This window comes from Leptosomus discolor, chromosome 7, assembly GCF_034619465.1.
Source record: "Leptosomus discolor isolate bLepDis1 chromosome 7, bLepDis1.hap2, whole genome shotgun sequence".
NCBI lineage: Eukaryota > Metazoa > Chordata > Aves > Leptosomiformes > Leptosomidae > Leptosomus > Leptosomus discolor.
Window position 1 is genome coordinate 31487502 of NC_141397.1, and position 144179 is coordinate 31631680.

Consider the following 144179-nt stretch of genomic DNA (forward strand, 5'->3'; position numbering starts at 1 on the left):
ATATGCACATTCAAAATGCAATTAAAAGGGCTACTCTCAGCTTTCTGGAACATGGCCTCCTCCTGCTTGATTGCTCATCCATCTTCCTCCATCCTCTAAGGAAACTTCTGCAAGTTCTTCCACTTCTCTCTGCCAACTCCTGATTCACCTCCATGCTTTGGCATTTCACATGGGTCTCTTCTTCCAGCACCCAAAAAAGTTTTTGGCTCTTCATCTAAGATCCAAGCTTGGAAGAGGCTTCTAAAAGCCCAAGAATGGTCCTTAAGGGGACATTGCCAACAGCTCCACAGCAAAATCAAAAATCTTTCTATGTATCCTTGCACATGCTACAGATGAGAGTAGAAATAGATATATTTACAAATTGTGAGAAAAGTAAAGGTGGTGTTCTGGAAATGAAATCAGAGATGTGAGAGCTGTGACAGTAAAAGTTGCCTGTCACACATAGTCAGTAAAGAGGGGATTTCCACCATCAGAAACAAATGCAAAACGGCACAAACTGGGCAAACTCCCCAGATACTCACAGCAGATACATGCAGGGCTCAGACCTTATCACAGGAGATTTACCAATATTGCAAAATCATTGTGATGGTTTATGAAAAAGTGGAACTCGGAATTTACCGGCGTGAAAAAACCTCTTGAGGCCGTTTTCCTTTTAGCCTACCCACATTTCCAACCACTGGGGGAAGATTTTAGAACAAGTAGTACTTTACTGACTGCAGGAAGTCTTGATGCAAGAGCGCAAATACTACCTAGGCAGGGAAAATGTTTCAGCGCCCTGCAACTGAGAACTGATAATGCAATGATGGCAGCTTGGGTTAAAAGGAATCATGATAATAATGAATTCTTTCACTGAACCCCAAAAGAAGCCATGAAAATAGTCGATGTGTATGAGGAACCCTAGAAAGGCATCTCCTCTCAGTTATCTGGGCAAGGTTACATGCAACTGCTGTATTCTTGTAGCGTACTGGGTAGTGCTAATTCAGGCATGTGCTGGACTATGGGCTATTGTCAATTAGTCCTCAACTTGGCTGAAATGCAGGCTAGCAAAATGGCAAAAAAAGTTGCAGGACATTTGATTTGGAAATGAATTTAGATTTGAGATGACTTTCCTGACAGACTAACATCGACTAATGAGTTTGTACGGAGTTTTCAAATTACTAATTTTAGTTTGGTTTCCAACAGAATTTGATTAGTGGAAAGATGTCTTTTGGTAAATTTATGGTTGAACTGAGTGTGATTCTTGAGATAGCAAGAAACTAGGCTTCATGACACAGGAGATCTCTTTTAGGTTAATGAATATAGCCCATACATGTTGATAAGCCACGGCATACAAACAGATAAATTACTTCTGGCTGATGTGTGAAGCCATGCTAAACCTGACAGCAAGTTGTCTTGAAAGCACCTTCATTTGGGTGGCTGATGCTCTGTGAAAACCTGTAAAGATTGCCAGTGGGTCTGCTGAAGTTTAAAGTGTGAGAGCTGCAGCTTCATTAGCCTCCCTTGGGGTTAATGTGGGATGCTGTATGGAGAGGTGGCAATGGGAGACCTTAGATCCAGGGGCCAAACTCTTTCTCTTTCAGGCCCAGCAAGCACCTTCATGCAGTAAAAATAGCCAGTTCTGGGAGAATATGGGCATTAGGCTAAAAGAAAACTAAACCGGAGCTGCTAGGGGCTGAGGATGACTGGCTGCAGGTGAGTGTGTTTGAGCATGAGGCGTGAGGAAGGCATGGCCTCAAGAGGGAGCGGAGGGAGTTTCTTGGACTTGGCTGGAGTGATAATCAGTTGTGACTCTGAGAACACTACAGGAGGTAATTTCTTCTGCTTTGCTTAGGAAAGCAATCTTTGTGTACAGCACTGTGATAAGATAAGATTAGGTTGAGAAATCATCTGCTCAGTGTTATGTAGAAATCTTGCCCTCCAGGAACATCCCTTTGAGACCCTACATACCAAGTGGCTAACCATACTCAGGTGAAATAAGGCAACAGTGTTTTCCATGTGTATCTGTGAAACTGTCTCTTTTTTGATGACTTTTTTTCCTCGTTAGAGATGAAAATTTAAAAAGTGCAACACATACTGTGTGCTGCTGCCAGGACAGGCAGGAGTTTTCCCTGGGGTGTGCTCATGGGGTTTCTACATCATTTCTCTGAAGACTCTGTGTCTGTGGCAAAGACAGTACTATTGCAGAAAATGAATGGCTTGCAAAGGCTCACCAGAGCACCAAACATCTTTCTAATTACTTCACTGCGTACAGAATAATTATAGAAAAAGAAGGATGAAAGCCCAAAGGAAGTACGGAGACCCTTGAAAAATGTCACCAGGTCAAACATTGCTGCCATCTCCTCCTCCTTTCCTATTGACCTGTCCTTTCATCTCAGCATTAAGTGCCCACTTCCTTTAAATAGCTTTTTATCCTAACCAACTCTCCTAATTCACAAAGCTGCTTGAACTTGTTTATTTTTGTTGCCTGCCTGCAACAGAAGGCTTTAATGCTTCATTCCTTGTAACTGAGTAAGCTTTCTGGACTCTGCTTGCATTGCTTCAAGCAGCCAGGCAATGGTCATCTGCCCCAACAATGCTAACTTGTCTTCTTCAGCCAGAAAAAAACCAGACTCCATGAGTTTTGGGAGTAAGAGAGGGTGAAGGAGAATTGTCACCGTAAGTAAGACATGATCTATAAGGGAGAGTGCACATCTTGTATCAGTAAACATGAATAGGGAGAATTCTGATTCATTTATCTGCAGACTGAGAAAGCTGCTTGATATTCTTCCTCCTTGGCAGAAAATGACAGCACACAAAGTGATCGCGTTATTAATTCAGATGAATAGTAGCACACATAATTATTTCATTAAAGTGAAGGATCAGTTTAAAACTTCATTAAAATATAACCGGCAGAAAATAATATGATTCCACTGACATTTGATTTAATTAAAATCTGTAAGTTAGGAATATTAAAACGTGTATTAGCTCTAGAAGGTCTCTGAAAGCAGCATAGCCTGGTACCTTACCCCTCTAATGTGCCATGGCTCTCAGCAAGCATGGGGTAGCAGACAGGCACGAGGAGTTCTTGGGGTCCTGACTCAGTAAAGCTCAGCGACGCCAGCAATAAAGGTGGCCTGCACAGTCGTTGGAAACACCCTTGAATTAGTCAAACAGGGTTTCCACATTATCAAAGTAGGTATTACTTGTTCAATTCAGTCCCAGGAGTCGAAGAACCCAAATTGATTCTTTGAACTGCGAGAAACAATGGCTCTGAGCCAAAGCCTGCTGAAACCAAGATAAAGATCCCCCGCTGACTTCAATAGATTGCTGGATCTCACCCAATGTGAGTAAATGACATTTTTTTTCTAAAGTGAGTTTCTTTTTCTTGTGGCAGCTTTGCACAATATTTTCCATTGTGGCTACCTTTATTTCTACGCTGCTGTTCTCCTACATGCAATTTCAGACTCGTATTGTTTCCAATACTTTATAATTTTGCCTTGTCAGGATAGTTTTCTCTGTGGTTTCACAGAATGAATTGACCTAGTTAAAATTAAAGGTTGCCAGTATAAATTAGATTAGGTTGGTCTAGTGATCTGAAAAAGCACTGTAACATGCCGTGTTTGTCCTTATTTCTGTCAGTAAGAATGGCTGGGTGAAAAGACAACTATTAGAGCTACTTGGTTTACACTCTTATAATTACAGGTCTGATGGTATCCTATTAGAATGCAACAAGACCAAGTGATCAGTTATTTCAACTAGAAATACAATAATTACACTGTTTTATTTTTAGCTATGAGATTTCACATTCCATTTGAAATGCATACGAATCTAGTTAATAATAAAGTAATACCATTCACGGACAATGAGGATATTTCTGCCTTCTTAATACTGTGAACTCTCAAGCCTGAAATAAAAAGAATATCTTATCCCAAGCTTTGGAGATTGCAAGAAATGGGTATCTTGCTCTCCATATCTTACCACAGGGCCAAGGTCTCTCTTTCACAAGGTGTGAATACAGCAGACATAGGAAGGGTGATGTATGTTACCACCCTCATCTACCAACAAACGTCTTGAGTCTGACTCTTTCTAGGCACAGTGTAAACACTTTGAGGCTGAGCTACTGCTGGAATAGTGGCTGACTGTCTTCTTATGCTTGCCCTTAAACCTGTTGGGGTTTTTTTGTACAGTGAAAAGTGGACTAATGTCTTGTTAAGAAGGATATTTTCTCCTGTCAGTCCTGTTGTTCCTGTAAATACCTCTCACCACCAATAAAAAAGGACAAGAGGATAATGGATATCCACCCTGAATGGAGGTCAGAAGCACTTCACCTTGCGAACGGCATCACTCTTTGCAGGCAGAATCCCTGCAAATGTCAAAGTGAGGTCTATTAATAATAATACATAGATAATAATTAGTAAATAATTGATGTTGACATTGTCATTTGCTGCTGTGTGCACAGTAAGCCGAATGGTTAGTTCCATGGTATTGCTGTATTGCTTTTTGGCTTGTTGATATCCAGCTGTCCATCACTCCATTATCTAATGCATGGGTGTGTAAAGATTGTTACACCGAGCTGTAGGATACCAACACTTCTCCTTATGTGGGAGCAATTCCTCACAACTCTGTATCAGACCATAACTCTTTATACTCAAGCCAATTTTTAACACAGCTGCAGCCCAAAGAGACTCTCTTTTAGATCCATTTTTCAATGTGGAAACTTATTGTTTTAAACCTACTTTCTGCTCTCTCGTGCTTTGCTGTTTGTTACTAAGAATTCAGCCTATCTGTCAAAAAGATGCACCTGGGAATGGTTTTTGCATTGACTGTAGAATGTTATTTTGGGGGCTCTGGCTGCATTATGGTTGTCATCTTAAAGGTATTGGGACTCTTCAAACCTGCTGTTTTCTTCCTTCCTGCATAGTCAGATGGTATTTTGAAAAGAGAGGAGGGAGAAAGGAATGGGATGACTGAGGATGGAAAGACTTTGGGCAATGAACAGGGAAAACATTTTTTTCCTCCGTTTTAATTTTGGAGGAACCCATCTTGTATTTGTACCATTTCTGAGTGGCTGCAGCAGAAAGTTTCTGCTTCTCCACGGGGTCTGCATCATCTTAGGTTTCTACCTCAAATGTTTCACCAGTTTATGCTCCTGGGATACCTCTATCTGAATGCCATGAAGTCCTTAATATCAGAGAGAAGCAGTAATGAGATACCTGCCCCTCATAGTGTCCAGCATTGTCTAGCAGTGGTCGCCACAGAGTGCTGTGAAAGATTATCAGCTTCCCTTGGCTTTTGGTAGGACTGTTTTGTTTCCATCCCTATATCCCAGCAGTGTTATTTCCCACCACCACATCCTGGCCCCTGTGCTCAAGAAACAGATTTATTTCTACAGTTGGGCACACATTGTCTCTTTTGCAATATCAGCAAGCCTAGAAAATCCAAGTCTTCCTTCCTAAAACACAAGTACACCCTGGAGCATGCTTATAGTGTGGTTTCTTCAGGCTGGACTAGCTGGAAGAGGGAGCATTGTAATGGGCATGGGAGCACAAATACAGATTTTAATGATCAGACTTGAAATTGACTGAGGGCCAGGCAAATCTGCGCTAACATAAAGCAAGTTGCACTGGTTAGAAATCTAGCATAGTTGAAAATACAGCTGCTTGAAATTTATTTAACAATACATGGCACACTGCAGTGGTTCAGAACAGCCGTGAAGGAGCATCTCGGATAATAAAAGCTGTAGAGGAGTTTAGGTAGGTGAGATGTTTGTCTGCACTGAATAGCGTTAGAAGCTTGTTAAGGCCAAGTGAATAATAAATCACTGACTTGAACAGACTTTACTGTTTACTAAGTCCTTACATTTAGATGTACACAGTGAACTGGACTGTCAGAATGCATCTTGAGCTAGTGAACTGATACTGTCAGCTGAAGGTGTTAGCTTGATTTATGTGATAAGCAGTATGCACGCTTAAAGAAAATCAAGGTAGTTTCCTCGTGCAGGGCCTTACATGCTTCAGTGCCTGCATTCACACTCCCTTTCGCACTATTGCCAAGGAGAAATTCTTGGCTCTGATCCTCAAGTTTCCTGAAGAAGGTATAGCAGGTGGTTGGAGATATTCTTTTCAGAATATCAATACCAAACCCCACTATCTAGTATCTTCACTGAAGAGGTCTTATATCTATTGAATCTACAATCCATTGGGCTTGTTTCTTCACTCTTGACATAGAAATCACCTCACTGTTCATATTCCAGCAAACCTAAAGCTTTCTTGTCCACAGCCTCTCAGGATCCATTTAGACAGCAAAAGCTATCCAGATGCCAGCACTCATATCAGAACTGCTTTTTGTGCTTGAATGGTTTAGTGCTATGAAATTTAACTCTGAGACAAGTACTTGGAAACACTGCCTGAGGGACAAAACCTATGTTTGACCTCCTGTATTCCCCATTTGCCTTCCTTGACTCATCATCTCTTCTGAAAATTTCCTTGCCTGACAGTTCATTACCTCACATGAGCGTACGGTGGACAACCTTGTCCAGAGTTTAAACAACATGACTCTGCTATACCTCATGCTGTCTGCGCCAGCCAGCTTTGTAGATCTGCCTGCCCTATATTTTTACCTAAGCTGTGCATCCATGCCATCAAGACTGCTGCACAACCTTGGTTGGTAGGTAGACTTTGTATTACTGAAGGGCTTAGGGTCACCCACTGGGTACACTTGCAGACCATCACTCAAGTGAGAAGGGAAGGTTACTCATCTACCACCACAGACCTTCTGTTCTGTGTTTTAGTGCCTGTTGAATTTTCAGGAAGCCAGGAGATACGCTTGAGCCCCTCTTTTGGTTTCATATGCAATGCTGGTAGTGGTGGTCATAGTAGTAGCAGCAGTAAAACATGGGAGAGCGGGTGGATGGAGATGCTGCTGGGGTACCATTAAGGCAAATATTCCCTGACTAACAGTGTTGCATGTGTGTGAATGTAGATGGAAACACCTCAAGGAAGGTTAAAGGTTAAATAATCTTCCTTTTCATAAGGGACCCCATGAGGCTCTCTAAGGTTGCTACAACAGACTGCGTGAACAGCATTGTTGCACAGTTCTTTTAACAGCCCTACATATCTTCCGTTATTGAAAATTGTTTTACAGATCAGATGACCCATTAGTATTGCTATGATTTCTTGTCATTCTGACATCAGTTGCATTCTATCCCTTGTGATAGGGGATGCATAGACATTCATCCTGAGCGTCCTTTTTTCTATTCGCAGTTTACTGTACCGCCTAATAAGACTCTGGAACAAAAAGTGGTATGGTATATTACGTATCTATAAATTGCAGCTGGATCACTCAGCCTTAGTGACAGCAGGAAGTGGCTGTTGGTTCTGTACTTGGCCATAAGGGGAGAAGCGCTGCCACCTCTTCTTCCCCTACCCTGCCTCTGTACCACAGGCTCTCACTTTCCCAAGAGAGGATGCAAACTGCATTTATCTGCCCCACACCACTACTGCTCCATGGCTCGCAGACCATCAGCAGTACCCGTATCACCACTAGCAAGCTCTGTTTCAGTGCATTTCCACCCTTGTGAACCATACTGCTTATGTTCACTGTGCTCTGTTGATCCATGCCTTTCTCTTCAGAGGCCCACCCTGTTCTGTCTCCTTGTCCTCTTGTGGTTTCCAGACCCTCCTGACAAAACCTTGCTCATTTTCTGACCCTGATTCTGTCTGGCCAAAGTTAGGCTGTTTCATCTGATCTCCCCATCTCCTACAGAGGCAATTCAGCCCTGTCCTCCTTCCCTGGGAGATGTGATCATCTGCCCAGAAGACTGTTTCCTTCTCTCTCCTTACAAACCATTTGAAGGCAGCTTGGAAAGTTACCGTTCTACTTTGACAGTGTTTCATACTCACTGTGCTCAGGTCTGAGGCAGCGCAGACTGTGTCTAGCTCGAACAGCATGTGTTTAGACTTCTAACTATCCATTGAAATCAGTAATAGAAGCCCAAATTGGAATTCAAAGCTTAAATGTTTCGTTGGTGCTGAGCTTTGGTCCTATAACAATACTCTGAATGAACTTAACCTTCCTTAATCCTTTCACCAAGCTAGCGTTTGTCCTTTCACTGTGGACTGCAAGCAAAGTGTTTGCCTTTACAAATGATCCATCTTGCAGGAAAAAAATAATCCCTCTGAGCTCATGAGTTCTCTAACACAAAGCATTAGTATCTCTGCTGAGGGGATAAAACTTCATTCTTGACTGAGAAAACCGAACAGAAAAGCATTTGATCTGATTGACACAGCTCTTCTGGTTGCATTGGGTAGTATGTATAATCAATAAGCTTTGTCCGGAATACTAATGCTTATCTTGTACTTGCTGCTGCTCAAAACACTGTTTGCTATAGAATTATTTGTTTAACATGATGGACAAATATCTGCCTCCACCAAGAAAGCCTGAAAGTCACAGAGTGTGAACAGCGGGGCTGTTCTTTGGGAGCTGAGGTAGGGTGGCTTATAAGTAATCACTCCACCCTTCATTTCTTAGCATCTCTGATAAATAAGTTACATTTTCTTGGAAGCAGTGTCTGAAGCAGCCACAGATTTCCAGTGTGGCAGTATATAGTGACTATGACTACTATGGACTCCTATTTGGAGGTCTCAGAGTACAATCCAGTCCTTTCGTTCAGTGACTTGTATTTAATGTCAGTAGTTACTGACCTCTTCATCCACTTTGCAGATATTAATGAAGATTAAAATAATTAATATCTGGATGTGTTGGAATACTAAAATACAAATCAGCTACACCTTTTTTGACTGGTGCCACTCAGCTCAATAATATCCTTCCATATAAAAACTAAGTTGTAGGAGCTATTAATATTTACATTACCATTGGAAGGAGGGCAACTACATCTGGATTATCTCTCCAAACCTCCACAGACTCTTACTGAAGATATAATTGTTGAAGATGGAGGCACTGGGGGTAATAGGCTACTGAATATGGAGTAGGTTGTTAAAACTTAAGCAAGGCAGGTTTCCTCTAAAGTTTCATTTAAAGACAGTCACAATGAGTAGCTATTGGTGCAAGTGATGAAAAAAATTAGTCTTTGTTCTGGGAAGCTGGATTATAATTTAACTATTATTCTGCCAAGAGACTACACCTTTGTGTAAAACTGCTAGACAGTTAGAAAAAATGGTCACAGCTTTTCAGAATAAGTCCCACATGTCTTAAAAGAGGCATAGGATCTTTAAAAAAACACACCATAGATAAACAAAGTGCTTTGAACAAGATACAGAAGCTGCAGAAATATGACGTTACGTTTGTCTTGGCTGGTTACCGCTGCATTCATGAATATTTTTTCTACCTGTTTTAAAATGAATAATGCTAATGTAGTTTCTCAACAGATATCAGTGATGATTTTGGAAGGCTGAGACATTTACTGAATATTTTAGGTAATTTAAAAGAGCTTTCTTTTACTTACTGACATAGGCTATTGCCATTTACATAATTATATTTTAAAAATCTCAAAATATATTTGAGGTGATCCTACATTTAAAATACAGCGTTGAAAGCAAACAAGAATTTGACTAATTTTTAATAGAACCTGTGAAGGAGATAGCAGTATACTTTAATAAATACAAAATTATTTACAGTTCACGCAGAGAAGCAAATGAGAACATTGCATGTGTTTGTTCATAATAAAGTTGTTTGTTCATAATAAAGTTGTTACCTGCTTTACACACAGCCCTTGTGGAATTGAGCATTTCTCAATAGTATTAGAAACAACTGTTTCAACATAAACAAGAGAACACTCAAAAAAGAGCAGTTCATAAGCACTCTAAAAATATTCACCAGTCTGGGTTCAAAATAAATAAGGCCTACAGAATACACACATGTATATGTACTGTGAGTCCCCCCTAGGAATCTTTGTACCTGTTACTCAATTTGAAAAAAAAAATGTTAGAAAAGTGGCAGTCTCAAAAATAATGTATGCTTTTAAATTTCAGGAAAGAGAGATGGCCGGGTAAAAGAAATATGTTAATATTGGCACCTCCGCTGAGAGAATGATGGCAATATTATTGAAGGACACCTAAGAATCCACAGATGAGAGGGATGTTGTGAATATTCCAGCTTCAATGAAAGCCTAAATCAGATAAAACTAAGCTTCATTAATGCTACTACTCCTGGAACTATTTTTTTTTTTTTTAATATATATATTTGTTTCTATGCGCAGATTCTGGGCACTCTGGAGTATTAAGCTCTTTGAACACTGTATCTGAAGAAAGGCTGGAATCAGGATGTGAAGGAAGGGGCTGGTTTTTTACCTCAGGACCTCGCCTCCAACAAAAGCCTTATCTCATTTAACCGGTGTGTCAAACCAGCACGGTGCTTGCGCCCTGCCTGCCGAGCCGACGAGCTGCAGTGGATAGAAAGTGTTTGTTTATTGCCTAGACAAGCTCTAAGGGGCTCTGCTGCAGCTCCCACTTTTGCTGAGAAAATGCCACATGCTGGGCTAAGTTCATTTGTACTCGAACTCCATTAAAGCTAATGGGCTTTCCCTGGGGATGAAGATGGTTCCTTGAAGCTAGGCGGAAATGAAAGAAGACATCACTTAAGGGAGCCAAGATATGACTGAAATGAAATACAAAACCATTTATTCCTTGGTCAGGAGCTGGTTTTCCTTTTTCAGCTTATCTCTTGGCCTGGAAAGAATTCTATAGCATAGGATATCCATAACCTTATCTAGGCTGGATAACAAACTGTGCACTGGGAAGCATATAACTCCAGACTGTGCGGCTTCCTTTTCCTCCAGCCCACTGCTTCCATCTCACTCTTGCTAATCTGTCTATTGGATAAAAACAGTGTTAATACTTTTTTTCCCTTTCTTGTCCCAGCTGAAGCCTTCTTTTTGAGAAAAAAAAAAAAAAAAAAGCTTTCTTGGTTCTAAGTCTAAACTCAGTAGTGATGTATGTGTTAGTAACTAACCGAAACGCATCTGATAGCTGGTTCTTGCCTAGGCGTATGTGATAATGGGCCATCAGCTGAGAGTGCAGGCAGTGTTGGCCTTCAAGGGTGGTAGTGTCTCAGGCTGCAAGACTCCAGATTCCTCTCCTACCTTTTCTTCATGCCGTAGTGCTTTCTCAGTCCTCCCAGAACCTGTGCTATCAGGGTTTCTGCCCATTTCCAGGCTGCCAGAGCACCCCAGTTGGGAAATACAGCAGCAGCGCAGAACACCTGTGCTCAGCACTGATGTTCAGATTCATTTGGCATCAAGTGGGTCAGGCTGTTTGGCTTCTCCATGAAGAGTCATCGTGTCTTGGTGTGGCTCCAGAACACCATCTTCTGGGTCATGCAGCACAGAAATTAGGAATGGGAAAGGAGTTTAGTGTTAAAGTCATAGCTCAGGACAGGGCTCTGAAAACTATCCTTTTCAACCTTCTATGTATTGGAGCCTTTTTGAAGATATAACTGATTTTGTATTTCTGTGTAGAAACAACATGAGCTAATCCATCTTAGATGATACCTGGTGTACAAGGTGTCTTTCTCTGTACCCAAGACATAAGAAAGTGTGACTTTTCAACTCAGACTATATATAGAGACTTGTATGTACAGTTGCCTCAGTCTTTGCTGTTGGACACAGTGATGGCTGTGTCATCTCCTTAAGCATCTTCTAGCAAATTCAGTTAGAAATGTGAGTCTTCATCTGAAAAATGCACCTCACAACTTCAGATTGGTTGGCATCAGACACAGAAAGATGTATCAAAATCAGTGGTCATTCAGGAAGGACTTGTATGGGCTACCTCTGAGTACATGATGTCACATAGTGTGTGGGAATTTGTTACAAGTTTACATTCAATTCTTACATAGAGCATTATGACCCAGGCCTGAGAGGACGTATGATTAATGGTGCCAGCTGGAAGCTGCTCCTCAAGTCCCCCAAAGTTCACTGTATGGAAATAATAACCACCTGATGACATTTCACTGGGCAACATGGCATCAGGAGACGGCAAGTTTCTGCCTTGAAGACTACAGCAACAGGGAAGTGCTGAACGAAGGAGCTGTGTGTTGCAAGGATGTGCTAATTGTTTTTAAATAGGTAGCCCACAAAAGGACAGTGGGAAGCTACACCTCCTTCAGAAATGCTGCTGGGAAAGGTCTGTCATTCAGAGGGAAACAGATATCTATTTTTATATTCTCCCGAGGACCTAGTATCTAGCTCTCCAACAAAGCAAGGGCAAGAGACCTCAGTAAAATCTGGTCCCTCCTAAACTTAAAGAACAGCTGTGCCTCCCTCCCACTGAATGTAGGGCTGTGTCCAGCTGTGGTAAGAGTGGAAAGGGCTTGGAAAAGGAGGCTCAAAGCACCAGGACAAGGTGGTGGGGAAGGAAACACTCAGGGCATAAATACGCCAGCCACTTGTCACGGGACTCACTGCTGGAGTTGATGAGCACCTCCATTCTGGTCTGGGACTAGTCCTGAGACCTCTATAAGAAGACGAGGCAGGTCTGTTGCTAAGCTTGCTGAGGCAATGAAGGACCAAGGTAGGAGCACAGCCTCTTCTCTGAAGTGCCAGAGGTGCACCCTGTAGACAGTGGGGCTAAGCCCACCCATGCAGCTCCTGTTCCCATCCATGAGGCTGATGGAGGAGGCAGCACCATCATACAATCACAGAACCACAGAATGGTTTGGGTCGGAAGGGACCTTCAAATATCATCCTGTCCAACCCTCCTGCCATGGGCAGGGACACCTTCCATTAGACCAAGTTGCTCCAAGCCCCATCCAACCTGGCCTTGAACACTGCCAGGGAGGGGGCAGCCACAGCTTCTCTGGGCAACCTGTGCCAGTGTCTCAGCACCCTCACAGTGAAGAGCTTCTTCCTTACATCTAATCTAAATCTACCCTCTTTCAGTTTGAAACCATTAACCCCTCATCCTATCACCACACTCCCTAGTACAGAGTCCCTCCCCACCTTTCCTGCAGGCCCCCTTTCAGCACTGGAAGGCCACTCTAAGGTCTCTCTGGAGCCTTCTCTTCTCCAGGCTGAACAACCCCAACTCTCTCAGCCTGTCCTCACAGAGCAGGTGCTCCAGCCCCCTAAGCATCTTCTTGGCCCTCCCCTGGGCCTGCTCCAACAGGTCCATGTCTGCCTTGTGCTGGAGACCCCAAAGCTGGATGCAGGACTCAGGTGGGGCCTCACGAGTAGAAGCAGAAGGGGAGGATCACCCCCCTCTACCTGCACTCTGCCATGCTGAACTTCGCGAGGCTCACATGGGCCTGCTTCTCCTGCGGGGACAGGCCAGCTCAGCGCGACCGGCGGGCGGCCGATCTGCCGCGCAGGCGGGTCGCCACCACGGGCCCGCCGCGGAGCCCGCTCCCCGCCCCTCGGGGCACAGCAGGGGGAGGTCAGCCCGCCCCCCCCACCCCCTGCCACCGCCCCCTCCCGGCCGGGCAGCGGCGCGGGGCGGGGCCGGGCCGGGGCGGGCCGGCTCCTCTCCCCGCCCCGCCCTCAGCCGCGGCAGCGCCCGGCCTCTTTGTGCCGCCCGCCTGAGCACCGGCTTGCCCTCCGTCTCGCCTCGCCTCGCCGCGGCGCTGCCCGGCCGGCTTCGGCCGCCGCCGAGGGGATCGGCGGGTCAGCCCGCCCTCGCCCTGCTGCGGGGCTTCCCCGCCCCGCCGCTTTACCCCGCCTCGTCCCTCTGCCCCCGGCGCGGGCTTCTCGCCGCCTCTTCCCCCGGGCCGTCTGTCAGCCCGCCCTGCTCGCTGCCCCTCCGTGCCTGTGTCCGTTGTCCGCCCCCCACCCCCCCCCGGCGCCGCCGGGGATGGCGCCGCTGACAGCGCCCGCGCGCGCCTGAGCCCGTAGGGGCGAGCCCCCCACCGCGGGAGAAGGAGGAGGAGAGATGAACCGCTTCCAGCCTGGGGTCGCGCTGCTGCTCTCGCTGCTGTGGGAGGTGAGGTGGGCTGGGGCGGGGGGAACCTCCGACAGCTCCCGGGCGGCTGGCTCACCGCCGGAGAGCGGCGGCGGGGGGCGATCTGCCATCAGCCGCGACCTGGAGCTGCGCGGCGGGCGGAGGGGAAGCTGGCAGCCCGTGCCCAGCCGGGGCGGGGGCGGCGTGGGGGGTGGTGTTACCGGTGGTTGTTTTGGGGTTAGTGTCCTTGCCGGAACGGGCTTGGCTCCGCAAGGTCCGGGGCAGTGCGCGGTTAGAGGTGCGAGGTAGCGGCGGGGCCGAACCTGGCCGTGCTGCCCTGGGGGGCTGCCGGCGTGCGGTAGGTACGGCTGTTGGCAGCGACCCGGCTTGCTTCCTTCTCGGTGTTTTATTGCGGGAACAGGATAATCTTTATCATGCTGGAGTAGAGTAACACGGGACCTACAGGCAGGAGCACCGGCTGCTGGAAGCTGTCCCTTCCGACCAGGCTGGCTGGCTCCCCAGGGGACACGAAACGTGCGCCTTCCAGTGAGGGTTAAGTGGAAGGTGCATCTTTTGGCTTTAAGTATCCTTCCGTGGACAAAACGTACGTTGCGAGGCAGAGGTGGGGCGGCATCAGCTCAGGAGGAGCCGTGGGCGGCACCGGGCAGCGTGGTTAAACTTCTCGGAACGCCTCGGTAGCACAGCTTTAGTAGTGACAGCAAACAAGCGACCGAGAACAATTAGTAGTTTACGTTAATTGGAGGGGGGATTTGTGCCACGCAGTTGTGTCACGGGGGTGGGACACCAGCTCCTTTTCTAGCAGGCAGACCCATAGATGGGTCTTTTGGTCTTTGGTGCAGCCTTGAGGTTGGGGGCCGGCTGGAGGCATCGGTGGCACCCTGGGGCAGGTTCGTGGCGGGCACGTCACCATGTTCAGCTCCTGGTTTGCCAGCGGGCTCGAGGCATCGCCAGGACACGTGCAGTGGCAGTGTGCTGGGGTGATTTCGGGAGCAGGCTTGTCTTGGATACATCTTTACGTTTCTGAAGCCCAGAGGCAGTCTGGTTGAAGGTGTCCAGGGGTGGAGAGCTGTGTTGCCTCTGTGATGAAGCAGAGTAGACAGAATATCATTTTTTTAAAAAGACCAACGTGCTACCAAACCCATACATGCAAACCAGAGTGCTGGCTGTGTAATTATTGTTTTTGGTAATGGATATAATTCATGAAAATTGTGTTTACTACACATTTATACCACCTACGATTTCTGGTATGTTGCCCACTATGTCATCCAGCATCATCCTATTAAAACACTCAGGTCAAAATCACCATTTAATCTAAATAAATGTAACTCTCTTCAAGTTAATTGGGCTGCATGTTGTTACCCCAGCTGCAAAGCTGGCCCAGAGCCTGGCCCGCGATTGCTCCTTGACTCTGCAGAAGCTCTTCAGAAATTACAAATGGCAAAATGTCAATTAAATTAAATGGGCACTGGCATTTCCCAGAGGGAATTTGTTCATCCTGGAGTGTGAAAGGTTTCACCCCTCCAGGATCTGTTTGATTAGATGTCTCTGCTCTCTTAACATGTATTCTGCTGAAAAAGATCCTGTGTGCCTGAAGAAAGTAATTTGCGTGAATCCTCTTTGGGTGTAGCCGATGTTGCTGTTATTTAAGCTTTTATACTGGTTGTAATTGTGGGGTTTTTTTTTTCCTTTTTCTTTTATTCCAGAATGTTTGTTTTGCCATCTGTTTTTTTGTTTGTTTTTTCTTTTTCTTTTTTGGAAGTGCTTGTACCTTTTTAAATGAGGTGCTATGTCAATAGGAAGGATTACAAATTGCTTTAAGTTGTACTCTACAGGAAAAAAAAACAGAATGCTGGGGGTTTAAATAACTGAATCGGAGACATCTGGTTGTTTAGAATTTTTTTTGGTATTTGAAACTTTTGCTTTTCTGCACTAACTTCCTTACCGGCTATTGTCTGAAATAGCGTTGTTACAATTACTTTAAATCTATTTGCAGCTTTGACATGATCTTAGTTAATATTTAACAGAGTGTGAGCTGAGGAATATATTTTTCATTCAGTATTTTGCAAAATGCTTTGACTATTAACCAAATAATGGGGGGGTGGGGGGGAGCAGAGCAGGAAAGCCATTTAGTCCTTTATGGCAATTCATTGGCGTAGTTTATTGATGTTTAGAGTTCTTGGTTACATTACCCAAAATACTTGTTGCAACACGTTCATGTATTTTCTGTCCATGTGCATTCAGAAACACTATTTCTGATTATATCGATGAAAGGAACAAACTCCTTCACAAGTAAACATACATCACATTTATGGTGGGTGTGAGTTTGGATGCAGGGAGTGTTTCTTTGTGGCTTTCAGGTTGAAGCCTAGCCAAAAACTGATGGTGCCATGCTCCTGCGGGGGAGTGATGGTTTACTGTTCCTGATGTAAAGGCAGAACATGCAAAAGAAGGACTGAGGGGCAGTGGAAGGCACTTGCATGTGCTGCTGGGCAGTTTCATGGAGGTGACTGAAGGCATTGCTATCAAAGCTGGATTTACATGTAAGAAATTGCTGGCTCTTGGTACTAGGATGCCGGTCCTTTCTCTAGAAGAGATTGAGATACGCTGATTACAGAAATGCCCAGAGTACCGTGGTGGTAGGAAAGGGGGATTAATTCTGAGTTTTCTTGTTTGACGAGGGTTTTCAACCGTAACCACAAAGACTTCCCATGATGGAAGAATAATCTCCAACCCCAGGACCCAGGAAACTGCTCTGAGAAGACCTTGTTAGGGGAGGAAAGCCAAAGATGCCATGAGTTTTGCTCACAACTTAGTCACAGTTGAACAGTTTAACATGTAAGCTAAAATAAGGAGCTTTTAAGGTGGATAGCTTGACAGGTAATTTTGATTCTTGCAGGAAGAAATGAATACTATTGAATATTCATCCATCTGTCTTTTTCAAATTAATTTGGCTACTTGGAGATAGCAGTGTGTTACTAACTGCAGTTGCCTGAAACGCCCTTTTTCACCAGGAGCCTGGATGTCTGATAGACCTGTAGTACTGGCATATGGGATTTCAACATTCACCAGTAGTCGGTGGTCTTGCTTGTGTGGCTCATGGTTCCACTGACAGGACTGCATTTTGTCTCAGTTTTGTACGAGTAGATGGCTCTCAATTTTATGGAAGGCTTTGAGGAGGTCCTTAAAGTGATGTCTGTTTGGGGTATATATCAAGATTTTCTACTTTTATTTCATCAGACATCCCAAGGGCTTTGGCCGTGTGAGCTTAAATGTGATTTTAATGAATAGCGATGTCTTTGGGATGGGAAAAAAATAAAACTAAACAAGCAGTCCCCCCCGCCCCCTTGATGATGAAGCAAGCTTATTTTCAACCTAGATGAGGGCACCAGAGTATCTCTGTGTAGCTTGCTTCTCAGACTGAGTGCTTGCTTTCTCTCCACTAAGCTGCAGGAGTGCTTGGTGGAGCAGAGCTAGGTGGCTGAGGCTCAGCTCAAGGATGGGGAGGCTCAGCTCAAGGATGGGGAGGCTCAGCTCAAGGATGGGGAGGCTCAGCTCAAGGATGGGGAGGCTCAGCTCAAGGATGGGGAGGCTCAGCTCAAGGATGGGGAGGCTCAGCTCAAGGATGGGGAGCTGTTTAAGCCTGGTAGAGGACCCTGCATGTGCTGCAGTGGTAATAAAGAAGGTGTTTTATTGTTGCTGCTGCTGAGTAGCTTGCTGGGTAGCCTCAACTTTCAAAACTGTCAAACAATTTTAGGTGCCTGTGCTACTGGTTGGCCCATATAGTGTGTCCAGAGGAACCTAGGAGCTAATGCAACAGCCTAAATATTTAAGTTAAGGTTTTTAGTATTTTTTTCTGCATTAAGATAAGCTGAGGCCTGTGGTAGTTGCTGTAGGTGGTGTGAGATGCAGGGGGAGAATCCTACCCTAGAGGTTTCCACATGAACTATACAAAATTTAGATCATCACTTTTGGAAATACTAGTAGCATTGATATTTCTACACACTCAGTTTCTGATCACTAAGAATTATAGTGCGGATGCTGATAGAAATTCTAATAATCAGATGGTAGAAAAAAGCAATGAGTATAGTCCTCTTCTTGTTAATTTGTCAGATGAAGATACTAGAAAAGAGTCAAGTGCCTTTTTTTAAAAGAAGGAAAGAATGGACATGTCATGAACAGCAAAATGTGTTATCTTGAAATAAAATTCAAACACTCCCGACAGTCTGTCATACAAGATTTGTTTAAATAAGAGCAAAGTCGGCTAGTGCTTCTCAGTTGGGTAGCTGCTGTGTGGAACTTTTTAGTTTTACTTTTCTAAGTGGACTTCAACAGGACAGATTTTAGCAAATAAGAGAAACCTAAAATCTCTGGCCTTCCTGAAGAGGTTTGTGGGTTTTTGTTGGTTTTTTTTTTTTTTTTTTTTTAAATCCTTGTAGGAGTAAAGCAGATTAAGGTGGGCAAAACCACCAGTCTTAAAGGAAAAAACCGCACATTTTGATCATAGTAGGCACAGGTAGAGTTCAGGAAGTTGTGAGGATTATAGTGAAGCTTCCCCCCTGCCCCATGCCCCAGTTGATGGTGGTTTTTTCTATCCATTAGCTGTTAGGTTTTCCTTTATATACTTATTATAGGAATGTATGTACCCTTGATTGTTGTTGTCTCTATGATGTCCCTCTCTGTGGAAGACCACTGATACTGTCCTATTGATGTTTTAACTCTTGTGGATGTTGTGTCAGTGGATGGTGGGGGGGAATCATCCTGTCCAAAGTGATGGGAAAAGTCTATCCCAAAAATTCTGCAAGGGAGTTGTTAGTGTAGATGCGTCCACTAACCCTCTCCTGCTCGTTAGTTTTAGTTATGTAGGGGCTTGGCAGCTTAAACAATTTTTTTTTTTTTTTTTTCTTACCCTCCTGCAGCCTTTTGGAAAGCAGCTTTTGCATTACTGAGTGAAGGCAGGAAAGAGCTTACTTACGATTTATAGTTTGGGGATCCAACTGATGCTGGCAAGTCTTCCCTGCCTCTTGACAGCAGTGAGATGGGCTGTGATTTCCAGGCAGGAGGACTGGGCTTGCACACTTTTTCTCACTTTGCTCGTGCTGAGGAGGAGACGGATTTGTGTTCGCTGTGGGAAGGGAATGGTGGTCGAGTGCCATTTTCATCCTCTAAAGTGGGAGGTGCAAATAGCTATGTGGTGGGGTTTTTTGGGTTTGGGGTTCTTTTTTCGTCAGAAAAAGCATCTATAAAACCTGTTAGTATTTTTTACAGCAGTCAAAAATGGGTTCCACCTTCCGTTATGCTTTCGCTATAAATGGAAGTCCTCTGACTCTCACTTTTCTCGGTACTTCCCACTCAGCTAATGCAGGTGTCTGCAAGGCTGTGTTAAACTTGACCAAAGCATGCCTTTAGACTTCAGCTGCTCTTTGAAAATTGATTTGGTTACAGTCAGTGAAAAAAGGCTCAATGGAAACTCTGTTTGGTTTAATAAAAATTTATTTTGGTTTACTAGGAAGAGACTTAGGAAAACTGGAATGAATGTGCCCACATACAGGTTTGCTCTGCTTATCTTTGTAGGCTGAGTTTACAGGCAGGGACAGATTAATGCTTGAGCTTATGTTACAGAATTTGAAATAAAAATTCGTTATTTTTTGCTGAGACATGGTGGCTACCGATGTACTTCAAATTTGTTATGATATATAATAAAATACATATAAATAAAAAAAAAAACATGCAGAAAACTAACTTTTTTTTTAGCCTAATTTTTGAAGATGCTGCATTGCTTTGTATCCTCAGTAATGCAGCTGTTTCCACAGTTTTTGTGTTTTGCTCAAGGCTTTGTTGAAATCCTGTTAGGGTTTATCATGGCAAATACAAACTTTCTTCTGACTAGCAAGAGGCAAAGCCTTTCTAAAAAGGTCTTTTCTTTTTTACTCGAGTAATGCCTTTTGGGCAACGAATCTTAGGTCTATCTGGAGGCTGGGGACACAGCCTATGATCTTGGGCATTAAATAGGACTTCCAAGACAAGGGAAGATAAGATCTTAAACAGTGGATATTATCACTTTCTCGACATCAGTACAGTAATACATGAGATGAAATACCGTGCCTGGGGTATTTCATGAGGGGAGTCTGGGTTTGTTGAATGCTTTCTTCTTTTTTTCCTTTTTTTTTTTTTCTTTCTGAGAACAGTATATCTTGACAGGTTTCTCACATATTAAGTGGAAAAGTTTTCACTGCTGAGTTAAAAATGTCTTCTCAAGTGTGTCTTCAGCTTTGCGCTAAATAGGTGTTAACTAAACCCATGTTTTAAATAACTCAACTAAAATCTCTTCCTCTTTCTCAATGACTCAGCTTTCAGTCTGGTAGATTTTTAGAAGGAAAGGAATTAGCACAAAGTGGTTTCTAATCTGTGTCTCATCCAATGCAGAGGTTGGTTGTTGCTGGCAATGATGGTCCCTAACCCCTTGTTCTGCCAGCTCCCACAGGTCTAGTGACCCTGTGGCCACAGAAGGATCAGATTAACCCACTGATGCTATGGATGACTAAGCCACCAAAAAGAGGATGGGGGAAAAAGGTGAGAGGGAGTAATTTTCCATTGATTCAGCAGAGGTTTGTGCAGTGGTAGCATCATGAAACTTGCTGCAAGGGAGGAGGGGGAATGTATAGCTTGGAGCAGGACTGTCCATTTTGGTATCACACTTCTTGTTTCAATACAATAGGTGTCACTGAATGGGAATCACGAAATCATAGAATCATTTAGGTTTGAAAAGATTGAGTCCAATCAAAAACCTAACACTGCCAAGTCCACCACTAAACCATGTCCCTAGGCAATGCTGCTTTTGTACTGGAGTAGAAGGCAATCCTGCAGACCTTTTCCATGCACTGCTAGAAGGGAAAACTAGCAGAGCCTGTTTTTTGTTTTCCCCTGAAAGATGCTGTTAGATAAGACTGACTTTTCCAGACAGTGTCCTATCATTTTCCTACATTGCTTGTCAAGTGTCTGTTGGAGCAGAAGTGCTCAACCTCAGCTAATGCCCTTCCCAGCCTTTTCTGTCTGTAGGGTGGGAGGGGTCACGACTGGAGACTGTACCTCTGGGGAAGGTCCACCAACAGCTGCTGCGTGGGAGGGGCCATTGTCCTTGAGTCCAGCTGATGGGTAACTGTGAAAACAACAGTCCTCCAGCATACCCTTCACTCCATCTCTGTCATTTGGAGGTCTGAAAGAAAAAACCTTGACCTTTCATTGGAAGTGACTGTGAAGTGATTTGGGCCTTAAGTTCAAAGTTCAATGGCAGTGGAAAGTGGCTGTTTTTGGAGGGTGCTGAAGCAGGGCAGTGGGAGCATGCACTGACTCCAGCCCTGGCTGCACTCAAGCCCTCTATGAGGAGCTTGTCTTTTCCAGCCAGAGGAAGAATGATGGTAGGCCGCTTGGTTTGGTCTCCTGCCTCTCACATTGATGGGCATCATGCAGCTAAAGAGCTGGCAATAGTTTTGAGGGTGGATCCTTCCTTCTCAGGTCTTGTGCTGGTGGAATTAGAGGTGAGGATCACGGACCTCAAGTATGCAGCCCATACCTGTACAAATCTGTCTTTCTGATACACCAAGTTAAGGCAAGTACATTTAATGTGTTGTTATGTCTTTCTAGTCACATTCATTCCAGTCTGTTTGGATTGTCCCTCAGAGGAGGAAGAACTGGAGAACCCTGAAATGAAATTAATATGAGAGGAGCATGTGGGAGGGGTCTCATTGGCAGCAGACTGAAGACCAGCACATGTTTCAAGAGCCTTACACTTGATGTGAGAGGACTATTTTGTTGCACATGTTCATCATCTTCTTGGGGCTCAACAGCTCTGCCACTCAAAGGAGGATGATGCTTTTGTAGACTTACTCTGCTTAGTTCAGTCTTGCTAGCAGTGTAGTTGCAGTGACAGGCTTGTGCTACCATGAGGGTAAGAGCTGGTAGTGTGCCTGTGATCTAGAAGGTTTAGTCTTCAAGAAATTAGGAGCTCTGTCAAAGAATGTATACTAGCAAAAAAAAATAATGCCAATGGCTGCAGTAGCAAAGACAAGCTTGTCTTAAGTTGCTTCAAACTTGGGGTTTTTTGCTGACGCAGTTGTGTCTTTCTGCACGGCTGATGGATGTAGGTAGGCCAAGGAAATTCTCTTGTGTGTCCTGGCCTGAGTCTGTATTTCTCCCTTTCTGGGCTGGAGATGCTCCTTGCCTAACCAGATATGTTTAGTTGTTTATACCATACTGGTTTTAGTACAATCCCTTTAGTGTCGATGCAACAATGAAGTACTTGTACTACATTGACTCCTATTTGGGCATGACAGTATGATAACAGACAGTGTAAGGGTCTTTACCTGGGAATTGCCTGGGTGTAACTCATTGTTTCGTTTCTCCCGATTTTATTTAATCTCTTCACTGAGGTGGATAGAAAACCTGTTAACATAGCGAATTCCTTTCTGCTTTCCCTACAATATCTCTGTAAATGGGGACAGTCAGTGCAGGTACTTCTCGCTGTGGTGGATGACCGTGAGCATGCTTCAGCTCTCGATGCAAGAACCAGGCAACGATGAGTCAAGCAAGTGTTTTCTTTCATTTCTGCTCCTCAGGGGGAGAATGTATTGCTCATTGCTACAGATAATTATCTCAATACTGGTGTGAGATCCAGGAATTCACTGCTGGCTCTCTTGCAGTGCAAGTTTCCAGCTCAGGGCCCTACTTCCCTGCCACATTTGGAGCTGTGGGTTCAAGATGGTACAGGAAGGATAATGTGTGTAAAAGTCCACCTTCATTTGTTCAAATGCCACTAAGTTTGTCAGGATTTCAGTCCAAAACAGGAGATCACCTTCCTTTCTGAATATGCTGCTTTCAAATGGTCAGCCAGTTGTTTAGCCTAAAAAAAAGTAAGGGGAGGAGGAGGGGTGTGTGAGAAGTTTTAGATGGTTTGCTTTTCTTTTCTGACATGAACTGCTCCTATCTTGAGTGTTTTCTTGTCTATCCCAAACAAATATCCCTAGTGAAAATCATGGTTTTCAATGGTTTGAGCAGCAATAGTGTTGAGGATGCCTGCTAGTCCCGAGCTATCGGCAGCACTGTCATGACGGGCACTAACGTGTGCAGCGGGGTTTTGCATGAGGGACCCCAGTTCTCCTCTGATCTGCTTTTCAACTAAGGCAACTCACGTATCCCGGCTGTCATACAGAAGTAATAATAGTGTATGGGATTCGGTTAAACCGCTTCAGAACTGAGTCATCCCATAGTTTGAGATAGTGTAAGATAATATTAAGCCTTTTTTTTTTTTTTTTTTTCTATAGCTGAAATGATAGCAGTCTCTGCATAAAGCATATTGTGCCACGCTAAGGCTGGGGGTTTGTCTGCATATTGCCTCCTATGACCTCTATTTCTAGGGAAACTAGGGAGCAGAGGAGGCAGTAAGTGCCAAATAGCGGCCAAATACTACTAGTTGCAAAACCTTGAGAAAAAGCTAAGGCAGATGCCTTTGGATTTAGTGTCAATTGGAAGAGGTGAATTGAGATGGAAGTTGTTAGTTTGTTCTGTCTTCTGTTCACTTGGTATCTACAGAACTAGGTCTTTGGATTGTAGCAGTGTTTATGCCTTGTTGTTGAGGGGCTTCGCGGTTTGGGGTTTTTCCATAATGCCAGCAGCATGCAGCTAGCTGAGCTTGGCACTGAACCTGGAGCATGGTAATGGAAAGGTGTCCCAGGATCCACAGGTGATCAGTGGATCTTGGAGCTTGTATTTTCTGAAATCCAGGACTTAAATTGATCTTCTCACTTACTGCAGGTAATGCTTTTGACACTGACTTCTTAAAGCCTTGGGTAAACATTAGTAAATCAGGTCTCACTACAGCCTGATGTGTCAGTTGGCTGCATAAAAGTCTGCAGTGTTCCTAGAAGGCATTGGACAAGATCCTGAAAATGCTGAAGGAGATGCATTGCGGTATGACCAAATCCTTCTGGTGAGTGAAACTTCCCGGGGTGGCTATTCTGACCCACACTGCCAGCTCCCCATGTGTATGCCCATCACAAGGCGCCCTGCGGGAGCCTGTTTCAGTTGCAGCTTCAGCTGTGCGTGGAAACCGTGGGCATGGCTCTGGCACCAAGTCAGGGGCATTTGGATTAAGCTTGTTTTAATTCTGTAGTAGTCTTGACCTCCTATTTTTATTAAAGCCCTAATCTTGAGCCCCATCCAAAGCCCATTAAAAGTCAATGGAGACATCCCATTTGCTTCTAGTCAGTGCTGGGTGAGGCAGCCCAGAGGGTGCAGGGAACCTTTGACTTTGGTGTCTCAACCAGCTTGAGGTGCAGGTGATTTCTGCTCCATGCATCTTCTGGAACAGCATGGGCAGGAATGCTTGTGTCTTCCCTGGGCCGAAGGCACATGTTTATACATCACTGCTTCTGAAAAGCTTGGTTGCCTCCATTCGGCTCTGACTGTCACTCATCTGTGCACCTGTGGTAGCCAGCACGTCCACCCACGGTGCTGCCAGTGCAGCTCTCCTTGGGGAAGGAGCTACTTCAGCTGGCCGCAGTCGCCCTCCGTGTTGCATAAGGAGAAGAGCATCGTAGTGATTATATAAAAGAGATTATGTAACTGGGTAATTTGGTAATCGCCTCTCTGGTGAATGCTAAGAATAGTTTGTGAATATGCATGTATTTCCGTGATAGCCATCCACAGTGATTAAGCGCTGGAAGCCGTGGGTGCTGGGCTGTGGCATGGGGTGAAATACTTGGCGCCTGCTGTGTGCATGTTTGCACTGAGACTCCCCAACTTTGTCACCTCTGTGCTGCTCTGGCGAGACATGTCAGCTCCTGTTCCCTTGCCCCATAGCATGGTGTGACCTGCTATGCATGTGCAGTGAAGATATAAACTACTCTGACTGTAAGTTGTCTTGGCTTTTGATGAACCTGTGCTAGCTGTTGGTGGCATCCTTGTGACAGTGTGCAATGTGTGGGCAGAGCAGATGATGGAGGAGGGAACACATGTTGCTTCTCTATGAATTGGGGATGGTTTTGCTTTCTCTTGCAGTATACTCTCCCAGAGTATACTTTTTTCATGCTGAAGTTGCCAGTACCCCCAGGAGGTGTCTGAGGGCTGCTGGACAATTTCCAGGATCCTGGTGAGGAGCAAGGAGCCTCCTGGGCTGCTTTGGGACAACTGAGAAGACCATGTGTGCTTCAGCCTGGCTCCTGCTTGCATCTCTGCTTCTGGATTTATTATCCCTCACTTGGAGAGGAGAAGGTGACTTGGGAAAAAATCAAATGCAGCCAAAGCCAGTGAGAGCTCCTGTAGTGCTAATTGAAGTCTTCAGGGAGAACCTGGGGAGGAGATGGGTGCTGTTCCTTGCAGCCTTTTAGCCCTGAGAAGGTCATGCAGGGGTGAGCTAAGGATAGCTCGGGAGAAGGTAGGAAGGGGGCAAGAGGCTGTGGCAGGGAGAATAAATGGGCAAAAGGAGCTCTCTGAGTTCTAGTGATTCATCTGGTAACATCAATGCTGGCTATGAAAGTGTTCCTGCAGTTCTCAGCTAGACTGCTGGAGTCTGGGCAGCTGCTGGGTTAGGGGTTTTTTGTGGGGTTGTGGTATGGTGTGTTTTTTTTGTTTGTTTTTTGTTTTGTTGTTTTTTTTTTTCCTGGCTTCCCCTATTTTTGATTTTGTCGTTTTTTTAATTTCCCCTCCCATACACTCTCCTGGAGGTATAGTTGCCACCTTTTCTCATTGCTCCAGCCACATCATCTTCTCTACCTAGAATTGCTTTATTGGCTCCTCATCTATTGCTGCCTCAAGCTGTTTAAACTTCTCTTCAAGCTGCCACATAATCCTCTCTCCACCTACAGATCTGACCTGGTTTCCTCCTCCCAGCCTTGCTCTGGACTGTTGTTCCACCCATCTTGGCTTAGGATGGCTTTCTTCTCTCATTTATGCATTACTGATTTAATGATTTGCAATGGTTTCCACTTTCTTGGCTGCTGAGTCCCCGTTCTCTTTTTAAAATGCCTTTTTTTTTTAATGTATTTTCCTCTTCTTCTTTTCTAGACTTTCTTCAGTCCCATCCATGATTCAGCTGTGGCACATACACTTCTCACATGGACTTTGCCTCTCCCATCATTTCTTTATGTTCCCTTATCTGCAGAGGGAAAAGCCGTACCATCCGCACTTAAAAGCGCCCTGTAAATCCATTTCTCATGTGTTGCAATTAGGTGTTGGATACAGCTTAAAAAAATAGAATTAAAAACCCTTCTTTCTTGAAAGAAATGCAGATTTCCATCCTGACCCTTTTGCCTGAATATCTGTTTCCTTTCATGCTTTTTCTCCTTTTTGGATGTTAGGCTAGAGATTTGAGGGTTCAGCTTGCTGCTTCTGTCTAGAATTGCCTTTGCAGCATGGGTGACCCCTTGTTACAGCGGGCTGCCCTGTGTACAGACCTGTTCTCCTTCATATTTGTGCCTCCTGTTTTTTAGTAGGATATCAACCCTGGAATGCGCTGCTGTTGCTGTCAGGGCAAAGTAGTGTTAGGGGAATGTTTTTAATAAACATATGGTTGTTGCATAATGTGGATGGAAAGTAGGCAGAGGAGACTGCGCGTGTAGCTGGTAACCTTTCTGTGAGCTGTAGAGAACACGGGCAGGCACAGGCCGTGGGTAATATGAAATTATTATGATACCGTGTAAATTCTCAGGTGTTTAATGGGCTCAATTTTTCTGTCTCAAACTATACATCTGAAAAAAGATGTGAGTTAAGCTAGGAGTTTTTGTTCAAGAGCGTGTAAGGATGCACAAGAGCTGTTGTGGGAGATTCTGTAACATGAAAACCATTTAATTTGCAACTGTGCAGATACATTAAGAATAATCCTAAGGGGACTGATGGACAAGTGTGAAGTAGTGAAAAGAGGAGGAAGACCAAGTTCATGAACTACATTAACTTGTTAAAACCAGTGAAACTGAAATGGTGTCTCATTTACATCAACATTAATGAGAGGTATGTCTGTAAACTCCTGCCTAAGATCAAAGAAAAAGGTTATTTCCTAGTTTCAGATGGATAAGAGGGTATATAAAATGGTATAAACAGATATGAGGGCAATTTTCAGATCTGGAGCAGAGACACTGTACAAGATTTTGCTTTACTTTTGTCTACCTTGCCAATGTCACGTACAGCATATATAAGCTGATTAATTTAGTAGGAGTGTCTATTCTTCAATGTTCTAGGACGTCCAGATGCAGGCTTTGACGATACCTAGTTACTAGTCTGTGGCAGGAGTCCTGGGGTTCAGCTAGGACGTACCAGCTGTATTGGATTTAATGGCAGCACTCTCACTGGTGGGGAGGAGAACAGGTTACATGTTTTGGAGTTTTAACTCTGATACTAATCAGCGATTTGCTCCCTTCCAAGAAAATTAGATATTAATTTCTTACAAAGGTTCAAGTTCAGTTAAATAGATTCAGTTAAGTAGGTTTCCAAAAGCTAGTCTGATGGAGAAAAGAAGTGAGCAGTGTCTGCAAATATCACACTGTCTGGAAGTGCCTGATGCAGCCAAATTAATAACTTTTACGAGGTTTCTTTGCGAAATGTTCCCACAGCAAGCTTTTAGAAAAGATCAAGAGGCTTGGAAACAGGAACCCTTTGTAAAAAGTCTTTCCTTCAAGCGAGAACATTTAAACACGATGTGAAGCAAGGTTATGAAGGGACAATTAATACTGAGTTTCCTGATATCGCCTCGAGAAAGCCTGGCAGCCTTATTTGCAGCGGCAGGGATGACACTTGTGACTTTATTGTCAGCATTTGCAAGTGTTGCTCTAGCCCTGCTAATGACTCTCTGGACATCTCCTCAAAGGTGACTGCCTTGCTCATAAGGGTTGTAAACATGTGGATCTTGAGGAAGGACTGACTGTGAAGCCATCCGCATGAATATATGACTCTTCCAAGGTGTTTGATCTCCCTGTCTGTGCAGGCTTGCCAGATTTGTCAGGACTTGGCCTTCCCTCAGCCTGGTAGGTGTTTTTTGCAGCCAGCCGATGGCAGGGATGCGCCACCTTTGTACCCGGGAGCTGTACACGTGTCAGCTTGGCACCGACTTGCCTGCAGAGCTGGTGTGACGGTTACGGTTGGCAGGGCTGGTGTCCTGCCACTGTGCCGTGTACAGCTTCTGCCTGCAAGGTCTGCCTGGACCTGCAGGGACAAAGGTGGTGCTTGTGCCCAGATGCCTGTTCCTAGAACGTGCACCGAAGGCAGCAAAACTAAATCATGTACCTGACTTTTATACCTGGCTCTCCAGCTGCAAAAAAAAAAATCACCATTCCTTTCCCTTTCAGTGCTGTATGTTGTTCTAGAGGAGCAGTTCTTTCTTAATGATGTCCTGGACTTTGATATATACTGTATTCATGGTAGTGGCTTTTCTATATACCAATCTTCCAAATTAGATTAAACCTATTTGTACATTTCTGGTATTTCTTCATGCTTTATTCAAACACAAGTAATCAAATAAAGAACAAATTGGGTTGTTATGCTTCAGAAGTCTCTGACAGTTAGTACTTAGATTTTTATGGGAAACCAGAATCTTGCAATTATTTGTAATGACAAAAAGTGTTCTTGTCTGGCACCTCTCACAGAAGGATTTCGTAGTACTTAAGAAACATTAAGTATGTTGTAGCATGTTCCAGTCACATCCAGGCCAGATGCATAGCCATTGTACAGATGGGTAAGTGGGCAGAAAGTAGTGAAAGTGTCATGCACAATGTTCGTGGCGGAATTAGAAGCTTGATGTTTCTGACTCCTAATTTCCCACTCCAGTGCAGTATAAGGAAACTGCTTTGACTTCACAGTAAATGCTTGCTTTGGCTTTGGTAAGTGCATGCTTTGCAACAAAACCTTCCTTTTCATGACTTCTGAACATGGGCATTTTTGGGAGTCCCGTGCTAGACGTCTTGTAGATGGGGTGAATCCATGCAGGCACATGAGTGGTCTGGAGGAAAATTTCTTGGATTGGGACTCCTCTCCTTGTGGAATTATCAAATTGTCACCTTAATGTTTGTTCAGTGCGTCCTGATAGTAGTGAATCTGAGATCAATAGATACATCCAGACTCTTATCCTATAGGCATCTTTATCCTAGTCTTTTCATTTATGCATTTGGACACTTACCATTGAGCTATACTTGTATTGGGATTGTATACTTGACTTAATGACTTTCTGTTGATCTAATTAACCTCAGACTGATAGTGATGGCAATATTTATTTGGGTAGAATATGAACTAACAAAAGTCTTCACCTGCGTCCCACCCTGTTGGATAGCTGACTAAATCTGTTTCTTGTCTTTTTAGCGCTGTGTTCACACACTCTGAAATACCGCAGGAACTAACCCTTGCTTTTGAGGATTTTTTGTGGTTTTTGGTTTGTTTGGGTTTGTTTTGTTTCTTTTTTTTTTTCTTTTAATTAATCATTCATTGAAATATGCAGTTGTAGGACAGTCTAAAGTTTTGTAAAATGGGGTCAATGCCACTGAGTAGTTGTGGTCAAAATAGAAATAACAGTACTTCAAGATATATTTAAACAAAACCAGCCTTTGAAAGCTAAGAAATTGAAAGTATAGATTTACAATATGTGGTCAGAGGAGAGTGGAACTTTTTTCTGAAAAGCTTGGCGTTCACCCAGGGTGTGGGAGGCAAGTTTTATCTCCTTTATGTCCTCAGGATGATTTGAGTGTGTGTTGTTCTTCTCCTGGAAGAGTTCCTAGCCTGCAGGAGATAAGGTATACTGGAATTAATTTATGTCAATTGTTGACATTATCCCTCTTCTCCACTGTGTAAAACACAAAGGAAATAAGCACTAAGCTAGCTGGAAAGCTACACCATAGCTCAGTGGTTAGATGCTCTTTGAAGAAAGAGACTCATGTTTGTGGTGCTTGTTCCAATTATACCCCTTCAGAGTCAGAAGAACATAGAAATGAAAGACAAAAAAGGATGAGATGTTATGTCTTGTGGTTGCTATTAAACAGCATGGCCTTGACTTTGAGAAGTGCTTACATGGGGAATTTGGGGAATCTGCTTGGCTCTCTTGGAGAAGGAGGTAGTTCTGTCCTTGATGTTTTTTACACAATGTCCCAAAAGTTTTGCCGGTATCTCCCGGTAGAGACAGGATGCCAGTACAGATGGGCGTTTGCGTCTATCTTTATGCATTTCATGAAAGTAGAAACACTGCCAGCACAAAAATCTGAGATGTTTTCTCCTCTGATTGCCTGCAGCTTGATGTTCGTTCACTTCCAGGAAAACGAGAGAAGTTCGAGTCCTTCTGGGTGGGAGAGGGACTTGAACACATTTTCCATATCCTGGCAGAGCACGTTAACTGGTTTGGGTGGATCTTGACTGCAAGGTGACAATCACTACCGCCTTCTTTCCCTTACCTCTCTGTTCTGCAGATGTGTCCTTTGGGACACTTAACAGATGCCAAGTTGTGCCCAACTCACTAATATGAGTGGGTTTCTCAGAGTATTTCTGTTAAAGTTTCAGATCAAGCTGGCACCATCTGGAGTTTACCTATACATAATTAATTCACATGCTGATATGAAATATTTATATCTAATAAATAGCTCAGATAAAAATCTGTCTCCTCTCCTTCTATTACATTGAGAGCGTCTCATTGCAGTGTTATAAATGTTGTCGCGCATCCAGGCAAGGAGTGTGGCAATACTGGAGGGACTTATTTCAAATAATCACTGTTCCTCTGCAATAACTAGGGAGATGGGAAAGGTGGTACAGTGAAAGCTGTGGAGAAGGCAATGCCTGGTATGCCTTTCCCAACCTTAAAGACTGTTGTAAACCAGATCTGTGGAACATTTGGGCTTAGGGTGTTGGTAGTGTTTTCTAAGCACTAGATTTTTGCAGTGCTGTGCTGATATTGCTGTGCCAGTTCACAGTACCTTCCCCAGCTCCTGCCTGTCTGATAGACACTGTGGTAGAGAATTCATGCTGAAGCTGGTTTGGGGGCTGTACTTTTCCTTTAATGAAGATCTTAATGCAATCTTAGATACTTTTTAAAAATTTTATTTATATGAACTGATGAAATGTCCCTGGAACTGGATGTGTAATACATAAAGTGGTGAGTCTGTACATTCTTGTGTAAGTCTTCTCTATGTCTGCTGCTCTAATTGGTTTTATTTGGCTTTTTTTCCCAATATTTTGAAATAATCTGATTTACACTTTTTCTGGACTAGTGTAGTTTTCCAATCTTATATTTCTGTGGCTGGTGACAGGGCTGGTAAATCAGGATTGGTTTAGGACTAGCAGCTCTATTGTCAAGAGAGACCATTCAAGGGCTCTATGCAGTGAAATTGAGAGATGAACAGTTTTCAAATAAAAGTATGCACATCAGCAACATCAATCCTAAAGTTCTTGTACCAACATGTAGAATTGGCAGTCCAGGTTTCTTGTTGCACACTGGGGATTTAGGCTTGGAGGAAACCCTGCATCTTCAGCCTGTGATCACAATTTTATGCGCATAAATAGCGCTAGATTGTACAATGTCCCCGAAGACTTCTCTGTTCTGCTATGAGGCAGATGAATGCAGGCAGCATTGAAGCAAGCTGCATACACGTATGCCTTACAAATATGCCTCAAACCTGACCTGGAGGGAATATATCTGTGGGTGGATACACAGCCCAAGCTTCTTACCTCCACAGTGTCCCTCAGCTGAGGCTGTAGGCAAAGTTGATAATGAATCCTGATGATGGGGGTGACTTTTTTTTAATTGGGTACAGAAGAACCCAGTATGGTGATACAACAGTGTAAAAAGCCATGTTATTTCTTTAGAGCTCAGCTTATGTTAGAAATAATCAGTTACATTTCTTCATATATTTTAAGATATTTTCCAACCAGTGCTTTTCTGTGTGATCTGCCATACTTTATAGGATGCAATATAAAAGTATGGCCCCATGGCTAAAGGTAGTGTCACTTAGGAAAGTGGGGTTCTGCTGCCGGCTCTGTTGCCAGGTCTGGGCCCATTTCTTTGTGATCTTTGTCCCATATTCTTCTTCTAGAGATTAAGAAATTGTGTTCATAGGTAGTCTTGGAAGCTATGGATTAAAAGCTGTAGGAAAGACAGAGATAAGTTTGACTGAACTGGTTTAATTAAAAGCTGGTTTAAATAAAATTGAGCAGATTCTCCCTTTAACAGAGGTGAAGAAGAGGGATTTCTGATAGCCTTTTGCTGAATACTAAGGAGGGGGACCAAGGATCACAGACCTACTGCTTGCCATGTTGTTGGTTCTCACATCAAGCAATGCTTACTCTTGACTACGAGCTGGGGATCCTCTCTCAGTAGGTCATCTCTCTTTCTTCATTTGTATTTTTTTTTTGCTAATGAATTTAAAGGCCTTTAATGAAGCTTAAAAAAAAAAAAGTTAAAAATATCTGGATATCAGTTTCATTTTCTTTATTGTGAAACATTAATTTCTGTGGTTCTCTTTTCCCCTTTGTTTCATGGCCTCAGTCATACCAACTTTCCTCTTAGCCTGAAAAGCCTTAGGTTGTGCTTGACTTGTGGTACAGTTAGGGTTGTACCTGAAGGAGCCGCAGGCATTGCCATTGAGACTGAGTAGTCTTAAACTGTCCTCTGTCGTTCATCAGAGCAAGGCTATCCTGTTTTTGTTGCATCTTGATTCTGAAACTCGGATACATAATTTTGCAAGAAAAGAATACACTCTTCCTGTTTAAATCCATGCAGCTTTGGTTTGAGATTTGTCTTGAAATTAATTCTAACTCCAAACAAAGTTCAGATATAATGTTATCCCAAAATTATGGATTCCCCATGATTTCCAGGTCCAAGTTTGTCGGAAAATGTTTTAAATGAGAAAGGTCTTCCAGAGATTTTGATTTGTCTTGAAATCTAAAATACTTTTTGTGGCTTTACCACAAAGTGGTATTCATGAAAAGCACCCTCAATAAGCTACCACACAGACCCATCCATACGTTATGTTGCTGTTTGGGCAGTGTTGGTCAAAATCTGACTCCTTTCTAAATCCTCATCTAGCCAGTTCTCGGGCCATGAAGTTCAATGGGACTTTTGCATGGGTGAGAGAAGATGCTCCTCCTACTTGGAGAGCTGTTGTTTTAATTGGGATGGTCTGTATCTTGCAGGCGTAAGATTATCTTTGTGGTTATTTATGGATTTGTAAACCTGCATAATCGTAGGTTTTGTATTCTTTGACTACAGCTATATAGGGAGAGTCTGAATATTTAATGGAGTATTGAGTACTGCATCACTTTTCCATGTATGGACTTTCAGATTGATTGGTTGGTTTGGGTCTCAAACTCTCTGTAGGGTCAAAGATCATGTGTCTGAAATATTTAAAACATGTTGTGTGGGTTTTATGTAGTTAATACTTTATGCTTGCCCCTGAGAGATGTGGTAGTGGTTAAAACACAATTAAGTGGTGATTACACAGTGATCCTATGGAATGATGAATATTTCATTTATTTGGTTTGAAATAGGAAATTAAATATATTATGCCATGCTGGTTTTATTTCAAAAGACTTTGTCAAGACCAGCACACTAAAAATCTCTTTGGTGTCCTAAATTTATTCTGCTGGAAGAATGCAAATATTTCCTCGAGGATTTTTTTAAAGGGATTTTGTTGTCTTGCTTTGTAAGGATGCTTCTGGGATCTTTATAAAGGCTTTTTGCCTTGTCACCTTCAGATACAGACCAAAGTCGTATTCTGTTCACACTGTTTATTAATTGAGCTCTTGCTAATTGCACATTGAGAAATATATGTGACTGCAAAGCTGAAAGAAATGAGATGGGCAAGACAAGTGTCCATCTGTACCTGTACTCCGTCTCAGACAGTGGCAGGTGCTGTGCCAGGAAAGGCCGTGAGCCTGCCTACTGTCTGAAGTCTGTTCCCTTCATGCTTCTCCAACATACGGACTGTGTGGATCAGAGATATTAGAGTGTAGCTCCCTTTTTATTTTCTTTAATTACTGTTTTGGATCTGTCTTCCATGGATTTGTCTAGTCCCTTTTGAATCTGTCTGCTTCTGCAATCTCTTTCAGCAACAAATTCTGGATTTTGTCTATCATCTGCTGCGTAAAGAAGTACTAGTTAAACTAATTTTCTGCTAGGACAAGGGGCATTCATTGAAACTAATGTTACAGGGCTGGGCAAATAATGGTTCTGTATTCAGCCTCATTCTGCTGTGCATTCAACCTTCCTCTTTCCTGTCACCCAGGCATCTGTTTTCCAAGTTGAAGGCTTCCAAACCTCTTAGACCCTTCTTGAAAGGTAGCTGCTCCGTCTCTTTTTTCATTGTGGTTGCCTTTCTCTGTAGTTCTGACTCCTAGCTACAAGCACTTCTTGGAAAGAAGAAATAAGGACTTGGAGGTGCACTTTAAATTCCTAAGGGAGAAGCTGGTCACTAGTATCTGCTGAAAATTTGGGGTTGTCCTTCTGTATGGAAAAAGAGCTCAACCTGATCTTTAGAATTGAAAATTAGCTTTTTTCTAAGCTTTTAAGGAACTGTAATAAAATAACTCATTGGTTTGAGTTGGATTCCAGTAGTGTTACTGACTTTTAATTGTAACTTACTCTGCATGGAGTTATTAGCAGAGTAAAGGACTTTTCAATGCAGAGAGCTGAAGCCCATGAAATTTACCTTGAAGAGTATGTATTGCATGCCTTGTGAAGCTTCCTTGCTTTTGATAGGGCTGGCTAGGGGGTAGATTAGTATGTGTTCACCTCCCTTGCCAACACTGAGAAAGAGAGAAACTAGTCTAGCGTGATTTTTCAAAACACAGTGCTCAGAGGCTTGCTTGAGTGTGTGTATAAGAAGAGATGGATAGATTTTAGCCTGAAGGACTGTGGGTAAGTGCAGCTGTCAGAAGACAGTTGGAATACATGTACTTCTTCTGCAGCAATTGCTCAGCTTCCTTCTGTGGCTACTTGTCATCACAACTGACTCGTAAGAGATGTACCATATAAATAAAAGTTTTATCATGTGATTTCTAGTTCACATGGTTTTTCATTGGTGTTGGTCTGTCTTTTTTTTTTTGTAGCCTGTGTTGTTGAGGGAAACACTTGGATACTCAGTGCCTGTTGGATTTTCTGAGGCACTGATGCCTTTATGGTATATCATGAACATCTGTTAGTGCTGTAGTTGCACTGAGAGATGGCAAAGGCACCCGTGCCAAGACATAGTTTGCAGGATGAAGTGGGACCTCCAGGCTGTTTGGGTCTCTTAACTGTGCTCTGTCCTTGAAACTGCAGGCAAATTTAGGCATTGTGGATGTGTATGGAGATCCAGAGACAAATGAAAAAATCCTCAAAATACATTCTGCGGCCTGTTTTTCCTTCATTATCTAACACTGGCCGCACAGTGGTACTGCTGTGGTCACAGTGGTGAGATGCAGGTGGAACTGAAAATCACCTGCAGATTGTTAGCGTTCACATTTGTGTCACTTTTACCTGTTTCAGTGTTGCTATAAATAAAGAAAACTGGTGCTTTTGAGCCTTAATTTAGTTATCTGGACACAAACTGCTGAGGAAGGAACTGCTTTGATATGTGTTGTATCAAACAGTTAGATTACATAGTTAGGCTGTTAGCAAGTAATGCTTCTATGAGTGTATTTTACATTGAATATTGTAAGTCAAAGTTCAATTGCTAGGGATCTTACATGGTGGGTTGTTGGGTTTTTTTTAGATGAGCTCCAGATGTGGGCCTGTAGTAACTGTAAGTTTGATCATCAGTATAGAGATTTTTTTTTCATAAATCATATGCCCATAATTTTAATGTTCTTTGTGGAAAACCACAAGAAGTTGCGTGGTGCTTCCTCAGAGACATGCTGCTTCTTGTTTGCCCATTCTTTTAAATTCAAATAAATGTCATCTGTTTCACACAGGTCTTTCTAGACTTCAGTTTACCTGCATTTTGCTGATGTGTGGCTAGCCATGTTTTTTTGAGAAGGGCTGTTTTAAGCACATCTGATAGTTAAAGTCAGAGAACTGTGGTTTGTGTGTCCTCCAAATAGAGTGGTTTATTACTGTGCTTTAGACTTGAGCTAGCTGAATGACTCACATGTGAAATTCAAGCATGGGCATCTTGGTTTGATCCCAGCTCTAAATTCTGCTGAGACTTTGGATCATGGATACTCTCATGGTTTAACTCGGCAACTAAGCCCCACACAGCCACTCGCTCACTTCCCACCCTGGTGGGATGGGGGAGAGAATCAGATGAGTAAAAGTGAGAAAGCTCATGAGTTGAGATAAAGACACTGTAATAAGTAAAGCAAAAGCCACGCACACAAGCCAAGCAAAACAAGAAATTGATTCCTCACTTCCTATCGGCAGGCAGGTGTTCAGCCATCTCCAGGAGAGCAGGGCTCCATCACGTGTAATGGTGACTTGGGAAGACGAACACCATCACTTTGAACGTTCTGCCTTCGTCCTTCTGCCCCCAGGTTTATATGCTGAGCATGACATCATATGGTCTGGGATATTCCTTTAGTCAGTTGGGGTCAGCTGTCCCAGCCATGTCCCCTCCTAACTTCTTGTGTACCCCCAGCCTGCTCGTTGGTGGGGTGGGGTGATAAGCAGTCAAGGCCTTGACTCTGTACAAGCACCACTCAGCAGTAGTGAAAACATCTCTGTATTATCAATGTTGTCTTCAGCACAAATCCAAAACGTAGCCCCATACTAGCTACTATGAAGAAAACTAACTATCCCAGCCAAAACAAGCGTAGATACACTTACCCTTTTTCCTTTGTGATGAATTGGAAATACGACTATACCACCAATCCTCTACTTAGTTCCGAGGTCCTAGGAACAAAATTGTTCTACAGATTCACAAATATCACTTGATAGGGCTTAAAAAAAAAAAAAAACAAAAGAGAGAGGAGATGATTAATTGACAGCCTAATGAGCCTAATGACCAAACTTCTTAGCAAACTTGTCAATGCAGATGGGATTGGGGGGGGGGGGGGGGAAGAAAAATAAAAAAATGACCATTTCTGTAAGAATGGTGATAGTGGCGACATGTTGGGAACTAGATCTCAAATAAAAATATTTGTAGGCTTGCAAGGCTGAAGCACTCACCTTGGGTATTTGTTGATGCTACACTCTGAGGAAGGCTTGCAGAAACACAGGGACATGAACAGTAGTGTTTAGTTTGGATGTAGTATCAGAAAAGAAACTGGTGTGAGGTTCCTTGTTGTTCCTGATGTTTCATTGATGTTCCTGATGCTGCAAGATGTTCTTGTTTTGCTGCTGCTTGGATGAAAATGTGAATAGGGTAGTCAGAATAAAACTTTTTGTGTCCCTGTCCTATTGTCCTGGTCCTAGTGCTTTCTTCCTAAATCTACCCTAATCTTCACATAAATTTGTGAAGTTCTCTATAAGCCTTCTTCATGCTGCCTTTTCCTCTAACCATTTGGAAAGGCTTTCAATAAACACCTTGCTTTTCTGCAGGTCCTACCATGGACTCTATACCATGAATGCAAAACATGACAGCAGTTGAGCGGCTGTATCGAGACCATTTGCTGTCATGACAAGGAATGTTGCTTCATTGTTTGCTTTTACAGTCTGTTTGCATCTTACTTTCTGTTGCTTCTTTTGTTTTATATATTGATAGCCCCTGTTGCCTTTTTGCATAGTAGTTGTGCAGCAATGTCCTGGTTCCTGATTAGGGCTTCTAGATGCAACCAATGATAAATAGGAAATACTAGTCATCCTGACATATGTTCTAAACTCTACTTCTGGTGAATTTATTGCCCCTTTATTTCTTTCTGTGGTGCTAAGCACAGCAAACAGCTGCTTCTACCAGCAGAAACTCAGGAGAACTGACTTCTCACTATTCGTTCTCCCTTCAATTCATCTTGATTTCTCCTTAGACTTAGGGGCAGATGCACTATGCCTGGGCAGTTGTGTAACACACTGTTGCTTGCTTTTCTGCCCTGAACTCATAATGAAATAACCTAAATGATTATAAAAGCTTTAGCACCAGCTTCATTTCATTTTAATAGACCAATAAAAACAACCACTGTGCAAGCTGCTGGCTCCAGTACTTCTGCATAAGCCATTAGCAAAACAACATTACTGGCTCTTGACAAAGAAAAACAGCAGTGACAAATCCAAGAATTTGCTCTGAAAAGAAGTCAACCAAGTCCCCATCAATCCAGAGACCCACTCTTATGCATGCTGGCTGCTGTGAGCTCTTTGTTTGAGGTTGAGAGGTCGGCACTTTTTCATAATTTGTTTTACATTCTGGCTTTTTCATTGTCTTCTGTAAATATCCTTTGCAGCATTTCCAGCAATGCTGGCAACTGCCCAGGTGCCTGAGGAGCTTTTCCAGTTAACTTGCGTGTATGGAGACCTGACAGGTTTTACATTTTATGCATGAGACTGGGTCATCTGGCTGCCTCTTATGCTCTCCCCCTGCAATACTAGCAGCTAATGTATCTGCAACATTAGACCCCACGTGCCAGGTACAGTGTGTTGGCTTTGAAGAGCAGAAGCCTCCCCATAAGGCCCAAAGGAGGCCCAAGGCTACAAGGCCCCTGGTTACCTCGCTGGTTGTGGGGAGGTGGGAGAGGAAGCTCGCCCCTCTCATGGGACCCAGCACGTGGAGCCTTCTGTACTGAGCAACAACAAAAAAATCCTGGGAGCCCTCTGTTTACCTAAGGTTTATTAAATGCACCTTGAAGGGTACTTACACAATTGGTATACTGTGTATTTTGAAGTATACAGAAACTGTAAAACTACCTACTAACCCTCATCAAATATAAACTAGTACCATCTGCCTATATATTATCTTCTAGTGTTTTGTTGTATTGAAGAAACAAAAGCACTGCTCAAGTTTTGGTACCTGCATGGACAGCTAGTAGTCTGGTTTCAGACACGGCTACCTGTCAGGGTGGTTGCACTCTGGTATTTTCTCATGAATGTAAAACTCCTAACTGGGCAGGTCAGAAGACCTCAGCTCTGCTGACACACTTGTGGGTTTTGTTTTTTTTTTTTTGGGCAGTTTGTGGTTAGGCTTTGCCTAAACTCTGCAAATACGTGGTCTGAGAGATTTGGTCCACTCTTCCCTGTCTTTTCTTTCTTTTTCCTTCTTTCAAGCTGAAAAAACCTCCACCTTTTTAATTTCACTTGCTGAATTTAAAGATATCGTGATCACTCTTTTACAGGAAAAGCTTTCAGCGTTTCAAACTGTCCTAAGACATTCCCTGAGTATGGGCATTCCCAAAAACGTCTGGTCATTTGGAGCAATTTAAAAATGCAGTATCAGCTTGAAGAAGACAGATGCTGGAAAAGAGACATAGATGACCTCAGGGCAAGTGAGAGGATAGGAGGGAGGATGAAATTATCCCAAAACAGAGTTTGGGAAAATAATTAATATCCCTCTGTTGTGTGTTATGTTCTAGTAGTAGTGCATTAGGTACAAATAAGGGAACTGAGACTTCTTTCTATAACCTGGAAGAGCATTAAATAAGTAAGTTCATGTGGACTCTTTCCTTCCACATCTTTGCTTTTGCAGAACTGGGTGAACAGCAGAGCATCATTACATATCCCTCTTGTTCAGATCTTGTTTCTCTGCTAAGATTTTTTTCACTGCCCCTGCAGAACATCTGCCACGTGGATGTCGTTGCCTGTATACATTTTTTAAATTTTGTATTATTCTGTGATTCACTTGTGTTCAGTAGTGTCATTGGCAACAGTCTAGGTGTTCATGATCTAGTGTCCTAGTCCCATGTGCTTCTCTCCTTGCTTCTTTTGACTGACTTTTGTAGCTGTGAACCATTGAAGGGTGCTTATTCTATTGTTTCCAGACTCCTCATGTTTGTTCTGTTTTAAAGGAGATGTTTCTAACCTAATAAGAATGCCTTTACTATGGTAGCTAGACTTTTAAATTTGCATTTTTTGGTAGAGCTGTTCTGAAATAGGACAAGAATTTCTAAATTATCATCCTTAGACTCTCAGTGCATTATGGATTTGTTATTTTTAGTAATCATTGCCATTTAGTTTTCAGCCTCACATTGGTGATCTTCCTCTTCCCCATGAAGATCACCTGCTAGAGTCAAGGGGTTACGATTACTTTCATGAATGAACAGGGAGCTTTGTAGCCTGATGGTTGCAGATAAAAAACTTTGATTTCATTCTCTTTGAACAGAGTTATAGAAAGTCAACACAAAAACATACCATGTAAAGAATTCCAGCAGCATCCCACTGCAAAGCCCTACTAATTTTGGTTTCAAAGGGAAGAGTTTCTCCCCATGATGTGTCCTTTCCTTTCTTTTTATTTAAATGGACATTATACTGTTCCAAGAGCGGTCTACGTGGATGTGCCTGGAAGAAGTCATCGAATCATCTCACAGATGTAGTCATTCTGGATGTAGGGATTTGTTTTGTTTTTTTCCCTGCAAAATACTTCATGGACACATGAAGTTGTGGGTAAACACAGATTGTGGTAAAACAGCTTTATGGTGTGGAGTTTGTCCTTTTCTTCCCCGCCCCCCCCCACCCCCCACCCCCTTTCTCCTATTACTGAAAGGAAAACATAGTTAGCCCTTTAGTTGCATTACCTGGTAGTATAGTTGCAAGCCCTGAAGTCTTGGTGAAAGCTTCTGGCTGGACTTAGGCTTGAAGTGTGAAGAATGTCTTCTAGTATAAAGGCTTCCAACTCTCATACAAGTACCACTGATGGCACATGAGCTAGTCCAGATAGATGCAGACACTGCCTGCTTGTGCTCGTGTAGGGTCCATTCATATTGGTGTAACACCAGCTAAGTTGTCCTTCCAAAACCTCTGTATTAAGTGGGTTGTTAGAGCTCAGTGATGACCGGGGGTCTCGATTCCCTCCTTCCATGCATCACTTTCATGTTGCATTGTGTGCAGGAGCGTTGCTGTGATGCCAGGTGTGTGATTCTTTGTTTGTGGAGATGTTTCCTCTGTTTTCCTTTTTTGTCTCTTTTTGCCTGGTTCTGCAGTTGCTCTGTGGCACAGGCACTTGCTTACATTATTGGTAGCTCTAATACTAAATTTAAAAGCTGAATAAAATAATTTCTGTGGTCTAGCTTCTTTCTTTGGAGAGAAAATGAAAGCTGTTTCAGCAAGCTGGTGAATTCTCAGAGAAATAGGCACCGAATGGACCCTGTCTGAGAATGCTGAGTAGTGGCCATGCCTGCCTCAAACCATGAAGGCACTGTCTTTTAGCACTGGAGTCTACAGCCTAGGTAAAGACCTCGCTGGAAAGGTGCCTGTATGCCATGATATATTTATTGACCCATGATGTGACCTAATATGCACAAGCATCTTCTTGTCGTGGGAGCAGACAGGCATGCAGGGAGCAAGCTGCGGACAGCCAGAATAATTAATCTAACATGAATAATGATTTCAGCTGTATTACCACTGTCTCTGTAGATGCCAGAGGGATATGGCTTTGCTCTGTTAAACAGCAGGAGGAAGGGAGCAGGAAGGACCCAACACACCTTCTACGAACAGGATGCAGTCAGAGAGAGCCCAAAAGCCTGAGGAACAGCTGGAGACTGAGCTGCCTCCAGCAGGCTCTCCACAGCTCTCACCGTGGTTCCTTTGCAGAAGATTCCCCCAGATCCACCTGGCTGCTCTTCTCCGCCCCGGGGCTGAGGGCAGGAGCACAGTGCTGTTGCCTCTGCCTGCCCGCTCTGCCTGCCCTTGGGAGCTCAGCAGTGACGCATTTCGCCGTGCCTGCGCTCTTGGTCACCTTTGGTTTAAACTCATCCCATTCCTTACCTGCAGGAAGGCACGGAGCCGTGTGTGAAACTATTCTTTACTTCTGGTTTTCAACCCAACCAAGCCATCTTCTTCCCCACCTCAATTGTGTTTGCCAGGCAGTTTATTTGATGTTATAGAGAGATCTGAACCAGAGTCTGATCTGTTGAGTGTTGCATCGAGCTTTTGCCTTCCTAAGGAAAGCTAGCGCTGCCCACCTTGGCCAGCAGCAGGGAAGTCTTGCCAAAGGCTGGGTGGTTGGGGCTTTTTTTTTTTTTTTTTTTTGGTTCTTCCCTGGAGTAGATTGAAGCTGTATCTGAGCATAACAGAGTGGTCTTGGCAATGTTGCAACCTTTGCCTTTTTAAAAATTTTTTCCCTCCCCCCTCTTTAAAACTGTTACTTACCATATTTTAAATTCTGCTCTGCCAGTGGGCCCTTAACAAGAAGAGAACAGAATTTTTTTTTCACTAAATATTACCTGCTGAATGCTCTGACTTTGACCTCTAACTGTGCCTTTATGCATGTGAATGAGGCAAATGAAGCCCAACAGAGATAGAAGCTCTGTATTTCCAATTATAATCAACAGTTTCCCAATTTCCCTGTCACTTCTGAGCCTTTGCATTTTACTCCTGTGCCTAAGTCTTAATTTTTCTTTTGTACTTCATTGCTACTCATGGATGTTGTGTGTGAATTTATAAGCATTGTCTCTCTACTAATTCTGCTCAGTTTGTAAGTGGGTAAGCATAAGAAGATACGTAGCCACTGAAGACAGAGCTGCAAGAGATCTGCTGCATCTGACTTCAGTATTTCAAAAGTGCTTTTAGTATTTAGGTGTGGGTTTAGTTTTTAGATTCTCCTTGCCAAGCTCAAGAGGCATACTTTGTTTCATTTCTGGTCCCTACAAATACCAAATACTTTATTACTTTGTTCTGTATTAAACTAGGGAAGTCCACTCATCCAGACTATAGGTGGTTAAAAGCTGGTTAAAGACTTTATTCAGGGAGATAAGCAAGTGAAACCTCCCTATGCAATGCATTTCACACCAGAAACACTCATACTTAAAATAGAAAGAAAAATCAGCTCTTCAGCTGTAGAAATGTTTTCCACTTCATGAATTTTTATTAAGCACGTTTTTTCTCCTGCTATACATGTTAGTAAGTCTGCAAGCCTGATCTAGTCATCTGGTGAGTTGACTAATAATTTTAAATGAGAAAGAAAAAGCAGGAGAAAATGTTTGGTGTGGATGTCCAATGTTCTACATCATGTTGTCCTCCTGCCCTTTCTCTGCTTGCTGTAGTCATTGACTTGCCTTTGGCATTCACACGAGCTAAAATATCTGCCTCCTGCTCAGATAGCCTTGTGCCAGGACTGAAACTGGAGCATATTGTTCCATCATTAAATGGGCAATGTTGAATACTTGGGAAATTAACAACAGCTGCAAGTTCTTCAGCTATTTTTATTTGTACTGTGGCTATAATTTTTCTAGTGTGCTTGTGCTGAAGTCAGAAGAGGAAAGGAAAATAGATCCCCCAAGAGGCTGACTTCTTGTTTTTAATTAAAAAAAGGCCCTACCGAACAAAAGCATCCATAAAACAAATAGTACTGAGGGCAGCCTAGGAGTTTATTCAGTGTGATGTGGGCCCCTTAGTCTGGTTGCTGGTATGACTTTCTGGGGGTTTTAGTGGCACCTCGGCACGTGGTGAGGTAACCAGCACCTTCCATGGTCAACTCTCTCCTTTAAAAGTCCTGTTGCTAGCAGTGTCTATCTTAGCCTTTCATAAAGAATTGGTGTCAGCAAAGCAATTTTCTGGTTTATGTTTTATGCTGCTAGCCAGAGATGTAAGCCTAAATCCATGGCAGCCACTCTGCATGTGGATTCAGCAGTCTTTGGATGAGGCCCTAAAATCAAGCTGAGAAAGCTTAAGAGGATGATTGTCCAGTGATTCAGGTTTCTTCCCAGAAGTCGCATGATCATGTGTTGGGAATGACAAGGCAGAGCCCACTCTTGAAAATGAAAGGTTAGTGTGGATCCATGAATTGGCATCTCGCCCTGGTACCAGAGGGGTTCAGGCTTCTGCTCTGCTCTGCTCCTTCCCCCACAGCGCCAGGCAGCTCTGCAGGTGCAGAGGGGAGGTGATGCTGGGGGAGAATGGGTATCACAGCGTTTGTTGTTGGTGTACTTTGAGCACCTGGAGTTATTATCCTTCACAAAGAGTTAGGATGTTGTCTTGAAGTTTGAAATGTAGTGAGAAACAGCAGCTGGAAGGGTCACTGTGGGGAAAAAGGAGGGTTTTGCTTAATCTATGGCCTTTTTAGTATTCTGACTAAATGCTTGGTGAATGCAGAGTGAATGAGAGGAAGCCCATCCTGAAGCATTACCTTTTCTGAAAGTATAAGAAGATGTTCCTTAGAAGCCTTGCCATTGAGCAGCTATAGGAACCAGACATAAGTGCATTGCTTGTTTGCTTGTTTCTTTGAAAAGCAATTTAGCAAGAATGTTGTTGCGTTTTTTTTTCCTTTAACTGAAGAGAGAGGTGGTCCAATTCTTTTGTCTTTTTATGTGACCCAACTCATGGCATGACATCCATTCCTTAGGCTGGATGTAATTTTAGAAGAAATACATACCACTGTGGGAATTCATAGCCATTCCCTTAAAAACATTGAAAATGTGGTAGTATATTTCTAGATTTGAGTGGAAATGAGTAAGGGAGGTGGTTTGCTCTTCTTGCTTGGTTACCTGAAACTATTAAGGGCAAAGCCAAACCTCTTCCCCCTAACACTTGTGCACGTGCTTAACGTCACTACTGTGAATTCACACAGGGTCCTCTTTGTATATGGAGTCCTATTTGCATATCTGAAGAACTGAGGCTTTATTTGGTGACTGATATCTGATTTGGGAATCTGTAAACTGGGGTAAAGATTTCTGCTGCTTTAGAGAAACATAGCTTTACTTGCACAAGTTAGCACCACTGCATTCAAACTCGAAGTTTTCATCTTTTCACTGAAAAAGAACAATGTCACGGCAAGCGCGAGCCAAAGGCGAGCAACCTCTCAATGGTGAGATGACAGGCTTTTAAAGGCTAAGCACACTACAAAACAAAGGTGGTTTGTTTTTTTGTCTTGTACTGTGGGAAGACGATAACGAGATTTCCACCCTGGGCTGGCTTGAGGAGCTGTAGCTAATTCATGGTGTCAGGCTTCTGTGTCAGAAAGGGCTCCTGGTTTGAAACTCAGCTGTAGGTGAAAAATGGGAACTGCTGCCTTGCATGCAGGAGAGGTGCACCAGCCATTTGTCTGCAGTATAAAAATGACAAAGCCAGTGGAGTTGTCCCCTGACCAATACCCATCGCAAGGTGCTGTCATACCTATATGGTGGCCTGTCATTCAGAGTCTGCCTCTGATTTCTTTGGTGCTGCCACCCTGTTGGTTTCTGACCTCTGAAGCCTGTTTGGAAAAGTGCTGGGAAGAAGCCTTGACTGTGGCTCAGAGTCAGTGCTGTTTATTCTGGTTAGCCTCTTCTGCTGCCTGATGGTTTTGTTTCCGAGGAGCAGAAGGGAGGAGGTGAGGTGACCTGACTGAGGTCTGATGTCCTTCTGGATAATCCACATCTTGAGAACCACATCAGTGGGGTCTCTGAAAGTTCAATTTATGCAATGTTGTCGATGCTGACCAAATATGTGAGTGTGTCTGTGCTTGTTTCTGAGCTATTGGTGCTATTTCTATCTGTTAATGTGGGCAGGCATTATTAAAATCCTCAGCACTCACTCTGGTTGAATAATTTTCTAGCTGCTAGGTTTATAAATTAAACATTTATGGCCATATCTCATGCTATTATCCATCCATAGCAATACCTCCAGGCAGGGATCTTGAGCTTTTTTGGAGTGTAGACCACGTGTTAATGGGGAGTGAATGTTTCATTTATACCTCATCTCACTCTTGCAGTTCTCAGTTGCAGAACGTCCCTGAGGTAACCTCAGATACTTTTTGTAAGGAAATAACCTTAGTAAAGAGATTTTTCATGTCCGTATAGTCTGTGTCAAAGGGAAGAGTGGAGCTCATTGCATCAACCTGACTTTTTTCGTGTCCTGTCAAGTAACTTCCCTACATGCGAATGTGATCTAACATCTGCAAGCAGGAATAAAGAAGAATGTACCAGGTGAACCACGGACCACAAGAGTGGTAACTAGAAGTCCAACAGTGGTAACTAGGAAACTTGCGTTGTAACTGTTATTAGAGGAAGCTGAAAGTTTGATGGGGTCCCAAGAAAATCCACGTATATGGATGGATATTTGCACAAGGAACATGCACTGAGTGAGCTGAAGGTGAGGCATGTGAAAAGCTACCCACATCCAGCATGTCCTTCAAGTTGTGAAGTGGGTGGTTTGAGGGGTGAAAAGCAGTACAAGCCAAGACATGGCTCCTATACCAAGAGATTATGTGAATTTGTCTAGATATGTGTATCCAGTAACTCTGTCTAGACAATCATCTTTGGAACCTGCAGTAGATCCTTTTTTTTCCTCTCTCCTCCTTCCAGGAAGCTATTTTGAATGTGTAAAAACTCAGGTGATCACTCAAAGCAAGGAAATGATCTTTTTAGAAAAATGCCAAGTGCTATTATGCTTTTGATTTAAATTAAGAGATTTGTCAACACTCTTAGAGGATTATGTTGAAATTTAACAAACTGGGATATTGGAGATTATTGTTTAGGTACATTCAGGCTCCTAATAGAAGAAAAGCAAATGTTATGGTCTTATGTAGGAAATTACTTCATTTGGAAAAATGCTTGGCCATTAGTAGGCATTGTTACTTGCCAGAAACTGTTGACTGTTTATTTGCTATTTTAGTCCTTTCATGGGAAATACTCCAAGGACAAATGCTTAGTATTTCTTCCTGCTCAAATAAGTAATTGTGAGGTACAGCTGTTGGATTTGTCTCACAGGAACTTAATAGTCATATGCTGTCACTATAGCAGTGTATTGGACTGTCTGAGTAGGAGTCAGTTTGGGTTCTTAGTTTAATTTAAAAGGCATTGATGTTTCAGTCTACCTGGTGAGGTCTGCCCCAGAGCCACCATAGAGCATCTCCCTGAAAGCTTGAATTGACTTGTTAAACAAATAAAAATTACACTTGGTTAAACTCTTCTGCTGCTTCTTTCTTTGAGGAGTGTTTTGCCCTGAGAAGATGTGTTTGTTGCCAATGAGTAGGAACTTTAATAGACTGTGTGCAAGAACAGAAAAAGCTGATCATTAGCCTGAATGAACCCAAACCCATAAACTCCTCCCAGTGTTCCAGGAACTAAGTCCCAAAGCAAATGGTTTTCTGGACTGCAACATGGAGATGATCATATTTTGGCATTCTAATATTAACATTAATGCAGCCCTGTTCAATGAGCTAGCCTTGCAGACCAGACCATGTTCACCTTTGCTTTGTGACTATGTGAGTTCCAGTGTTTACTTTGAGGTAGTTAGTGTAATGTAGCTGGACCAAGTGAACTAAGTTTCCTTTAGAGCTGTTTCTCCAGTCACAATTTGGTCATTAAACCAGATTGGACCTATATCATAAATTATACATCTGTGCTTTTCTCATGAGAGACTCATGAGGATGTGAGTCACCCATAATGATGGCTGTTAATGGAAGCATCTGTAGGTAAGCATCTGACAATTCATGGCTAAGCAGGTGGGAGTTGACCAAGAACACAGCCTCCTCCAGCAGAGTGTTGAAGTAGATACTTCTGCTCAAAGTAGTACCTGGATTCTGAATTGCCAGGGTTTTTTAGAAACTGGTTTTCAAATGTCAGAATGTTTCCAAGGTAACCTGTTTAATCTCCACTGTGTTCAGATGCTCACTTATTTAATACATATGACATGTGTAATCTGATTTAAAATGAACAGATGCTCCTAACAACAATCTAACGGCAAACGTGATGGCTTTCTAGAATAAGTTCTTGAAGGTGAGAATTTGCCTTGGCCTTGCATACCTTCCAGGGGAAGAGCACTTAGATGATATTTCATTATTATTGATTTCTTTTGTTCCCTGCACTCGGTGTGTGATTGGTCATGGACTCTTGTTTCTTGAGACCAAGGAGTCACTGCCTTCCATGTTACAGATGTTTTCAGGACTTCAAAGCACAAAAGATTTTGCAGTTTTGGAATAAATGTCTCAGAAAACTGAAAAGGGAAAAGTCTTAGTTGAATTAAAAAATATTTTGTTTCCCAATGACTCATCATAAGAAGAATCTGAGGAAGGTGTGCATCACAAGATTAACGTCAAGAATGAAAAATAAGGGTAGTAGGGAGGGGAGCAAGAGTTGCTGTGATTATGCAGCTGTGCTCTGTCCTGTCAGCTCGCACTCTCTCTCTGTGGAACAAATGAGCATGTAGGGGATGCACAACATCAACAGAACAAAGCCTGGGAACTCCCAAAGCAACTGCCCTGAGTCCTGGCGACCATCAAAGAAACCTATTTTCCTGCAGCCTTTGATGGGCTGTCATAGCTTAACTAACCGGCATTTGTAGCACAATGCTGTTACTGCCTCAATCTTGTCTGCGCTGCAAATGACTGAGAAAGTTGAGCAAAGAAAGGTGGATTCAGAACTCAAGTCTGTCTTTGCTTTGTTTTTATTATTATGGGAGATGAAAGCCAGCCCCTGAGGATTTAAGTACTAGGTAATTCAAAGACTGTTTTCATTCTTGGGATGGTGAAGTGAAAGAATGAAATGTACATAGGACACTGGCAAATATGCCAGTTCAGCATGAACCAAAGGGAATGAATGCTGGCATGGTTTTAGATAAAAATGGAGAAAACCTAAATCTAGACTTTGCTTTTAATAGTACTCTAGATAGTATCAGTTCCTGTGAGGAGTAAGTGCCTACCTAGTGTTAGGGCTGGAGATGACCCAAGCTTCTAGTGCTCAGTCAAAGAAAAGCAAGTTTGATGTCTATGTCTTGATGAGAACACTGAAAGTGTTACCTACATTCATTAGAGGCTTAGAAGTAAAATCATTGTATTATCAAATCCTTATATCTGTAAAAACTAGTATTTGTTTTCTTTAGTTTTTAAAGAGACTGAGGGTGGAAATAGTGAATATCCTTGCACTTGGCATGGTCTTCCTTTCAGTTGCTGACAAATGACCCCTTCCCGCCACACACCCTACTTCATGGGTTGTTTTATAAGGTGACTTATGACTTGTTCTGTAGTTAAAGAATGCAAACAACAACCTTGTTTTTATTTTTCATGCACATATAAAAGGAAACAGAGAAATTGCAGAAGCTAAATTAACTTTTGGAGCTATTGAACTTGCCCAGTACTATTTGGAGCAGATCAACTGCTTCTAGTGGAGTTGGGAAAATGTTACATCAATTTCCTTCTAGTTGGAACAAAAAAGATTACCACTACCCCCTTGAAACTGCAGAGACTCCAGTGGAATGTTGAATCTTTTTTGCTTTTCTTGGGTGAAAATGCTTTCAGTATGGGGCATGCCTCATGCTTTCTTGCAGATCTGACATTAGAACTTTCATTGTAAGGTCAGTTCCTCCAGGAAGGTGTAAACCCCCAGCACCACCCCAGCTTTTATGTTTGTGAAAATGTTGCTGAGTTCGTGGGTGTAGAAATAAGAAGGTAAAGCAAGTCCTAACCTGCATGGTACTGAGGATCTCTTGGCACTTTCATAAGCATCTGGCTTAGCATTCTGAATAGATCCTAGCTGGGTGTTTCACATAACTACAATAACGATCATAACTGTGATTTCCCAAACAGTTTGAAGACAGTTCAGTACAGTTGTTCCATCAAAGGCAGTCCGTGGCAGTTTGGGTTGAGGGCAAGCTGAATATGAATCGGTGTGCTCTGGCAGCCAAAAAGGCCAACTGGGTCCTGGGGTGCATCAGGCACAGCATAGCTAGCCAGCTGAGGGACATGATTGTCCCACTCTACACCGCACTGGTGCGGCCCTACCTTGACTACTATGTGCAGTTTTGGGCGCCACAATATAAGAAGGTGTTGTGGTTTGAACCTGGCAGCCAAGCCCTACACATCCACTTGCTCACTCCCCCCCACCACTGGGGGATGGGGAGAGAATCAGAAGAGTAAAAGTGAGAAAGCTCATGGGTTGAGTTAAAGACACTTTAATAAGTAAAGCAAAAGCTCCACACCAACAAAAGCAAAACAAGGAATTCGTTCCCCACTTCCCATCGGCAGGCAGGTGTTCAGCCATCTCCAGGAGAGCAGGGCTCCATCACATGTAACGGTGACTTGGGAAGACAAACACTATCACTCTCAATGTCCCTCCCTCCTTTCTTCTTCCCTCAGCTTTATATGTTGAGCATGACATCATATGGTCTGGGATATCCCTTTGGTCAGTTTGGGTCAGCTGTCCCATCTGTGTCCCTTCTCAACTCCTTTTGTATCCACAGCCTGCTCCCTGGTGGGGTGGGGTGAGAAGCAGAGGCTGCTTGGCTCTGTGAAAGGGCTGCTCGGCAGTAACTGAAACATCCCTGTGTTATCAGCACTGTTTCCAGCACAAATCCAAAATGTAGCCCCATACCAGCTACTGTGAGGAAAACTAACTCTATCCCAGCCAAAACCAGCGCAGGACATCAAACCATTAGAGTGTGTCCAGAGGAGGGTGACCAAGATGGTGAAAAGTCTCAAGGGCAAGACTTAAGAGGAATAGCTGAGGTCACTTGGCTTGTTCAGCTTGGAGAAGAGAAGGCTCAGGGCTGACTTCATCACAGTCTGCAACTGCCTCAGGAGGGGAAGCAGAGGGGGAGGTGCTGATCTCCTCTCTGGTGACCAGTGATAGGAGACAAAGAAATGGAATGAAGCTGAATCAGGGGAAGTTCAGATCGGACATTGGGAAAAAGTTCTTCACTGAGAGGATGGTTGGTCACTGGAACGGGCTTCCCAGGGGAGTGGTCACAGCTGCGGGGCTGGGGGTGCTGTGGGGCGGGGGCCGCCAGCCCCGCGCCTTGCTGGTCCGAACCATGAGGGTCTCATCCTTTTCCTTTTTTTCTTCCTTTTTTTTTTTTTTTTTTTTTTTTTTTTTTTTTGTCCCCCCAGGATACTGATGGAAGGATTATATTAAATTGAAATTGTATCATTCCAAGACTGAAGTGCATCCGCAATTTGCTGCATAATGGCAAAAAAAAAAAAAAAAAAAGCTCCTGAAATGAAATTGAGTGGATGGGATATTTGTATTTCTTTTGTGGGAAAGGTTAATAGATCTAAATGTAATGTAATGCTTTGTGATGGGAGGCTATCTAATGCTAAATCCACACTAATTCTAAATAAAAATATGATGATTAATGCATGTGTTGTGAGCAGCAGAAGAACTAACAAGAATTAGCTGCTTGTGCTGACATTTTTTACTCTTGCAAAACACAGAATGATTAATTCAAGGTGGAGAAATTGCTTCTTTTAAGACTCCTGTATGGGAAATACTCGCTTCTTTCTTAGAGAACAACTAAGAAGACTGGCCAGGAACAACTCCTGATATATACAAAAATCATTATATTATGAGTTATATGATTTTGTGATCTTGGTCTTGATGAAACAGCTGTATATCTAGAATAGCATTTGTTCTGTTTACTGTTACATGGGAGGGGAAGCTTACTAAAGGATCAGCATACTTTTATACAATTGTTTCCTGCTGTTTCCTCATTACCTTAGTAAATATAAATACCTTAACATAATCCTAGTTTTTAGTAAGAGTTGTTTCTGTGACAAGAGTATTGATTGAAATCACTGGTAACAGGGCTTGCCAGCTCAGTTTCTTGGAATAGTTTGGAGATGGGCTACTTTCACCTTCAGCTGTTAGCATCACCAGGGAAGAAGTAGGGATGAATTTTGATGGATTCAGGCAAGGCTAAAACAAAATGTATTTTCTCTAGTAAATTGTTTTCACCCTTAGGTTGCACTTTTCAGTTTCAGTATATGTTGTCTCTTACTCTAATGGGTGATATTTTGCCCTTTTCTTGGCAGTGGAAGAGCAGTATGCTCATATTCTTGTCTCTGCAAATCCAATCTTTCAAACTTTCAGCATGCAGAAGTCTTTCTGATTTCACCGCACCATATCTAAGGAGCAGTTTGTATCTCATAATGCTTTCAGCTCTTGTCTAAGCACTGAAATGGATAGTGTTCTGAAAACTGATACAATTTTAAAGGTCAGATCCCATAAAACATTGTGATTCCTAGCCAATAATGTGCCTTCTGGAATGGGTTATTTAGTCTGGAGTTGCACTGTAGACTGTCCCATCCTTTTGTCTGGGCTTCATCAAGTACTTGACAGGTGCGGTGACGACTAAAACTGGGAAAGATCTGTGGGTGAGGTTTGCAAGCAGCCTTCTGTAACAGAGGCAGCAGGCATAGCCAGTTGTTTCTCAGATGCTGTGGAGCTGTATGGTCAGAAAGGTGTTGTCCTTTCCATTCCTTCGATTACTAGTTTGATCTAGCTGTGGAGAAGACAGAGTTCTGGGTGTATGTTGGAATAGGATTGTGTGATGTTCAGAAATGATGAGGTCTTGTTCCATATCTTAGATAGTTTTAACTCTTCCTTCCTGTTCATCTATGAATTAATCCCAGCAGAGCCTCAGAGGCTGTAGCCACAAGAATGACATTTGGACAACTTGCACCCTACTAATACATGGCATATACCCAGCTGAATGGGAGGTAGCAGCCACTAAGCAGGTCATCCCAGGATACTAGGAGCCATTTCTGTCATATAAGTATGGCAGGTCACTCCATTAAATACCTGCTTTTTTTCCTCCTGAATCTACCTATTTGGATCCTTATAACTGTAATATGTAATGGAAATTGTGTGTAGCATCTAGCTTTTTACCTGGTTAAGAAGAAAAAGCCTCACCCTCAGTTGCTGATAACTGATAGGGTTTCATTGACTTTGTGATTGATCGCAGACCTGTGCCTCCTGCAGAATCTGGCTTTGAGCAGATGTCACAAACTCGCTCTGAATGTCCCTTCAGCGTACAGATAGCAATCGCCTTCCCCCTGCCCTCCACAAACACGTCCTTCCACAGCAGCCTGCTTTTTTCTTTGGTACCTGTAACAAAAACAGACTATTCATACTGGAAAGTATTTACTGTCTGCTGATGGTAAAACAAAGTAATTGTTTTTACTTTTTATTATTAATTTGCAAGCCTCCAATAAAAGCACTGGGCGTGAATTCACCGCTCCCTCGACTGCAAAGAGTAATTAATTGATCAGATCTGTTTTCTTTTTATTGTCCTATGGACGAAAAGATAACGATGTGTAATGTGGAGGATATTCCTGCTAGAGATAGTATTTCTGCAAATCCTGCAAAGCATAACTAATGATACCATCTGACATTCAGTGAGCAGGCTGCCTGCACTGTCTTCCCCCACACCATGTGCATACATATGTACTCATGTTTTGTATTTTACAGTGTCATCAAAACCAGTCTTTGGTTAACGTTTTAGTAACTTCTCTTTCTCATTGTCCTTACTACTAGCAGTAACATTCGCAATTTCAGTCTGTGGCAGGAAGCACGTTTCATTTCTTTAAAGGAAATCTGAATGAATTTAGAGGCTGCAGAAAAGGACAGCTTGCAGTTCATGTTGCTGCAGTCTGTTAAAGAAAACAGGCAACAAGTCAGATGCTGATTTATTTTAAAACAAATAAACAAACAAAAAACCCAAGTCTTGTGTTTTTTCTTTCTTAATATGCAGTCTTAAGGAATGTATTCAAGCATCTGGCTAATTCACATACCATTAATTCTCTAAAGATTACATATGTACACCCAATTAGACCTGCATCATTTATTTGAAAAATGAACATTCTCTTGAATTTATAGTTTATAGGTGTGCCAAACTGTTAGAGGATATAGGTGGAATTTTGTAAGCAAAATATGCAGAGTCCTTCTCCTAGAAAAGTTGAAAGCGTCAGCAGGACTGTACTTAAGCTTAGTTTAAAAACCATAAACACACTTTTTTTTGCATTAGTGAATGGGTAAGCAGCTTTTTAAAGACGTGAATGGACACTTATTTGAAACTCTGAGATATAGCCTGTCTTCGTATAGGAGCTAGCGGAGTGGGCACCAACTGTGATGTCTGAGGTTCCTTTGTATTGCAGTAATATGAGTAATCTTCCCTTTGTGTCTGTTTTGTGGGCTGCAGTGAGTTGCTGCCAGCTGCGGTTTCTTGAGAGTTTAATACTCTTAAACAACTACAAGGACAGTGTCCTCCAAAGGCTCTATGAGGTTGAGAGCCTGATGCTGGTGGCGTACGTCCCCTCTCATGCTTGTATGGCTCTCCACCAGCTTAACTAAGAGGCCGGTACTGCTCAGAAGAATAATTTGGATCTTGGCAAGAGATGGATGATAGTAACCTACTTCAGAGGATGTGTGGGATGGGAAAAACTAATCCGTGCTCTGACTACCCTATGCATCTCTCTCGTACCTGAGTGCTAAAGGAGCTCTAATCCTTGGAGCCAATGACATTCTCATCTTATTCTTAGTAGTGAAGTCCTGCAAGGTCTGCTAACCAGCAGTAGAGATGGTGGTTAGTAGCTGCCTGCTTTACGTCAGGGTTTACTGACGTAAAGTTGCCATGGAGATTGATAGAGTTTTAATTGAGCAGGGATCACGGCAGTTTGCCCTGTGTGTGTAAATCTGTTTGACATGTCCTGTGTAGCAGATTCGGCTGTGCTGCTCACATTTGAGGTCCACTTGCTTCTTTGCCTGATTCCCGTGTAGGAGAGCTGAACAACTGCTATGTGGTAATTGTAGCAGACTTGGGATTGGTACCTGCTGTTCCAGGGCACATATAAAAGCAAAGTCTGGGCACTGAAGGATTTTTAGTACAAGTGTCTTAAGCCCTGCAAGCTAGAAGGAACTGCTACTTGCAGAACCTTCCTAGGCTGGAGCCTTTCTTGTGACAACAGTAAGGATATTTGCTGTCTGAAACAGAGAACTGTTAAGAGGCAGAAACAGAAATTTTACAACTTGAGAGATGTGGGAAGGAGGAATCTTGTAAAGCCAATTAAAATATGGGGAGGAGGGTGAGCAGAGTAAGTGCTGAATATAAATGTCTCCTCTACACTTGTAAAAGGTACCCAGGCTCCACGTGCTCAGAAGCATTGCTGGGAAAACATAAATTAAAATGCTCGAGACTGATGAAGGCTTTAAGGCTGTTGAGGTAAGTGGTGACTCATATTGGTTGAGAAGCGGGAAGGAAAAACATTTAATGGTGTACATCCCAAGCTGGACTCTGAAATGAGGCTTCCCAAGCGGTTGATCTGCAGGCACTGGGATTTTAGCCAGGACCCGCTGATCTGCAGCCTTCAAAGGTGAAGAGCCAAAGTTTTTTTCACTGACTTGGCAGCAGACCCGCTGAGTTTACAGTGCATTTATATTTGCAGGGTGTTATGGAGAGAAACTTGGCATATTTCTAATTTTAGAGTAAGAAGAAACAGACAGCAGATGAAAATATTCGGAAGGAAGGGTTAAGAAGTTGGAAGCTTTGAAGGAAGGGGGACAAAGGGGAAATAAGGCAAATGTGGAGATGGATCTTTAAACATCACTTACTTCAGCAGCAGCTACGGTGCCTTCCTGCATGTACTGCTTGGACTGCAGCATCAATTTAGGAGGGGAATGTGGCTTCCGACGTGTTTATCCTGAGGAAGAAGCTCCAGTCCTTCCAACAGAAGCTAAAGCTTGTGCATCTTGAAGACTGGTGTGATCCTGTTATATTAGTGGAAAGGCCTGATCACACAAATCAAAAGCATCTTCTCCTCCTCCTCCTCCCCCCATCTCCTGCACCGCTCTTAATTTAATCCATAGCAGTTTGTCTTCATGGGCTGTAATTGATCTGTCTGTGATTTAGCTCATCAGATGCTCATTAAAGAGCTTGCAGCCTTTTTTATTCATGAGGAGTGAGAGTTGGGGATCTAAAAACACTTTGTCTTTGTCTTAACTGGATTCATTTAGTATTCTGGGATTCGGGAAGGCTAATAAACTTATATGAGCTATTATTTAAAGGTGAACTGCCAAGAGAACATGAAGGATGATCCAAGCACTGCTGGTGTGCCGAGCGCTCTCCGACATCAGGTGTCAGGTGTGAGCAGCAGAGGGAATTACTGCTAAAACCCATGCAAGATATTCCTTGCAGGTCTGCGAAGGGTGTCCCACAACGCCCTGGCCGTGTGTGAACAGATAATGCAGCATGTGGCAGAACTCCTGGAGCTATGTCTGCAAAGAAGATGACATTTTATGCTAGTGATGTCAGCAGGATACGCAGAAATATTTTCTGTGTTGGGCTTGACGTCTGGTTTTCTTTTTTAAGCGCCGCTATTGTTCTGAGCCGCTGTCTGTACTCTGGCGGTTCCTGTAACGATGTGCGCTTCCCACGTTGCCTGCACACACACGCTGAGAAAATGCCTGTCGCCAGCCTTTAACAAGGATACACTGGCAATCTGCAAAAGAGAACAATACCCCTGGGCTGCAGAAAGCCCTTTCCTTTCCCCGGTACTTTAATGAACACTTGAGATATTTCCAAGCTGTAGGAAGAGGAGATGGGATGGATGGGTTCTCCGTTCTGCTCCTTTCCATGCCTGGCTCTGCATGCCAGAGACTTCCGGAGAGATGAATAATTCCCTGCAATTATTGAATTTACTGTGTAGTCATATGCGTAATGTCATCAAGCTGGTTATGCCTTGGAGGTCTCTTAAGTGGCTATGGCCACAAATGGGCTCTTCTCTGTGGTCTCTGAAGACAGCAGTTCTGCCAGGGAACACATGCAGCTCGGTCCTGTGCCTGCACCAAATGTACTGGCTTTGTGAATCGTGGGAAGCTATGGGGCCCCACAGACAATGCCCTGCATGAGGGATCTGAGCCCTGGCAAGGCACGGTGCCATTTACCTTCAACTGACTTCCCAGTTGCTGGGTGTATCGGGATTGGGAGATCTTCGGGAATATTGACCTTTCCTAATTGCTCTATTTATAAATACTCTGTGCTTGTGTTTATAATTGTACATTGTCTTACATAAACATTAATACCATATTTTTCTTTCTTTGTAGTGTACAGAGGCCAAAAAGCATTGCTGGTACTTTGAAGGATTATATCCTACATATTATATGTAAGTAGTCATCACTTCCCTTTTTGCGTTTTCTAGTGCTCAAGAGAAAATTAGATTCTGTAAGCTCTTAGAGTGTTGTTCTTTCACTAATTATACTTTTTCTGTAACTTCTCTGAGACTTTTTCTAATTTAAAAATGAAGATGCAATAAACTTCCTTTCCCTCCTTCCCTGTGTCCCATCTCTTTCCTTTTCTCCTTATTAAAAAAAGTATACAGTCTCCTTTTGCCACCCAATCCAGATGACCTTTCCAATTGAAAACAAAATGTGAGATCTTAAACAGCTCTTATTTCAGAACGCTGAAAGGAAACATAAGTAGAGCCATGTGAGAACAGTTCTCCCTTTGTTTTCAACAAGGGCAGGTAATCAGGCAGAATACCAAGAATGCTTTGAAAGTAAGTTTGTCCCTGTGCTAATACTGTTGTTTAATTTAGAGAGTTGGGATGATTTGTTATCCATGGCATAACCATCCTTTTGATGAATGGCATCTACATTCACATCAGGCTTGGGTGTGAACCAAATGTCAATGACCTGTAGGTGCATGATTGAGGATCTCTCTGAATTGCAGTTTTCTGTTTTAAATTGCCCACAGCAACAACAAAAAGACGGAGGAAATGTGTGGGTGGGAGGTATCCTCACTGTGGATTTGGAGGCAGAAAGGACATAAATCTACTAAACTGTGTCCCTGGGTTGTATAACTTTATAACTGCAAACACCTGGAAACGTAAGGTTAAAAAAAATAAAAATAAAGTGAGATGGAGGAGTAGGTAGCAGCATTAGGTCATCTGTTCCCTGAGCAAGCTCTTCCTTGCTGAAGGATTGGAAATTACTGTAATCCTTATGCTACCCAAGAACTTTCCTCCCTTTTCTTCTCCACCTCCACTTCATCTGCCAGAAACGGGAGAGAAATGCTAGAGACAAAAAGTGGGCAAGAAGCCAGCTGAGAAAGCTCACTGAAAGAATGAAACAGTGTGGTTTAATCATCTGTGATCCTGAATATTAACTGCTTAGGAAGGGTTTGTGCCTAGAACTCACTGATTTTTTTTCAGGTGACTGAATTGTTGAGAATTACTCATAATTACTCTGGGTGGCCGGAACAGATGGGTGAATTTAAATAAGTTAATTTTCTTTGCATGCTAATAACAACAGGACTTTGGTTCCACCTACATTTTATTTTGTTTTTCTGTAATGTGGGAAAGGAGCTGGAATGTTATGAAATTACAAAAATCCCACTGCACCTTGACATTCAGAAGTGCATTATTCGTCATTGCCTTGGTGTTCTGCTTACGTTTCTGCCCACATGCCTTCGCAGCCAATGTTTGTGTCCCTTGGTAATACAAAGGGGTAGCTACTTGGATATTGGGTGTTAGCTCAGACTCTTCATACCACAGGTAAATACGAGTCCTGCAAAAGCGAGGGGTGCAAAGGGGAGGCTTGCTATCTGCAGTAGATCTGGTGCACGCAAGGTTGCTTTCTAATGGGTTTCCTTTTGGTAACTAGTTCACTGTTTTCTTTGTGTGCTGAAAGGGAGTGTCTTGTAGAAAAGCAGCGTGTTTACTTTCCAGTCCGTCAAAGAGGCTAATTGGAATTGCACACAGCTTTGAATATGGGAAGGAAGAAAGTTGTGAGAGGGGCTATGGTGTTGATAAGTTGTTGGCTGGTTTGGGAGGCCTTTTAATAGGGAGGGAAAACTGTTGTATGTTGAGTATGTCAGGTAAATCAGAAGACTGTTACTAGTAGTTGTGCATGTTTGTGGTAGTTACTGCAGCACCCTGTTATCTGAGTCATTGCGTAAATGTGTTGCGATTGCCAGTCTCCTGGATAGTGTAAGGAAATGCAGAAAGGAAGGGGAAAGGGGTGGGAAGTGTGTGCTCAGTGATTGTTGCAATGTGATGAGTGTCACGTTAATGCTATTGTTGTTATTGAAATTATGAGTTTAAGTGGGAAAGATGAAACACTAAAACAATAAGGATTTGGGGATCGTAAAGCTCAGAGGATAGATAACGTGTGACAAGTGCAGAAATGGAAAGGAGGGGAGAGCGTATTTGAGTGCGTAGGAGCCCTGTAGGTTTAAAGGGGGCATGCATCAAAACAATAGGAAGGTCATTGATGTCTGCGGTGCCTGGGGTTTCCTACTTCATTACTTCTGCAGTTTCAATTTCTGTTGTCTAGAATCCCCAGATGCTTCCTACCTGCACTGTCTTCACAACTGTATGGTGGAGAGAGGCACAACATCAATCTTGATATCTTAGGGTGAAGTCCTATTGCTTTGGCACTTGTTTGACCCTTCACTGAGTTAATTCAACTTAGTAATCCCACAGAAACTTGTTTGTGTTACCATATTCGAGTCAGTATTGAATCAGCTTGGTACAGTTTTTGGCGAACACTGGCGAAATAGGAGGAAGGGAGTATTCTGCATATTGTGGGGGAGGAGGCATGAACAGGATCTTCTCTATTAGCATATGGTTAGATGTTAAATCATCTAAAGGCTTAATATGTAACTTTATCCTGAGAGTGTCTCCTCTGTGCAAATCTAGATCTGGGATGTGCTGTAGTGAAACAGGTTTAATTTTATCTTACAATTTCTGGAGCAACAGTCCGTAAGAAGCAGATATATTTAGTCAAATGAGTTTGCAATAGATTCCATTCCTTTCTGTCATTGGTTTTCTGACAGCAGTTTTTTCTACCCAGTTAGCATACGTAGTCTGTCCTTTGGTCTTGAGACTATCTTTGGAGATTTACGAAACCCAGCAATGCAACCCTTTTTAATGACTTCCCTGTGATTTCAGTCCCATGTTGGCAGTATGTCATGTCTCTCTTGGAGACACTTTGTATTATAATGACAAGGTTGGCTTGTCAGCTCAGAAATACCAAGTCCCGTGTCTATTCACAGATCTAGCGTGGCATGCTCGGACCATGGCATCCCTGGACTGGCATGTCTGTATGCCTTATCTCTTCTGGGTAGGCACGTCCTCCTAGAAGGTGCCTGCTTCTCTTTAAATTGCCCAGAGTAATAGAAATCCAAAGTGGACTGTCACATAAAATGGTTGTTTGCTTTTATCGGAAGTTTAAAGGCAAAAGAGCTGAGATAATCTTTCCTGTAAAGGCTCTACTTCAGCCATCCAAAGACAGAGACGAGACTGTGTCTGCTAAGCAACAGGAACTTTGGATAAGAAATCAGTGTGCTGGAAATTCAGCTGGATTAGGGGGTAAAACTTGCAGTGATATGACTGTTCTTCTGGAGCATAAGTTTTTTTAGTTTTTGATTCAATCTGTCTTCCAGTGTAACTATTTAAAAAAGGAAAAGCTGTTAGAGATGTTGCTCAAAGCTTTCTTAAAACCTGTTGGTTATGCTTTCTGTATTAACAGCTAGGGCAAATGTTGGAGGTCACTGTTACAGAACTAATGATGCATCTCTCTGTCCAAATAGTTAATGGTATTAGTACCTTTTAAAAAATATTTTTCCAGTCAACATTATTGTTCTAGCCTTCATAGAACAGCAGTAAGTTTTAGCTTAATTCAAGCATGTCTCTTCCAATTGTAATTCCATTTCTTAAGGCTAGACTGAGGAATTGATAGTTTTCCAAGCCTTTCTATCTCTGCTGTGTAAGATGTAGCTTATTTCAGACCAGAAGCAATCATGGAAAGCTTGCCAGGAGAGACTTACACTGGTCTTCTACTGTTGATACAGAGAATTTCCAAGACTGTTTTAAACTTACTTCACTACCCAAACCAACCGTTTCTCCATATCCTACTTGCCCGAGTCACAAGATATTGTCAGTTAGATGCTTTTCTCCTGCTTCAGCAAAAAGTTTATTTATGTGGCCTGCAAAAATAAGTAAGCAAATATAAAGCGGAGCATTAAATTAGTCATTGGAATCTAATTCTTATCCTTTGGAAAAGCAGGTAGGCAAGTTATCCCTGACTTTGCTTAGAGGAAGATACATCTCCTTGTGCGGATGCATAGAAAGCAAGTCAGAACTAAAGCTGTCTCAACAGACTGAACTCTGATCCTCTACAAGGATCCTCATCCTACTCTCACTTAAATAAGCCAGCTCACTCTTATTCTGGATGTACCTGAAGTGCTGATGGTTGGCGGAAGAGACTGTCAAGATACTTCTCTTACTCAGCAATAATGTGAATGATGGCATAGTGAATGCGTTTAGATTGCAAAACCACCTCCTCTGTGTGCAGACACCAGCAGCACTTAAGATACTCCAGTTGTTTTTCCACTTCTGAATTAGGAATGAATAGTAGAGGGAAGGCTACCTTACATTTTGCTGATGAGGAGCAGTTTGATTGCAATGATTGTGAATGTCCCTGTCATTGCAGGGTGAACTGTGTTCCCCAGTATGACTGACCAATCCCATAGGTCTTTTCTGTTTATTTTTCCTCCTGTTGTTAGCTACCATCACATCGGAACTTTTAATGAGGTGATAAATTCCAGATGCTAGAACCTGCATGTTTCTAATCCTCTCCTTTCCAGGCTCTGTGGCATGTTTATAAAGCAGCACAAATGTTTTTGAGTATGAGGGGTAAGCACGTATCCACAGCATTAGAAATACCATGGCTGATGTCACTGGGTCAGTGGTCACCCACAGGGAGGGGGTTGGCTGACTTAGAGGGAGAAAAGAGTTTTGATGCTATCCAGTACTGAGTTAACATTATTTCAGCTCATCCTTTTGGATTGTTTTGTATTGATTTTTTTAATACTGTGATATTCTAAGAGAAGTAGTGAGGAAAAGAGAGTAACTGTGATTAAAGAATCAGAGAATAACTCAGGTGGGAAGGGTTCTCAGGAGACCTCCAGTCCAACCTCCTGCTCAGAGCAGGGTTAGCCATGAGGCCAGACCAGGTTGCTCAGGGCTTTAACCAGTTAGGTCTTGGGAAAACTCCAAGGAAGAAGGTAGCACAACCTCTCCAGGCAACATGCTCTGCTGCCTGGCTGTCCTCATGGTGGATAAGTTTTTCCACATACCAAGTCAGCACCTCTTTTTGTTTCAGTTTACATCCATCATCCTGCAGCACTAGGAAGATGCTGGCTCCATCTGCTCAGTAACCTCCTCCTGGCTACTGGCAGGATGCTCTTGGGTCCCTCTGAAGCCATTTCTTCCCTAGGCTGAACAAGCCGAAGTGCCTCAACCTCTCCTCACAGGGCAAGTGCCCCAGCCCCTGAATACCTTGGTGGCCCTTTGCTGAGTTCGCTCCAGTTTATCCATTTCATTCTTTTTACTGGAAACATCAAAACTAAATGTGGTATTTTAGATGTGGTCCAACAAGTTCATGGCTGAACATGAGCCAGTGTGCTCAGGTGTCCAAGAAGGCCAATGGCATCCTGGCCTGTATCAGGAATAGTGTTGTCAGCAGGAGCAGGGAGGATCATGCCCCTGTACTCAGCTTTGGTGAGGTCACATCTGGAGTACTGTGTCCAGTTTTGGGCCCCTCTCTACAAGAAAGACATTGAGGTGCTGGAGGGGGCACAGAGGCAGGCTACTAAGCTAGTAAAGGAGCATGTCTTGTATGAGGAACGGCTGAGGAATCTGGGGCTGTTTAGCCTGGAGAAGAGAAGGCTGAGGGGAGACCTTATTGCTCTCTACAACTACCTGAAAGGAAGTTGTAGCGAGGCAGAGGTCGGTCTGTTCTCCCCAGTAACAAGCGATAGAACAAGGGGAAGTGGCCTTAAGCTGCCCCAGGGGAGGTTCAGGCTGGATATGAGGGAGAATTTCTTTACTGAAAGGGTTGTCAAGCATTGAAACAGCCTGCCCAGGGAGGTGGTGGAGTCACCATCCCTGGAGGTGTTTGAGATGGGTAGATGTTGTACTTAGGGACATGGTTTGGTGGTGTTGGTAGAGCTAGGACAAAGGTTGGACTCGATGATCTTGAAGGTCTCTTCCAACCAAAACTGTTCTATGATTCTAAGTGCTCAGTAAAAGGTGATAGTTACTTCCCTCAATCCACTGGCTAGGCTTCTGTTGACACAGTCCAGGATGCTGTTGGCCTTTATTGCTGTCATGGCACACCACTGGCTCGTGTTCAGCTTGCTGTCTACAGTGAGCCCTAGGGCCTTTTCAGCAGAGCTGCTCTACAGCCAGCAAAATGTTCATCCTTCCCACAGGCAAGACTTTGCATTTGATTTTGTTCAATTTCATGATGTTCCTGTCGGGCCATTCCTCTAGCCAGACTAGATCTTTGAGTGGCAGCCCTGCCCTTGAGCTCATTGACTGATCCCCAGTTTGGTGCCATCTCCAACCTTGGTGAGAGTACTCAATCACCAGTTCCAGCAACATACTTGTCAACGGGACAAGTCCAGAGCTCTGTGGTACTACCAGCAATTACTTCATACTCTCTAGGGAGAGTGTGACCCGTTGATCACTGCCCTCTCAGCCATATCATCCCACCATTTTTTTTTAACCCATCTAGTTGTCTGCCTGTCCAGACTGTAATGTCTGAACTTGGGTACAAGAGTATTGTGGGAGGCAGTGTGGAAAGCCTTGCTGAAGTTGAGGTAAATGACATCTGCTGCTCTCTAGCTTGTCCACAGATACTGTCCACTGCCGGTGGTGCATAGTGGTAGAAGCTCTTCTTGCTGCACTTGGTGTCCCTTGCAACTGTCAGTTGTAGGTGAGGTTTGGCTTCCCTAATGTCACACCTACTTGTGTATGTGATGATTTCTAAACTCCTCCTTGGTAGCCTGTACCTGATTCTGCCTCCTGAATACTGACTTTTTGCATTGGTACTCAGCCATCGGTTCCTTGTCAAAGTATGTTTTGACTATGTGCTGCTAGGTGAAAGGCCTCCAGAAAGAAACATCGAAACTTTCTCTGGAAGAAAATGTTAACCATTGCTGCTGGTAAATAGGTGAAGAACAGAATAAACATAGGGGAATGCCATCCTGTAATCTCTTAGCCGAAGCAGGACCTGAATTAATGTTAAAAGCATGTGCAGGTGGAAGTGCTGTATTTTTAGGCTAATACAGTTCTGCCATAGAAAGTAGTTTACTGCATGCAGCAGACAGCTGCACATGTAAAACACATTTATGTTGATTAAATCTGTTTAATTTTTCATTTAGAATTCGTATAAGAACATTACTGTAAACCTAAAAAAAGGAATGTTTGCTAATACTCTTTATGTTTAAAACATGTCCTGCCTTATATAAGAGCAGTAAATTCTTTTTCTTATTGTGGGGAAGAATGCTGATTGTATTCTGTTTGTGGTTTTTCATGTTTTTTTGAAATAAATTTCTTGTGCATTGCCACTCACTTCTCTTCCTTTGCAGATTACATTTTGTTGTATATGTCACACAGGGATATTCATCTGAGTTTGAATGTAAGCCCCTATGTGCTTGGTGGTCAGTCTATAATAATAATTTTGTGCATTATCAGGAACCTGCAAAATGTTCCAGATGAAAACAATAAAAAAGCTATTTTCTTCTGCTGTTATTCAGATAGCTTAGAGAGCACTTCTTCCATCAACCTGTGTATAAGAGGCTGGGAAAACCCCCCAGTCTAGACACAGGGCATGTTGCATGATGGGAGCTCCTTTCTGTGCTCCACATCCTGTTATGTTTACTGCTTTTAATTAAGTTGGCTTTCCTGATGATAACACTTAGCTTTCCCATTGTAATTACAGCTGCATGAAGTGTCAGCAGGTGTGTGCTTAGGGCAGTAATCTAGCTGTTGATTTATTCTTCCATTTGATTTGAAGCCAGCATGGAGGAGGGAGAGGCGAGGCAGCGTAAGAGTTTTGCACACTTCCAGGCGCCTTGAATGCCTACAGAAACAGAGACCTGGATTCAGCCCAGGGCCACCAGTTTAGCAGTGAGCAGCCACAGGAAAGGCCTGTTTGCATATGCAGTTCAACACAAGAACATAAGTGCACAGTTTGTGTTGTGAAGGAAGACAGCAGTAATTATCAGACCATCTGTATATAAAGGCAACAAAAATCCACCACCGTTGCTCAGTCCTGTGTGGCCTTAAACAATAAGGGTACATAAAATCACAACTAGCTTCAATAGTCTGTGCCCTTAAGGTGGTATATTCCTTGCATCAAATAAGGGACTAGATTCCCTTGATGTTGATGGATCTGTTGAGGTTGTAGTCCTGACTGCTGTAACTGCCCAGCAACTAAATGCCTTGCCATGCACTTGAATTTGCTTCGATGGATCGGTTGTCTGATGCACAACCTGGGGACAATTAGGCTACCAAATTAACAGCCACTTGACTTGCTAGGAGTGAGTCCTGAGCAGGGGAGAGGGATTTAATATCTCAGCCTTCACAGGCAATCAAGCAGGTGAGTGACCTAATTGGAGATTTGAAGCTCTGAACGATTTTGGAGTTGGAGGCTGGCCAGTTGTAGGCAGCTTATTCTGAGAAAGGTGATGAAAGAGGAAAAGAGGGCATCTCTGTCTTCTAGTGGAGTACTCCTCTGAAATCAGATTCTATTCTGGCTGAGGTGGAGCAGGAAACCCAGTTCCACCCCCCTCTCATTTCCAGAGGATGCAATAACCACAGTTGTCACTTATCATGAGCGAGCCTCATTTTATTCCTATTGAGGCTGCTTGACTTGAAATACTCATCAGAGCATTAACTCTTCCATGTCCAAGGCAAGAACCCTCATGAGAATTAGTTTCTTCTGGCTTCCTGTCAGTAAGACAGGAAGGCTTGTTCCTGGTTTGAGCTCCAGTGGACAGCATCAAGGAGCACTTCACCCTGAAGCCATCTTGAAGCTTCTAATCATTTCTGGATAGGGAGACCCTGAATTAAAATTTTGAAAGACTGGTGGCTCCCAGCTGTTGGCCATTAGTACCCTTCCCCTTCTCTGTATTTGATCATGCAGTGGCTTGGTGAAGGAAAAAAAAAAAATTTACTACACATTAGTACGTTAAATTCAGGCAGACAGCAAATTCATGGACACCCATCGCCCCCTACCAGCAGACTCCTTATAATCTCCCAAAGCAGTGATTAGATACAGTAGGACTGCTCGCCCACTGGGAGCAGCTTGAAATACGAAGAACTAATTGTCTGTTTAATAAGGGGCCTATAACTAGAAGTTCTTGTTCCTGTTGGCATGAGGAATTTACAATTCCACCTCCAGAAATTTAAAACTTGTCATACAGATCATCTATGGCTTACTATGCCAGAGCCTTAAGCTATGCTGTCTCTCTGCTTTCTTCTGCAAAAAGAAAAGCCTGTAGCCTGTGTTGAAAAATGTCTGTTCCAGGTACCATACACTGCCACTGGCCAAAGCCCAAACCACAGCAATTCTTGCAAGGTTTTGGCACAGGAGGAGCAGAGAAAATTTCTAGATGGAAGTGTGCTGCCTGGAAAGCCATGCAGTGAGACTCGCTGCCTTTACAGACAACACGGAGAGTCCCTGTGTAGGGTGGCTTTCCTCTTAGGGCCTGAGAAGAGAGGGATGGGGTTATGGCAAGCTGTTTGGTAGCAGAAGGCCTGTAGAAGGATTGATAGAAGCAGCTGGGCAAGTACTTCTCATCCCATCAGAAGTGGGGGAGGATTTACCATATTCTGCTGAGTTCTTGCGCAGAGGTGATGCTTACAGGCTCTTCACATAAAGAATAATTGAGAAAGAATCCCTTTTTCAGCTGTTGCCTGCTCTTGTTTTTCCTGTCTCTGTGAAAGGCAGGAGCCAAGTATCTTGTCTTGTTGTAGGAGGCTTTAGTTGTCTCAAAGCAGACAGGAATCTAATCTCAGCAAATATTGTTTCTGTCTCTGTTGTTTCTACTCTGTAGAAAAAATGATCTGACAACCCCTTTCCTTCTTTTTGCCTTTATGTTTTCTATGTAGTTAAGGGCTGGATGATTTGTCAAGTACCTGGGTGACTATATCTCTAGTGCTCTCCTGGGTACCAGTGGCAGCGTTTTACTATCAAGTACAGCTGTTCCACTGAGGTTGTGGCAGTGTTCATCTATGAAGCAGTTACATTCGTTATGTATTTGTCAAAATCAGACCTTCATTTTGCAAGGCAATGTTCTAGTGTGCACTGAGAGATCACCTTCACTATGTATCAGAAAAGAGAAATGCTTTTGGGTGCTGAGAACCTGTGACTGCAGGTGACTATGGTGGAGTTATGTCCCTGCTGAAAATTAGGCCGTGTAGGCAGGTATGATAAGGAGACACAACCAGCTGGAACGCAGATGTTGCCTATCTCTTTGCTCCACCAGCCAAAGACCTTGCCTGTGGTACTGCTCCTCAAGCATTGAAGCGAGTGCCAGTGGAGGGACGTGGTCTTTGTCTTGCAACATCTTTCTGGAGAGAGAGACTAAACCACTTTGGGACAGTTGATAACCTGTGTCTCTCCTTACATGGCAGTACAGGCAATGGCTTTGCTTTGAAAACTGCTTTTTATTGAAAGATGGAAATACACATACAGAATGGTCTGAAATTAATTAATCAATGGAGATATAAACTTGGTAGCAAAATAACTCTCTCTCTTCCAGTGATGTGATACAGCTTCTATTGATCATGTTCCTCATTCCTCATCCTTCAGGCCTAATCCTGAGCCTTGTGGCAGTGTAGTCCTGTTGAACTCAGTGGCATTATTCCTCATTGATAGCACAGCCAAGACTCTAAGCTTCATCAGCATTGTTTCTGCTAGTCACTTTGTGGTAGTTGCCTGCTTTGTTTCTGTTTCATGGCTCATTTGGTTTTTCTCAGCATCACTGTATCCTGGCAGCTGAGTTCCAAGCAGATGAATTTTTTTTTTTTTTTTTAAACTTTCTTATCCTAGAACAAGTAAATACATACGCACGCTTCAGCTGTCTTGCCTTCATGTGTTCAATGGCAGCAGTCCTGAGCCTTCTGGCTCTTGGCAGCTCAGCACTGAATCTGCCTGCAGGTGACCCAGTCTCAGCAGTCCATCCATTCCAGTACTTGTGAGCAGTTGTGGTTCTTCTGGTCTTTTGCCTATGTCAGTATTAGGACCACAGCTGGGACTTCTTTAGCTTCATCTGATGCTGCTAGCCATTCCCCCAAAAATCTTTCTTTTCTGTTCTTAGTTTTGGTCTATTGCTCTATCCTCCTTTACTTAACTTCCTAGATCCCTTTCGTTTCCAGTCCCCTCTCACTTCAAAAACTGCCAGTGATTCTTGTATTCCAGTGAATCCCAGTTTGCTTCATAGTTCTCACACAAACATGCAGCAGTAATTTAACCTATGTCTGGCATGCAACCTTTTTTGGAGTTAAAGTCAGGCTTGTCTTCAGGACACTGGCTAGAAATCATACTGTATCTGGTGGCTGTGCGGGTTTTGAGGTTTTCTTTCACCCTCCCATCCTCTGTCTCTGTGTTTGCAGTAGGGTTTCTGCCATTACATGTGGATTAACAATTTATGTTTTGTTTTACTCTTCCAAAGGACACTGCTATTCAAACATCTTAAATGTTAAATCAGGTTTTGGCACGTATGATGCAAACGGTCTAGAGAGAAAACCTAAGAATGCTACAGCCTGCATTTCAAAGGGATGGCGTTGGTGGGGAATACCCACACTGAGTGAGGACAGGGAACACTGTCAGACCACGATGGCCATACAGTCTTATTGAAGACTGTAATCCTTGCTTTACCTCTTTAATTTCTCCACTTTTCAGCAAGTGCCAATCAGGGAGTTACTTTTTTGATGCAGTTCTTTGCTGTGGCAGCTCCGCTAAGAAGGGACTTGTTCAGCTATGTAGATGCAGGTATAAATGGAAAAGAGCTTCTGGACCATTTCACCGAGCAGTTATCTGCAGAACACATGCAAGTACAGGGTTGGTTTGTGGGGTTTGGGTCATACCATATGTCCTTATGTGAAACTTTGTGTTTTGCTTGTCCATTAAGGAAAGAAGTTCAGCATCATGATTTAAGCGTGAACCTGTACAAAAAGCTTGTCACTGTGATCTGACACGCAGTGTAACTTTGATCCCTGACACGGCAGTTCCTTGGTGTGCTAGCATTACAAGTTGTTGGATATGCAGGTGCATTCATTTCACTCTATTGAATTATGAATGAAAAGATGTACCTTCTAAATCATAAATCACATTGCAGACAGTTTTCAAAAGAGAGACCATGTGCTTGGTGATGATTAGCAAAGCAACTAATGGATCATGTCTTATCCTACATAATGGGTTAAATTTTGATCAATGAAACAAGCATTGCCCTAGGGAAATGCACCTCTTGGGATCATCATTGATGTGTGAAAGAGGGAAATTTGCTTTAGAAAAGTTTTCTGTAGGAGATGAGCTAGATCCAGTTCAGGTTGGTAGTAAGGCACAACCAGTCCTTCTCCATAAAGCAGAGACAAAGCACAAGTGTAATTTAGAGAATACGCATACAAATTCAATAAATATATGTATGTGTGCTTAATTGTTTTTTTATGAACCAGGGTCTTAATTCTGCTGGGATTTGCTGTCAGGCAGTAAGAGATAGTACATCAAAGACTGATTGTACTTAATCACTTATAACTTGTATGTTACTCCATTAATAAGCTGATTTTATTGTCATTTTTTGCCTGCTAATAAATCTGGCTTTTGTAAGTAAGTTAGTTTTCTTGTAATTGGGATCGATGTTGTCAGAAGTCATGTGGGTTTTTCATAGTGCATTGAATCAAGAACAAGAGATCAGCAGAGCTTCTGCGGTACCCTGACGGCAGTATCAGCAAATGGGCCGTTTGTTCTTCCAGTATTTTTTTTGGCGCTGCTATCAAGTGGTGGGGAATACATGCAGCAGGTTGTTAGCATGGCATCATCCTTGATTCCAGGCTCCTACATATGGGTACATGTCTTCATACTCGCAGGCATGCAAAATAAAGTGCCTGTTTGGTTTTATGGGTAAAAAGTGAAAGGGTTAGTAGTGTCAGGTCTCAAAGGGGTTGTGATACTGTTTTAGCTTCACAGATCCACGAAGCAAATGCAGTGCTTAGCCTTGGACGAGTTGCCTCGGAAAGCTTACTGGCTATTAGAAAATGGAGCTTCTCTAAACAAAGCTGTAATGAGAGACTCCTTCATCCTTTGCATCAACTTTTTCAGCCATTTGAAAGTGTAATCAGCGGTGTAGGAGATGAAACTGCTCTTTGATGGCTTGTGTGTTTGCCATTCAGTGGTCTCAGGAGCTGCATAAACATTCAGCAGTTGAGCCTTATTGTCTTCCAGCTGGTACTTTAGCCCTCTTTCGCAAGAAGGAAAGCTAAGCTGCTGAGACTTTAAAAATGGTTCTGACTTGTAGCCTGGACAATTTAGAGATTAAAAATAAAAAGTAAATTCAGGTACTATACTCCTCGTACAGATCCTGGTTTAATTTTGGCCGCTTGAACAACCATAATTATATATTTCAAAATAGCCTTTTCCCATCTCTTCTGGCTCTGGAGAAAACAGATGCAAAATAAGTGAGGCAAGGGTGGGCATGGGGGAGGCGTACGTGCAGCCTCCCTGGACTCTCTGTTTTAGTTTAACTTCTAATACAAGTTAAGCTCTTGGGGCTTGATCTGGGAAATGGCTTTGGGTCCAGAGGCTGGCCTGGCACATCTGCTCCCCCTCCTGCTTGCAGTCAGGTGTAGGTATCTGGGCTGACAGAGCCCATGTGTGGAGGCAGAAATAAAGACTGCTCACATCCCTAAAATCCTTCTCTTTTTTTTTTGGCTTTAATTGCCTCAAGAAGGGCTTCTAGATTTAAGGGCTCTGTTTCCTCTCTGCTTTTCTTGCCCAACAAAACTCCTCCTGTGCAGCATCAGCAAAAGGGGCAAGTGCCCATCAACGTGAATGGAGTGCTTCAGCGAAAAGCACGTTGAAGAGCAGAAGGAGTACTGTGACCACTCGTTTAATAGAAGGCAGCAGCTGCCACCCCATTTGCTAAGGGGTCTGATCCTCTCCGTGCATTTAACATGTGTCTTGAAAGCTCCTATTGGGTTGATTGACTTGGGGAGAATGGAGGAATGCTTAATTTCTTGGTCCTGATGGGACTGAAGTTAAGGCTGACTTACTAAGTCGTCTTAGTAACTGTTTTGTGAGGTGTGGTAGCTTTGAGTATGAGCACTTGTTGGGGTCCTGGCAAGCTTTAAAGAAGAAAGGTTGGAGATGGGTCACTTTCAGGTTCAGGGATGACACAGTGGGTGTTTTCTCTCTGCCTGAGTATATTAATGGACCTTGCCATGCTGGTCATGTCAGATCTTCCCGCTTCCTTAAATAAATCCTACCTACTTGTCATCAGAAGAGCGTGTAACTGTTTTCACTTGCGAAACAACTAATTAATGTATCCACAGAGCATCCTCCTCTGGCCCAAATTAGAGGCTGAACCCTATGTGACTTGACATATTTTGTGAGTGAAGGCTTGTTAATTGAGCGTGTAAATGTGTAATTGTCTGTAGAATTATCCAATTGAGGTTTTTTTAGCTTTGCATACAAATATGGGAGCACAGTCATGCCGTTGGGCAAATTTTCCAAAACCAGATGCTTAATTAAATATATACATTGAGCATACAGATGTGAACACCCTTAAAAAATCGATCCAGTTGTGGTAACCTCCTCTTTTCTTTTGGTATGTGGATATGCTAATCTGAATGTTTTCATCCGAGTCTGTCACATACCATAGTTTCTGTGTTACCTCTGTCCTTTTTCCTACTAAATATGTTTCAGTGATGTGGGAAATGGCATTTACCATAGAAGTTGTTCAGAGGTTGCTGTTGATGTATGTGCTGGCTTTTAGTGGAGTGGTACCTTGTGCTTACAGTAGTTGGTGCTGTAATACCTTTAAAAGAGTTCTATTCCATATGAAATATAAATTTGAAATGTGAGGGGTTTTAGAGGAAAGCCTACTTAAATTATGGGAGTTGTTGGCAGTTGCAGTCCAGTGCAACTTCTGAGATGCAAAAAATGCCATTAAATTTGCAAATAATGGTACACTTGAAGTTTTCTTGGTGGTCAGTGATTTCTCTGTTTGGAAGATGCTGATTTGCAAAGAATGAGTGATCTGGCAGTTTTGACGTTGCAATTATTGTCTGTTGCGGTGAATAAAACCTCAAATGGCTCATGTTTGAGGTCTGCAGTGTTCATTTACTGTGAAAGAAAACACAGTAATACTGCTTTTCTTTATGTTGTGTCCTTTTATGTAGAATTAAACACTACATTTAGTCTTTTTGAAACCACTTTAAAAGAAGTATATAGAAAAGTAGTATCGATAACATGTAAAAAGTTCCTGAATAGTGATAGAGCTGTGCCACAGATGTGTACATGTGATTGACAACTCTGTGCAGCCAAGGGTAGTCTGTTCTTATTCATAGACCCACGGAATGGTTTGGCTTGGAAAGGTTTTTTAATGATCATCTACTTCCAACCCCGCTGCCATGGGCAGGGACACCTTCCACTAGACCAGGTTGCCCCAAGCCCCATCCAGCCTGGCCTTGAACACTGCCGGGAGGTTTTGCCTCCCAGGCTGATGGTAATGTTGTAACTAATGCTTCAGTGAGGGGTGCAGGCAGGCGTCAGAGATAGGGATGTTAGTTTTAATCCGAGTGACAACCACTCCCCTGATGCCCTTTTCTCTTCATTTCTCTGCAGATGTCGCTCCTATGAGGACTGCTGTGGTTCAAGATGCTGTGTAAGAGCTCTCTCTATCCAGCGACTATGGTATTTTTGGTAGGTCAGGGAATTTGGGAATTTTATGTTTGTCCTGTTCATGTCTTGTTTGTAGGACTTAAATCAGGCTCTGCCTTAAGTCAGGTACTGCCGGCCCTAATATTTTAAAATAGAGTAGGTACTAGTATGCAGTAATGTCTATGTGTACATATAAATGCAAGCACTTTGTGTTTTTGCTTGTAAAATTCTTCTGATGTAGCAAGAAAACATTGAAAAAGGTTACTAGTGTCAGGTTGACCTTTCCTGCTTCTGCATTCTGCTGGTGTGTAAAGGCAGCGGTCCCACTTTTATCCAGAATTGCTGAATTCCTTATGCCTGTTGCAGCTACTACCAAGCAGCAGCGGCATTTGTCCGTTTTTGTTGGGCACTCAGTTTTAAAAGAGGATTGTATAAGGAGGATTTTGCACTTAGGCAGGGTTTAAGATAGCCTTGCCAGCTGAATTGAGGCTTCAATTAAAAAGGGAGAGAAGTACATTTATGACTATGAGGATTTCACTGGAGATGACAGCAAGGGAAAAGAAGGCAGAAAGATTTGAGCTTGTGAAACCAGCAGCTCAGTAATCTGGATAAAGCTTAAACTAATCACTGTTATACGCATAATGAAAAAATAAGGTAAATTTGTTTTGGAGAGGAATTTAAGAAAGCACCTGAATAAAACCTTCTCGTTACAGTAGAAAGAAAGCAAAAGCTCTCCTAGAAAACCTGATTTCAGGCATTTTTATGTAGAAATTGAAGACTGCTTGGAAAAAAAAAAAAAGGCTTCAAAATTGAAATGAGTAAACACTGAAAAACAGAAGCCTGATAGATACTATAATACAGAGATTTCCCAAAGCTGACTGTGGGATTTCAGTGTACAATCCTTACTGATATAACTGAAGAGCTCTGCATCTCAATCCCTGGGGTGACGTCGTAAATCTCTGTTTTTCTGCTCAGAACAAATCCTTTGCAGGAACGCTGCCAAAAGGGAATGTATTAACATTGGCTCAGGGAAATAGGACCTCCTTCTCTCGTTTCCATCATAGAAACAAGAACAGAATTTGACCGTTTGCATGAAATACCTCTCACTGCCATGCAGTGTCACACTTTTCCTCTTGGACACCTGGGAATGGTCCAGAAGAGATAAGCATGATGTGTAGGCTTGCCTCTGGCCAACTTCCATCCCTTCCAGAAGAGCACAGTTGTCATTGTCTTCCAGTAAAGGGCCCTGAAATGAGGTGGCAATTACAGGCGAAAGAACCATTTGGGTTTCCAGGAGGTTGCCTGATAACTCGTCGAGGAAACACAGTGAAAGCCACTGTCTGAAAAACAGACTCTTCTGACATGTCCTTGCTGCATATGCCTGTTTCCACAGCACCAGGCCAAGGGAATGACAAGGATAGTTTAGTCAGGTCGGCAAAGAAGCTGAGAGAGGAGAAGAACTGAAGCAAAATTATGTCCTTTTCCTTGAGGATGTCTGTCCCGTCTAGGAAGCACAAAGCAAAGCTTGTCATCTTCAGTGATGAATGCTTCAGTCTTCTGACTGCTACCGTATTTCCTATGGGAGACGAATTTACAGTGTTGAGTAATTTAAGAACATCTAAGAATCTTCTTTTAGGGGCAACAGCAGAATGGTATTCCTTTTTGTCCCCCACAAGCCACCTGGCCAGCCTCAATGCTGTAAGCATGAGGCTCATGTCCCAGATAGGCAGTTTGAAACTCTACTGACCTGGAATTTCAGTTCAGCATCCCAGTGGCAAAGGTCAGGTATGAACCTGAACTTCCCAAAAGTTCAAGAGTATTTTCATTTCAGATTTGTTTTTACATGCCAGAAAACATCAGACAATAGCAGTAACTGCTAAAGATGTCTGTAGTATATCCATAAATGTCCCATGAATGCGATCTCAAATGACATAGACCTGCTCTTAAGAAACCCCGATAGAAGTCATAGGCTGATGATTGCTGGATGATACTCCTGTTTCTCTCAACGAACGGTCTAGGTTTGAGAGCTGCCTGAACGCGGGTGGGTTTTGACTTCCATCTTCTCTTTGCCTAGGTTCCTTTTGATGATGGGAGTTTTGTTCTGTTGTGGAGCTGGTTTCTTTATCCGAAGGCGGATGTACCCTCCTCCACTAGTAGAAGAACCTACTTTTAATGTGTCTTACACCAGACAACCAGTCAACACTGCATCAGGTCAGAGACCGCTCATTAAACAAGTTTCACCGATTTCTTACATTTGCCAAGGCATTTAAAAAGGGTGGGGTTGGGGTTTTTTTTGGTTGTTTTTTGGAAACTGGGGGATTTGGTCAAGGGGTTGCACTGCACTAAACCGTGCAGCCAGCTCCTGTGACGAGTGAAGTCTTCTGCCTTTCCAACAGCATAATTCAGGTGGAGTGTACAGAAGAGTTTTTGAAACCCAGGATGACAGGACTTTCAGTTCCCTTCTGCTGTGGTTTCTAATACCTTTTCAGCTGTGTGTCCAAGCATGAAAGGAGGCTAGCAAATTCTCACTTGGCAGCATAGACAAAATCTTAGGTATCCAAAATGAACAGTGACATGAAGAAAGAGTTTTAAATATAGTTGATAACGTCTGGCAGAGGTGAAGGAAAGCCTAAAATTTTTCTTCCATGATCTGGCTACCTTGCAAGTCTTCAAAAAATCTGTTTTTTGATTTGCCGTCCGTGCTGTGAGCTACAGTTTTTCTGCAGCATAGTGGTCCTTCTCCCCTTGTTAGTCTGATTGCTGTCTCTCTGGTCAGTAATGGCTGTGAGCATCAGGAGGATCTACCTAGTGATGGCTCTTCTGGCAATACTACTTTCTAAAAGTCGTTTATTTCTTCCCCTCTGGCTGTTAAGATAGTCCTGGTTGGGACAGTCCTGCAAAATAAGACTCACCTGTAAGCAGCAGTTGTTTGTGCTTTATGGGAGCATTTTGAATCCAGCTGTCTCTAGTTGGAAGACCTTCTACAGTCCTGAGATTTTATCTCAGTGCACACTGGTGCTTGCTTTCTTCCTGCCTCAGCAAGGCTGAACTGAGACATGTTTAACCACTCTCTCTAGATTGCAAAAGCCAGTGGTAATTTGTGCCAGCAAAAGTACACACACACATGTGCAGGCACATTTGGTATACTGATACTTTTCCTCCCGGGCTGTCGTTTTATTGCATGTTGTATTCGGGAGAGATGAAGCCAGAGGATAATTATCTTTTCTGACAACTATTTTTGGAACTGGCAGTTTGGTGGTGTTTCATACCGGCTTGGAAGTGGAGATACAGCTGAATACCTTGTAATGAGAAGGAGGATCTCTCTGAAAATTTGGTGCCTCAAACCTCTCTATCAAAAATCGTCTTCTGAACCATTACATGTCTGTGCAATACTGTGGCTGCATCAGGACAGCCTCCTTAGAAAAGTGTCCTCAACCCCTTCTAGCTAGCTGTGACTGAGCGTTGTGCAGAGATGCGGCATGTGGGCTCTCCCTACTGTCAAGCCAGCTACTGCACACCCATGTGCCTTGTGCAGACTTTGGAAATGTTCTTTCCTGCATCCTTGAGCACGTACTCACAGATATGCATTCCCACCCTCCACCCCCGCCCCGCTTCTCTCACAGGTCTAAATGGATAAAAAGATGTTACAGACACAAACTGACACTATATTCACCCTCTTTGTGTTTAAATCCTAAGAGGTTTTTTTAGGGCTTCCATTCCGCATCTGTTTTTCTGCTTGACTGAACAAGCATTTCCACAGAGTGTATTTATTTTTCAGCAGTGGAGGGTTGGGGGGGAGCCAAACTAAACTAGTATTTTTAAGCCTGAAAAATAACCTCAAGCTTATGTGAACAAGGAGCGTCTTTGGCTGGATTGGCAAATACCAGATTAAATTTTAGAGCACCGTTTGTTTTATTTTTTCATGACGCTTCATGGAACACAAGTTGTGGGTCAATATAAAATAAGGACAAGCCCTTTGATGACCTGCTTATGCCACCTGCTTCCAGACTGTTATTACTGTCACTTAAAAAGCTTTGGGCTCTGAGCTAACCCCTCCAAATTTTTATTGTATTTGTTTTTACATTTTCTACTATTCTAGGAATATTCAACAGCAAAAGCAATGGGAATTAGTAGTCAACCAAGTTCTCATTTTCCACTAGCTCCTTTTCCAGATTTGGTAGTTCACTGTTGAGGTGGAGCCCTTGAAACATGGCTCCTTGCCCATCTCCTTCCTTCCCTGCAGAGATAACAGCAGCATCTTCTGCCATCCCAGCAGCCTGGAAGTGGGAGTGCTTTTTCTGTGGGCCTGACTGGGGAAAGGGATTGAACACCTCACCTGCAAGCAGCAGATTGCAGACCTAGTGGTATCTTTCACTTCAGCCCTGGCCTACATAGCCCCAAACTGGCAGTTCAGGTGCTGGAAAAGGTCGGGTCCCTTTGTAGACACTTAAATATTTACTGAGCTGATCCCACAAGTGAGTTGATATCAGATGTTGTTTTCCGCTGGGTTTAATGAACTGAAAAAATATCTCAGAAGACTGGTGTCCACACTTGTCCCCCCAATTCAGTAATAATACACTGAAGTTTTAGTGAAGAGAGTTATCTTTTTAAAGAGCAAGCTGCAGTGAGCTACCTCAACCCCTCCCCATGCAGATGGCAACTGCAGAAATGCAGAGCTGGGCAGGATTTAACTGTAAAACAAAAATGCTTAAGAAAAAGGCTACAGAAAAGGGTATTAGCCCAACCTTTGGAGTGATAGGGCTTGGCTTCTGTTCCCAGCCTGGCTGTCCTGCAGCCGTGTGCTGGTGCTATAGGTGGAAGCAGAACAAGGGCTTCCCATCGCTGTGGCAAAGTGACCCTCAGACAGGCAAAATAAAAAATTATTGTGGTGGTGTGTTAAAAATTACTGTGTAAGAAGGAAATAATTGCCTTCCCGGTCTGTTTTCCATCATCTTTGCTCCCAAGTGTGCAAACAAACTCCCTAAGCAGACACCCCAGGCTCTGGGACAGTTTGCATCCCCTGCCTTATGTCATGACCCATCTGATTTAATATTGTAAGGACACGTTTTGGGGTTTGATATGTAGCTCCTTCCCAAATGCCTGAAGTACTAAAGGATGCTTAACGCTTCAAGAAGCCTATATTCCCTCTGTGGCAATATTGAGTCCTGGTGTCACTAAGTCACGGAAAGAAATGATTGAGCGCAAAACCCCTTAGAGGCTGTGTCAGGAAAAGCAGACTAGCACCAAAAGAAGAAAACCTGTTGCTCAGCCATGATTGGGTTTTATTTTCGATCCGGCTTTATTTAAATAGACAGAAAGAAAACTAATTTACAACTTGAGATAGAGGCAGTCTGTGACTTGAATTGCTGGAATTGCATTGTCTTCCACCACCAGCTGTGATAGCTGGGAAAGGTTACAGCCACTTTTGTGATTCCTCGTGGCAGCAGGCTCTGTTCCTCCTCCTGTGTCATCGCTAAGGAATTTTGCATTTGATCCTAGGTTTCCTTTCCTTGTCCCTGCAGGCTCCAGCATAATTTCCTAAATTTAATCTGTGCGAAGCAATCTTGTCCCATGGTGTTAGCCAGCCATAATTGGCTTCAACTTGAGTTTTTGCTTCATACATGTTTGCCTCTTGGCCGTATTGTGCCTAGAAGGGAGATCGTCTGTTTGAGATGCACTCTGGCTTGCATCACCAAATAATCTGTGAAGTCCTTGTAAGGCTTGGCACCTGAGTCAGGGCTGCAGTGGAAACCCTTGTCCATCTGGGATCCCAGGTCTCTCCTGCAGCCACGGCAGCTTTTCTGTCCAGGGAACTGAGCAGGGCTCGCTGCTTTCCCCTTCCAATGGTAGTCGCTTGGGGCAGTGGTGCCCTTTGTTTCACTAAATGAAATTCTGTTGCATGCAAAATTGAAACTTTTTGGTGAAATCTGAAAAAGTGAACGTAGTCCTGCAAGCTTGGGTTTTCTCTGGAATGGGAGAAAGGTGGTTCCTTGTCTTTGATGGACACTTTGAGAAAACTTGTGCGAGTGTGTAGAGCGCAGGCCCTGGAAGAGCATGACCTGACGCTGCTGCCATTGCTGATAGCTTTACTCTCCTTTTCTTTCTTTCAGGGTCACAACAACCTGGAGTGCCGTATTACACAGATCCAGGTGGACCTGTGGTGAATCCCATGGCTATGGCTTTCCACGTCCAGCCCAATTCCCCACAAGGAAACCCGGTTTACCCACCCCCACCTTCCTACTGCAACACACCACCTCCCCCTTACGAGCAGGTGGTGAAGTCCTCCACGTGAGGACTCTCTGGCTCTCTGACCTGACTGTGCGAGAAGAAGGTGCGGTGCCATTGCGAAATAAATGACCGAGATGGAGGGCATCCACCCTTTTGAACACTTGCTGGTTCTCCAAGTCCTCTCTCCCTCCCTCCCCTGCACCTTTCCTCATTAAAGTTACTTGCAAAGGGATAATTTTTAAATATTTTTTTTTTAGTAGAAGTGAATTTTTTCTTGGTCTTCAAAATGAAAGAAGTTGTCTTTGTAATGCTTTTAATGGAAACCTATATTTAAAACCTGTATGTCTTTCTCTTTATTTATTGTTTGTTTCAATCTTGGGTTTAATTGTGTTGTGGCAAGCTACTGATAGCAACCCCAGAGTGATGTGCGCCCTCCTAAGACCATATAGCAGAAATGCCCTCATCTAAGGGAAATGACAGAGAAAGAGGGTGGAAGTAGAAGAGGCAGGGCAATGCTTTTACCAGAAATGGTAACCGCCATCTTCTTCTTTTACGATTTTCGTGTACAACTTGGTTCCGGTGCACAACAGAAAGACACTGTGATAGAAGTAGCTGTGACTGGAGTACCAGTGTTGGTCAAGTCATGGCAGGGGCTTTGCCAAATGCCCTGGAAAAGAGGGAGTCATTACTTTCAATGATGCATCTAAAAAGAAATGGACCGGGACTTGAGTGTTTCTTGGCCAGCACCTGGACTCTGCCTGTGTGATTGGCATTCTGGCTCCCCTTGTTTTGCCAGACATGAGATTGTGTGAAACAGCCGGTGACCTAATGTTCGTAGTGAGAGGAAGGCGTTCTAACTTTAGAGTTACTCATGCTTGTGCCTCTTGACAGAGCAGTTAGAAACACTGAAATACGTAGGTAAGTTTTCTTCCCTAAATTGGAACATAACCACAGTGAGGAAGATTGGGAGTGGGAGCACACTTCCAGGTTTGCTCCCTTTGACATTGATGGGAGTTTCGTCCCTGAGAAATAGTAGCTTTCCTTATGGTCTCACTGCTGCCGCAAAGAGTACCAAGTAGAGCTGCCATCGCCAGGTGACAGATCTGTAAAACTGCTCTCCTCTCTACGTTGGGCAAATAAATAGCTTCTTAGGACTGGTGCTTGAGAGCAGTTCCTTGAACTGATGCGCAGTTGGTTTGGCTTTCAGTGACTCTTAGCTCTTCCTGTGTTTTGCTGTGAGTGGCCACAGGATTCCCAATCCCTGTCTTGTGCTTGTGGCTGACTCGGAGTTGACCACAAGTCAACACCTTCAAATAAACACAGAGCCCCTTCACCTGTGAGGGCTCTCGCACCCACCTGTGTCTAGCAAAAATGTGAAGCTACTCTGAGACATGACTACATGCTAACGGGACCTTCTCCCTTCATACATATTCAGGGCCATGTCACTAACGAGTGACAAAAAGAAGATACCATTGCCTTCTACTGCTGAAGGACCTGCAGAAACAGTGTAGCTGAGGATTAGGCGTCCAATACGGTTCTTGGGGTACCTCTTGGGTGAATGCTTACTCACTGCCAATACACCGGCTGCCTCTGTGTCACTCCAGCTAGGGGCACGGAGATCACTGAGGTGGGTTGCATTAATCTGAAGACCTGTGTTGCATGGGGAGCCAAAGCTTTATTGTGCTGTTAATGCATGCCAGTGGCTTGTGAGAACATATTCCTAGATGGCAAGCTGGATTTGCAGATCTGGCAGAAAAGAGCATCCCTTTTACTGTGAACGTGAGTCTAAGAGAAAAACCACTAAGGGTCACTGTTTCTAAAAGTGCTGGTGGAGGCAGGAGTCAGCTGGAGCAGAACTGGCTTTTGAGGAGCTCATTCCCACAGACGTGACTTGGGTGGAATTGTAACTAGGGCTAAGGTGTGCCATGTAGGCTCGGCGGATGCTTAAGATAACAAAAAAGTATGGTTTTTGTGTGGTTACTAGGTCCATCTGCACACCACTACTGTATATATTTTCTAAATTAGTGTGCACTTGAAGGTTAAAGCTGCGTATGTCACTGAGTATGGTTGTGTATATCTGACATAATTTTTTTTAAAGCCACTCCAACCTTTCTTTTCTGTCAATAGAACTGACAACAGACCTTATGTTAGTAGATAGATGTTGTTAAGTCCTTTTATATTATGAAATGCAATGACAGCTGGTGTTTTCCTGGACACATTGAATAGAAGCCTTTTATAGTGAATTCTTACACTGTACACTGAAATTCAACTTCTGATGACGTTTTCCTGAAGTCTGGCTGGTTTATTTGCTAGTGTGGATGGATGATACTACCTCTTCCAACACAGGCACTCCTCTGCTAGCAAACTTGCTTGGTCTTCTCTTGAAAATGCAGCATCTGTGGGGGCATCCGTATGAATTACTTGCACACTGTTTACCTGCTTTTCCTCGCATTGTCTCACTTCGGGAAATTTTGAGGTTTTCTTTTATTGCTCTTCCCCGCCCCCCCCGCCTTAGTTTAGAAAAAAAAAAAAAGAAGTGGGGAGAAACCCTCTAACTTCTGGTAGCCCTCTTCATTGCTTTTCCCCCAGCTGTATGTTTAAAGTTCTTTATATTACCAAGTAGAGTTAAGTGAGATCTCTTGCATGCAGAGGAGGTAAGAAGGCAGGGCTAATGCCACCGAGAGCTTTGTACTCGACAGCCCTTCAGCAAGCCAGATGTGAAACACAGGCTACAGGTGCACTGCTGGAAAGGACAGGGTTATGTCTCAGCAGCAGGCAGTGATGACAGATTGGGTGTGCACTCCCACAGGTCAGGGGGAAACATCATCTTGCAACAGGATTTTACTTGGCAGTAGTGATGCCCTAGGAGCTGCTGCAGCTTCACTAATGTGAACTTCCCCCATGGTGTGCTGATGCTTTATACGCTGCGCTTCCCGTGTCGGACTCTCTGGGTGCCACTGCTGTCTCCTCTCTCCAACACAACAGAGATTTTGGTGCCTCACTGCCGAGGCAGGGAGGTATTTCGACTGCACCGTAAGGTTGGTGCTGGTGGCTGGGAGCCCTGAGGATGCAGTGGGGCACTCCCCTGCCCCTTCCCAGGGGCACCAGACGGGGGTACAGGGCTGACTCCCCGTCTGCCTTTGAGAGCTCGCCATCTACATCAGGAAGTTGATTTAATATGTTGTGGGGAGCAGTCTCCTGGTTCTTGCACAGGGGGGATTGAAATGCCTTGAAGAGGACTTGGGCAGAAGAGAGATGCTTCAGCCGAGCCATTGAGCTCAGGGTGGGGCAGCCAGAAACACAAACTTTGTCCCCTTGAGGTCCTTTCTTCAGTTGTGCAGCCTCAAACTTATACCTGTGAGGAGGCAGTGATTGGGAGGACCATGCCTGTTTGTGTAAGGAAACCTTGAAGGTCTCTGCTGCTGTGACTCTGTCAAAAATGGGAATGAGGAAGGGGGGCGTGGGGGGGGGCGACAGTGGGTCAGTCCCTTTCTGACACAATGAACTCTCCAACTACGCTGCTTTGTGAGAAAAGACACTTGTGCAACAAGCCCCAGCTGCACTGTGGGATGGGGAGAGAACCTGCCCTGTCTGTGGCTGGGCAGTTCGTTTCTTCAGATGGAGGATTCACTGTCAGTCCTGTCTCGATAAAGAGCAAAGCTTATGGATGAATGGTTGTGCTCTGCTCTCTTTCCACCCTGGGGATCATGCTGGGAGGGAATGGGCATAGGTCTTTCTGTATAGGCTTGTAAGGATGCCATGGGCCTCATGTGCAGCTTGGGCCTCCACGGATGCTGTCATCAAATTTGTCTCTGAGGGGGTGTCTCAGGTGCTACATCCACCTGAGATGCTGTAGCTCACCACAGGGCATTGTTCATCTCATGCAGGAAACATTCCTGACCTCGGGTGTTTTCAGAGCCACAGACCTGTCCATGTTTCTGAGCAGGCTCCAGCTGCTAGTTCTTCTTTCAGCATTGCTGGTGAGACAGAAAAGTGCCATTTCCTTCCCTTCCTATCAGCTGGCAGGGCTTTCTCACCTGTGGGTAGTAACCACATGTGACCAACACACCAGCCACCCTGGCTGCTGCTGACCTCTTCAGCTAGCACTGCCCTACTGCTGTCCCACCAGCCATGTGTCTCCCAGGCCAGGGTGGTGTAGGGTGTGGACATCGTTCTCCAGGTGGAGGGAATAGTTTATTTCTTGAGTATTTTTCAGGTCATTCCTTGGACCAGTCTGGCTACAGCTGCCAGAACACCTTGAGATTTGTTTTGGCTTACGTTAAATCGATTGAGTGCTGAGTGTTTGCTAGGGTAAACGCTTAAACTGATGAGTGCTAAGGGTAAACGCTCAGGACGGATGTATCCCAACTCCTCCACACCCCAGAAATGCTCTTCTTTGGCAGAACAGACCTGCTGAAGTTTTGGGTTAGGGGGCAAGCTGAGGGTGAGGAGTGGGGCAGGCATTGCCAGCCTCCATCATGCATGCGAACCACCCTGCCACCGGCTGCAGCCATGCAACCCCAGCAGCAGGGGACAGATGCAGACAGCACTATGCAACTGGTCATGAGCTGCCTGTCAAATGCATGGCAGACTAGGAGGTGCCTCAATGCTCAACTTGATGGGTGTCAGCAGAAAAATCAATCCCCACCCCTGAATGGCTGTCATTGACTCCTGCAGCCCTGTCTTGCATGGTGGCAGTGGAGGGCTGGTGGTGCAGAAAGTGCTGGCAGTCTGGGGAAGGTGCTGGGGGGAGAATTTTGGTTGGGGAGTGGGATGTGGGTGACCTGGTGGGTGGCAGGTGGGTGGATGTGACCCAGCACCAACAGAGGAACAGAAATGATCCGGCTGTGACGTGGCACAGCTTGAAAACTCGCTGGTTGGCATCCTGCGTAGTGCTCTGCATCTGCGGGCGGTCCCAGGGGTTATACAGATGTTGGTTATCAGCCTGAGTTTGCTGGTGGGTTGCTGTGGTTTGAGTGGGGAGGAGAGGAAGAATACGCTTGTAATACCACCTTCTCCTGACTAGCTACTAGCAGGGGTGCAGAGCAACTCCATGAATATGGGCCTGGCTTCACAGATACTCCTTGTCCTGCCTTTCCCAGGAGGCTTTGGGAATTACTTTCCTTCAGCTTCCCACCCCTCAACCTCCTTGTATGCTTCGCACCTCCCCTTTCAGCCCTGCAGCAGGAGAGTGATGTCTCATTCAAGATGATCTCCCCCTCCAAAGACACACAGCGAGGGGGAGATCATCTTGCCTCTCTCAGCAATCAGGATAAAGCTCACGCTTCAGCCACTGGTGACACTGCTCTCACTTCCTCAGGCTCACGCTGAAGGTGAGAGCTGGCTCTTTCCAGAGCATCACCCCAGCCCAGGAGATGCTTTTTTCCCAGGAAAGGAAGTTGTTTTTTCCCAGAAGGTGCCTTCCCTCCGAGGTGCGTGCTGCCTGACATGCTCTTGAGGGAAGGCTCCATATTAATGGGTGCATTAAGTTCATCGCAGTCTGATGGTTCATAAAGTTTTGCTGCTGCTTCTTCAGGGCACCGGAGCCACCTCTGCCAAGGTATGGGCGAGGGAGCCCCTCAAGGCAGCGCTGTTGCACAATCTTATTCCTGGATTTTTGTTTCTGTGTCTCCCCTCCCCCTCCTTCTCTCTGGTGTGACTGGGTGCCCCGTGGCTCGTAGAAGAGGGACAAACCTGCAGCATCCTGCAGCGCCTTCCCTGCCTCCCAGTAATTAGCAGGCTGACTCATCAGTTGTGCCACAAATAGGACCTGGCTTGACAGGAAAAGTACCAACCCTCCCACTTCTGTTCGGGGCTGCCTCGCAGCTGCTCCCGTGTTTCATTATCACTTTGGGAAAAGATAATGCAAAACCACGCTTTTTTTGGTTTGTGGGTGGTTCCTCTCCACCCCAAGGCCTGTGACAGCTTACACTGCTGTGAGAACAAACAGCTGGGACTACATTTTTCCAGCAAGCTCTTCAGGCTGTGGTACACAAAAGAAGTCTTGCTTTTTCTTCCTTACTTAAAACAAAACACTCACAAAACACCATACGGGTTAATTTTATACATCTATACCCAAGAAGCCACATTTTGGCACACAGGTCAACCAAGAAGATAAAACACCTTGTTAGAGAGCAGAACCTTACTTTTTCTTTTCTTCTGGTCTACCTACTGCATCACTGCTAATTCAGTGGGTGAGAGAACTGGGCCAGCGTGTCTTTGCAGGCCTTGTGGCCTGTTGCTGGGGGGGGTTGAGGTGTTTTACAGGATTTTACAGTTGTTTGTAGTCTTTGGTAGGAAAACTACTCCAGAGACACCCTGCAGGGGAAGATCCAGCACAAAGCAACTGCTAGATAATAACGCTGTTAAAGAGGAAAGGGCCAAGTGGCAGCCACCATCCTAAGCTGCCCAGTGCTGCAAGGTGGAGAGCAGAGGAAGCACAGGGAGCAGTGACAAGTCAAGCAGCCCTCTGACCCCAGCCCCTGCAGATGGGGTATTTTGGCTTTATGTAGTGAGAGAAGGGTAGGTGTATGGGTCTGTTCTATGGCTCTCTAGTTACTGCCTGCTGCCTAATCTTAGCTTAGCTAATAGCCACAGCAGGATTTACAGCAGCCCAGTCGTAGCTGTTGAAGCAGTGGCTGAAGACAGTTCACAATTGCTCCCTGCGTGCAAATCACTGCCACTCTGCCACAGGCAGACTGGTTTCCTGTGCCATAAGTTGACACCAAACCAATTAAAACAAATAGGGGAAAAATGAATAATTTTACCAGGAAAGACTGCTGCACCAAAACAGCCCCCTGGGAGAGGGCTCAGGCAGCACACTGCACGTATGCTTCCTCCCTCCTCTCTCTCCTACCCTATTTTGACGTTACAGGGAATTACTGTGCTAGAAAAGCCCCACCGCATTTATCTAGCTACAGCTGAAAGTGTACGGATTATCTCCAGGTCCCTACCTCCAGACCAGAAATAATGCTATTAATTCAAAAAGCAGCAGTTGCTCTCAGTGGCAAAGAGGGCCACAAATGGCAGGTGGGGCTTTGTGAAACAGAAATACTGCCCCTTGCTTGCAGCATACTTGAAGTTCCTTCTGTTAAAGCCTAGCTAGAGAAAAGCACCAGGCTGTCTCAAAGCTGGGAAACAGATGTTAGTCAGCTGGACAGAGGGATTTCATACACATGTTCTTAAAAACCAGCTAGTCATGAGTCAGGCTTTAGCTGCAAACTGTTCATCAATGTGACCAGAAAGGAAAGCAATGCTTTGCATTAAGCAACATACACTAAAAATCACCTGGGATAAGCAGCAGGAGAGAGGCCTGCAATGCTAGTAAAAGGTGAAAGTTAAAAAAAAGGCAATTTGCCCACTTTCTGGCACGTGTTTCATCCTGCAGGACTGTGAGACAGGGAGGCGGTTCAGCAGCCAGATCAGTGGGACAGCTGCCACCACAGGGCTGGAGGAAGGAAGGAGTACAACAGGAAAAAGAGAGTCACACAAATTACCACCACATAGCTTGATCTTTACTAATAAAGCCAAAGAACAAAACATCAGCATTTTTTTCCTCTTTTTCTGCCCAAAGAGCATCTCCATTTTTAACACTACTGCTTTTGCAACAGATGGACTATTACACACAGACAAACCAGGGATTAAGACATTTTCCACATTTTTAGTTTGATGTGATTTCTGAAAACAATGTCTTGGTGAAATGCATTTTTTCACCTTCACAACAATAACCTTTCTTAGTGGGCCACCTAGATATCACAACGCTGTGACGCACAGACAGGAGGAGCCACAGGGAAAGTCGCATCAGGAAGAGGAGGCAGATGCACTGACAGACGCTTCCCGAATCGATACGTTTCCTGTCTTGCTCCATTCCAAGAGGATTCTGCAGAGAAAGATGGTGACAGGCCCCACCGCAGCAGAAGGCTGGCTACGGTACAGAAAGAGCTGGTAGCTGACCTGCTCATTATTTTGATGGGTGCAGTCAAGCATCTTTGAAAATCTGCTCATTACTAAGTTGTTCTAAGTGTGTACACGCCTATGTATTTTTTAAACCAGCAAGTTTTAAGTCCCCTTGGGCTCCAGCCGGCCAAAATCACCTCCCAGAGGTGCTGTTCCAAGCTCAGCACCAACGCGGCACAGATGCATAATCGCCGAATGAAAAAGCCTGCCTGTTGACCCCCTAGTTAAGTGGTCAGCACAACCCATGCTTGGGATTTGCTAGCAAGGCTGGTGGCTTCTCTTCTGTGTTTGCTGGTGGTTCCTGCAAACCTGGCAAACCCCTTCCCTGTTAACCCACCCCCCGTGCTCTGCAGTCACAGCCGAGGGGAAGGAAAAAAGGAGTGGGGGTGGTATGAAACAGGTTGAGAGCTGCCATCTACCTCCTTTGTTAGAATTTCTGTGAGACGTCACCCCAGAGAAGTTTCCTCCCCGGCTTATTTACGGGCAGGATCAGCGATCCAGAGGATAAAGAAAGAAACGCAGAGCAAGACCTGCCATGGAGGCACGTCTCATTTGAGATGGCCTCTACTGGTACACACTGTGCATCGCCTCCCGTCATCACCTCTCGCCATTCCTCACTAATCCCTCTACTTTCTCCCGCTCTGCTGCGGTTTGCTTCAACCCCAGTGGCTTGCCACACGGCTTCCCTCGCTCCCACTGCCTGTCAGCATTTTCCCTCATCCCTGGCTGTACTGATGGAGCTGGGTTTGGTGCCCCTCACCTCATCTTCTGCCCTTTGCCAGAGGGGTGGGAAAGTCCGTTCTGCTGCTCCCCTGTTTTAGCCCTACCTGACAAACCAGCAGAGGAGCTACACTGTGACATTAAGCTGTCCCTGCACTGGCGCTGCTGCTGCTGCCCACCAGAACCGCATGCAGAGATTATCAACATCCCAATGGATTTGGCAACAGACACTATGAAGTTCAAGGAAGTCACCTGTGACCATTCAGATTTATGCAGGAGCAGCAATGCACCTCCACGCCTGACCACAAACGCTGGTGCTCAGCAGATGGCCCACAGGTCACATTCACCTCCATGCATGCCTGAAAGGTCAAACTCTCTGCCATTTGTCACACTCACGCCCGACAGAAGACATAAATTAAAATAAGCACCTGCAATGACAGAGCACAGCGAGACCCAGGGGAAGGATGACAACAGAGCTTGAACAAGTGAAGAGCATGCTGCACTCACCTTTCTCAAGCAGTAAGCGTGCTTACTATCTGGAATATGGAAGCCTGCTGTAAGTGTACTTGGAATACATCCCACTTCTCCCAAACCTGCTGCCTGATACACAGGAGCACCTGGAGGCAGCTCTAGTATTTCACAACCCCGCCACACTACAAGGGGAAGCAAAGCATGAGGAGGCACAGTTAAAACTCAGGATGCAAAGGGCTTTTTCTGTTTGGATTTTAGGATGAAATAAACTTCAATTACAGCCTCTAGCAATGTTTTCATATTGGTCATTAATCTTCTGCAGCCTCCACATGCAGCTGGTATTTATCACTTTTGTCATACCCCATGGGCTAAACACAGTGGGGCTGGGAGAGGGAGGGAAGGGCCCCGAACAAATCACCGACTTGGTGTGGAAGCAACCCAGCTACCAGGCAAGAGAAACTGCCCTGACACCCTCCCTTACTCATTTGTATACCAGATGCTGCAGGACAGATTTATTACAAATCCACATGCAGGAGAGAAGCAGCACAGTTATGCTGTCCCTGCACTGCAGCTAGTGGCAGCAGGAGGTTAGTGTGGGTGACTCCACCTGCAGTTTAAGCTCATGCCATGGGATGGGGCTTTGCAGAGATAGGGACAAGCATCTCCCCCCGCTGCTGTAAGTGCCTAACACACTAACCAGTGCAGGTATCAAAGGGAGCCTCTCTTTCAGGCTTTCAAAAAAAACTTCCTACAAGGGCAGCAAAACACAAATCAGGTCCCTTCCAACCTGCTAAGCTTCTGAAAACAGAGATGGCTTCATACCTCTTCATCAAGAAAAGGCTGATCTCCATCACCTTAGCTTTTAGAGACTGTAGAGAAAAATGCAGAAAAAATATGAACATAAAAATGTTTTTCATCTCTTTTTACAGTTTCCAGCTCACCAGTGAAGCTGGGCACTGTCCTGCAGCAAACTCTCTGACCTAAGGTGGAACTCTTTGGGTAACCACACTGCAGAAAGCAACACTGCTGCTGTGAGTCATGCACGAAGGTACAGGACAGACATTCACACAGAGACCAGCTTTTTGCTAACAACAACAGACTCGAATCAACACACAACACCAATAAACATGCAGAGCATGTCAAAGACCTGAAGAAGACAATGGAAGAGAGAAAGTTCAAAACTTGACTTCTCTTGTCCTGCATCTGAAGGTGTCACTTTGACAGAACTTAAATGTGGCTTCTCCCATTCATGCTGTAATGACTTCACGGTCCTTTGGGGCAGGGGAGGGTGAGAAAAGAGGTTTATCCATCCGTCGGTTCAGGGTCAAGTTGGTTCAGTATCAGAGGCACTAAACAGTCTCATCTCTTCTGGCATCAGTTTCCTTTCAGAATGATCTTTTAGCTGTCCTCTTCCACTTTGTTTTCCCTCCTTTGAGGTCCAAGTTCAAATGCTGGAAACTGGGAAGTCTCCGGTACTGAAATGTCTGAGAGGAAGTGAATAGCTCCAGCCATGCCTAAAACATAGCAAGAAAGAGATCTTTGTGCATCTCTGACCTTAATATAGCACAGCTGACAACAAAGGTAATGGCACCTGTTTGAACACCTCCTCGCTAGATTTTTTTTTTGAACAGGTGAACTTAAGGCCTGTAGAAAGGCAAGTTCATCTGTACTTTGCCCAGGAAACCAAGTTTCACTTGAAAAGATCAAAGGCAAGAACAAAGATCTCTGCCACCATCTTTTCAGCTGCACAACCTCAACGCTACTTCAATTAAGAAAAAGTAAATCCCAATTTGGACTGTCCCTCAGACTTTGAGCAGCTCTCGCTCATCATTCCACTGGTTAAAAAAAAAAATCAAAGGCAAAACTTTATTACACTTGTGATGTACAGGTTCATTTGTTCAGTATTCATAAAGAGATCATCCAGAGCCTGAAGCACTAACACCAGCATCCCCTAATAAAACTCTTAGGGTGACAGACAACAGAGGCACCCTACAGCAGGGGAGCGTACAAATACAAACTCGGTTTTACGATCAAGTTAAAACGCTACTTTATCAACAGCTAAGCACATACAAACAAAGCAACCTTCCTGAAATACAGCATGTGATGCAAATGAAACAATTAACGCAATCATAAGATGCATGTGCAACTTCCACTGAAAGCACGCACATACATGCAGAATCGGATAACTTCACATACAATTTTGGCCCCAAAAAAATCCCCAAATTAAGATGTTTTTGTCTCAAATTTGAAACTTCTAGATTTTACTAAAAAAAAAATTACTGACATTAAGAAACTAAAGTAAAAGCTGTATGTCAGCATTAAAGCACAAACCATCCTACTGTTGGTACAACTCCACCTTCTCAACAGATTTCAAAGCTCTTAACAGATTGTATACTAGCTTTGTCCCCTTTACGAGTGCATGCAAGGGAGCTCTCAGGAGTAAGAATACTTATACTTTTCTCCCTTAAACATTAAGACAAAAACTCTGCATTTAGAAGGGATGCATGTAACTACTGCTCTCTTGTACTGGTTTGTTTGTAAAGTAAACCTCGGTCTGCTGTAATTTCACGTATTTGTGATAGGTGGCAGACTAGGCTCATTGTTCATGAGGTGAACAAATCCTGCTCGGGTCTATGATTCCTTGCCACCGTGTTTCTAAAACATAAGGATGAGCTAGGGAATAGAAAACAAACTACAAATTAAAAAAAAAAAAAAAAGGCAAAGCTCTAGGCAAGTATTTAGCACCATCTCTGGACTTATAGAAAAGTCCCCAAGAACCTGCATTTCTTTTCTGTTCAAGTGATCTGGGTTCACATTAAAATTAGCTTCTTGCTTTAGAGTGCAGCAGAGGTGGTCTAGTTCTGACGAGCCAGCAACTACATTGAGACCCCCTACCCACAGCTGCTCCTCTGCCCAGTCCCTCTGCAACAGCACCTAGGACAAAACTGTTGCCCAGATTTCTGTTTGCTTTAGGCCAAGAGGCATTAGCACAGCAGAATTTTATTCAAGAACAACAGTGGCACTGGCTTTACGTTGGAAACTGCTGAAACACAAAATGAAATGCAAGACCACACCACAGCCCCCCCCCCAGCTTCTTTTAGTCAGAGGTGGTGGTAGGGAGCAGGTCTATTTTTAATACTTGTGGAACCCATCAAAGACTTCCTAACTCCTAAGCATGTGCCAAAACTGCCAAGGTTGCCCCTCTTTCCTGTAGAATATGATACCATTTGCGACACCATCACTTTACCTTCAAAAAGAGAATAAGGTCGGTCAGGAATACGACATCCATGCGCACCATACTCCAAACACCATTCAGCAAACTGTGGGGAACATAAAATAAAAAAAATATTTTTTTTTTTTTTCAATTTAAGACTGTTAAATGCTGGAGTATCTCCCTGTCTTGAATAGGTACTAAATGTAAAACAGTGTAAGCAGAGACACAACACAGAAATTGCTGTCCAAGATCACTTTGTCCCACTTCAACCGCAGGAAGACTGCAATAGGTTCTAGGATATGTGTTTCCACAGCACGAGTTTCAGTTTCATAACAGTGAAATTAGGTAGGCTGTGCTTAACTTCTGTTTTCCATAAATCAGCCCTGCTACACGTCAATGAAAGATGCTGCGAGAACAAATATATTCAGTTTCAAGGGCAAAAATTTTTCTAATACTATAATACCAGTTTCTTACTTGTCTTGGTGCTTGATTTATCCACGTGCTCAAGACTTAGGGCTCTTAATTGCATTTTCATTTTCCTTCACTTCTGTATAACAATTTAGAGTATGAAATCTCCAGCTGCCATTACTTAGCTCTATTTATTTGCTCTCCCTGAGCCTTATGAAAAAATCATTATAAATACAGTTAGGCAATTATGGTTGCCAAGATTTTGTTGCAGAAGATGGAATACCATTAAAGAGAGTTAACAGTGTCTGTCTTGTGTTTGATCAACACTGCCGCAATAGCTCCATTAGACATACATGGCTTGTGAACCACATCTGGATCCATTTAATAGCAACCACCTATTTCTCCTTTATGGCTCCCCAGAGCATACAGGGGGCACAAGTTCCCCTGGCATTTCTGTGCTTGGAAACAAAACCACTGCTTATTCAAAATGCAGTGCAAATATTCCTCCAAAGCAAAGAACCAAGAGGTCCCTCCCTTCTTCCTCCACAACTTGGGCAGCCTGCTAGCAAACAGATCACCCTACTAACTACAGGGTGCCCTGGCTCTGGAGCTGGAGCTGTATGGGGTGTGAGCATGTCCCCAGAGCTATCAATCTGTTCAACGGAAGGATAAAGAGTGGCATCTCCTTCCTTCTTCCTTCCACTCTGTTCTGTTTAAATGTTTACTGGGGGATGGATTTTTCTTCTCTGAGCAGGGGTGTGTGCCCGTGTGTGAATGTCTTAAGGAAACCCAGCAAAAAACCCACAAACACAAACATTGTGGTCCACACTGTTTTTGAGAAGTGAAACATATTTGCGCCGTGCCCCGCCCACCCCCACCCCCCCACCCCGTATAAAACTTCACACCAAGGTTTAATTCTCCATGTAATCTTGCCTTATATGTGAGGACTGAACACGTTTATAGCATGTCTCTAAACTACAATCAGTCCTTGAACATCCACATCTTACTGCGCATACTAGCCTCTATTATTACTGCCAGCCTGGGAACTGCAACAGAAATTAAAAAAAACGCACCCCAGGCTGCTGACGCACAACCATCGTTTACAAGTTCATAGCTTCAGCACAACTCACAGATCCAGTAAGCCACACTAATATCCATGTTAAACCAAGAGGAAAAAGAAAAGAACTATCTATCTCCTAGAAGGAAGACATCTGCCATTATTTGTCACAGACTGGGCATGCTTGCCATCAGCATCGAAAAGCTGAGCAGCACAGGGCTTGGATGTTCTCTGCTGCCTGGAGCCCAGGATGCCACAGCCCCTCTCCCCTCTCACAGACAGGCCAGCTAGGAGTGGCTCAGCCTCCTGGGAGCCTGCCTGATGATGCTGGAGAAAAGCTGCAAAGCTGAAAGTGAGAAGCACAAACCAGGGGTCTCTGTGAACCATGGCCTTTCGAACTCTTCTGGTTCACTTGTGAAACAGTTTCATGGCTTCTGAGAGGTAACCAGGGATTCCTGGCTAGACTCCTTCCCCTGGGCCTCGTGTTTTCAGAGTAGGCAAACGCCCCTGGGAGGGGAGCCATCTAGCTGTCTCAGTTACATGCCTTTAGGTACCAACATAACTGCACGCTTGCTTCCCGGCATGCTCTGGCTCAAAAAGAAAAGATTTCAGGAATGCCAGACAAGCAAATTCCACTGCCTGTTTCAAGATTTCCCCTTCAAGAGCCCAAAGGGCCTGACTGGAGCTGGAGCTCCTAAGATGCAGAATGGCTGAAAGTACATGGCCAGACCTGACTATGCCGGGCACCTCCAGCAAACAGTCTTTGGCCACTGTGCCACCTCTTCCGTCTCAAAGGGATTTCAGGTACGCAAGTCTCTTCCTCCTTTGGTTTTGAAACAGATATGCTCACTTTTCTCTACCTTGGTATGCCACAATGTCAGGGCTCTCTTAGGCCAGAAATGCAGCACCAAGAGGAGTTGCCAGTGCTGCACAGAGCCACAGAATGGAGGGTGACAGAGAGAGCCCGACAGCTGTGCTGACAGCAATGCCTGCTTGTTGCTGTGGCTCACACATCAGCAGTGGGGGAGTCCACGTGTAACGAAGTCACACATTTGCCGTGGGAGTGCTGGGGGTTTCTTACGCTCTCTAGGATGCGGGTATGCCTACAGGTGTCCTCATGGTGTCACACTCTGGTACATGTGAGACAAGCAGCAACTTTTTAAAGCTCTGCTGATGGAGGCTGGGCTGACACTGGTGATGAATACGACAGCTTTACGTAGGGCCAGTGCTCATCTAAAAGCACCTAAGCAGCAACCCAGCAATTTCCCATTGCAATACTTTTTAAAAGGCCTCAGCTAAATAGCTATGTATGCAATATGAAACCTAATGCCAGCGAATTAAGCTGAAAAAAACCCAAACCAACAATAAAACAAAAGTCTTACGAGAACAGAGAGGCAGAGAAATCCTTCTCCTTTTGGTAACTGCTAGCATAGTCAGAGCTGATAGCAGAACCTATTCTGGTTCAGTGGAAAAATTCTGAGAGTGTCTTTTTCTGCAATTTGTATTAATGAAAAAAAAAAAATAATCTAAGTGAGCAATTTAATAACTGCAATTCAGAGCTCTAAAAGCCCCACACTAGTCTGAAAACAAATAATTACAAAAGACTACAAACAGTATTGCTTGAGGAGCTGAGAATGACAGCGGATGTCTCCATGGAATAATTAACACCACATAACATTAGTCTGTTATTGTTCAGGCAGGCTGATTTTCAGACTATTGTGTTTAGTTCCTCCCCTCTTACAGAACATTTGTGTGTTTCACTACCTATTAAGACAGTGCATGCCCCATGCACACAGCTGAAGTCATCCAGTCCAAGTGTGAGCAAAGGCGAGCAAGTGGCAGGACCCCGTTGTCCCAACCAGCCTCACAGCCAGCTCCAGCTCTAGTGCACAACAGCCTACTCCGATCACAGGTTACTCTTGCATGGGCGTGTGCAAGGGAACGCTAATTCTGTTGGGATGCTGCAGAGCTCACCTTGCAAGCTCGGTAGAGGTACTTTTTGTCCTGAGTTAGGTTATAGAGAGACAAGAAGGAGTAGCCATTGCCAGCAGTACCATGGCAGATCCCATATCCTTTTCTCAATAAACCTCTCTGCCAGATGACATCGCTACAATCCATTGCATCTTTCAAGTATTTATCCTCTTTAAAAGTCTGTAGAATAAAAACAGAGAGTAAACACATACAAATTGAAGTACTAATGAAAACAAAAAGAAACTGGACCCAAGAGATGTTTTGCTGCTGGTGTGGGGTTTTTGCATGCACAATTTATTTTGAACTTTAATAATCCATTCATCATAGTTTTGCCTTTCTTTTCTTACTAAGTTGTTTCTCCTTTCCCTGCATGGAATAAGAAAGAACTTCAAGTTGTTGCTTCTGAAATCAGGACCCCAAAGGAAAAACTCAAGTTCAAGGCCCTTGGTTCTACAATCTATAATCTATTTGAAGAGTGCATGGTCCTTTTTCGCTTCTCCCCTCCATTCCCAAACCACAGCATCATTTGATTTGAAACACAGAAATGAAAGAAATGTAACGCATAATACTGGCTATCAAATTTGGTCCTAAATGGCTAAGTCCTGGTCTTTCTGAGTATTTCTTCTTGGTTACTCACCATCTGCCTTCGTTTCCATGTCAAAAATGCACAAGAATATCTCTTTCCATAGCACAGGGCTCTTTTCTCTGTCACAAGTACAAGCAGGAACACTCCATTGCCTTGATTAGTATTTGTATTGAAAATACTCAGGAGCACTAGACAGTTTAGGTGAAGGACCAATTTTGCAAAGTTTATTGCAACTGAAGTGCATTTTGGACACAGAGAGCCCATCAAGAGAGCAGAAAACAAAAGCAAGTAACTTGGCTGAACACCACCAGACTTCCACCTTTATAAGGCTACCTACTTGCTCCCATTTGCCTAAGTCACTCTACAGATCAACAAGACGAAAAAGTAACTGATGCACTACTGTAGACTCAGTCCTTTAGAGATAGCATCCCCTGCCAGCCTATTTAATAAGGTAAGAGAATCCATTAACATGCAAGATTCTTAAATCCAAAAGCTTGATACAGAAAGTGCCTCTCTCTGAACAGGGTTCGTCAGCTACTTAGCTGTAACATTTCAAATTAAGGCCTGGCAACAGCATTTGATTTCCAGGACAAACACTGCTGTCTGTTATCCCAAGTCCCTGCGCTTGGTCTGAAAGCATAGCCAACAAAACATATTCCAATTTTTCTTATTGCTTCTTCAAAAAGCAGAATATAAGGAGTAAAAGAAAAGCATCATATGCCCCATCACCTTAAACATAAAAAGAGGCCAGAAAGGAGACTGCTAAGCAGAACTTGGTCCTACCCCTCTTATCTCCTGCAAAACATTTTGTGCTGGGAAAGCATTGCAGTGACAAAGACGGGGGGGGGGGGGGGGGGGGGGGGGGCGGCGGGGGGTGGATTATAAAAAAAGAAGTCTGCAGTGTTAAGCCGATCTGGTACCACAGTCCACAGAAAAAGCAACTGTGACTGCTGCTACATTCAGCAATGCTGTAAGATTTACAGTTCACATTTCAGGTAGCAACATGAGTAATTATTCCACAAACCAAGCCTGCTTTTCATCAGCCTACCCAGAGGCCGATGAGGGAACCTGCCAAGGAGGACTGTCTAAAGCAAGAATCAATTTGCATAAATTTAATTAAATGGCATACTTTCAAATGTCATGCAAATCAGAAGTGCCCAACACAAGAGCGATAGCAAACCTAGTTAAGGATGGAGAAGAGCAAACAGTGGGCTTGCAGTAGCTCAGAGGTTATATTTACACCCTAGAAGGAGTCTGGGATCTTTGCTCTGATGTTAAGTCCTCAAGAGCCATATCTTGGACAACACTCTTTGGCAAGACACACAAACCTATGCTTTTGTGAAAACCAACATAACTCTTAAAACTCTTGGGATGAAGATTCAAAGAATTTAGGTCAACGTTCTCACACCCAGGACTCCGATACCGAATTGTTTAAATACATGGCCCTTTTCCAAAAAAGCCTGAAGTCTAGTAACTACTAGCACCCTGAGAAGCATTTTTACCCACTTACTTCCTCTTTACAAACATACCTATGTATTTTGAGATTGTTAGGTGCCTAGCCTAGGGTTCTGGTTTGAAAGTCTAGATCTAGAAAGATGTCAAGTGCAAGCCCTACAATCTAACATGCCTGCATGCAGGTGTCCCTGTAAAAATAGAGGTCTATATGAACACAGAATAATTCACCTTGTAAGCTTGAATGAGCATGTGGATGACTCCGGGGGCACCGTGGCACCAGTGAACCAGTCTGTCAGTCTCATTGCTCAGTGACGATGGGTAATTCCCAGATCTGAATTTTTTATGACGCACATAGTCAATGCTTGGCTTCACCAGCTCTGCCAAGGTCTCCTGGTCCACTTTTGCAACTGGCTAAAGAAATCGTTAAAAAAACCACACGACCAAAACCATAAACAGAAGTAGTAACAAATCGTGCATCAACACTTAATTCTATGATGTGTTTTCAAGTATTCTACATATGTGCCCTTGATCCAAATACTTTGAATCACTTCGTAACACATTTAATTAACATCTGCTTACAATACCCTTGTGAAGAGCATTTTTCAAACTACTGTAGAGACAAAGAAATTGGGGCACCAAGTTGTTACCTGTCTTACTGGAGGTGACACAGAAAGACTATGGAAGAACTGAGAACAGAACATGGATTTCAGGACTCTCAGGTCTCTCTTTATACCTTAAAATAGAGAGAACACTTACAGGAGAAAGATGGTTTTATAGCTATGTTGCTCATAACACACACAAAGCACAATGGGTTACACATTCCAAAAATAACTAACATAGACAAACCTGTCCTATTTCACAGTAAACAAAGAAGAGCACATGCAGTGGCATATCTGGCAAAGGTTTATGAAGGTTAAAGTTTTCCATCATAAACAAAACTCCCTGAAGTTATGGGATAAATCTGCATCTCCAATTTCAGAAACAACTGCTACTTCCCCAGGTAGCTAAAATTCTTTGTACTACAAACTCATCCTTAGATTGCTCTTCTGAGTTCTCTTTCTCATTTCTTCTATTTAGTTTACATCCTTGCCAAAAGAATATATCCATCAACCTGCTTGCTTCTTGTAAGCAAAGATTTAGAAGATGAGTATCTGTCAGGTCTCCAGTTGTCCTTTGTTGGCATTCCCTCCTCTACCATCTCGTTTTACAGTATCTTCATAACAGAGCGCCTTTTTTTTTTTTCCTCTTTCTCTACACAGCCTACACGGTTTCTAGAATTCCTGCACGCTGTGGGAAAAACTGCAGAAATTTAAGCCTACAGGAGCCTGATAACTGAGCTTTTTTTCAGTAACTTGTCTTTGTTGCTTACTTGATGTCATACAATTTTGCTGCTTCCCACCAGCTCCAGCCCATTTGCACTCAATAGGCGAGCACACTGCTACAATTGACAGTCTTAACCAAATGAAGAAAGACTTGCAATAGCTGTATTTTCAGTAACCCGAAAAAAAAAAAAGCCTCTATTTCACCTCAGCAAGGAATCTGCCAGATATTGACCTACCAGGTCCCTCAATCAAACTCCATCTCTGCACTTCTCCGAGTCGAACAGAAACGTTCATGTGCTAATCAGAAACACAGAATGTCAGGGGTTGGAAGGGACCTCTGGAGATCATCTAGCCCAACCCCCCTGCTAAAGCAGGGTCACCTACAGCAGGTAACACAGGACTGCATCCAGATGGGTTTTGAATATCTCCAAGGAAGGAGACTCCACAACCTCCTTGGGCAGCCTGTTCCAGTGCTCTGCCACCCTTAACATAAAGATTTTCCTCATTTTGAGGTGGAACTTCCCGTGCTCCAGTTTGTCTGTGTTGCCCCTTGTCCTGTCACTGGGCACCACTGAGAAGAGCCTTGTCTCATTCTCTTGACAGCCGCCCTTTAGATATTTGTAAGCGTTGATAAGAATGGAGATCAGCTTATCATGAAGAACACTCCTGAGCTGATCAGCCCTCATGCTGACACTGACCGGGGCGGGGGGCAGTAGGGAGGCTCTAGGGGAAGCTTTGTTTCAGGGCTCCAATTTCACACTGCATGCCTGCAGCAGAAGGCAAAGCAGATGAGCACCAGCAATAAATGCCTTCAGCTGTGCAAGCCAAGCTCAGCCCAGCATGTCTGTCCTCGGGAAGCAAATCCAAGAGCAGAGCTCCTTACAAACCTCCTTCTCACCTTGTGCTTCTGAGAAGATCCGAGTACAAGCATGTTCTTTGCCCAAGCTGCTGAGGTTCCCATCACCTACTTCCAACAGCAAGATGTAACCTCCAGGCATGTGTCCTGACTCTCCAGACAATGATATGCAAACAGACATTTTTGCCTCAGGGTTGGTGAAAGGGGCTAGGACTAGAGATTCCCTAGCTAGCACTTCAGAATTCCCCCTCTACCTCCTGGATGACTTATTTAAACACTGTTGAGCTCTTATTCTTCCAGTAGTCTTATGTAAATAAATCCAGCAATACATGTTTAAAGGTGCTGTACAGAAATGACAATCAGTGACCTTCTCATCTCAGGTGTTACATTGGATGCTCTTTTTTGTTATCAAACAACCACTAAACAAACCATCTCCTGAATTCTGCTGAAAATACAGAAAAATTCTCCTCATTTGGCATGGGAGGGATGGGGAAAGGATGGACTCCAGTATGCCATCTTCTTCTCCAGTGGATGACTCAACTCTGCATGACTCACAATATTTAATGTGCAGTGAAAAGACAGTAATCTAATGCTGCATAAACAATGGTTTTGTGGTAATTCTTAAAAGCAGCAATTACAGGTAAAGGAAAAGATAGTTAAAATTTTAACATGTAGACAGAGTAGCTTCTGCTTAAACCAAAAAGCACTGCGCAATTATTTCTGCTATCAGCCTTGAACAGTAAGTGAAGGATGGAGCCTTTAAAGAGGCTTCTTTAAAGGACCAGATGTTTCTCAGAAAATCTAGCAGAGCCAGAGAAAGAAAAAAGGAAGCCAGGAAGATGAAGGAGCCAGAAAGGTGTGGAACACCTTGTTGAATAAAGCAGGAAGTGAAGATAAGGGCACAGTAAATCAGGGCAGCCTGAGGCCTCAGAGCAAGATGGTCACTGCAGAAAATAGCTGCAGCGAGATTAAGACATACCTCCAGTTAGCAGAGCAGTAGCCACTTCCACAGCAAAATGGAAGCCACTTTACCCTGAGCTACTGGTGGAAGTGGCATGAGTTATTCTGAAACAGATGGGGAGAAGTCACAGTGTCTTTTTGCAAATGATGAATGGCTGAGCAGTGGCAACACCACATACCAGCTCAGTCACTTCTGCAGCAAACATCTGTACGCAGCTTCAGGCTGCAAGGACGTACAATCCTTCCACTTACCTGAAGGAAAGTCATTCTGCATGAGCTGGTAAGAAAATTAACATTTACAAAAATGCACAGACTGGCAGCACCTTTAAAAACCAGAAACGGGTACAATACAAATTTTGCAGCTCTACAGCCATCTTCTATAATGAATCTTAAGGGTCTTTTTCCAGATTGTACAACAGAAATAAGATATACAGGTCTGTTTTGAAAAACATCATAATCCTACTGGAGAATCTCAGGGCAAGGGGGAATGGATTTAAGTGTGGGAAAGGAGAGGTATACAGAAGAGAGGAATCTCACCCAGGACAACAGAAAGAGGAGAGCAGGGGTCATAAATGCACTTAAGGAACATCAGATTTTTGGGGGAGTGATAGGGGGGATAAGGAAGAGGAAGAACATCTAAAGAATAAAAGCAAACTGAAGACCAATGTGTGAGACACGGCACAGGTTGCCCAGAGAAGCTGTGGCTGCCCCCTCCCTGGCAGTGTTCAAGGCCAGATTGGATGGGGCTGGGAGCAACCTGGTCTAGTGGAAGATGTCCCTGCCCATGGCAGAGGGGTTGAAAGTAGATGATGTTTAAGGTCCCTTCCAACCCAAACTATTCTATGATTAAGGATAGTATTCCAAAAGCTTCAAGACAACGGGAAAAAAAAAGTCACCAGAAAAGAGGGAAAGGGCATGGAAGGCAGGAGGCACCAGCAGTGCACTCACTTAAAAACAGCAAAAAATTGAAGTGTGATTGATGGTGAGCAAATATTCAGCTGGTCTAAATGCAGGCACCAGAAGAAGTAAGTATGAGGATGAAGGCAGGCACCTGTCTCTGTCAAGGACAGGAAACTTCAGCTCCTGGAACACCAGTGCTCTGAACCACAATTCAACCACAACTCTAATGCGAGGACACCCGAGTCACAGTTTTGTTCTGCTACCAGGGCCTGAAGTAGCATCTCCGCACAGTTCTGTGCTGCAGTCTAACTCCAAATTGTGAGACCCTGACCCAGCACAACACTGCACATGCATGAAAGCTGAAGATAATGTCCTCTGATGCAAAACAAGAGACCATTGGTGTTTTACCCCAGCCCACAGAAGATGCTCCTACCTGCATGAGCATGTAATAGATCCCAGCCACTCCATGGGCCGCTCCAACATATTGCTTCCCATGCCACTGGTACAACAGAGGACAACGGTCTGTTTTCCGCTCCTCCTTTGAGAAGTTTTTCCCCGATTCAATAATAGCATCTATTACCTAGGAAAGAGAACACACCCCTTCCGTCTGTCTTGCCTGCTTTGATTCAGAGGATTTTGCTTTGTCATGATTAAAACCACAGTAAAGAATGAGCTGCAATAAACAGTGATAGGACAACGATATTTAATTCATTTGAACTTAAGTGTTGAGGTAGAAGTGAAATGTTTTCCTGAATCATGGAATCTCTTATATTTCTAAGAGTAGAATTTTAATATATAAATATTTCTAATAGTATTTTTACCAGTCCTGCCTTCCCTGGTTCCAATATCTGCAGAACAGTCGTGCATCCTCCCCACACTGAATTCTCTTCCTTTTCACTTAAACACTTCCACACTTCTGTCAAAGTTTTTTGTAACAATTTCTCATCCTCAAATGCTCCAAAACTAGTTACATATTACATCCATTTCCATGGCCAGCCATGGACCCTCTTTCACTGGCCTGTCTCAGTCCCAGCCAGCAGCAGGGAAAGGGGGAAGAGAGTGGAGGGATAGATGAGACTGAGTTCCCAGTTCTAGATCCCTCTCCTCTCCAGCATCCCTCTCTCAATTCCTTGAATTATGCAAAGGAGAGATTCCAGTTCAATCTCACTGGTACTGTGGCACTGGAGAGAGAAAAGTATCTTACCTCTTTGATAACAGACTGTGGGACAGCGTCTGGACTGATTTCAGTATTCAGGTACAGCAAGGCATATAGGTAACCTGCTCTGCCATAAAGTAGCTCATCTGGAAGTTCAGCATCTGTGCTTATGACTGTCCTTTGGAGCTGCAACAACCTGCATCAGACAAGAAAGGTGGGGAGAGAGAGCATCTTCTCCAGAGACCATACTGGACCATGTATTGTACAAGCCCTCAGTCAAACCAGAAGCAGGACTGCCAAAGCCCACAGCTTCCCTCCAGTCATCCCCGGGTCGGCTGGCTGACAGGTTTACACAGAGGAGCTCTGCATGCCTGCCATCCCTGACAGACAGGCAACACTAAGCCAGAGCCGGGTGAGTATTAGTGCAACTATCAGGTTATTGCGCAGACAGAAAGAGATGTATGGGTGCAGGTGGGTGTTGGATGAGGCTAGAGAGCTACTCCAACAAATATGGAAACCTTCTGGAGCCTCTGGGAATTTCACCTCAGCGAGGACCCTTAATTGTAGATGTGTAAGAGGGGAAAAAAGAAAAACAAAATCAAAAAACCCAATACCACCCTTAGGCACTCCCCCTCCCTAGACAAAACAGTCTCAAATGTTTAGCAGCTCAGTTTTAAAAGGGCACTGCTATTCTGCACAAGTGTTTTGCTTGCCTTTAGCAATAGGAAAAAAACCCCTTGGGCTGGCCATCACAACTCTCATTTGCTCCTTAGAGACTCCCTGCTATTACTCCACCAGTCTGCATTAGCATTGAGGTGGAGCAGACATCTGCTTTCCTGCCCACTCCCTCCCTGTCTCTTCCTATTTTTTGTGATTAAATTGGCAATTAGATGAAACCATGGAGATGAACACATTTTAAATTGGGGGAAGGGGCAAGACAATCTGGATTAAGACCAAATTCAATTCACAGATCCCATCAGCTGCTATTACTCAGCAGAAATGTTAGCATTAACATCACCTTGGAGCAAAAACACTGGCCCTGATGACTTGTTTATGCTGTTACTGCTTAATACCAGGGACAAGCCACTCGCCAAAAACCATTTTATATTATCATTCCTTTCTTGGAACTATACTTTGGACTTAGAATAGCTTATTTTCTTTTAAACTTTAAAGTTTTATTATTCAAATCATACAACTGGACAGCTACAAGGCAAAGTTAAAACTGCAATCACAGATTACATTTTGACATCTATAATGTACCACTGAGCTTGTGCCATGAATATATTTGTAAACAAAAAGGAAGAAAAGAAACAAATAATCAAACTAACCTCCTTTTCAGTCCTCCTCCCAGAAATAACTTCCCAAGGAGAAGCGAGACTAAAAGATTTATTGCTAATCTCATTTTGCTATACTCATGCGTCATGCCTTACAGCAACACTGCTTTCCTAGCTGCACCCAAAATGACACGCTCAAGTTTACTGCCAGTTCTAAAAGCCAAAAAAGAACAAGCCTACCACCCATTTTAAAACTGAAATACTCGTTCAGAAACAGCAGCAGAGACTAATCACACTAGGATTCTACATTAGAAAGAGACCAATTATATTTCCAAATATAAACCAGAATGGAGATGAGGACATAACGCTAGTCTGCAAATTCTGGCAGCCTAAGGTATGCTGCTGGACCGCTAGCGGGTGGATTGCTGGTGCCGAATGCAAACCCCAGAGGGCTCCAGTGCTTCCAGCCCTTGCTGGGACAGCAATCAGCTCCGTCCCAGCAAAGGGATGGCCAGTTCTCCAAGAAAGCTCTACATCTAAATGGGATTTCTCAAGACATTTGTTACATTTAGATTACTTTGAAAAGGGGCTGGAATTTTTTCAGGCTACCCTAGGCTCTGACCCAATTAAAGCCCTTGCTTTTGATGGTTCAGTCCTCTTTTGTTTTATTAAATCTTTTTTATGTACCCATCCGATGTATCATGTTTCTGTCTGGATGTTTCCAGATCCCTGCAGTGTACATGTTTTGTAATGAACCTACAATTAAGACCCACTCTTTACAGGAAGCATCACATACTTCACAGGCACTACATATTGCCGATGACAAGCGCGCGGCTTTTGTTAAATGTCACTTCAGTGTGACAAAATCAAAACGTGCATGCACTACAGATACATGCCCAGGACATCCTGTCCTTACAGCGACAGAGGACTCAAGATAACCTGCTGAATATGAATCAAGTGTAAGCCAGCTTTAATAGAGATAAAGCCTATTTTGTATTCTTCTACTGAAAATGGATCAGGGGAGAAAGTTCTCCATTTTTTAATCCTGTCCTCCAAAACTCCACTTGCTAATGTTACTGAACCAATTCTCTCTACAAATGAAGAGGCACGGCTTTTTCCACCATCAACTACTTACTTGGCAATACATTCTTTAGATTCACTGTCGTTTTTCAGCTTGTGATAAACCACTGCACCCACTGCCAGTGGCCCAGCATCACCACAGAGGAAAGTAACTCTTCTACCATTCAGATTGCGAAGGATTCTTTTCACATAATCAAGAGATCGCTGCAAATGGCTCTGGTTTTTTGTGACGCGGTACAGTTGCAGATACAAGAGGGCAATACCTGGAAAAACCGCATGAAAATGAGATACTTTAATTTACTTTTCCTTCTAAGTATATCATATTCCCCTCTTTAGTACCTCTGAACCAGTAACTCAAATGTGAACAGCGATTTGGGCAATTAAAACATGTCAGTCAAGGGTCTTAGCTTATGCAATGGGAAGGCATCAGGCCATCTATTTTGATTACATTTCAATTTGGATTGTGGCAAACCCAAAAAAAATTATCAGACTGAAGCCCAATAGTAGGCTCACAATTTGCAGAGAATGACGAAAATTCATGACACATGCACCAATACTTGGTGGAGAAATCACCAAAGACTCAAAAACTTGGGCTAACAAGCATGTGTATGACCAAGTACACTGACTGTACAATATTCATCTAAATATGCAAGAAGTGACAAATTTTCCATTTGATTTGCAAAAGGATCTTCTTATGAGTTTTCAGATTGAACTTGCCAAGTTCTTTATAACCCTTAAATGTATGCCGTAACATGATTATGAACTTCCACAAGTTAAGCTGGTTTGTAAAAGCCAGAAAGCAAATGTGTCCTGCGAGAATATTGGAAGGTAGCATAGTATCAAGCTTCACTCCATTAAACTCCTTACATTGTTTTCCATTAAAACAAAACAAACCTTAAAAATCGCAACAACATAGACTGAAGAAAGTGAAACAAATCCATCTAAGTGGATGTTTATTGGCCAACTGCAAGCATACATGTGCAGAAGCAAAACTACCTCCAGACCACACTGCATCTCAAACTCGTTTCTGAACAGGGAGAGCACTCTCCTGAGCCACAACTAAAGCCAAGTACACACAAAGCCCACTTAGCTCCAAGAGGCTACCTGAGGAGTACAAGAACAGCACCACAGGAGTGCTGGTACATCCTCAGATGTTCTCCGGACTGGCTTTGAACAGGCCTTTCTAGAGGAGTCCAAGAGGAGAGCTGCAGAGCTTGGTTAGCTCAATTCAGGGCACGGGAACTTGTGGGCTATTGACTGGGACTTCTGTCACCCTTTTTTATGATGCAACAAATGTGTAGATGCCTGGGCTTGATCAAAGGATGATCAGAAAAGTAGCCACGAGGCCCAGTTCATCCAATCCTTCCTTGTGCAACACCCTTAAAATGGCTCCTCTGAGACATCTAGCACATACAAAGAGTACTTTTGTAAGCAAGATGGACTCTGACCCAAGTCCTACAATTGTTACACACCAACGGTATGTGCTCCAAGATTTTAAAGATGTTTCACAAAGCACAAGCCAATGCTCAGGACTGCACTGCCAGTAAGATTTGTCTAGACTTGGTACATAAGAAGGAGGGCAGTTGTTTTCAGCATTGCTTTTACCTTCTGATTTGCAAGGAGCAAGTTCGAGGAGAAAGCATTTGCACTAAGTATTTCAAAAGCCAGATCATTTAAATATTTTTATTCAGAGTCATTGCCACAGGAGCCTTGGAAGAAGTTTGCAACTTGCAATATCCGTAGTTGGCAGTCCTTCTACAGGATGGAAAAACCCCACTCTCATTAGACTGCATCACTTGTTCATCTATCTCATGTTTCAGCTAACGATGTCTGTGTTACTTTTAGCTTATGACTCATTTTCAGCATGCTCTGCTTTATCAGCCGTAACTTCAGCTGTCAGTCACAGTGTCAGAACACAGCTCCCCAGGAGCCTGTCCATGTGAGAAAGTCCACCACTGGAGATGTTCTGCACTCACTTAGCAGCCACTCACTTTCAGACCTTGATCCCATCTACCATTAAAATCTGAGTTGTCTAAAACTTCCCCACCCATCCACCCACAGTACCATCTGTACCAAAACATCAAGAAGAAAGCAAAGAAATTTTACCCTTTCATTGCCAGAATTAAGCCTGAGCACAGGCAAAGCCTAGGGAGTTTTTCCAAGCTGCTCCCCCTCACAACACAAAGGTAAAAGAATAGATCTCGTCAGGGTATATTTCAAACATGCTGTGCTAAAAGCATAAGCATGCCCAAAGCGTGAGCTAGACAGAGCAGGCATAGTATATGCCATTGTAACAGCAAAGTGGCACTTACGAGGCCTAGACAGAGAAGTGTTTTGGCAGCTTGAAGAGCAGCAGCCACATCAGACTTGACAACTGCAGGCTAAAGGATCCTAAAGGATCAGAAGGGCTCATTCACATGTGGACAGCACCAGTGATGCAACACTAAGTGAACGACGGCGCCAAGCAATAACCAGCACTTGCACGCGCCTGTTTATCTTCATGAACTTCAAGATGTTGCAACCCCACCTCCATACTCCCCCTCCTCACATGTTCATTTTACCACTTTGTACAGTCAGAACAAGCACAGCCAAACTACCCATATTCCAGATTTTAAGGCTCCAAGCTCCTGGGCATAAAACACCCCACTCCCAATGATTAGAAGATGCTACTAACATTAGACAACTGCTAACTAATAGCTGAATAGAAAAAGGTGAAAATAACTCATTTTAAGAAAACCTTAAAGAAACAAGAGGTAAGACAAAAGAGAGAGCAGCCTTAGAAAATCCACTCCTTTTGCAAGACAAAGATCTCCATATACAAAAGCCAGTGATCTCTCTGTAACTTTGTCTGCTGAAGTCAATGGAAGGCATTCCAGACAGCAGTGACCAAGGATCCAGATTTAAAAGGAACCAACTCACACAAATGCCTGTATCAGAGTATTTCTGCCGTTCCTGTGAGAATATGAGAACCTCCTCCTGTGAATAAACCCAATTACATCATGTACACACTTCGTTCAAATTCTGGCTTTCTCACCAGTCCAGCCAGTATAGGCAGAGCAGTCATGTGGATCTGCCGTCTTCAGCCCTTCCTCCATTTGTTGCAGAAGGTCCTTGATTTTTGCCTGGATCCGTTTTGAGAACTGAGCACTGACCTGAAAACAGGAGACAGCAGAAAGGGAGCAAGTCAGAAAAGGAAAGAATCCAAGAATGCAAACTGTCTGTTTCGCTTTCTTGTTTGGGAAGAAACAAAACAAAACCAAAAAAAAAAAAAATGAACACACACACACCCCCCAGTAAATACTACCTGCAGCAATCAGCAATGTCAAGGTGGTTCATCTTAAGTATGCCCCATGTAGTGCATTCTGGTTACATATTCGAGTAAGTTACTAGTATCTACATTAGACAAAAATTATCTGGGGATGCTTTAAAGCCATATGAAGAGCAGCTATGGACACTGTGGCATTATGTAATTATACGCTGCCCCTTATCTCAGGCTCTTTACATAACAAAGCAAAGCTTCTGTGAGCTCAATAAAAGGTGAATAGAAGCAAACAGAAGACAACCATCTGCTGCCACTCCATGGGCCAGGACTCCATTCAGGGTCCTGCTACCAAGACCACGTTACAGACAAACACAGCACAGTGAACGTATGAGCCCCGTGTTGTAAGTGCTTGCTCTCATCACAAGGTCTCTGCACATCCTTTGTGGCAATATGGAGCAGGAAACAGCTAAAGGAAAATAGATGCTCGTATTTGAGACAATCAAGTCAAAATCAAGCCATCATCTTTAATGATGTGCTTAATCACATCATCTGTGATGTACTCTCATTTTCTTCTTAAATCCAAGGCTTTTTTTGATGTCCCAGTTTGTGATCACCACACAAAAGGCAAGTCACCTAAATGCCCTTCCTCCTGCTTCTTGCTCTCTCCTCTCCCCTAAGCAATATTAGGATTGACATGCTTTATCATGAGAGGAGATTGTTAAATGCAGTGACATATTAAAGAACAACTACCTTAAAGAAAGAGCTAGACACAAAGAAGACAAGTAAAAGTAGCTTGGCAGCTTCAACTCATGCATGAAGGTGAAGAAACAAATCTTTGATTTTACACATTGCTTGCTTTTACTTTTCACCAAGAAAAGTTTACATAGATGCTATATATGAAATATAACAGAGGATACTTTACTCTTGCCAATATTTCTCTCTCATTAAGCATACTGTATGGGAAGATACATTACTGATTACTCCCTTTAGCCTATCGAATGCAGAAATACTCAATTAACTAGAAATTATTGCCCTATTAACTTCCAAGGGAAAGAATATTCATGAAGTCCCTTTACAGGACGATTCCATATTTGAGTGAGAGCATCAGGAACAACAATTTAAAATGTTTGTTTGTTTTATTAAACAGTATCACTTACTGATCAGCTTTTCCTATTAACACATTTATTTAAAACTGGTTTATATATTTAAATAGAGCTTAAGGGCTAGGTTCACTTACAGCACAGTTTATCTACTACAGAGCTAGAGAAGAAGAAATAAAAAACCTCTTTCCTTCCTGGGTTATAGGAAAAGCATTATCAGATAATTGCACCATTATCACAAAATAGTGAGGTACACTAACCTTGTGCCACCCAAAAATAGTTCCTAAATGTCTTTTCCATCATCTACAGAAAGTCCCAGGCATACATCACTTGCCACCCATCTTAGTTGTCCAGGAACAGCCAGAAGAGAAACTCTCTAGGAACATGGAAGCCAGCAGCGCTTCCCCACCTCCCAGACCAAGAGCCACAATGCAGTGGTCATCAGAAAAATGGCATTACACAATCTGGCTACTTATCAGCTTACACTGAGAAGCAGCTACTGTTTTCTGAACAGTACTTGATCTCCTTCCACCTCTTGCTTCCCCAGCTTGTTCCCAGATAGCAGCTGGAAAAAATTAGATCGGTGAAGGCTTAGTTTGATGTTGAATGCATCTACCTTTATGATTTTTTTTTTTTTCTGGAGAAGGAGAAATAAGCTCATTAAGAAGGTAAGTTCTTGTCCGATTACAACACATCCCAAAAGGGAATGGATTCAGACAAATGCCACCATGCAACTGATTACTCAAAATACACCACACTTTGTACTCCTGTTCAGAGCAGAACTTCAAATAAAAATCAGTGAATTCAAACATCCATTCAACAGATTCAGAAATCAGAACAATAATAGAAATGACACAAGTCCTCTGACAGACCAGAATTCTCCAGGGTCAACAGTTCAAATCCATTTTATGATGGTAGGATAGGAATGGAGAAGGAAATTGTGCCATTGTACCTCATGTTGCACACACACTGCACTAGGAAGGAGCTAGAGTTCGCTTAACCTTCTCCAGTAACTCTAGAAACAGCAACCAAACACAGTAAGCATCTGATGTCTATTACTCTTTGGCCTTAATACAGCGTTAAGCATCTTTTTGTTAGGAAACTATCACGCACACACAACATCCCCCCACCCTTTTGACTAGTTCAGTGAAACCTCAGCACAAATCAAAACCTTTCCCAAGGGCAGGGCTTCTCTCCTTCAAAAGACAGCTATGCCAATGCTAAGGCATATGGTGAAACAGCGTGCGGATATCCACGCAGATGCATCCAGGCATAGCTCAGCTTATCTGACAAGAGTGAACTAAGGTTTCAGACTCCCGGTTTATTTACCTACTGCACACCACAAGCAGGCTTCTTGTTCTGACAATACACCTGCTGTTACCAAATCAGGATATTTTTTATCAATCACCAGATCAAATTACTTAGGGGCAGGAGCGGAGCACTAGGACATCAGGACACCTGCATTCTCCTTTGAAACCCTGGTCCCATACAAATAACTTAGCTCAGGCTGGCATATCCCTCTGTCTAAAATGGGAATTTTAACCTGCCTATCTTGATTCAGTGCTTGGAAAAGCACAGATTAAAAGCTATTATTATTATTTATCAGCCCAAACAAAGCTACTCCTAAGCTTATGCCACTGTGAATAGGTTTTGAGTGGCATAACCAATTTTACATAAAGACTTGAATGTCAAAAGGCGGCTTTAGAAGATTTATAAACCTCCTTCAAGGAATCTTATGGCAGTGTTACAGCTGAGCATAAAGCACACTAATTCGTGTTGAGCGCAGATTGATTTTCATGAGAAGCATATGCATTTCATGAGGATGATTCCAGCTGGCATTCAGCCTTTTCTGCAGGTGACTTGTTATTCTTGTAGGGACAAACAAAAACCAGGAAGCCTGACCTCTGGTGTCCAGTATCACGTTTACTCCTGGTTCATAACAGATGGCAGTAACAGGAGCTGAAGAGTATCTTTAACTAGAAAAGGCTCTCTACAGGAATTCAACTGCTGCATTGCTCCTCTGCTGCCGCAAGAACGACAACCACTGTCATCCCAACCACTGCTCAAGTTTTACATTGGCAAAACACAAAAAATGAGAGCTCATTCCCCATTATATCCAACAAAACCCTGCACCATATTGATCATGGTAACAAGAAAAGCTCATTATCAGCCTGAAACAGAAGTTTTGCAAACTAATTGTTTTGTGATTTATCTGAACCATGTCACTTCTTCCAGTGCAGTGGGTTGGTATGCAAAGCTACATCCCAATTCAAAGCCTTTTAAAGCCAACAAAGATGTAAGGAATGTAAGCACGTATGTAACATCACTTACCTTTGGCACTAACGACACGGTGTCCAAATTATGCTGTCAGCAATACCTGTTTCCCCTATCTGCTTTCTTTCATTTGTAGGGTTCCTGAAAAGAACTTAAATCATCTTCTTTTGTAAACCAGCACTAAAACTACACACGCGCGCTACAAAAAATACAGCACGATGCAAATAAAAATCTCCTAAAAGAAATGCACACTTCACTTGCAGTTGATACTACAGTAACATACCAATTCTTGCTGACCTACCTCTCCATTACAGCCACATCCAGCTTTACAGCACCAAGAGCAGACAAAGCAATAAGCAGCTGCTATGTGTGTGGTTTATATCACTATTTCAGGTGGGTAAGAGAAGCCTGTAACTTAAAGTTTTGCATGCACATTTGGACCAGATATCACAGCACTTATGTAAGTCTGACAGCACAACTGTGAGACTTCATGGCACTACTTTTGTGGTTAGAAGTAATACTCCGGTTTGACAGACACAGGGTGAGTTATCTCATTTGTCTTTGTCCAAGACATTTAGATACCAGTGTTTTTTTCAAAAACATCTCAGCATTTATTTGCATCATGACACATCTATGCCAAGTAACTTGTGCAGACTCACAGCAGGACAATGGAGACCTGAGCTCAGCTTCTTCACAAGTTGCCAAGCACCAGTCTTTCTTGCCACCACCAGCTCCCAAAACCATCTTGCTATTAACCATATTTTACTTCATCAGCTTTTGAGGGACTGATACTATGTGGGACCCTAGACTGAAGGAGGAAGCAATTGATTCTGCAGAAACAGCAAAAAGATGGCCTATACACACAGTGCTACCTGCTGAACAAGCAAAATACACTTTTATTTCATCTCATCTCAGTTCAAATAAGGGTAAGAAGAGATATTCCAGAGAAAAGTGACTTTACTGTTGGTGATGTGTAGAAAATGAGACATTATATGGTGCTGGGTTTTCTTTCGGCCAAAATGCATTTCGCAGGGAAGAAAATACAGCTCAAGCTGTCACTGCAGCAAGGACTCATTCAAAACCCAAACTTGCATACAAGACTGCACGAGGGACATGACAGACACTGGCAAAGGAGGACCGGGTGGGGGATGACTTGCAGCTCTACTGAAACGAGAAATCCTGGCTGTACCGAAATCATTGGGAACTTTGCCACTGGCTGTAAGGGAGCCAGGTTTCACACCCACGTGCTGTAGCACGGGTTTATTGAAGCAGGATGAGGTCTCACGTTCACCTCCACAGAGCTCCTGCAAGAGCAGACCAGAAGGAATGGCTACACTCCGAGTCTAGCAAGGTCAGCTGGGAAGTGATCTGCCTTTTTGTACAAAAATACCCCAAGTTTTATTTTGTTTTTACCTACATCAAAAGACTGTTACAGCTTCGAGAGCAGTTTCTTTTTTCTTCTCTGAAAATACTAGCTACTAAGAAACATTATCACCCAGCCTCTGAAACGGTTAAAAACAGCTCTCTACTACTCGGGCCCTTCCAGAAATAAATGCCAGTTCTGAAAAACCACAACACAAATTATTTGAAACACTGCTGTCTGTTGAACACATTGCTCTGTTTTTCAGTGATCTGGCACCTAGTGTCACACATGTGATAATGGGGAAAAAAGAAAAAAAAAAAAGAAAAAAAGGGGGGAAAGGAGGAAGAGAAGGGCGGGGGGGGGGGCGGGGATCGATAGTTGTAGGCAAACTACCACACTGCTACAAATGCCAACTTAGGAACACGCTAATCATCCTACTTCAGAGGAGGTGAGGGCACAAAAAACAGCATTAAAAGGCAATCAATTCAAGTTACAGAAAGAATTGTTTAAAGCAGTAAGAAACAATGAGACTGTGCCTCCGATGCGTTTGTGTGTAAAAGGAGCTGTTTGTCTCATTGCTGATTAGTTTGCAAAAAAACGAAGCCTGAAGATTTAGATCATCAAAAAGCTTCAGATTACTGGTAAAAAAAAAAAAAACATGATTAACAGACACCAAGGAACATTATCCTATGCTTTGGGAAACGAAGGCTGATAAGGCAAAAGAGCAATACTGAAAATCACTGGTCCTCCAGGTAGCCTAACAGCAGCATGCCGCTTCTTGAAAACTAAGAAAATAAAAGTCTGTTGCGAGTATGAGTTAAAGTCACTCACTACACAGAGGTCTTTACCCTAGCTGGGACGTTTTTAGGTGGTCCAGAAGCCGCAAAAAAGCTAAAACCTCTACTAATACTGTTTAAATTATTTTGATGCACAGACAGCAGGTATGTTCCACACATTGAACTTCACAGCACATCAAGTGTTGTACAGTTAGACTGCAAATATAATTTATTTTCACTAGAAAATGAAACCTGTAACTGCACTTGCCCATGCAACTAGCCAGAGTAACAACTCATCAACACACAGGTCTGTAAAATAAAACTAGAAACCAGCAAAGAGCAGACGGATGCGAGACAATTTAATCAGAACTTGGGCTTTGATTTTAAATCGTATCTTCATTCAGAACTGGTTGAGTAAAACCCAACAGACTTAACCATGTGATTAAAGTGTTGTCCTGCATAACACGAGAGGCTTTCAGTACAAAAGCATCACAAAAGTGCTAAGCAGCATTTGATGCTGATGGGTGCTGTAGGAAAGAAGCAGCAGGTACTTCCTTTCAGGCTGTGTACATTAACTGCCAGGAGTTAGTAAGGGACAATGAAGTACAATAAACTGATTCTCAGACTCCATTTTGACCAAGACTCACAAAAAGCAAAACAAACTTTCCTTTAACAGAAACATGATTTGCGATACTCAGAATTCTCTATTAAAATAGCATACATCTGAGACGGGGTGTCAGGAAATGGCCAAAAAAGTGGCAATCTCAAGAAATGCAGCTACCCCATCCCACATTGGCAAAAAAAGTGGCAAGAAATATTTACTGGTTCTGGAGGTTCAATCCTGCCTCCAGTGCAACGAGTGGTATGATTCTCACTAGTGTAAGTGGTTGCAGAATCAGTCCCAGAACAGAGAGAACTTGCTGCTCTCAGCGAGACAACTGAAATGCCCAGTGAGACAACCCAACAAATATAAAAAAATACCACAGAGAGGAGAATGAAAAGTGAAGCAATGACAAAAAACTTTAGAATTTTTTTAAACATATTTTAAAAGGAGGAGGAAGACTCAAAAGCCACATAAAGGAATTATCAGAACTAAAAGGAGATTGAGGAAGTACCAGGAAACTAAACACCACTAAATCACCCAGAAGATAATTTAAGTACCCTCATTAAGTGATAATCTATGCCAATAAGCATTACCAGCTTTAAAACAGATTCCCTGTAAGGAGCCCCCTGCAAAGCCTAATCAAATACATTGTATACACTTGTCAGAACACACCACCTTTTACCAATATTGTTAAAACATTATGGCAAGTCAGAAAAAACTTCGCAAGAAAGAATTGGCCTAAAAACCAAGTTACTGTTTGGGCATCCTAGTGACCTATCCATTAAGTTTGAATCCAATTTTGGCGCTGTTGTGATTTCACAACAAATCCAGACAATCTTAAATTGAGCACTGGGATGTGTTATTGTCTTGATGCTAAGGACGCTTTTCTTACACACACATAAAATCCACATCAGGTTGCCTAGGCACAGGGTTGCTTCCACCCACCTTCCCCTGGATGAGCCTGTAACATCAGCCTGCCTTTGGTTCCCAAGTCACTGGCCTCCAAACAGCGTGAAGGTGCCTCCCAAATCACACATGACTGCGCTACAGATGTAGCCACAGAGCTGTGGTGGCTCCGAGGATGGCGGTGGACAACCTGCAGTTGATATTGGTGGGTCACCCACAGAGCCAGGTCCTTGAACAAGCCACCGCCACCCCTTACCAGCAAGCTCTCCTCACCCTTCCCCTTCCCAGGAAATCCATTACAGCTTTGTAGCTCTCTACTACAAAAAGGTTTTGATAAAGTTTCTGAGCCAGGAGAACTGCCTGCCCCTGATTTATGCAAACCTATGCAGGCCTCCCCATTCTCAGTCCCTCACCCACGGCTAATGGGCAACACAATGCCACAAGTCTTGACATTAATTGCAGCTATAGGTTGTCTCTGCTCCAGTTCAGGTGGGAAAGCAAAGCACAATACTGCTCAGACAAGTTAGTCTCTGGTTCCCAATCTGCACAGGCACATAGCCTGATATTGCCACATTTAAGAATAGATGAGTTTATAACTAGAGCTGCCTACAACGCAGAGAAAATACTAGACCACCATCTGCTTTTCAAATATTAATACCTTCCCCAATAAACAATTACAGTGAATTAAACAAAACTTAACAGAAAAAAATGATTTTCCCAAGAACTAGGGAATATGCTCTGTTCTGAATCTATATCTGTCTGTTCATTTCTCTGCCTCTCTGACCATTTACATTTCCACTTTGAAAACATTTGGACCACTCTTAGATAACACCTACAGGTACTTTTTCAGGCTCCACAGGGATCCAAATTAAAAAAAAAAAAAAAAAAGAGCTGCAGGACTTATATTTAATTGAAAGATTCATCATTTTTTAAATAAAGGCTAACATTTAAAATCATATTTCTTATTAATCTAGAATGAATCCTGTCTGATGAATTATTACCTTCAGGTTTCTCAGGTTTCTCAGGCAAGTTACAGAAGCAATTCAAGTCCACAACACTTGCATGGTGAAGAAATGTAGTTAAGAAAAAATTAATTTCAACTACATAAGCAGAGCCCACCTAGATAACCGCAGTGTTTGCCGTGACTGTTTTTAAGAAGGCAAATCAGCAGCCCCAAACTTTGTTTTCTCTTCTCCTGCTCCCATACTGTCTAGCTTCCTGAAATGTACCTTATGCATACAAGCACACACACCCATACACAGCACTTTGTCCCAATTGTCTCACATTTCAGAAAATGACTTGAAGAGCTTCTTGTCCTTTTATCAGCCGGATGAATTTTACATGGCAATCGTGGCAGCTTATGAAATCAAACGAAGGGATTAATAATGCATTGCCTTCCATGACAACGGCAGAGCCCCACACACCTCTAGCTGTCATTATGTGAGTCACTCAGTGCTCACTGTTCCACACAGCAGCAGATGGGAGGAAGAAATTATGCAGTGCACCGAGGGCTTCTGAAAACTGCTCTCATTTTTAGGAAGCTTGTGCTATTGTATATAGTGGTTTACAGAACAGACTTCCCAACCTATGTAAAGTCCTTTTGTCTTCACTGGGGTTTTAGGAAGGCAAAGACATTTCTCTGGCAGGACAGGAGCCTTTAAATGAAAACAAACAAACAAAAACCACTCCAAACAAAAAAACCCAAACCACAAACCAAAACCCACAAACAACAACAACAGCACCCCAAAATACTCATCACAAAGTCTCAAAGAAGTCAGAATAGTACTAGGATTGACAATATGCAAATGCTGCAAAGAACATAAATACACATAAATATACTCATAGCTATGTTCTAGCCCAGAAACATGTAGGACAATTCCTCAGATTTTGCAGATGCAGAAACAAAAAAAATGTGCACTTGCATCTGCCTTCTCCTATGAAATGCACAGAGTTGAAAAAATTCAAAGCCTTATTAAAGTGATGTAGCTACAGCAACTTTCATGTGGTACAGAAGATGATTTTTTTCCAAGACAGCTCATGCTGCTGAATGTAACAAAGCCCAGACACCACCTTTTATCAAATACACAGCTACTCAGGTGCTCAAAGATATGTTCTGAACAAAGCTGCACAAATAGCTGCCAACTGCCACACAGTAATAAGGAACGTCATTCACCATTGATGCTGGGAAAAAATGTTTGCATCGACTGTAAAAGAGCACACACATCTACAGCAGAGCAGAACAGACATTCCTAAAGTGAATACAGGACTAGAAATTTTTGACTAACCCATTTCAGCTCCGCCACAGAACAATGTCTCTGAATTTGGATTCATTCAAGAATTAAATCTGAAGCAAGTTAGAGTTGAACTATTCTGCAATACAGCTAGTATTCACTAAAAAAAAATTTTTAAGGAAGTTCACCTTCCTCTAATAACAGTTCTCATTTTCGAAAGCTGGAGTCAACCTATATCAGCAGTAAACGAAGGCTTATTTTCTCTTTAAAAAAAAAAAAATGGACATGAGGTGTGGGTTCTAAAGCAGGTATATGAGAAGGATAACTGGCCTACAGAAGGCCTTAGAAGTTCTTGGTATGATTTTTACCAGTTTAACCACTCTGCCTTCCTACTTCAACTCACCATACCCAGATGTTTGTTATATACTGAGCCAGATACAAAAGAACAAAGAAATCACAGTTCTCTTTCACAAAAAAAAAAAAAGTAGTTTTACCAGCACCAAGTATACTACCAGGGATTTTTGTAAAAACAAAGCAGATTTCACTTCGAAACCTAACCTTGCTTTTTAACCCTTTTTAAGCACAAAGTTCTGCTTTTGACAGCTGCAATTAGCTGTAAGACACCAATCCCCCAAAGTATTCTCTTTGGTGTGCTCTGCTCAGCCACACACAACCTCAAAACCTCAGTTGCAACAACTTAGTGAAACCTCTCATTGCCTCGGACTGATGATGAGCCGATACTGTTCTGCTCATTCTTACGATGTTCAGCAAGAACGCTGCTCTCACCGCTGGGCATCGCCATCCTCATCCCACCCTATCATTAAATCAAGGTAATTCCATATCGCCACAAGCAGTAAAACACAGAGCCGAGATTAAAGGCTCTCTTTTATTCACCCCAGCGTACAGTCAAGTGAGTTAGGAAAGTTAGCTTCCCACCCAGCACATCTGTGCTTCTAGCAATGTCACCATGCAGTGTTTTTCATCCAAAAGATGACAAAGCAGCACAGTACTGAAAGATGATGCTGCTCAGGGGCTAAAAGGACTGAAGGTCCATATTCTGGTATTCCTTCTGCCACTTAAGTCAGCCCACGTGGCAACAGGCCAGAGCAGCTTCTGTGCTTAAAGCCTGCAACCCACAGCATGTGGTGTTGAGATAAGCGGAGCAGGAAGGCTGCAAACCTCATGCGACCAGAGCCACCAGACAGACCTTCTGCTGGCCTGAACAGACTGCCAGGTGCCTATCACGGTGCACCTGAATCTATACATGTGTGTATGTCAATAAACACATGCCTTAGAGTGAACGGTCCAGCATCACCTAAAGCCTGAGCGCTGCCGTCACCTGAGGAGAAACTCGTCTTTTCCAGATGCACACTCACCTTTTCCTTTCCCTGTGTGCTTCCTTTGGTGAACCTCAGGCAACTTGTAAGAGCTGTGACAGAACAGGCAGCGCGACCTCCAGGCCCAGCACCGCGCTCACTCGCACCCAGGAAGAAAACAAACAGCTCACAGCAGTCGCTTCCACCGACTCCAAGCCGTGCGGAGGGGCCGAGCTCCCGCTCCTCCCCGCCCGCCGCTCCCCTTAGGCGCCCTCATGGCCGCTGCCTCTGCCCCGCCGCCCGCCCCGAGCCCGCCCGGCGGCCAGCACGGCGCTCCGCAGCCAGGCCGCGGGCCGCCCCGCCGCGCCTCCGGAGGCCGCGGCAGGGCCCAGGGCCCCGCCGGAGGCCGTCCCGGAGCAGTGCCCACGACCGCCCGTGCCGTGGGGCCGCCGCTGCGCGGAAGGAGCGCCCCGCGGGTGAGGCAGGGCCCGGGACGCCGGGACGCGCCCGGGACTCACCTTCCCATCGGCGCCGAAGGGGAGGGACGACTCCTCCGCCAAGAGCAGCGCCTTGTGCCGCTCGGCGTCCGCCGCGCTGGAGGCTGCCGCGGCTCCGGCTTCGGCTTCCTGGGGCTGGTAGTCGGGGTAGGGATTGGCGAAAGCCCGCACCGCCATCTCCGCCTCGCCCAGCTGCAGCTTCAGCCTCTTGGACATGCTCTCTCCCATCTCAGCCAGCCCCCGGCCCGCCTCCCCGCACGGCAAGCCGGCGGGGACACACTCCGCCCCGCAGAGCGGCGGGTTTGCAGCAACGCGAACGCCGCGGCCGGCAGCTGCCCCCGGCTACAGCCGCCGCCCGGCGGGCACGGAGGCGAGGGGCCCGCGGCGGCCCCGCGGCGTTGGGGCAGGGACAGGGTCGGGGAGGGCGGCGGGGCGTGGCCCGGCGGCCCCGCGCTGAGGGGGCTGCGGTGGCAGAGCCCGCGGCCGCTGGCCCATGGGGGCCGCCTCAGGGCAGAGTAGCCGCCGGCCCCGAGCCGTCGAAGCCCAGCTTGGGGAAGGCTAAAGGGGAACTGCGAAGCCGCGGCTCTGTCTGGCGTCCCCGTTCAGCCCGGGAGCGGCGAGCGCGGCGGCATCACGCCCGCAGGGGCAGAGCGCGGCCAGGGTCGCGCCCGCGCCCCTCCGCGGGGAGAGGCAGCCCGCCCGCCCGCGCAGGCTGGGTGGCACCGCTGCAAAGCCCGCCCGAGCTCCTCATCGTCCCTCGCCGGGGCGTCAGTCCCTTGGGCTGCTGCTGCCGCCACCTGCACGCCGGGCGGAGGACAGGGGCTCCCGCCGGCTCCTCCCGCCCGTCCCCCCGCGGCGGGGACGAGCCGTCGCCTTGTGCATCTCAGAACAGCGGCAGCAGCAGCAGGAGGGGGAAGGACAGCCCCAGGAGCAGGCAGTACACCACCAGCTCCTTCGCTCGGCTCATCCGCAGCCTCCGCTGGGCCGCGCTCATCCGCCGGCAGCCCCCGGGCCCTGAGCACCCACCCTCGGCCAGCCCCGGCGGCAGGGAAGCGGCAGCGGCGGCCCCAACGCCCGCCCTGAGGGGAGGGAGCGGCCCTCGGCGCGCAGGGGTGGGGTTGGGGGCAGCGCCCAGGGAGAAGGGGCGGGGGCGGCCCCCTTCCCTCGTCCCGCCCTCGGGTCACCGTGTCGGCCTGGTTGCTGTGGCTGCGCGCAACGCTTCGCCTGCGGCGAACCCCCTCCCCAAAGCCAAAACAGGTTAAGAAACATTTCCGGGAGGTGGGGGGTGAATGCGAGGGCACCGCGTCAAATTTAGCCCGTCGCTGTGTGGACGCCGCCGTCTAAAGCTAGGGGAGCTCCAGGGGAAGGGGCACTGTACAATAACCAGGGATAAATCTTTCCTATTCACAAATGGTAGATGCTGTCAATATTGTTGTAGCCTCCGGGAATTTATACTGCATACTGCTCATGTAGAAACAGGCTGCAAAAAGCTGGCAATCCAGCCAAACACAAGCACGCAGTGTTGTGTAAAAATATGGACATGGGAGACCTCATTACCCCATTAAATATTTACTCCCAAGTATGTCATCACTAGTAATTGTAAGTCAGCCAGACCATAAACTATTAATTCAAGATCTGGACACTGTGCAGGCTTACTGATCTTTAGTTTTATGCACCAAGTAATTTTACTGCTAGCAAAATACATATTCAGTGTGTAAGATTAAATGCAGGTGACGCCTGTCCCAGCGTTGGCTTCAGTTTACCCTTGTTTGTAGCCATACACATGAACAAATGGGACATGTCCATTATCTTGCAGCAGGATATAAATTTTAGGCAATACTTTCTTAATTTTATTTATTTTTAGAAATCGAGATGATGACAAAGCAAAAATTCCGAACAGCTTGTCTGACAAGAGGTACCTTGTATTTGCTCTGGAAGTGAAAAATAACCATCCAGTCAAAAATTACACAATGACCTATAAAATAACCTGTTCTGTAATCGTTTAAAAACATCACTCTATGCATGATTTCCTCTTAAACAGGGAAGTCTTTTGTGCCATGCTGTGGAGCCTGAAAGGGTAAATGCAGAACCTTCTTAAAAAAACCCCTTGTGTCTGTGTAGACATTTTGCTAGGCAAAGAATATATTTTCAACTCAAATGTTTTCCTTTCCTCTGTGAAGACCAGCTGGGTCAGTGCAAGTAACTACCACCCGATAACAAAGATCAGAATTAAGCTTTTAATACAAATGTGTGTGGCTTGTGTTTTCTCACACCTTCTAATCTTTTCAGTGAAAATGGTGGCAATATAAAGCACAGTCGTACCAACGGGTATGTGCTCAAGGCCTACAGATGAGGAGTGAAGGTGCCACCTGGCACCTTGCAAGAGCAGGTTCTGCTCTTTCTCTGGAGTTGTGGGCTGGGTTTTCATCTCTTGCCCATTGCCTCGCTCTGCTGTTCCGTTATCTGCGCACCGCTGTGTTTAACACCCTCTTGTGCCTGTGGACCTGAGATTTCTGAGGTACTTCGCTCCACATTCACTGTTCTTCACATTTGTTGCAACGTGGTATGTTTAGTCTCAAGCGTACACGAGGCCTTCTTTTGTTCTTAGCAGGTTCAAAAGACTTTTAGGCTTTCCTTTTGCTTCTTTGTCTTTGATACACACAGAGCTCCCACAGCCTGAATGGGAATCATGGATGAAGGAGGAGGAAAAAGGTTGGGTTGAGTGAGGTGACAACCTTTAATGTAAGTTTTAAGCAAGAATCAATTCAGATCTCTTAACTGTAGCAGTATGGAGCAGCAGGCCTCGCCTACTGAAATAATGATTTCTAAATGCTACTGAAAGGAGCGAGCCCTCGTCCTTTCTTCCCACCCTCGCTATGCACTCCTGGAACCTGCCTTCTGCAGTACCGGCGAATGTGCAGCCCTGCAGCAAGCTGATCTAGCCAAAAGCTGTCCTTTTCCTTTCTGTGATGTAGGTGAAATTGTAATGAATGTTTCACCAAGGCCTGATTCCTACTTAGGTATTGGTTTCTTCATGTAAATCGTGAACATTCTTGCTTAGCAGGTCATTGAGCTAATCGTTCTTTACACAGGAGGAATTCATAAACCGCTCTCTCTTACTTCTCTGGCCTTTCTTTCCCTCTAATCCGCTTCACATCCTGCAATGTCTGATATTGTGCTCCCGATGGGACTAGTGCCAGGTTTTTAAATAGTCAAATAAAGCATCCGTTACTTTGGGGGCCAAGACTAAATAATCATAATCCATGCAAAAAACATGAATGACACTATGCTTTCCTATGTATTTTGCTGTTTGATTGCCAGTATGCATAGCAAATAATCCTGACTAACAAGGAGGAAAAAAGCATTGGACATCACAGAGCCAGCCCTCCCAAGGCCAGCACACAGCTGCCCTTCACACTACACCCCACGAGAGCTTCATCATATTGCAATGTGATGTGGCTTGCAGAACGGGTGTGAGCAACCATCAGGAATCTTCGAGGCTCTAGCTGTGACATGTTTACTGGTCCCTTCAGCAGCTGTGTTCATTCTTATTACAGTATAATAGTGCTCATTTATTTTCATGCACAATGGTGCCAGATACATGCAAGCAACAGTCCCAGCCATGTTTTGTTCCATGGAAATAGGATGATGAGTATGTGACTTCAGCACCCGTGGTAAGGTGCCTTGTAAATTCTGGGTGGCAGCTGGCATTAGTCTCATTTTATTTCTAAATGTAGATCTATGAGATTTGGCTGAAATTAACTGAGAGAGGGGAGAACTTCAGGAATGGACCCTGCTAATGTGGTACATAATGGAGAACAAGGCTGTACACTGCTTTCTTCAGCACTTACCTGTGGAAAAACAAGTTACGGCAATTTCTCAGCTGGCATTAATTAGGACAGCAGGTCAGTGGAGATGGGGCAGTTTACACCTGCTGCAAAGCAAGGAGCATGCCTTTATTCAACATAAATGAAGTCTTTCATACTGACTGTTGTGCTCTCTCTCTCTCTCTGGTCCTCTTCTCTTCAGGCTGTGCTTTGTCTGTGCTGCATCCTTTGTGCTCTGCAGTGAGCCTTTTTCTCCTCTAGCACTACCATAGGCCTACAATAGCCTACAAGGACTTCCCAATTCCCTCTTCACCATTACTACCCCCTCCCCTTAGCTCTACTTCCTAATTTCTTTTTTTCCTCTGCCACTGTCTAATACTGTATTCTGCAACTATATTCTTTAAAACTCTTTAGGCCTAATAAACTGTGGGGGGCTGCTTCTTGTAATAAACATGATATTATGAAATAAAACCTGCAGGATCAGGTTTCGCATTTTATTTGCAAAAGACTTACAGGCTTTGGACCAAATTCAGTCCTGTGTTCAGTTCAGCTTCAAGAGGAGTATAACACAATGTGAGAACAAATGGGTTTGTGTGATATGTTATTATTGTATTGCTTTTCAGTAGCAACACATTTCTCTGGCTGCTGTAAATAAATGATCTCTATTATAGCATAATCTTGCTATTTAAGATCTTAGAGATTTCTGTGAATCTGAGAATTCTATGAATCTGAGAACCACTTCGCTACTCAACCACCAAATAAATGTTCTAATAATAACTCCACCTAATATAGTTCTTATTTTCTGTTCTTATCTTTGATCTTGCAGGAAAAGCAGTGTCATCAAGCCTGTTGCACTTCTATTTTGATGAGTGCACGCTAAAAAATGATAAGCCTGAGCAGCAGTTGTTGCACTTCAGCCTGTTTTTAAGTAATGGATTTTGTTATAATCAAACATTTCTGTTCCTTATCCCCTTAATCCCAGTGGTTTTTGATTTGCATATCCTGAGGAATACTACTACTAATGAAATCATGCGAAGATGCCTGTAAATGTTCATATAGGTTTTTACTGTCTATGATGAAAATGGAACGAGCTCACTGTTATTAAAATATGCCTTTAATGATCATTGGCGCAGGGTTGGATCAAAGGAGCTATTTTCAACCCTGACAAGGTTTGTAAACCCAGGGAAAGAAAAGTTTAGTTAGCAGAAAACAAATGTAGTCCTCCCAAAGGTAAGGAGTAGGAGGAACAGAGGAGAAAGATGGCTGCTTTCAGGATACCTGTGGCTGGCCAGTATCTATAAAAAGGAGCAACAAAACAAGTGTTAATGAGAGGATTCCCTTTGCCTAAGGAAGCTGTTGTAAGCTGGATGTTCAAATTTGACTTTAACTCTGCTACATCTTATTTTGTTATTTCTTCTGATATCCTTTGAATGACACACAATGTCAGTGTGGCTTAAAAAGCAGCCCTAGTTACTAACTTGAGGTAAGGATAGGTGTTTATCTGTGCAGTTATCAAATTAGCCAATACTGTGTGGCTGGAGAATGGCATATATAAGACTTGTTTAATGAATAAAGAAATGATGAAGCCCTCCATTATCAACCATTAGTATGACCACAGTAGGATGCAAAGATTTAGTAAAAATGTTGAAGAAAAGATTCAAAGGGGAGTTGGAGATAAATGGAAAAAAATACAATATGGGTTTGTAATACATCAGTCGCAGTGGAGAAACTCACTGCTCTTATGATCGAGAAAAGCAGTTCTGTAGCTAAAGGACATACAGTAGCTGTATATAACCGGTAATTTCCCATGTAGCCCAAGAGCAGATTGTTATACAGTAAGCAAGGATCTAGCAGAAAGGGAGGCAGCAATGTGCTGTTGTCAAAGGGGATGCATGGGGCTAGAGGAAAGGTAGTAGAGTTGACGGTAAGGAAATAGAGGAGTGGGAACTGATCCTAATGAACATTTGTATGAACAATGTTTGTACAGAAAATAAGAACAAAATAACAGTTAATTTTGCAGAGAATGATCAGAATGTTGTAGTAGAAGACTTAAGTGATAGCAACAGGCAGCCGTGAATGTGGGGTTGGTAGTTTCAATAGGGTTAAGGGTGTACTGAGCACAGTCCAAGGTCATAATAAGTCTGCCTGCAGTAGAGCTGGTGAGTCGTGCTCAAAAAAGATCCATTAAAATTGGAGCAGAGGCATAGAATGGGAATGGAGAGCCTGTTTTATGAGGAAAGCCTAAATCACTCTGTCTTTTTTAGTGGAACGAAGGCTGAAGTGGTGTATAGTTGCTGTTCGTAAGTATGAGATATGTAGATCTGTATCTATACTAGGGAGGAGACAGAATGATTAAGGACTGTGCTTGCAACTGATCAATATGGTTATATGTTGCCCACGATGAAATTCAGGCTAGAAATAAAAAGGGGTTTAACTATCGGAGGAGGTGGGTTTTGAAGCAGCCTTTCAGTAAGGCTTTTCAGAAAGACCTCAATAAACATCTTGGGAAAAAATTGCTGTAATTTGATTCTTGTAAGCCAGTAAACCAAGATGCTTGTAGTCCTGTGCCCCTGGGAAGTACAGTGGTCTCAGGGGATGTGAAAGAGCTTCTCCTTATTCATTGACAGCTTCTAATAGCCAGTGTTTAAGAAAGCATGGGGTTTTTTTCACCTTCATAAACTTCCTGTTGAGGGAGGTATATTGGCAAGTGAGATGGTTGTCATATTCACTGAGCTTCTGGGTGAGATTTCCTACAGCAGGCTTTTAATGTCTGATTGTCATTAGCAGTTCTGCGCATGTGGTGTTTACGTGGGGGTGGAAAGCAGGCATCTAAACCTGCTTAAAATTCTGCCAGGAGAATGATGAGCCAAATAGCTGGGCTGACAGATAAGAGAGAGTGAAGTTAGAAAAGAATGGATCTAGACAGCTTTCAATTCTATGGCTTGAAGGAAGATTTCTGTCTGAAGTGGATTCCCCGTTCAGGCAGTTTCCTGACATCTGGGTTTTTTTCTGCAGCTCTCTTCTGGTGTTTAACTGTACAAATATTTCTGTCATCCAGCACTGAGCTTCCAGGTCTAACAATCATGAGAAGACAGCTGAAATATGAAAGTGGTGACGTCATGGAAGCCATTTAAAATCTGTCAGTCTGACATAAAAGAGACTACTAATAGTGCCATATTTAGATTTTTCCTAACCTGAACAGGTAAGGAATTTATGTGGGGTGTGCTCCTCTTTTTTCCTCAGATATCCTAGCTCTGAAGAGCATTTTGGGTCACAGAATAGAGGATTGACTTAGTTGTTGTATAGTCCTTCCATCACTGTTGGACTGGTTGCAGTTTGCCATAAGGCTAAAGGTTACCAATATAAATATCCCTCTGCAGTTATGAAGATGCTAAGAAGTCATACAGTACAGAAGTTTGTCTGCTTGAATAATGTGAGTAGTGATTGTTAGCACCCTAGAAAATCTAAACTCTGCTGAGGTAACTACACTGACTGGTTTAGATTTCCTTAAGTAACAAAATGGATTAACATTCTTCTCTGCATGTGTGTTGCAACTTGGTTTCCACATCACGTCAGAATTAAGCAGATCACCTTTGCACATTCTGGAGTGATGTTGAACCTTATCAGGTAGTACAAGTATTGTTGTATCCAGGCTCAAGCAGGACATGCTTTGCAGGCTTTTTCACATCTTTTTTTGGACTAGAAACTACAGCAGCTTTCAGACATAGAGGTTTCTTAACACACTGGCCCAACTTCTGTAAAAATTATAGATTTCAGGAACTAAGAGGGAGGAAATGGTTGCAAAGCTATTGATCATAGTTCACTGTTTTAAGAAAACGACAGCATGAGAGAAGCAAAATAGAGATAATGGGCTTCAGTAAAGCAGAAGTTGATAAACTCAGGGAATTTGTAAGTAGATTCTCTTGGGAAGATAATTTAAGGATAAAGAAGTGCAGGAGAGAGAGCAATTACTGAAAGAAGCTGCATTTAAGACACAACAGCAAATTATTGTGCTATGAAGGAGAAAGGAATCAGTGTAAGAAGAAGGAATATCTGCAGCAGAAGCTCTTTAAAGTCTTGAATATTAAAAAAGGATTTATTTACAAATTAGGAACACGGACATCTGGCTAAAGCTGAGTAGAAGAAAAGTAGACCAAAAGTGTACAGTTTGGCTTAGAAAGATAAAGTACACAATGAGTTACTACTATTGAGAGTGATAAAAATTAATGTGAAAAGACTGTGTGAACTCTACAAGAGCAGAAAAAGGCAAAGTAAAATTCAGGGCCATTCCTTAATAGGGGAGGATTGCAAATAATGGACCACAATAAGACAGCCAAGATACTCAATGACATCTTTGCTTCAGGCATGACATAAATTGTGAGCAAATACCTGAAGCAATTAGGTTGTTTACATGAGCACAGATGCATGGGTCTCAGTAGGGAAAGAAGAGGTTAGAAAATACTTAATCTGTTACATATATTAAAGTGGCCAGGTGAAATTTACCCTGGAGTATTTAAGAACCTGAAGCAGTACCTGAACCATTAACACTCACTGGTAACAGGATAGGAGAAAGTTTGCTGGGAACTAGAAGAAAACACACAGAACCCATCCTTCAAAAGAGGAAAAGGAAGGTTCAGGGAGATATTAAGTCCATCTGTGTTATCCTGAAAGATACACAGACTAAATTGTTAAAGAATCAATGTGTAAGTACCTAGAGAATAAGAGGGTAATAAAAACAGCAGGAGTAGATTTGTCCAGAATAAATCATGTCAAACTAACGTTGTTTCCTTCCTTGACGAGATAATTGTTCGCATGGGTAAAAGAGAAGCAGCAGATATGTCTTGACTCTACTAAGCTTTTGACATGGTCCTGCCTAACATGCTCTTAAGGAAACAAAAGAAACGTGTACCTACCCAGAGTCATGATACAGTAAGCACACACTCATGTGGCTTGAAGTTAAACTGGAAGGCATTAAAAGCAGGGCTCTGCAGAAATCGTATTTCTACTTAGGATTTTCATTTACAACTAGAATCATGAAACACACAAGTTTTCAAACAAGATGAGGCTAGGCAGAACTAGGCTCTTTGAGAACCATTTTGAGAAACAGCACAAAAGCCCAAAACCAACAAGGAAAAACTTAGTACTCAAATACAAACACTTATCCTTGGGAAAGGGAAATTAAAACATGAATTGTAAAATAGGGAATGAAGAGATGTGAGATTGCTCTAACGGAGCCACAACAAATGAAATTGTCGTAATATGGTACTGTTACAAAACTAAGCAAACCTCATGCTATGCAGTGCTGACAGAAGTATTGTAGGTGACATATGCAAGGTAATTATCCTTCCCTGCTTGGCCCTGGGACACAGACATTGGCACTGAACAGTTTTGGGCACCACATCTCCTGAAGTGTTGCCAAACTGGGAGGAATCCAGAGGAGGGAAAACAAAAAGGTAGGAGGTAAAGAAAGTATGGCCAGAAAACAAGAGCCAAAGGCATGACTTTTGAGAAAAGATTGAGGGAAATGGCTTTGTTTGGTACAGGAAAGAGAAGAGTAGAGGTAAGATGCAATAATAATCCAGTATTCAAAGGCCTGTTAAAGAGAAAGGCGGTAGTTTGACCTCAAAGACCCTGGCAAAATAGACTGTGATGAACTCAATGAATTTGCATTGGAGATATTTTGGAGTTAGGAATTATCTATGGTGTAGTGCCTAAATATGCTACACAGAGGAGGAGTGTTTATGGAAGGGTTTTAAGATCAAGCTATATAAATTGTTAGACATGGTCTAGGTATAATAGCCCTATCCTTCAAAGAGGAAAAAGGACTGTATGGTCCCAGGAGATCCTTACCAGGCTCGCATTGCCATTATTCTTTTAAATTGAGACCAGGAACACAGCAGCGTTGACTATTATTATCTTTGCAGATAATTTTCAGTTCCAAGCTTCAAATATACAAGGCTATTATAAGGTGTCTTTTGTTTTATATGGATGTTAGACAATCACAAGTAAGAAAGGGATGCTATTAAATATTTTTTTTTTAAATGACTTTAATTTGGGGCCAGTTTAGGAATAATGATACATGAAGAACAAGATGTAATTAAGGAACTGTGGGAGGCCTGTAAAGAATTAAATCGGGTATGTATAGAGAAATCCCAATAACTTCGGCAGGCCAGTTAAGCTAGTAGCCTTGTTGGCAGAAATCAGGCTAATGGCATGTACCCCGAAAGACCGTTCTCAGGGTTATTGTGGAACAGAAAATGGAGGATAAGACAGACCACAGCCTCAATGTGAAAGACCAGGCATACAAGAAACTGAAAAGAAAGAAGAGGTGAGGGCAGGATGCAGAAATCCTAAAGAGCTCAAGAACCAGAAGCAATAGCAGAGAAACATATTTAAGTCCAAAAACTGTTCTGTGTTTGTTAACCAGGGCAGAGACTGTAACGACTTCCAAAGTTGTCATTTACTCATTTGTATTCTCCAACCGTGTGGTCTACTATGGTGGTTGCTGGAGAGCTATGACTCTAATCCTCTTGGGAAGCTGGGAATGTAAAACCTGCCTTCATACTGTCACTTCAATCCTGCTCCGTTTGCAAGAGCTCTCCCAAATAAAGGGTCTGTATGTAAAGTGCTGGTTTCAATTAGGTCTTTAATGTAGCAGTAGCAGAGGGCATTGCTTGATAGCTGATGGCAGACTGTGGATTCATCAGAAAAGCTCTGGAGTTTTGAATGCCGGTTGTGGAGCTCCAGATGTGAGATGTAATGCAGGAGTTACCCACAAACTGGGAAATGTAGCGTTCTCCTTACTTAGCTACTGGGTCCATGTACACCAAGCAGTGGCTCTGAACACTGCTGACAGCCTTGAAGAGGGGAAGCTTTACTGATTGCTACTACTGCTGAGGCAAAGCTTTGGCTGGTGTCACCAACACAGCCCTCCGCCAGCCAACTTAGAAGTGCTTTATGTGCAGTGCAGAGGTCAAGCACCTGTGCAAACACAATGTCCCTCCTGGGTCCTCATCCCCCAGATACTGCAGCTGCACCACAGTCTAAACTGATCCCCAGAGATGAACTGATGGAGCACCAACAGAGCTCCTCTCACCCCACCTGGGGACACGGCATCCAGGAGCCTTACAGTGTGGTGCTGGGGCTTCCTTCTCGCATATGCTTTCCCAATTGCAACATCCACATCTGTTTGAACCCCTCTTCTGTGGCAGCACTCCTCCAAGGACAGGGGCCTTGGGATCTCTGCATCAAACACGAGTCTTGGGACTGAGCCTGGGCTCCATGCATCCTTTCATGTGGGGAAGGCAGGTGGAGACCTTCAACACAAGTGGGTCTGGGATGCAAATGGAACTGCCTCATGGTCTGGGATAAGAAGGTTTCTCTTTCCCACTCAGTGACAGGCATACTGTCCCCACTGCATCCTGAATCTTGATGTCTGATAGCAGAAGAGCCATTACAATGAAGTTTCCACTCTTTAGTAGAAACCCTGGCATCTGCTATGGTATGCTGTTTAGAAAAGGCACAGAGTAGGAGGGAAGGTAGAAGCTGTTCTAAGGAAAGTGTGTTTTCTGAGAAAGCTTCAGAAGCAAAGGGAATTAAGCTTGAATGAGTTCTAGCTTTATTCCACATTAATCTCCCGGCTATTAACCTCGAGTCATTATTCTCAAGCACCAGTGAGTGCAAATACCCTTCTTACCCTTCTGAGCAGAGTTGTGGGAATACATGTGCTTTGACCTGCACCTCTAAGGAGTGGCAATAGATAGTGGGCAATAAGGGTCGGGCGAGGGAGGTAGCTGTCCTTAGCAGATAGGATTTGTTAATTCTTTGTTCTTAAACAGACTCCTGCTGTTACAGAGAAAGGAAAAAAAAAATGCTGATTTTTCTGCATCTGAGGCAAGCAGAACGCCTGAAATATCTGATGTATGTCTACTCTAGTTTACAGGGATTCAAGAATCCTATGTGGTGTACGCTTGGGGATGAAATAGAGGTGGACCCTGAGGCACAGTGACCTGTAAGTCTTAAATGTGTCCACTTGATTTTTTAAAAAAGGCAGAAACAGCCATAAGGTCAGCATCTTTGCCTTCTAGTGCCTGAGGCATCGAAGTGTTATTCATTCAAGGCAATCATTTATCTTGTACTTATGCAGAGTTAAATAGCAGGGGTTTTTTTGCTTTGAGGAAATAACAGCAAAACTTTGCTCCAGCCAAGAAAGAAGATAGAGTATCTTAATTAGCTGAAGGACAGAGTTGGTTAGCTCTTCTGCTAATGATGCCTCAGAAGATCTCACTGACCATCAACAATAAAATAGGCAAAGGCTTAAGATAGATAGAACATATTATTTCTCTACAAAGTGAAGGATTTTTGCACAGTGCTTACTTTAAATTTTGGGTGTTCTTACTGTATTACAAACAAGCCCTTCTCCATTAATGAATAAGATTAAAATTTAAGAAAAAGCCTTTTAATCTGTAACTTCAAGCACCTCAGCAAAGAGGAGTTACTATGCAATGATGCAATCTCTGTTTTCTGTATCCAGGATGCTTATTATTGCACTTCCAGATGATGAAGTAGCCTGTACTACAGCTAGTTAAGCTCATATTTTCTTAAAGATGGGCAGAGATTTAGTCAACAACAAGCAACACATTGTCCAGAGAATGTGATCTGCTTATTTTCCTGATATCAAGAGCTATTGAACAGGTGTCTACTCTAAGAGTGCACTCCGAAACAGCATAAGCGTCCTTATTTGTCTAACAATAAATTGAGCATCTTTTCTAACAGGAGTGCTGCAGAGAAGGGAGGAAGGATTTGTAACAAGTGGATATTGATGCTTTGCAAATCCTGAAAAACTTGGTATTTAAGACGTGAGAATGATTTCTTTTTTTCTCCTGGCTTAGTCATCATCACCAGTGATTAAAACTTGCCTATAACTTGTAGAATTTTTTTGGCTGGGATTCAACTAAACAGTTTTCTTAATGAAAAGCAAAGCAAGTTAGAATCTGGTTTGTGCTTTCCTAGCTGTTGATCATTTTTGGAGCTCGTGCGACTAAGATTCAAACAACAGTATTTTTCTCTTGAAATCAGCACAGAAGTTTCTGAATAGATGCCTGTGTAAGACCAGCTGAATAATGAAGAAATGCCTTACATATATGGCTACTTTCCTGATTTCACCAACAGTAAAAGTATTGTGAGAAAGAATTAGGAAGCCTCAGAAATTTTAATGTATTTTGATGTAGTAAGGCTTTTTTTCATTACTTCTTTCTTTGCTTCTAGGTTTTACCAATTCATCTGTGACATTCAGTTTTCTGTGGCTAAAATGGACCTCTCTGCATCAATCTTCTCAAGTAATGCAAACCAAAGAGCATCACACAGCAATTTCTGCAGCTAGTGGAGAACTTAAGTTTGAATTATAGCATGTTTTAAAAAGACATCCTGGCTTGCTTTTGTCCCTGTTACAAGTTCTGTTTGATTGCCTCAGTCCTTATCTGTAGGTATTTTGGCTTTTATTAGTGCTTCAGTATACCAACAGAAATATCTTTCATTGGAACACGTATGTATTGCTCCTCTTCTAAATAAAAGATACATTAACTTTATGATAGTTAAGACGTGCATTTTACACATAGTATCTTGATGGTATTAACTCCACACGTGGTAACAACCCAGTAGCAACCTCAAGAAAGAGCTAAAGGGGCACACAGACATCCTTGTGATGCTACCATCTCACCCACGGTCCAAGCTGAAGGGCATTCACGTTACAAGAAAAGCAGCTTGTTTTCCTGTGGCCTAGTCTCTCATTAGGCACATTGGTTAAAAAAAAAAAAAAAAAAAGTGGATGTGTTTTGCTTGTGACACTTTCAGAATTTACACTATTAAGTAAAATATGGAAAATGGGTATTTATTCTCCAAAAGATCTGCCTCTAGTGGAAAAGGTTGACAGCAGTTGTAATCCCTCCCTTATTACTTTTTTGAAGGAACCATTACGTCTTAGCAATACCAAACAGCTATCAGTGGTGACTACTCAGAGTTCACCGATTGCTAAAGCTGGTTATAGTCTATACCATCCCTAGACTTTCTTTGTATTCTGTGGAAATTAATTCCTGTGCTATTTTGGGTCTAGTAACAATATTAGTGATGTGATGTTTTCTGCCTGCTGCCTCCTTGTTTGCTAATGATTTTTTTTTTAAATTCTTGATATCTGTGTTGTGTTTGCATTGCTTAAATGACCTCTTTCTGTTCTTTTTTCTCTCCATGAAAATAGAAATGCTTCCCTCTTTTCCAGTTGATCAAGGCTTAGAAACCCACTGCCTCAGGTATTTTGAGTCCCTTTTGAGTTTAACCTTGTTTGTCAGGATTCTTGCAAAGTGCCTCAGGATGCAAAAGAATCACAGGCACATCATCTGGGAATAGATTTCATGTTCAAGCCCAGACTGAATTGATTTAGTGGTTATATAGAATACTAGTGAATACACATGTTCACGACATCTGTCTTCAAGTCAGGAGTTTGCTTAAGTACAGGAGGAACAAAACTTAAGATTTATGTTTTAACAGAATCGTCAGATATGTTCTGCTTGCCAAATATTTAAATTCTTTTTTTTTTTATATGCCCTGTATTCAAGTGGATTTTTTCTGATGCTTAATGTTTTCTAACACACTGAATGACAGTGTCATGTTCAAACTAATAAAAGGTGTCTGATCACAGCACAATCTGTAGTTCAGTCATCTTTTGTTCGGAGCATTTTCTAACCTAAAGATGAGTGGATCTCAGTTGGGATGCAAATCTTGCCAAAGCTCAACTGTATCACTTGGACATGGTCTATAATAGTATTGGTCAAAAGCCATGCAACTTCACAGGGATCCTTGGGAACACTTTGTCACAGGGTAGGAAAATGCCCTTTTTGGGGACATTGCTACCATTTGAGCATGTGGTGTTGACTTTGCTAAGATACCATGTGCTAGACAGACATCTCAACATAGACCAACATCTTGTTTTTTGCAAGGTGCAAATATAGCCATCTAGTAATTCTCATTTTTCCTAAATTTCGTGTGCTCATCTCCCTGCACTGCCATTTGCTGTAGTGTTTCAGCTTTTCAGCCATGTTCATTTTCTTATCATGAATACTACCAAGTCCTTACTTTAAAAAAGGTGAAAGTTTGGTTTGGATACTGTGGGACAACTAGAACATAGAGGGAGTTATTGGAAGTATATAGAGCCAAGGACAGCTAGGAGAGCCATTAATTTTGTCTTTGGTGCTTGGCAGAGCTGATGATGTGAGATCGTGGGATAGTACGTCTCCCATATACAAGAACCAAGGTTTAAGGGAGCTACAGGTCTGTAGATTGGGAGAGCATCAGGAAATGGTTTTTGGAGGCTTACAAATACTTGAGGTAGGACATTGAAGGCTTTGCAACAAAATCATTTTGTGCCAGCACAGACATACTAGATCACAAAGCACTGAGGCTACTCTCAGTGTAGCTGGTTCTTCTAGGTGCAGTTTGAAAAGCTGAGGAAATGATCCTTTCATCCTTCTTTCCTTTTCTACAGCATTCATTTGAAGATCAAGCACAATCTGGCAAAATAGAAATCCAGTATGTAAGTCACATTGAATTCCTCGCAGCATTTTCCGAATTCAGTGGTTTTTAGATGTTGCATGTTGACTCACGTTGGTACTTCCTACAATAGACGTCTATGAATTACTGGACTTGTATCATCTCAGTCTTCAAATATTTGAACATAATTAGGGCTCCACTTTTGTGAAACAAAAAAATGTGAACAAAAATAGTTTTCAGCTAGTCCAGTCCATCTCACTTACACTGAATTCAGCTCAACGAAAGCATCATAAGGTGTCCAGGCTCTAATGAGCAGTGATCTGTCACTTGACTTGGTGTGAGGGAAAAATTTGTGCTCAGAGCGCCCTCTCAGCAGCAATGTGTGACAGAAGTCGTATTTTAGATTTTGCACAGTGGTATTCATGGGCGACACCTCTGAATCAGCACCTACCCTGATGAAATGTTGGGAGGATCTCTTTGCCTTGCAAAGGATGGAGGTTTCCCAATAGCCCTTCATGTCCTCAGAGCATCCTGTCTGGTGCAGTGAATGGTTTCTGACACGCACAGACTACTAACACAGCAGAAGAATCTGCTCACTCAGAATCAGTTTCTCTTGTGATACCTAAAAGCACAACTGCTAAGGAAAGCCTAGTTCAGTGGCTAACTAACTGCTTTGTTTTTCAGGACTGTTGAGAACATGAGATTGTTTTACTCACACGATACCTTCCATCCTTCCCTTCACCTCTGACACAACATTCCTGTTCCAAACTGCTGAGCTATTTTTGCTGGAAATTTCAACCAAAAAAGTGCATTATTTTGGCAGACACTGAAAAAAAAAATGCAGCCAGAAAAGAGAAAAACTGGCCCACTGAAGACTGTGGGGAATTCTTCCATAATTTAATCTAAAGCAGCTGCTGTGACTACTGTTCCAATTACTGTTCCTTTTTGACAAATCAGTTGTAACCGATGTAGAATTAAACCACTTGGGAAGCAGAATAAATCACAGTCATCAGTCTGCAGAGTGCTTCATTACGAAGTTAAGCTATCAGCTTCCCGTGGAAAAAAAAATAAAAAATCTTTCAAATAAAGCAGCCGTGAGGGGAGAAGGCAGCATCAGCATAATGAATTCAGTGTCTGAGAGGATGGAGGTAGCTACAGGCTTTAGTTATGAGATCTTCCTCCTCAGCAGGTTCTCCTGCAAGCCCACTCCTTGTAGGTGTGTCAGATCTGACCTCCTTAAGAGTAAATGACTCTAGACAGTGCTACGTGTTAATGCGAAAGAGAACGGGACTGAGGAAGGGATGTAAAGCCAAAGGGCCCACAGATGGTTTGAGAAGGTGAAGGAAAGGTGGGAAGAGGGTACAGGATCCCATATGGTAAAGAAGATGATTGTGGCCTAAACAGCAAGTAGACTGAAGATATGAAGGAGAGAAAAAAAAAAAAAAAAAAGAAAAAAAGAAATAAAAAAGAAAACAAGCCTCCAACCTTTTCCTAGCTTTGGCCAGGAAAAGGTCCTTGGTCTTGGCCGGGAGTTCTTTGGTCGTGTAATGCAAATAAGTGGTGAGAGTGGAGTGAGAGAAAACATGAAAAAGCTGGGGGACATTCCCAAAGAAACACTTCTTGCTCAAGGAGTATGATAATGGCGGCAGAAGGTGGTTTTTAGGGTTGTACCAAGCTGTTCGAGATGTGATGAGGCAGGGCAAGTGTCAAGTGGAACAAAAGGAGGAACAAGAGGACCAGACATGTTGCTGGAATGAGCGGTATAGATTTAGCAGCCCAAGCCTGGCAAGGCTGGATGGGGAGGAGAGATATGCTTGTCTGACCAGAAGTTTTCTTCACACCACTTCAGATATTTCTGAGCCTAAAGATGTTGCAGGGAACCACAGGGAAAAAAAAAAAAAAGAGTGGATTGATGCCTCCATTCCCACTCTAGATGTGGGCATAATGGGTATATTTTCTTGATCATGTATTGATCTTGATGCTCACAGAAAATTATATTCTGGCAGCTGCAGAGGCTGAAATCTTTCATGTTCAGTTACAATCAGACATTGCAAGCGTCTGTGGCACTAAGGTCTCCTAGGCTAATTCCTAGGATAAACAGGCAGACCTGTCTTCATGATGATTAGATTCAACATTTTGGTGATGTCACAATTTTATTCTAACAATTAAGCTGAATCCATCTACCTACTTCACATACATCAAATGGTTGTCAGAAGACAGCTTTCATCAAACCCTGATTCAAAGCAGCTATGTAGCACTAGTTTAGAAAGTCATCCTAGTACTGTACCAATTCCATGGATTTTCCAAATCTCTCTGTGAATATTTTTCTTTCTTTCCATCTCTGTTTTTTTGAATATAAACAGATGGAGTGTTTAGAAAAAATAAGAAGGAAATGCTGTGTGGTTTCTAGCTATTGGTAAATACCTGGATAGAGTGTCCTCTTTAGATTAAAGAAGTAAGCTCTTAAGAAGCTTATCTAGCCTCGTCTCCTACTATTGAACATTGATTTTTTCCAGAATTAGCACTGATTTTTTTTTTTTCCCACTGAAACTGTTCACTTCCTGAGTGGTCTCTCTTTGCAATGCGTGTGCCCAGTGTGTGTTTTGGTGCGTGCTGCTGATAAATGGGTAGCAGCTCTGAGGACAGCGAGCATTCACCCACCACTTCAAGGACTGGAAAAGTGGGCAAAACAGGGAAAGAAAGGCTTTCAAAAAAACAACCCTTCAAAAATGGTAATGTAAATAGTGTGAGATTCTGAAAGATGATGAGACAGTAGGAAGCACACAGTGTTTGTGATAGCATATGTCTGATAGCAAGACTCTTAAATGCTAGGAGGAAAGACTGAAGACAGGGCTTGGAACCTTGCTGGTTTTGCTTCTTGTTGCACAGGGGGAAGTCAATATAATCTTTGGTACAGTACCAAATTTTCTGAAACAATAGCTCTGCAATTTCTAAACAGCAGATCAAAACTTACATGGACTCATTCAAGGCCTGAAAGTTTTAAAAAAGTACATTGGGGCAGGAACTTTAACTCAAATATCCCCAGATACCCACCTCGTATACGTTAGCACTCCTAATTTTCAGGCCAAGCCTGTAAGTTGGGCAAAGCAGTCTCACTGTGGAAAACATCTGTAATGGGAAAAAGTGCTGGTAGCCTAGGAACTTCAGGAGTCCCTCAGAGCTTTGCAGAAGGAAGGGATGGTGTGGGTTTATAAGGGGTAAGGCGATGCTCTTCAGCTGTGCAACATGAACTCAAGCTCTCTTTGAACTTTCTGGTGCTGAAAGTTTCCCTGAAAGATGAGAAAGCCCTTTGTATGATGGAAACAAATGATAACTGTATGCTTCAAAGAAGTAAAAGATGTGAAGGTTGCCTTGTGTGAAGCTGAGACAAAATCTTCAGTGAAAACTTTTCAGAAAGTGAATATAATGAACTTTGAGGTCCTTCTGTGCAGGCCTACATAAAAGCTTTCATCTATAGCAACAGATGTACCCGTCTTCCCACATAGAATTTAAAGAGAAAAATCCCATTTATAGTAGGCCATTTGATGTTTTCGTGTGTGTCTTGCAACCACTTCCACATCACAAAAGTGAAAAGGTCCTACCCCATTTGGATAACTCTGCTTTGCTTCCAACACTGCTGGCAAACCATTCTCGAAGAAAAGTTTCTGATGTTTCCAGTTACTCACCTGCAACTTTATGGATCTGGTTTTCCACTTGCACAGCTTCCCTTGACTGACAAACTGCTCAAACTGGTAAAAATTGCAACTGGACTAGTAAATAGCAAATCCTGCTGCTATTGTTTAATTGTCATTGTCAGCGATGCCTGCTTACAATTATTTTGTTACTCTGATGTGGCGGTCACCACAGAACCCCAAAAACTGAAGACATGCGTGGACTGTATCAGAGCCTTTAAAAATTTGATTTTGGAATCAACTAAGTAATACAGTCTTCAGCAAAGTTGTGCAACACTAAAACAGTCACAACTCCATCAGACAACAAAATCTATGAGGAAGTCATAAATCATCTGGAGTTTAGTTCAGAGCAAGAAGAAACACCTCACATGAACACATTACTCAGTATTTGTCTTCAGGTGTGTTCTCAGATCTTACTGTAGCCAATGATGGTAAACTAAACTTTATGACCACTTCCCTGAAACAGCTTAAGAAAGTTTGTGACAAAAGAGTAAAGTTTCCGTAAATGAATCAGGACCACATTATGAAAGCAGTGGGAGTCAGATGGCACTCCATCTGCTTAGGAGAATGTCTAAATGTCACAGTGTATGTGTTCTTTGAAGAATTGAGTCCCAAGTGATCTGGTTATTCAAAATCCCATTGTAGATGAGACCCAGCCACTTAGAAGTTTATTTCTCTGAGCTTTCATAAAGGGATTCACATTATGCCATACAGTATTTTTGATGTCCATGAATCTAAGAGGAAATATATACAGAATTGCCATTTAAAAAAATACAGATTTTACTACATTCTTACCTTTTGAATTACAATCATCAGCTAGTGAGTTGAACTCAGCTTTTATAACATGCACAAATGATTGATGCTGTTATCAGTGGTGTGGCAGCAAACTCCACTGCGGTGAGGCTTTTTGGGGCACACTTTAGCTTGGGCCTCCAGGTGAGCCACAAAGTTGCCTCACCAGGATGTGAGGATATCCAGAAAACACCAAGTGAGAGTAGTAACCACAGCAGGGCTGAAGGACCTGCCTGTGTATCTATGCCAATAAGAGTAATGGTCCAAACTGCCAATTTATACTCATTATGGCTTTGGTCATGTGAATGTTGCACGCTTATATTTCACTGAGCTTCTATGGGGCTACTTTACAAAGTTAATATGTATGCAAGTCTTTGCAGACCCACCTAGAGAAATTCACTCCAGCAGAGAGGGCTGATGTGCCATTAGTCATGTTTTAAAGACTTAAGAGGGCCATAAATGATGCATAACTTTTTATGTAGGTTGTATACACAGATATACATTTCAATAGAATTGTTAGTGCTGTTTGAAGTATTTATAGAAGTGCTTTGCATTCAGTGGTGAGTTAAAAAAAAAAAAAAAAAAAAAGGAATCTGTGCTTCAACCGACATCTTAAAGGGATATTTAGAAACTTTACTACCATTTCCCCTGAGGCCCTTCCCACGATAGCTGCAATACTGGGACAGAGAAAGTTAATTAGTGAAAGTTTGTAAAGGACTTTGAAGATGAAAAGCTTGCTTTCTTTTTTCTTTTTCCTTTTTTTTTTTTTTTTAAATGTTAAACATGCTGATGATTATGAAGGTGGGATTTCTGACAGCTTCTTTGTTTTGCATGCTGCACTGAAGTGGTTTGCTATGAATTCATTTTGCTGCCACATTTTCAGCGGTGAGTTTACCCACTCTGCTTTGTCAGTGTACCTGCTGCTGCCTTTTGTTATGGTGCCTTCTCTCCCATGGACCGGTGCTGCAGAGGGCACCTGCTGATGCAGGAGAAGGCTGGGTTCAAGCACCACGTTGCACACCACCAGCAAACACCATTGTGGGCCAAGTGGAAGAGCCTCCCTGTTTGAAACACTACAGTCCATCAGAGTTTCTCCTTGACTTCAACAAGCAACAGAAACATAACCTTGCAACCCAGGAAATTTAGCTTATTGAAAAAGATCTGTGAGATCTTCTCATTTACAAAGGCAACCCACACTGACATTCTGCTTAGCATAATGCATCTTCCCTTGCAATATTGAAAAGATGTGACAGCAGCTTTGCCACTGGTAAGTTTGACAAAATCTTCTTTCCATAAAAACCCATACAAAATGACAATATTTAAGGTAAAGATCCCAGTGCTAAACAGTCTGCACAAGTGCATGTTATTCATTTAAACATAAGAGCTCAGCAGCAACAACAGGCTTTGAGTCTAATTCTCAGAGCTTTCTGCTGTTTCAATGAACTTCCCCTTCTCTTCATTAAACTCATTAGGCCATTCTTTATCTACTGTATAGGCTTCCACAGGAACTGAAGCATGAAACAAGGCAAACAAACAGCAGTTTCCTGCATCACATATATTAGTATATTTTCCTGTTCAATAAAATTAGCTAATGTTGTTCTGCCAGCAATCTTGATGTGCCTAATTTATTAAGTTTTCATTAAGGTAGACCATTGTAATATTGGAAAATTTTATACTTAATAGAAGTAGGTTTGTGAAACAGGTTATGTCAGTAAAAATATGCTTTGGGGCATTTACACATGTGAATGTATTTATAGCTGAGACATGATGATACCTTGAGAAGATGCAAATAGCAACCATTGGACTTCATCTTAGCCACTGCTAGTTGCTTGATTTGTGGTTGCATTGTTTGCCTGCTTTGCTTCTCCATATGGTGAAATGAACCTTCCCTATAAAAAGCATCCAGAGAGCTGTTACAGAAACCTGTCATTAGAGCAAACAAGCAGTGTTGCTGAGAGAGTTTGTACTGAGACGGAGCAATGCACAGAGTGAGAATTTTCTGAAAGTACAAGCTCACTGCAAAATGAAAAACCAAGGCATTTCCCCAGCAAAGAGCAAATTCACAGCCAAGAAGCCCCTTTAGCCCAAACTGTGTTAAAGTATTTATTGTAGAATAATATGATGTTGGAGGGAAGGCATTTCTAGCTCATAATTCTCCCTCTTTTTCTTGAAATTATATTATAAATTATCACTACAAGTTTATTGAGCACTAATTTCTCACCACCTATGGTTAAGGAGTCACTCTCTATTATAGAATCATAGAATAATTTGGGCTGGAAGGGACCTTAAAGACCATCTAGTTCCAACCCCCTGCCATGGGCAGGGACACCTTCCACTAGACCAGGTTGCTCCAAGCCCCATCCAGCCTGGCCTTGAACACTGCCAGGGAGGGGGCAGCCACAGCTTCTCTGGGCAGCCTGTGCCAGTGTCCCAACACCCTCACAGTGAAGAACTTCTTGTTAATATCTAATCTAAATCTACCCCTTTTCAGTTTGAAACCATTAACCCCTCATCTTATCACTACCCTCCCTCATAAAGAGTCCCTCCCCACCTTTCCTGCAGGCCTCCTTTAAGCCCTGGAAGGCCGCTCTAAGGTCTCTCTGGAGCCTTCTCTTCTCCAGGCCAGACAATCCTAGCTCTCTCAGCCTGTCCTCGCAGGGCAGGTGCTCCAGCCCCCTGATCATCTTCGTGGCCTCCTCTGGACCCACTCAAGCAGGTCCGTGTCTTTCTTATGCTGAGAGCCCCACAGCTGAACGCAGCACTGCAGGTGGGGTCTCATCAGAGCAGAGCAGAGGGGGAGAGTCACCTCCCTCGACCTGCTGGCCACGCTGCTCTTGATGCAGCCCAGGATGCGATTGGCCTCCTGGGCTGCAAGCACACATTGCCGGCTCATATTCAGTGTTTCATTCACCAACCCCCTCCCCAAGACCTTCTCCGCAGGGCTGCTCATTGCCCAGCAAAAAGCCACTCATCGCCCAGCAGAGATCCACTCATCACCCAGCCTGTATCTGTGCTTGGGATTGCCCTGACCCAGGTGCAGGACCTTGCACTTGGCCTTGTTGAACTTCATGAGGTTCACATGAGCCCACCTCTCCAGCCTGTCACGGTCCCTCTGGTACGGCCTCCCTTCCCTCCAGCGTGTCGATTGCACCACGCAGCTTGGTGTCATCGGCAAACTTGCTGAGGGTGCACTCGATCCCACTGTCCATGTCACCAACAAAGATGTCACTTGTCACTGGTCTCCACTCGGACATCGAGCTTTTGACTGCATCTCTTTGAGTGTGACCATCCAGCCAATTCCTGATCCACTGAGTGGTCCATCCATCAAATCCATGTCTCTCCAATTTAAGAGACAAGGATGTCATGCAGGACAGTGTCGAATGTTTTGCACAAGTCCAGGTAGATGACGTCAGTTGCCTTCTCCATATCCCAGGTTTCCTTCTGGAGAGGGCCCACATTTTCCCTTGTCTTCCTTTTATCACCACTGTACCTATAGAAGCTTTTCTTGTTGCCCTTGATGTCCCTGGCCAGATTTAATTCTATCAGGGCTTTGGCTTTCCTAATCTGATCTCTGGCTGCTCGGACAATTTCTCTGTATTCTTCCCAGGCTACCTGCTCTTGCTTCCACCCTCTATAGGCTTCCTTGTCGTGTTCGAGTTTGTCCAGGAGTTCCTTGTTCATCTATGCAGGCCTCCTGGCATTTTTGCCTGACTTCCTCTTCATTGGGATGCATCGCTCCTGAGCTTGGAGGAGGTGATCCTTGAATACTAACCAGCTTTCTTGGGCTCCTCTTCCCTCCAGGGCTTTATCCCATGGTACTCTACCAAGGAGGTCCCTGAAGAGGCCAAAGTCTGATTTCCTGAAGTCCAGAGTAGCAAGCTTGCTGTGCACCCTCCTTGCTGCCCTAAGGATCTTGAACTCCACCACCTCATGGTCACTGCAGCCAAGGCTGCCCTTGAGCTTCACATTCCCCACCAGCCCCTCCTTGTTGGTGAGAATAAGGACAAGCATATCTTCTCTCCTTGTTGGCTCCTCTATCTCTTGGAGAAGGAAGTTATCATCAATGTCCTGGATTCTTTATGCCCTGCTGCATTGTCCCTCCAACAGACATCGGGGTGGTTGAAGTCCCCCATGAGGACCAGGACTTGTGAACGTGAGGCTGCTCCTCACGTCCTGTCTGTCTATAGAGGGCCTCATCCTCTTGGTCTTCCTGGTTGGGTGGACTGTAGCAGACCCTTACTATAATGTCACCTGTCTCTGCCCTCCCTTTAGTCCTGACCCATAAGCTCTCAATCAGCTCCTCATCCATCCCCAGGCAGAACTCCGTGCACTCCAGCTGGTCACTGACATAGAGGGCAACACCGCCTCCTGGTCTCCCCTGCCTGTCCTTCCTGAAGAGCCTGTATCCTTCCACTCCAACACTCCGGTCATAGGAGACATCCGACCACATCTCCATGATGCCAATAAGATCACAGCTCTGCAGGCATGCACACACCTCTAACTCCTCTTGTTTGTTCCCCATGCTTTGTGTGTTTGCATAGAGGCATTTAAGTTGGGCCCCCGATGAAGCTGACACTGGCTGGAATTCCTTTGTGATGCTCTTCAGGTGCTCTCCTGCTAACCTGAGATCCCTTTCCAGGTTCTGGGTGTCTATTGCTGGCACTAGAATCAAACTGATAGGAGTGGGACAGATTGAGGTTCCCCTCCCTCAGCAACTTTAGTTTGAAGCACTCTTCACCAGCTTGGCAAGCCTATGACTGAAGATGCTCTTCCCCTTCTCTGACCCCATCGGTCCCCAGCAGACCAGGTTTCTCAAAGTGAGTCCCATGGTCTATGCAGCTGTATTACTTATGGAGGTGTGCCTCAGAGGCCTGTCTGTTGCCCTCTGTGAATACAAAAGAAAGCTAAGCTCCCAAAAATCTCAGTTTTTGGCACACATGCATTTTGTTACTTTTGTCCGCTGACACAACTGATGTCTGATGGAAGTTAGGTTTGTTGGCTTAGCACCCAAAATCCAGTTTGGAGCCTCACCTATTTACAAGTCTATTCCAGCATCATTATTCACAGGAAAACATAGAGCGACCATAGGCAGATCTCCATTGGATTATGAACTGATAAAACAGGTACTAGAAATTATCTTGTATTAGCAAGCCCCGGGGGCCAATATACTAATTTTCAAAAGTACACAGAGGCATTATTTGCATTAGGCAAGACCATGGCTTTTCTAAAACTGCTGTTCACTGAAAATTGCCTCTTATTTCTGCAATGGGATAAATCTATGCTGGAGCCTCCTCATATGAAACAGAAAGGATGGAAAAAGACTTCACCCCACCATCAGTTTAATGATCACAAACAAAAAATGAACCTAAATATTTTTGTCCTGACACAACCTATTTGCATTATTTTAAGATTCTTCACAGCATCATCTGCACAATATTGCTTTTTGTGCAAGACTTGAAGAAACTCAATAACTGAGCATTGGGGAAATGGAGTGCCTTACAGCAACATGCACAAGTTTCTGAGGGCAGGAGGATGTCACATGTGTTATGATCCTGTCACTTGTACACTTGTCACGAAGGGGTATGGTTATGTCCTTTGAATGTACATTGCCACGTCAGGTGCCAGCTCTATCATACATGAAATTGCACTGCAAGTCTGCTGAAACTAAAGCACCAAAGAGAGGTATTAATTTTCCATGGGATCAGTGCGGTGACCTTTTCCAGGAGCAGCCTGTACTTAGGTTGGATTAAATGTACCATGAACCTGTACTCCAAATGTCTGGAAATCAAATTGTCTATGCAAGCTCGTTTTTTCTGCTCTGTTTGCTGTGAGACCTATTTTAAAGCTGTATATGTAGTGGACAGAGCTTCTTTCTCTTCCAAGAGAGGGCACTATTAGCTTTCCTTCTGCTGCTCTCAGAAGCAAGGGTAAGTGCACGCTCCTTGGCTGGGCCCTAAGTGCCAAGCCCCAGCTACAAGCACCAGGAACTATACAGACTTTGCAAGCTTGGTTTCCTTTTGGAAATCTCAAATAGCTGCATGTGCTTTCTACGATTGCCCTGTGGCAGGTCTGGCTG

The 144179-nt window shown here is 43.5% G+C and overlaps 2 protein-coding genes across 3 annotated transcripts; one reads left to right on the plus strand and one right to left on the minus strand.

Moving 5' to 3' along the window:
• The first annotated feature begins 13797 nt into the window (after window positions 1–13797).
• On the plus strand, window positions 13798–78876 carry VOPP1 (VOPP1 WW domain binding protein). 2 transcript variants are annotated; one of them, XM_086468040.1, is made up of 5 exons: window positions 13798–13907; window positions 56679–56737; window positions 72273–72350; window positions 74383–74519; window positions 78419–78644. In XM_086468040.1, exons 1-5 carry the CDS (start codon window positions 13857–13859, stop codon window positions 78598–78600), a joined length of 507 nt encoding a protein of 168 aa, XP_086324166.1. In that variant the 5' UTR covers window positions 13798–13856; the 3' UTR covers window positions 78601–78644. The 2 variants fall into 2 exon arrangements, with proteins under 2 accessions (XP_086324166.1, XP_086324167.1); XM_086468041.1 differs by lacking the exon at window positions 74383–74519 and having other exon boundaries at window positions 78419–78876.
• A 7152-nt stretch (window positions 78877–86028) lies between these two features.
• Window positions 86029–118479, minus strand: LANCL2 (LanC like glutathione S-transferase 2). Its single transcript, XM_086467674.1, has 9 exons — window positions 118273–118479; window positions 106957–107074; window positions 103978–104185; window positions 101617–101764; window positions 100846–100992; window positions 96603–96785; window positions 94337–94513; window positions 90931–91003; window positions 86029–89197 (listed from the first exon to the last, which is right to left on the minus strand). Exons 1-9 carry the CDS (start codon window positions 118477–118479, stop codon window positions 89082–89084), a joined length of 1377 nt encoding a protein of 458 aa, XP_086323800.1. The 3' UTR covers window positions 86029–89081.
• Window positions 118480–144179: the final 25700 nt, after the last annotated feature.

Bases quoted from the DNA above. Each gene is read 5' to 3' on its own strand.
- VOPP1 (XM_086468040.1), top strand. From the start codon at position 13,857: ATGAACCGCTTCCAGCCTGGGGTCGCGCTGCTGCTCTCGCTGCTGTGG. The intron at 56,738-72,272 runs GTAAGTAGTCAT...ATTTCTCTGCAG, and splicing joins TTATATCCTACATATTATAT to ATGTCGCTCCTATGAGGACT. The intron at 74,520-78,418 runs GTCAGAGACCGC...TCTTTCTTTCAG, and splicing joins ACCAGTCAACACTGCATCAG to GGTCACAACAACCTGGAGTG.
- LANCL2 (XM_086467674.1), bottom strand. From the start codon at position 118,479: ATGGGAGAGAGCATGTCCAAGAGGCTGAAGCTGCAGCTGGGCGAGGCG. The intron at 107,075-118,272 runs GTGAGTCCCGGG...TCCTGTTTTCAG, and splicing joins CCTTCGGCGCCGATGGGAAG to GTCAGTGCTCAGTTCTCAAA. The intron at 101,765-103,977 runs GTAAGTAGTTGA...TGTCTGATGCAG, and splicing joins TCTAAAGAATGTATTGCCAA to GTTGTTGCAGCTCCAAAGGA.